Source organism: Leptodactylus fuscus, chromosome 6 (assembly GCF_031893055.1).
Source record: "Leptodactylus fuscus isolate aLepFus1 chromosome 6, aLepFus1.hap2, whole genome shotgun sequence".
Taxonomy (NCBI): domain Eukaryota; kingdom Metazoa; phylum Chordata; class Amphibia; order Anura; family Leptodactylidae; genus Leptodactylus; species Leptodactylus fuscus.
The window spans coordinates 56,897,667-57,040,645 of NC_134270.1; the positions used below are offsets into that span (position 1 = coordinate 56,897,667).

The window sequence follows — 142,979 nt, forward strand, 5'->3', positions numbered from 1 at the left end:
GACTCTAGCCCAGATGTGAACATAGCCTTAACTGCAGATAGAACATGTTTAAAATGTTGTAAATTTTGTATCATGGCTTGGTCAACGAAAGGCCATGTTTGGCCACTAGGAAGACTTTATTGTTTGGACTTAGGTCCACCAGGCCAAAAGTTTGTCCCGCTAATAGTTCCTTGAAATGACACCTGAAATCGAAGCCTAGTAAAGACCCCTCCACCATAGTGGAAGCAGTAGTAGCCAACTAGTGTAGTAGATGTGTAAGAAACCTTACAGAATCCTGCTCACAGTCTTTATCTACAAGTGGTTTGCTTTTTGGTTTTCTATTTTGGAAAGAGGAAATGGGTCTTGTTATGTAGAAGTGTTTTCAGAGAAACTTGTCTGTAAGTTACATGTAGAGGGTGTCGGCAGAGCGAAAATACTCTAACCACAGGAAATACAAACAGAGGGGGATGGAGGTAGAAGGCTCCTCTGCTCCACTGGGCTTGGAGCAGATCATTCTAGATGAGATGAAGTTCGATCTCCCCAAGTTCTGGTGTATGGACCAACAGCCTCATTTTGAAATATCCAAACGAAAAAATTCCTTTTTCCATTTGGGCATTTCAAAATAGACTTGTGAATTGTACGTTCACCCATGAAAGAAGAGTTTGTTGGGCTAACTGAGTCTATGGTTTAAATAGGGTGGACTATTTTAGCCATGGAGGCTGGTACATATGGATACACTACACCAAGTACCCTGCTTTGGAAGTTACAATTCCTAATTTAGTATCAGATCCTTTTGTACTACTTCTCTCCTTTAGAATGAGTGCTACTCAAATACAGTGTGTTTACTGTATAGATACAGTTGGTGCGATCTAGATGTATCTGGACTACTGTGGTGGCGCTGTAAGGAAGTCCTAAAAAGTCTATGTGTTTTATATAGGTACTATGGAGTCATGGTATGGTAATGTATGTGTACTGTGTTGGTACTATATGTGTGCTGCATTGGTGTCCTGTTTAGGTGCCGTGCACTCTGCATATACAAGATATATACCGACGAGCTCCCCATACTGTAACCTAACATAATGCCAGATATATGTAAGGGTAACCTCAAGGTCATAACATGTATGAGATGTCTGTGCATTTTGTGGTAGATTTCAAGGCAATTCTTTCTTGGCGTTTCATGTTTCATGCTCGTCCATTTTTTTTCAGTTTGGACCATTTTCCCTTTCTGAATAGAACAAATTACTCCAAAGTGTCGCCATTTATACTGTCATTTGTACAACAAGATGTGACCATATCTCTGTAACTAACTCATCTCTCTATGATCAGAGAGAATACTGCCAGCTGACAGGCCTATCACAATTCCAGCACAGTTTTAAACACAAAAATAAGTACCCCCTTCTATAGTAAATTGTTTGTATGACACTGTGAAATGGTCTTAAAGAGAACAATTCATGGAGGAGAGAGGGGAATTGTTAAAAGCAAAATCACTTGGAATGAATCCTTATTGTACCAAATAGGTTCTCACGTCTGACACCTCAAAGAACCGCAACGCTATAGTGCGTTTAAAATAGGATTGTCTATACCGCCTCTTTATAACTTTCTAGTGTATTCACAATATTAATGATAAACCTCCATTTCTTTTGAGCCCCAATGGGGATGAAGAGGCCTTATCAACTGGAGAACGTGTTGGGGAAGTTACGCTAGATTAGGACTAAGTTCTGGAAAAACATGTTGGGAACGTTTTGCAACATTAGGAAAATGTAGGCTATGACTCAGATTCTGACTAGGGTCGCTCAGCTGTTTAAGATAAGATAAGATAAGATATTCCTTTAATAGTCCCACAATGGGGAAATTTCAGTGATACAGTTTCATAGATGGTACAGTAGTATATAACAAGAGAGAAAACACATACAAGCTCATGGCAGATAGAGAAATCCTAGGAATCATAGCAACTAAAACGAAAGAAACACAGACACACTGCAGGATCATTTAGTTCTCTGTGTGGAGTGATGTTAATAATAATACAGCCGAATGAGGTTGGAGGACACGAGGAGGGGTCACAGCATGTAGATATAACAGGCAGAAAAACATTTTTGCAGAGGTGGGGGACATAGGCAGCTATCATGATAACATGTGGTAGTTCTTTGGTAGGTAGTGAGATCTCCTGCTCACAGCTGATAGTTCGATATCTTGCATCAGCACTATTGTCCATTAACCACAAAAAAAAAATGCCCCAAATGTCCTTCATCACAAGCCCTCCTCCTCCTCCTTCCTCCTTACCACTGTGTTCTACTTCCCCAAAGAAGTCTGAAGCCATCCAGGTATACATGGTGCTGTTCCCTTGCTAAGCTTCCATAACTCCCGGGGTAGGTGGGTGATGGTAGGTTCCCAGGTTGTAACAGAGTCCCACGTGTCCACAGTAATAGAGAGAAATACCAGTCAGCTGTAGCATCTTCACACATCAGCAATAGACGCCAGAAATCATCTCCTTGAACGAAGAAGTCCACACTTCCATGTAGGTTTTCCTCCATGCCGCATGGTGTCCTGGGGGGATGGTAACAGGCACATGTGCTCCAGGTCTTCAGTCATTGTCCATGCTCTAACAATAGATACAAAAGGAACAAAAAACTCCACAGGGTCTTCCATTCGATTTATAGTTGCTAATTCATAGTGCTAGTTTCTTGGTTACAGGATTTTTGAAGATACAGAGAAAAAGAGTGAGAAAGGAAAGATAAGGTTGCTCCAAGCTTGGAGCCCTGTATCGAGGCAGCCACTAAGGGCGCTAGGAAGACAATGATATCAACAGTTTCCCCCAACCCTGTATCAGGAGATGACCAGCCAGGTGATCCAACCCAGCAAAAGACCATTATGCTGGTCATAAAGAAGAATGGATCCCAGCAACTTCTGAATGCTTACTCATCCTCTGTCCTAGATTGTAGACTTACTGACTAACCTTTGGCAAGGTACTTCTCTGTGAAGCCATGGGCAATAGATATTGGCAAAAGCTGGTGGCCAAAAAACGCAGTGAATGCCAGAAGTCCCCAAGCAAGAGTCTATATATATGGAGGCTGGAGAAACCGTAGAAGCCCACCTAGGGGGAGGAGGAGAGGATGTCTGTAAAGGAACCAATTCCCCTATGGCACTCTCAGTGCAGCAATTTCAGGTGGTCAGGAAGAGGGGTATGTTATGAGTACTGAGGTTGTTGGGTAACCTGAGTTTTCAAGAAAAAGTTGAAATATGTGCAAGGTCTTGCTGGGCAGTCTGTTCTATGACTTTATAAGCCTTCGTGTATGGTTTCCTACCTGATTTTTTGCTGCTAATAAACACATTATAGCTAAAACACAGTTTGCATTTGCCTCTCACGCTGAAGACTTGTACAATAAGGAGCAGTCTGCCCGTCCCCTAGCCAATGCTGATAATGTTCTGCTATTCTACTAGGAGTAACAATACAATTACAGATAAATGAGAAACAACCAAGTTACCATGATATGGGAGATCCATGATCACTGAGCTACAAATACAGGGTAGATACATGGCAATATTTGCAGGCAAGCAGATAAAACACATTAAAAAGTGTGCCTGGAAAGCTGCTTGTTATCTGTGAATGATATCTTATCAGCAATCACACAAGCAGTCAAAGGAAGATACAGTACATGGAATACTTTTCTGTTACTTCGTAGGTTGTGAGATTTACAGAATCCTCAGTCTTTTGCACACAGCAACAGTTTACAGACATGTCTGTGCAGGCTGTTAGGGGAATCAACCCCTCCCATCTCCATTTACTGTTTGAAGTGAGAAAATTACCACCCTCTACATTCACTGTCTTTCTGTCTTGCCTTTATTATCTGACATCTATGGATGGACTTCCTTGGTAATTCAAGAGTGAACTGGAAATTAGCTGGAAGGGAGACACCTAGTGGCAGGAACTTTACAGAGGTTTACCAGGCATAATTAAAGTACATTATATTTTTCTTCAGAATAATATGTTTTATGAAATGAGATTAAGTTGCCTGAAAAGTTAGCAATCATTTAAGCACATTAGTGGGCAATAATGGACTCTATTAATTTCACAAATGGGTCCCCATGTAATCAAATGGGCCACACAATATAATTTACCCTCAAGTATTGCCACATAATGCCTCTTAGTGACCATTCAATGAATAGATTACATACAAATTAAAAGAAAAAGATTATACTTTCCTAATCCCGTTCCCTCGGAATTGTGGAGCATGAATTTTAAGATCTCTACAAAGGTGTTCAATGGGATTTAGATCCGGACTCATTGTTGGATACTTCAGAACTCTCCAGCGCTTTGTTTCTATCTAGTACTGGGTGCTTTTATTTAGTATGTTTGGTAACACTGTTACCTGTCCCCCAGCTCTGCTGCAGTCCTCCGCTGTCGGCCTTCTTCAATGACGTCGGATGTCACATGACCCGGGACGCAGGCTGGGTTCGTGTGACGTCAGACAACTAGGCCGAAGCCTAGAGGTAAGTAACACAGTTTTTTTTTATGTTTCTTACGTCTCCTGGGCCTCCGATCATTATACTTGGGGGTCTGCAAAGACCCCCGAGTATAATAATAGTCTTTGTGGGGCCCGTGGTGTCACTTACCGATCCCGGCCCAGTCAGGATCGGTAAAGTAAATAGTGGAATAACTCCAGCCGGTAACTGCCTATTAAGAAAAAAGAAAAAAACGCGGCGGTAGCGGCTGTCACCGGGCCCCCTAATGTCCCGGGCCCTGTGGCAGCTGCCTCTGCTGCTTCTGGGGTAGTTATGCCACTGCACAGGACGCTGCACTTGCGTTCTGTGCTTGGGCAGGCAAGTGCTGGGGTGGGCAAGTGCATTAGACACTGACCCACAGTGGACCAGGTGAATCCCGCAGGTGACTCCTAATTCAGGGTGGACCGCCAAATAAAAAAAAGTGCCCAAATGGTGCATTTTTGGTTCACCATGTTGCACCTTAATTCATGTCCTTTTCGTTACAAGCTCTGCTCCTTTTTGGTAAGCCCCACTACTTGATGTAGAAGAAATTGGTAGAAAATGCCTAAGGCTAAGGTCCACGCAGCAGGCCAAAGCAAAAAAGCACTGTGGGAAAAACCACAGTAGAAATGCATTGTGTTTTTTTCCTGCAGCGCTTTTCACAGAAAGTCCACAGAATTTTCCTCTGCAGACTTTCTGCTTTAATTATACTTATAGGAAAACTGTTGGCGTTTCTGTAGGTATAATTGACATGCTGCGATTTCCAAAATTGCAATGGTTTTGTAAATCACAGAGTGTCCGCTGAAGGTATTTTTCCACCATGTGTGGATGTGATTTCCTAGAATCCCATCTACTTTGCAGTGACTGTAGAACGCCACGGTTCCACATTTACACCATGTGGGGCCCCAGCCTAAAACAGTTAATAAATATGGTGGAAAGCATTTACAATCATTTTATGGCACATTTTTAATACTACCTCTATCCCATGTGTCCTTACAGATGTAACACTGTTTAACTTAACTGTTTGTAGTATGTAAACCTATCTCAGAAGACAACAAAAGCAAATTGAAAAACCATTGAGCGAGTCAACACTCTGTGTCACAGTATTGTTAATGCATTGTGAGTCATGATACATGTGTATGTAACTTATCCTGTACTGATCCAGAGTCACATCCTATATTATACGCCAGAGATTCACTATTCAGCTTGTGGAGTTACTGTGTGCATGTACTTTAACTTATCCTGTATTGATCCTAGGTTACATTCTGTGTGATACTCCAGAACTGCATTCCCAATTCTGAAGGGCTGAAATCTTCTAGCAGCAGCTTTGTGTTCTGGCGAATTCCTTCCGGAAAATTCCATATAAAACCAAGCAGCCTGATGGACTCATAGGGATAAGTACAGTGACTGATCAGCATACCATACATAACAGTTTTAGAATGTGGCAAATACCCTACTGTTTGGTTGCCATATTTCATTGGTTAACAGCAGAGCTGCGGTACACAATGCACATTGGTTCAGCTCTGGGTTGCAGAGTGTATGTGACTTCTGCTTTGAAGTTCTTTCTTTGTGGTTTTGTCGATTTCTAGTTCTTACACAGTGACAGGGTTGGAATTTCCTTTTATCTTATACCTATGATAAATAAAATGCATATAAGACATGTTCACATTCAGAAGATGCCATGATGGGAACAGGATTTATAAAATTCAAGTCTACATAGTGCTGAAAACCACAGAACAGCAGTGTAGAAAATCTCTGGTGATGAATGTGGAAGGGTATGCCGTGGCAATTTTTCTGCATCTTTTTGCGGCTGAGGCTAAAGCCCCACATTGCAGAAACGCAGCTTTTTTTGTTGCAGATTTTGCGTGGTTTTTTGAGCCAAAGCTAGGAATGGCTACAAGAGGAATGGGAGATATATATAAAGTACTTATAAGTCTCCCTTCTGCTCAATCCACTCTTGGCTTTGGCTCAAAAAACCGCAGCAAAATCACAGCAACGTAGGGCCTCAACCTAAACAAAATTTGCAACTACTTGCATGACTGCAGCAATTTCTAGTTTTTTGTAGTATAATAAAAAGTATAGTCTTCTAGTCTGTGCATGGGTGCTGCCATTTTGTATGGATAACTGTCCCCTGGAATGAGATCTGAGGCGGTGATCTGTTACAATGACAACGAGGAGTCTATAATAAAAGTACTTTGCACTGTATCATATTACTGATCAGATTCTCCCGGTGGCATAAAAATAAAAAAAGTATTTGAAAAATATTAAAAGATTAAATCATCATCATCAGATATGATAAATAATGTAAAACTCACTCACATTAAGTATCCCTGGTGTGAAAATGCCCAGTCTACAAACGTAAAATCAAAATATTTCTCCCATATGGTGAAAAAAATGTCAAAATCAAAAGATCTGAACTACCGTATTTTTCGGACTATAAGACGCACTTTTTTCCCCCAAAATTTCGGAGGAAAATGAGGGTGCATCCGAATGTGGGGGGAGGAGCGGATTTACAGCATGGCCGCGCTACTGCCACTGCTGGTTTTCTTCAGCGGCAGGAGCGTGACAATCTGCAGGCCCCGGCAGCTAAGACAGTCCCCGGCATCTGCTGTAATAGACCGGCAGATGCCGGGGAGTGTCTTAGCTGCCGGGGCCTGCAGATTGCCACGCTCCTGCCGCTGAAGAAAACCAGCAGTGGCAGTAGCGCGGCCATGCTGTAAATCCGCTCCTCCTCCGCAGGTCCCGGCAGTTAGTTAGCCCCGGGGCCGGTCCCCACCGGCCCTATACCTTTAGTGATGCAGGCCGGCTCCTGCACGGCGAGGCCGCAGGAGCCGACCTGTTCCGATGACAGCTGGGAGCCTAATGAAGGCTCCGAGGCCTGTCATAGATATATATTACTATCGCGGCTGGTCTATGACACTCCGCGATAGTAATGTATAGAATCTCCCATAGACGGCAATACACTTGTCTTGCCGTCTATGGGACTTGCAATCAAATGATTGCAGGTTCAAGCCCCCTAGGCGGGGGATAATAAAATAGTAAAAAAAAAAAAAAAAAAAACACTTAAAAAAAAAAATATAATAAAAAATATAATAAATAAAAGTTCACCTCCTTTCCCTAGAATACATATAAAAGTATAACATTACTGTGAAACATATACCTTAGGTATCCCTGTGTCTGAAAATGCCCGGTCTACTAATATTTTTATGTACAGTGAACGTCAAAATCAAAAGTGCTAAACTGCCGGGTTTTTCTCTCTGTTTTGCCTCTGAATTAAATAAAAGGTGATCTAAGCAATAAACATTTCCCAAAATGGTATAACTAAAAAGTACACCTGGCCCCACAAAAAAAACGCCCTATACATCCCCGTACAGCTGCATCCCCCGTACAGCTGGTGCAAAATGGTATAACTAAAAAGTACACCTGGCCCCACAAAAAAAACGCCCTATACATCCCCGTACAGCTGCAGGGTCACCTGTCAATTTGGTCTTGCAGCTGTTCCAAAACTACAACTCCCATATATTAAATATTTTACCATTTTTTGCCTGAAAATTTTTTTTTAGTTTCGACTCCCATAAAATTTTGAATAAAAAGTGATTAAAAAAAATAGACATCCCTGAAATGGTATAACTAAAACCCAATCCATGGAAATTATGGGTGTCAGAATTTGGCGACTCCAAGAAACATATATTTTTTCCAAAGATTTTTTTAACAGGTTAAAACGTAAAAAAAAATTCTATATAAATGTATTATCTCTGTATTTGTCCCAATCCACAGTATACAGATCACATGTTTTCCAGCTTTGCAGTGTAGTGGTACCATTACAAAGTATATTTTGGCCCACAAAAATTAAGCCCTCCTACGGCTCTGTGAAGAAAAAAAAAAAAAAAAAAGTTATAACTTTTGTAAGGAGGGGAGTACTGGCTGTGGCGGGAAGGGTTAAGTAAACTGATACATTGTAACAAAGTCATTACCTGTGGAGGTAACGCACTAAAAATATACTAAGCTGTTTTTGGGGGAAAGTTTACTTAACAGATTTCCAGTGAATGTTTGCGATCTGTGGGCGGTTTGAAGTTCTCATGAAGACTTGCCTGACTGTAAGTGGTGTGGACAATATGGTTTACTGATAGGGTTACTGTACACACAACCATTACACTTCCATGTAAATGGTGACATCATCAATTCTTGTTTATAGCTGCATACATGCATATGATTTTATTACTATTGCAGATGTGGGAGATTCCTAATGTAAATCTATAGGCCATACTCTACCTCTGTTTGGACCATTGTTTTCAGAGGAGAGTTTGAGGCACATATGGCAGCGCTGAAATGTTATTACAAATCTATAACTGCTAGCATGCCCTGACAACTCCAACATATTGGATGTTTGATCCAAGTTAAAGAAAGCCGAGTTCCAACTGTACCAAAGAGAGGACCAGGTTCAGATTTGTCGTTGGGTCCTCAAGATTCAAACTACAGCTTTGCATGTAAATTAAAATTTCTGAGTACTTCCCCTTTAAGAAAAATTCTGAAAACTTGTAGATTTCTCACTTTATTTTAATATCACACTGTAGAGACAAAAAACGAGAAGAGAAACATAACTTTACTGTAACTGCTTACCAAACAGTCTAAAATTAAAGTGGAAGGGCTGGATATAACAATTAGACATCCAGACTTCTTCATTCTGTAATGAGAACAAATATGTGTACAAGAAGGGATATATCTACGTAATAGCCATATAATAATAATGGATATTGATGTATTATTTGCATCTAAGAAATTGCAGGCACAGTATACATATATACTGTATATAGTCCAGCCATGAATAGTCCAGCTTTGCCATAACTGGAGAGTCACAGGTTGGAGACCATTGCCATAAATGTTACTTGTATAAGATTTTGAAGACTATGACTGTATGTTCTGTAAGTTCCTGGAAGGGCTGCTTTGATATTCCATCTACGCCCTGCATCATCCTCTTATAATTCTAATAACATTATCTCGTACACCATGCTGGCCAATATGACTGTTCTTTTATCTACACTATGCATGTACATCCTGCGGAGAAACTGTGGGCATTACTAACACACTGTCATGACTAGAGTTGAACCTGAGGGGGAAGCATTACACTGGGATCCTCTTTTTGATATTCCAGAATCCTTGTCATGCATCACCCCCTTAGGTCCTGAACTAAGTATAACTCCATGTAATAGCTTTGACTGGATTGTTCCTTTAAGGGTGAGTTCACATGGAGTAAAGTGCCGCGTGATGTGGCACGTATACGCTGCGTGAGATTTTGCGGGCCGTATACACTCACATTGATTTCAATGGGAGCCGGGATCGTATACGCGGCGCTATTTTGAGGCCACAAAATAGCGCCACATATACGATCCTGGCTCCCATTGAAATCAATGGGAGCGTATATGGCCCGCAAAATCTCTCGTGGCGTATACGTGCCACATAACGCGGCACTGTACTCCGTGTGAACTCACCCTAAGAGAGAAGCAGTCTGAGTATAGTGAGCTTCCCTCTTGACACAAATCCCCAGTTGGTTGCTTCAATTTAAGCAGGTCCAACCTACCTGTTATATGCACCTATGGCTAAGGCGGTATGCATAAAACCATGTGCGTGTTGCTGGTTGTGATTGAAAATACATACATAGTTACATAGTAGATAAGGTTGGATAAAGACATCAGTGTTGATCCAGAGAAAGGCAAAAAACCTCATGAGGCTTATGCCAATTGCTCCATTTCAGGGGAAAAAATTGAACGGCATGGGCGTGTGCGTGGTGACTAAACTGGACAAGACTAGGATCTGTCCTAAGTTTTGCTTATGGCACCATACACTGGACCAGGAATATACAGTATACGGTCATGTGTATGGGGCCATATAACTGAATGGGTCAGTGTGATAGCCATGAAAAACAAGGCTTTCACACTGACTGTGCTCATGATTGTGTGCATGAGGTTTAAGGCAGCATTCACACTGAGTAACGCTGGCGTTTTTTGTGCTTATTTTGGCACGTAGCACCGCGTAAACGCTGCGTTTGCGCGGCGCTACGTGCCAAAATAAGCACAAAAAACGCCAGCGTTACTCAGTCTGAATGCTGCCTAACACTACTTTGCCATCTATGCTCTTTTGGCAGTGCACATCCCTCCCATCCTACTAAAGCTGAAGCCCCAGGTAGTGTAAACTCTGCAGTTTGGCAAAAACTGCAGCATTTTAAAGTCCCTGTGAATCCTATCCATACACTGCAGAAAAATGCCCTCAGCGGAAATGCTGTAATTTCCAAAAACGTTGCAATCCAACGAAATTGCAGCATGTCAATTATACCTATGGAAAGGCTGGCGGTTTCCCTACAGGTATAATGGAAGCAGCAAGTCCGTAGAGGAAAACCCTGCAGACTTTCTGTGAAAATCGCTGCGGGAAAATCCGCAATGCGTTTCTGCCACGGTTTTTCCCGAAGCACTTTTTGGCTGCAGCCCTCTATGTGGGGCCTTAGCCTAAAAGAGAGTAAAGCTTAGTGCTAAGATACTCATTACTCTAAGCATCTCAGTCCCTTTCCTACCATCCCTTCCAAGCTGATCATTTTTAATGTAACAAATCCGAAAATGTTTCATGACTCTAAATGAAACTTTCTAAGTCATAAAATGTTATTTGACTCATTTGTGTCTGTGACTACAGCGGGTGGGTGAAGTCTGATTATTTTTTTGAGGTTTGTGAATGTGAACTCCACTGTGTTTAGCATCAGAGCTCTTCCACACCCACCTCTAGTGCATCTTCTGCATCAGGGAGAATGTTGTAAAAGAAAAACAGGAAGTCTGAGGCTTAATGACTCCACGCTACACACTCGCCTTCCAATCACACTCACTCCTGTACCAAAAAATTTCCCCAGCTGCTACAAGCTCCTGCCCCCACCAACGCACCAGACGCCACATACTAGTAATTTCACCAGTTCACGTTTCTACAACAGCAGCTGCTGACTATTAATAACATTCATACAGTCATATATCACAATCTGCACACTGCTATATCTCTATATACAACCATCTTATGCAGACTTACATATAGAGGAGCATTTCTATTCTACTCATGGTTGATCCCAGGTGAACTGGAGCCGCAATTTAACCTGGCAACTTTTTAGGCAACTTTTTTCTATAAGCTGTCATAAGTACGGTAGGTTTGTAAGGAATAACACTATATCCATCATAGTAGGTCAGTGGTTAGCAGCGTAGACTTGCGGTACTGGGGTCCTAGGTATGAATTCTGCCATGGGCAACGTCTGCAAGGAGTTTGCATGGGTTTCCTCTCGCGCTCCAAAGACGTACTTGAATGTGGATTGTGAGTCCTATATGGGATAGTGAATGACAATATCTGTAAATGCTGCAGAATATGATGGCAATAAATAGATTAGATGACTTGTATGCTGCATTTTATTAGGCAGTTCCCCTCAGCTACAGATTCTATATTTTATTCTCAGTTTTCTCTGAGTTAATAGTTGAAGACTAGATGACATTTCCCCTGGACTGGACTTTCTCACTGACAAGCAGCAGTACAATATAGAACAATAAAGAGCAGTACTGAACAGTATCAATGTGAATAAAGCACACAACTATGCCGTACCATATCTGTGGTCTGTATATTTGCTTCTCTCTCACTTGGTTCTTCCCTACTCCCCTCTCCATAGAGTTCTATGAGCACATTTATTTTGATACTTCAGTGAACTGCCAATCCATTTTGAGAAATAAGGACTGAGGAGAGAGTTCGCCGTGAGTAAGAAATGGAGTTTCAGAATAATGTAGAGGAGGAAAAGAGCCCGCTAAGATATGTTATAGTTTCTTATATTCACTTATACAAATTATTTATTTAAAGGGATCCTAGCATTAGAATCCCATATTTTACTACTAACATATAGGAATAACCTGAAGAAAGACTATTCTTCTGCTACCTACGTTGTTCAGTAGATATTCCCGGTTTTCTTTGTTACGCAAATGAATTTTCTCGCAGCACTGGGGGTTGTCCCCTGCCCTCTCCTCTTCGGGAATCTATATCCCAGGCATGTGCAGTCCGCTTGTGAAAGCGGCCACAAGAAAATGGCTGCAGACATGCGCAGTCGGCTGTGCCCAAAGTCCAATTGGCAGAACAGAGAGTACTGCGCAGGCGTCCGACGTCAAGCCGAAGAAGGAAGGGGCGGATGCAGAAGAAGACAGAGGCGGCGCTGGAGTCGGTTTTCGAGCAGCAATGGGGACGCCCCCATCGTTGCGAGAAAACTAATTAGCATACCGGTACAAACCGGTATTTTGAACGAACGGCGCGGCGGAGATCACTTCCAAAGGTAGAAGACGAATAGCCTTTCTAAAGGCTATTCCGACATGATACCTAGAAAAAAAAGTTTTTTAATGGTAGAATCCCTTTAATAAAGATATTAAACAGGAGAGGACCCAATACTGACCCCTCTGGCGACTGTGACCCAGTTTGAATATTTACCATTAACAAGTACCCACTGTTTCCTATTAGTGAGCCAGTTGCTAACCCAAATTCATATGTTTTCCCCCAGTCCCAACATTCTCATTTTTCATACCAACCTTTTATGTGGAACAGTATCAAAAGCCTTAGAAAAGTCCAGATACACCACGTCTACTGCATTACTCATGTCCAAATACACCACATCCACTGCATTACCCATGTCCAGTCTAGAACTGACCTCCTCATAGAAGCTGATCAGACAGGACCGATTCCTCATAAACACATGCTGATTGGGTGTTATAAGATTACGGTATTTACATTGAGATTCTCCAGGATAGCATCTCTTAGAAAGCCCTCAAATATCTTACACACCACAGAAGTCAAACTTAGTGCTCTTTAGTTTCCAGGCTCATTTTTAGACCCCTTTTTGAAAATTGGCACCACATTTGCTATCCGTCAATCCTGTGGAACAGACCCAGTCATGATGTTACACAGTCCAGTCACTTTAATGTGACCACCTGTCAAAATCCAGAATAACCACCTTTGGCAGAGCGGACCGCTGCGAGACGTGCAGGAAGAGAGGGGATGTTGTGATGATGTTCACAGGGATGTTGAGCCATGCCGACTCCAGTGCCATGGCCAGCTGCACTAGGTTACACGGTTGAGCATCCATGGCGCAAACAACCCGATTGAGGTGGTCCCACAGATTCTCAATTGGGTTCAAGTCCGGGGAATTTGCTGGCCAAGGGACTACAGTATACTCATCCTGGTGCTCCTCGAACCATGCATGTACACTGCGAGCGTTAAGACACATGGCATTGTCCTGCTGGTAGATGCAATCATCCTGAGGAAAAACATTTTGCATGTAGGGGTGAACATGGTCCGCAAGGACAGATGTATACCTGTGTTGATCCATTGTGCCTTCCACAATGATGAGTGCACCCAGATGGCTGATGATACGTGCCTTCTGCGATTGGTTATTTAACGTTGACGTCAAAAGTAGGCGGTGGTCACATTAATATGACTGGACCGTGTACTGTATATAACTTGCAGTTCTAACGTAGGCCTGGTTTACATCTGTGTTCGGTATTCCATTTGGGAAATCCGCATGGGGACCCCCCCCCCCTAATGGAGTACCGAACACATTGACAAGCGGTGAGCTTATGAAAGCACAGGGACCCCATAGATTATAATGGGTTCTGTGTGTTTTCCGCGTGCTTTCCGCATGTTAGAGTCAAATCCTCCATCTTTGTATTTTGTCAGTCATCTTGTAACCTTTCACACATAAACTGTGTAAGTAAGTCGCAGCTGGCTATTTGTATATCTTATCTTCATGGTATATGGAGGTCACTGAGACTCATTTAGCACCAACATGACATCTTATCTCTGTTTCCATGATATATGCATATAGACATAGTGTGAGCTGCTAGTTCACACATAAGTGTTTTTGAAACTTTCTTTGTTTAAGGACAAAGTACAAAGTCCATTAAGCTGTAATGATATGCAAAATACATAAGGCCTCAGCCAATAGTCATGTGCCAGGTTTATCTTATAACCAATCATTTTATGCCAACCATGTTATGTTATTAGAATAGTCCAACCTGCTCTTGTCTGTATTGTATTTAAACCACCTTTGTGCACCATTAAATTAGAACTCACTTGATACACCATCAGTTGTGTGTGTGTGTGGCTTCTCCAGACCTGATAATGGGCGTAATTACTTCAGGCCTGATATTTAATTTGGAACTCAGCAACATACTCTATCATGGGGACCCCTTGATGTCCCCAACAGAACCTGGCGCCCAACGTGGGGCATCGATAATCGTTTAATGTGCAGCCGATAGTGTACTGATCCACTCACCAACCGATTTGGAGACGGGCCCGGAGGACCTCAGATGAATAAAACGGCGCTGTAACGGTAAGTCCTTTTCTTGCCAAATAACTAATCTGAGTTCCTACGTGTCCCGGATCCTGTGTGTCGGTGAGTGAAGATTAGTGCTGCATATGTTATAACAATCGATGCCATATTATATAGTGTGCAAGAACCTGAATAGTATGTTGTCTGTAGTGGGGTGGGAAATGTTATACCTCATTCTTTGTCTACTGTCCATGCTGTCATTTGGTTGTTACATCTGTTATAGAGTGTAAAAAGCGGTGCAGAAGAGAGAGTTATTCTTCATCCTTAATCCCTAGAGTTGCGAAAGTGGAAGTACTGAGTGATTGAAAAGTCCTTGTTTTGGACACTAAGGACTGAGTAGAATCTGAGTAAGTACATGCAATGATTCAGGGGTGTTCGATAGAGGGACACAGACAAAATGGAGTCTGTGGAAACCAAATGAGGGTTTTGCCCTGAGCACTACGCCAGAACATGCACATTAGAGATTAGTTCAATGAAAACAGAGTGACTGTTTGGGAGGTCCCACTAGGTGAGTCAAAAGTGACCCTCTATTATCTTAATTGCCCTAGAGGAGTGGGATGCTCACGGCTGACTGGCCATCAGCTATTATGGGGGAGGGACCCTCTGAGGTAGGGTACCCCCATATGAACTAATAGGAATGGGAGAGAGAGAAGAAGATGCCGCTCAAGAAAAAAAAAAAAAAAAAAAAAAAAAAAAAGAGCAGGAGTTACCAATGGAGAATAGGCAGGACAGATACAGGGATAGAGGGTAACCAGGAAGTGTTTTAATTGTGGAAACCAGGGACACTTGGCTAGAGATTGCTGGTGTCCTAAGCGAAGGACAAAGGCTTTGAGTGTAAGGAAATGTATAGTGAGCATCCATTGACAGTCCAGCTAAAGGGTTAATGTGCTTGGCACTTAGCATTGTGTTGTTAGTTTGTTGGTTAGTGGAAAGTGGAAACATGATATGTTTTGTAGTGAGGATACTGCAGGTTAAGTGTAGGTATGTGTATACACATATGTGTGTATATAGGCTTGGGGGTGGACATTAAGTTATTTCTAGAATGTCTATAGTGTCCTTTTATTCAGGAAAGGTTTCCCATTTTGAGAATGCTCCTCTCATGGTAATGTTTTTAAAATAAATAATGGATAAATGGCATAAATATGAGATCAACATTATTATGTTTATTTTATAGTAATATGCAAATTGGTAAAAAGATGAAGGCAACTATTTACATGTTTTGGTTTGTTTTCTCCTCAATATTTAGCTGTGCGGGAATTATAACTAACTCTGTGCCTATTTGTAGGAATAAGATTTGGCCGTCCCAAGAGAATAAGTGATATCACGGTACAAAATATATGAAAATTTTTATTTTAGTTCAGACAAGTTCTTTTTGATTTAATTGACATTTGTTTTGTTCTGTCTGGAGCTCCAGTGTGACGTTGCATGTTTGTATGGAAGGTTCAGAAAAGTGAATGGGCCCATATATGTGTGTCAGTTATATGTACATGTTACATGTGTCTGCTATGTGTACATGTTCTGTTTGTCCATGTCTGTATTGTTACATTTTCAGTCTCCACAGCAAGCAGATATTGAATGCTGATAACCACAGAGGGTGGTGACAAGTAGATATGAAAGGGAGGCATAAAAGTTCTTTCCATTGTTGAATACATATATGTGTGTTCTGGTGTAAATGAGATGTACTTGATATACCATGTACATGTATTATGTACTCAGTGTGTATTGGTGCGTATGTGTATCAAATATATCACATGGGCTTTACACTTGTAACATAAATATTTGTTATGGGTTTATACTATAAATCCATGAATGTTAACAATCGGGATTTATTGTGTGAAAAAGTTATTCAGATGTTCCTTCTGATATGGGATTAGGCCCCATAGGGGTAGGCAATACATGTGAACTATCTTGCCACAAGGGGCACAGAACGCCCCTAATATGTACACGCAGGTAAAGATAAATTGCAGTTCTACAAAGTTAAAGTGGTGTTTCTGGGTCATTGTTTGCGACAAGGTGTTAGATAGCTGTGTAAGTAGATCAGAAGTCACTCACATATCTGCTCTGTAATTTAAGGCTTCCGCCTTCTCTGCTGATATATGTTGAGTATTTACTTACCTTAATGAATTGTTTGTAATTCTGGAGTGTTTAGAAGCTTTAAAGAACTGAATTTACTTGGGATTGTATAAATAAGTCTGCTGGGATATGTAGTACTACAGCTATGACAAGTGTGGGGAGAGTCAGCGCAGCTGCTTCCATGATAAGACACGGTTTACAAGGGGTGATAAATCTTGCATTGGAAACAAAGATGACAATGGCTGGATATCTCAGGCTGCAGTGTGTCTTATCTATGTCTTCTAATGTAAGCTTTGCATTCTGTGCTGCACTACAAGTCCCTTCTAACCTGTTAACAATAGTTTCAGGGGAGGAGTAAGGAGAGTCAGATAACGTAAAATTAATTTTACTTTTGCTGATTTGGTTATGTAAATGATGAATCTATTGTTAACTCTGATGAGAGTTCTTTTATTTTAGATGATTCTCGATTTGGGAATGATGGTGGATTCTGCACCAGATATGTCATGGTCACTGAATATGAGGTAAACCAAGGGTAAAACCAAGCACAAGTAGAACCATTATAGAACTGTATGGGTCTCAGCTCATGAAGCTGAACTAGAAGCCATCACTGAGACAGGGTACAATGTCTGAGGGTAGGTGTTTGATATAGTAGGACTATGGTCCAATCTGGAGAGCGAGAGCTTTCTGTAGGGTTAATGTTAAGCCTAAAAGGATTTCCAGGCTGTTCAGATAGTGATGGACCCTGCTGCTGCCCCCACACAGGTGGGTATAGTCAAAAGTCAGGACACACACCAAGGCTGATATGAAAGAAGGTAGAGGTAACATGTGGGCAGACACTGCCACTAACCCAGTTGCAGAGGCCTAGGGGATATGCCTTACTGATAATTGGTCACTATACTCGACCCAAACCCCCCTTTTAGTTCTCTTTTCAGGTTTTACAACACTGAGGCACCAAAAATGGTCCAGGACTACAGTAAAAGAGGATGTACAAGTCCTGATCTCCGGTGGTAAGAGAATATATTTACTGAGTGCATTGTCCCCACTGATGGCATAAAGCAGTGTTTAGAAGTAGCCTTGTGTGACCTGGTGAGCAGAGGATGGGCGGCTGCAGGATTTAACATCACTACAGACACTGCATGGCATGTGTTAAATGCAAAGTAGGCCAAAAAGTGAAAAGTTTCTCAGAGCCAGGCCCAGAGCCCTTGTACCTGTTTCAGAGATTGCAGGTTAACTATATGCAGTTACTAAAGGTGAGATGGTATAAGTACGTGCTTGTGTGTATAGTTATCTATCTTCAGGAAAGTCTGGGGCATATCTGGTGAAGAAAGCCATCACAAACGGGGCTGCAGATAGACGGCTACTGAAGAAGTAGTGTGTCACTTGTATTGGTATTTTCTGTAAGGTACCCTCCTGACAGAAGAATTGGCTTTAGCCCATGTCAAACTTTCTTTGGGGGTTGTATTCTTGGCAACTCCTACAGATGTGGTATGGTGTACTGACTGACTATGTGATGTATTGGCAAAAACATTTGACTAATGTATAGTTTTGAGTTTTCTCTCCTTCTCAGATTTTAAGTTAGTGGGCGGGACCTATTCATTTGAACCAAGAGATTGATGGTGATAAAGAGACACGTGAGAAAAACCTTGGAGCCAAGATTTGATGGTCCATTCCAAATGCTGATGATAACCAGTACTTCTGTGAAATTTGAAGGAGAGCCTAATTGTATCCATGCTTCATATTGCAAGAAAGTCTCTACACACAAAGCAATGAAGATTCTCCTGATAATGCTGTTACAGATGGTCCTGACGATAAGCCTGCATAGAACATTTAACAATGAAGTGGGACAAAAAGTTTCTTAAACATCATATGATTTTGATCGAAGATCTGAATGTGTCAGATTGTAGGATATGTACTCATAACCCCATATTAGCCTAAGTCATGTCATATATAGCTGTTTCTTTGACGCAACAGGAAATGTTTGAAGTATATAGTTAAGAAGATACCACCTCCTATTTTAGGAACAATACATAGTATAAACAAGTAAATATCAGCAAGTTGTAGTAAAAATCTTATCTTCATTTTGTTTGTTTAATACAAAACATATACAAAAGGATGAGCAGACCAAGATATAAAAGGCCAGAACTATGATTGAGATTAGGTTAGAATACAGGAACATATGAGGGGAATCTGGTAAAGTCCGGCAGTAGACATTAGGTCACTGAAGTACCAAAATATGAATTCCTGTATTCAACCATCTCAAAATGGGGGAATGTTAGAGTCAAATCCTCCATCTTTGTATTTTGTCAGTCATCTTGTAACCTTTCACACATAAACTGTGTAAGTAAGTCGCAGCTGGCTATTTGTATATCTTATCTTCATGGTATATGGAGGTCACTGAGACTCATTTAGCACCAACATGACATCTTATCTCTGTTTCCATGATATATGCATATAGACATAGTGTGAGCTGCTAGTTCACACATAAGTGTTTTTGAAACTTTCTTTGTTTAAGGACAAAGTACAAAGTCCATTAAGCTGTAATGATATGCAAAATACATAAGGCCTCAGCCAATAGTCAATAGAATAGTCCAACCTGCTCTTGTCTGTATTGTATTTAAACCACCTTTGTGCACCATTAAATTAGAACTCACTTGATACACCATCAGTTGTGTGTGTGTGGCTTCTCCAGACCTGATAATGGGCGTAATTACTTCAGGCCTGATATTTAATTTGGAACTCAGCAACATACTCTATCATGGAGACCCCTTGATGTCCCCAACACGCATAAATCATGTGGAGAGAAAAGTGCTTCATGAACTACTTTCCTTTCCACATGACTCGTGCGGACACCACACGGAAAACACACAGACCCCATTATAGCCCATGGGGTCCATGTGCTTTCAGTGCTCACCTCTTGTCAATGCGCTCGGTATTCCATTCAAGGGGTCCCCAAGAGGATTCCCCAAACGGAATACTGAACGCAGATGTGAACATTAATTTTTCACGGCCATCTTGCACTCCTGGGGCACCCATTTTCACAGATCCCAAATACATTTCAGTATCCATAAAAACTGCTGAGAATCGGAAATGACCTACATTTTGATGGTCATGAGGATAGCTCCCATTCATGGACAGTGAAATTAATGCACCATGTGACGTCCATGTGAATGTAGCCTTAGGCTTTTAGAGTGTATCAAAAGTGTTTTAGCACTTTCATTTTCAGAGTGCACAGTTCATAGGGAACATTGCCCCCTTTCTTAGCTCTGGAGTACTGCAGGTGTCCATTGAAATGAATGACCCCCTGCCAATATGTACCAGCAGCGGGAGTGGCTATATAGTAATTCCCAGGTGACAGAAGTAACCAGCCTCAGGTGTTGTGCCCATCTCTTCTCATTAATTACCACTGTGATTGGCACTGTATCCTTGTAGTGGTGGAGTCCTGGGTTCGAATCCAGCCAAGGGCAATGTCTGCATGGAGTTTGTTCTCCCTGTGTTTGCGTGGGTTCCCTCCAGGTACTCCCATTTTTTCCACACTCCAAAGATATACTGATAGAGAATTTAGATTGTGTGTTATACTTGGGACAGTGAGTGATGATACCAACTAGTAGTTTGCATGAGGTTTGGCTTCACTGGTAGTAAGTTCCCTGACTGTTAGTGATACAATATATCATTGTTTCTTCACCTTCTTCACATTAGATGGATCTATTCCATCGTTGATGGTGTATCGAATTTCTATAGAATCAGCAGGTTTGCATAGTCAATAATGAGTTTCTGTTCCAAGGAAATGTTGACTATAATAACAGGAAGATGGATCTTACAAGAGGTCTCTCAAATGGACTATAAAATCACACACCCCAGATGAAGCTTAGGCGAAACTTGTGCCGAGGCATGTCCTCTCTCTTACCCCTCTCCAGGAGTATTGGCCATCTTTTTTACTTTATTTGTAAGTTCTAGAAATGAGAGAGTACAGTGAGAAAAGTGCTCACAGCACGCTCTCATAGAAATGAATAGACGTAGCCGGCACGGGGGGGGTTAAGCGGCCGGCCGCCGTCAAAGCGGAAGTGCCAGGTGCATCCATTCATTTCTATGGAGCGTGCTGTTCGGATCGGCTGATCCGAACAGTACTCGCTCATCTCTAGTACCGTATTTTTCGGACTATAAGACGCACTTTTTTTCCCCCAAATTTCGGAGGAAAATGAGGGTGCGTCTTATAGTCTGAATGTGGGTTTGCAGCATGGCCGCGCTACTGCCACCGCTGGTTTTCTTCAGCGGCAGTAGCGCGGCAATCCGCAGGCCCCGGCAGCTAAGACAGTCCCCGGCATCTGCTGTAATAGACCGGCGGATGCCGGGGAGTGTCTTAGCTGCCGGGGCCTGCGGATTGCCGCGCTACTGCCACCGCTGGTTTTCTTCAGCGGCAGGAGTGTGACAATACTGCAGGCCCCGGCAGCTAAGACACTCCCCGGCATCCGCCGGTCTATTACAGCAGATGCCGGGGACTGTCTTAGCTGCCGGGGCCTGCGGATTGCCGCGCTACTGCCGCTGAAAAAAACCAGCGGTGGCAGTAGCACGGCCATGCTGCAAACCCACTGCTCCTCCGCAGGTCCCGACAGTTAGTTAGCCCCCCCCCCCCACCAGCCCCATACCTTTAGTGATGCAGGCCGGCTCCTGCACGGCGAGGCCGCAGGAGCCGGCCTGTTCCGATGACAGCCGGGAGCCTAATGAAGGCTCCCAGGCCTGTCATAGATATATATTACTATCGCGGCTGGTCTATGACCCTCCGCGATAGTAATGTATAGAATCTCCCATAGACGGCAATACACTTGTCTATGGGACTTGCAGGTTCAAGCCCCCTAGGCGGGGGATATTAAAATAGTAAAAAAAATATAATAAAAAATAAAATAAATAAAAGTTCACCTCCTTTCCCTAGAATACATATAAAAGTATAACATTACTGTGAAACATATACATTAGGTATCCCTGTGTTTGAAAATGCCCGGTCTACACCTGGCCCCACAAAAAAAACGCCCTATACATCCCCGTACAGCTGCAGGGTCACCTGTCAATGTGGCCTTGCAGCTGTTCCAAAACTACAACTCCCATATATTAAATATTTTACCATTTTTTGCCTGAAAATTTTTTTTCCCTATTTTTCTCCTCTAAAACCTGGGTGCGTCTTATAGTCTGAAAAATACGGTAAGTTCATCTTGTAACACTGTATTATTTGATGATTTGTATAGAGGTGACTGTACTTGTGTACTGGTTATTGTATATGCACTTATTTGAGCATATCTCAAGGAGAGGAACTTTCCCACCCAAATTATGTTTCTATATCTAAAGATCAGAATGGGGTGAAATTGAAAAAAAAAAAAAAAATCAGTACAGTTTTGTTTTGGGTTGTGTTTTTATGGCTTCCACTGTGTAGTAAAAATGACTTTTTAGCTTTATTGTCTGGGTCAGTACAATCATGGTGATAACGTGGGCATCATAGTTAGTCACATACACCATGACCATCTACAACTTGCAATTATCTTGAGAAAGACTCTACCCTGCCCACACCTAGTACCTGTTGACTGCCAAATCTAGGTGTCTCCTCAAGTTGAAATGGCCTCAGGATACAATATTTTCAGTACACAATTTTCTGCACCATTGTAGCTTGAAATCAGACTCAACATACAATGTTTGGCTGGAGGTTACGAAAACTCTGCATTATCATTTCACTGGAAAAACCCATGTATTTTTGAAGTATACAGTGACTGGCTGACTAGTGGCGCCTCTGTATGGTATAGTGCAGTACTACATTTTCTGTACATCTCTTAACCTGTTACAGGATGTACTGCTCCTTTGGCCCCCGAGTGAAAGAGCTTTCACCCATTTCTTAGGTGCACCCTACAGAAAAACCACCCTACAGATTTCCTTTAGGATCCATTCACATGGAGGAAAATAGTGAGGAATTTAGTGTGGAATTTCAGCGCTGAAAAAATCATCTCATTGGGTCCATTCACATGGAGGAAAATGGTGAGGAATCTGGTGTGGAATTTTCCACGCTGAAAAAAAAGCCTCCCATTGATTTCAATGAGTTTTGCTAGCGTTTTTTTTCCACTGGCGGAATTTTCACACCGGGTTTTTTGGTCAGGATTTTGAGGCCACATCCGCCTCAAAATCCTGACCAAAAAGATGGCTCCCATTGAAATCAATGGTGGCCGGTCAGTTTTTTTTTCTCGTCTCGCGATTCGGCTTGAAGACACTCCCTACTCCAGACTAGGCCCATTCATTGGCCCTAATTCAGAGTGGAGAGCGCAACTGGATGCCAGTGCAGTGCATCGGCTTTCAGTTGGTGCTACTCGGTTTCTGGTCTGGCCGCCTCAAGTTCCGGACCAAAAAACTCTGTCTGAACTTACCCTTAGGGTGCATTCACACTGAGTAAACGCTAGCTTATTTTGTAGAGTAAAATTACACTTGTAAATTTTGCTATCCCATTGACTTCAATGATATTTTTTTACAAGTGTAAAAATACACCTGTAAAAAATACGCCTGTAAAAAATACGCCTGTAAAAAATACGCCTGTAAAAAATACGCCTGTAAAATGTCATTGAAGTCAATGGGATAGCAAAATTTACAAGTGTAATTTTACTCTACAAAATAAGCTAGCGTTTACTCAGTGTGAATGCACCCTTAGTCTGAGTTTACACTGAGTTTTTTGGTCAGGAATTTGGTCAGGAATTTGCCTCAAAATCAGCTGATTTTGAGAGTGAGTTCACACAGAGTATTTTGGACCGGAACCTGAGGCAGAGGCCGCCTCAGGTGCCGGTCCAAAATACGGGTAGCCACGACTGAATGGAGGTGCACTGCACCGGCATCCAGTCGCACACTCCGCTCCGGATTAGGCCCAGTGAATGGACCTAGTCCGGAGGAGGGAGTGTCTTCAGGCCGAATCGCGAGGCGACTCAGCCTGAAGAATGAGCATGTTGCTTCTTTTTTCTGGGAGCTGGAAGAAACAGCTCCCAGAAAAAACTCCTGAGCAGCTCCCATTGATTTCAATGGGAGCCGTCTTTTTTGGTCAGGATTTTGAGGCGGATACGGTCTCAAAATCCTGACCAAAAACCCTGTTTGAACTTATCTAGAGTTGAGCGAGTACTGTTCGGATCAGCGATCCGAACAGCACGCACGCATTGAAATGAATGGAAGCACCTGGTGCTTCCGGTTTGACGGCAGCCGGCCGCTTAACCCGCCGCGTGGCGGCTGCGTGCATTAATTTCAATGCGTGCGTGCTGTTCGGATCAGCTGATCCGAACAGTACCTGCTCATTTCTAAACTTATCCTAATAGTTTCGTCACTATTTATCTGAATCTACAGAAAGTCAGGAGTTCTGCACAGAATAGGAACCAAAAAAGAGTAGAAATTGCACAAGCAAGAGAAACTTGCAGCTGTTTCATCCTGTGCACTTCTTGCATCATTTCTCTAACATACGCACTTCTTCTGTAGTGGTAGAGACCCCGGGCGACGTGCTCTAGGAGTTCTCTATTTAATAATGCAGACCTGGTCAGAGCAAACTATCTATATATAATATATCTATGAGCCACATATCTAGCTCACTGCCTATTTCTCATATCTACACACAAAGAACACTGTGGTGACAATTGCTGAGCCTTATCTACTGGCAAGAGATATAGAAATATAAAACATAACTTCTAATAATATAGTCTTTAAAATGCCCCATGAAGCATAATATCAAACTAATATCAAAATAAAACAATAAAATATTTGCGTTTACTAGTCCCTGACACATTTCAGTTTATGGCCATATATCAGTCAGTCAGAGTCAGATTTCATAGGTAATAAATGGATGGGTCTTACTTTTTGCATGTTAGGGTGAAATAAATTGTGTTCAGCTTGAGATAAAGCTGTTGGTAGGAAGTATGCATGCCAGTCACCGAAGTGGTTACCAAAATGCCACCTTGGAAGTATGGGGTGTCTCCTTGGCAAGGAAAGTATTAATGCCACTTTAGTTACAGACAACTTGTCCAGCATGTGATGCCTTATTACTAGTGAAAGTGATAAAATAATAATATATAATTTATATAGTGACAACATATTCTACAATAGGGTTTGTAGACAGACAAAACATGACTAGAGATGAGCGAGTACTGTTCGGATCAGCCAATCCGAACAGCACGCTCCATAGAAATGAATGGATGCACCTGGTACTTCCGCTTTGATGGCGGCCGGCCACTTAACCCCCCGCGTGCCGGCTACGTCCATTCATTTCTATGCGAGCGTGCTGTTTGGATCGGCTGATCCGAACAGTACTCGCTCATCTCTAAATATGATATCCTATTAATATTATAAATGTGAAAGTTTGTGGGTTTGTGAGTTTTGGATGTTCGGATGTTTGTTCCTCAATCACACAAAACCCGCTCCACCGATTTGGCTGAAATTTTCCACAAACATAGCTAATACACCCGATTGCGCAATAGGCTACTTTTCGTCACAATAGTGCACATACGTTTGTGCCAGGACCCCCACAAAACCCAAACTCACACCACCATCTCTGCAATCTCACACACTTTGGACCATAGCAAGCCCCAAAATTCATATTGCCCTCTACAGCCTCGCCCCTAACCACACACAATCTCATATACATATACTTTACCACTTTGCCCCTCACCTTAACGATACTCCAGGAGGCTCTCTTTAACGCTCCGGAGCAGCCATGTTTGCCGACCCCCACCGCTCTGACAATCCGCGACACCGCCCACCCATGTCAATACCCCTAGGAGGTCTAATGCATGCAAAAAAAAAGTTTAAAAAAAGTAAAAAAATATAAAAAAAAAATTAAAAAGGATTAAAAATTTAGATCACCCCCCTTTCCCTAGAACACATATAAAAGTAGTTAAATACCGTGAAACACATACATGTTAGGTATCCCCACGTCCGAAATCGCCCGCTCTACAAAGCTATACAAATATTTTTCCTGTTCGGTAAACGCCGTAGTGGGAAAAATGGTCAAAAGTGCCACACCGCCATTTTTTCACTGTTTTGATTCTGATAAAAATTTGAATAAAAAGTGATCAAAGCAATAACATTTCCTGAAAATGGTAGAACTACAAAGTACACCCGGCCCCGCAAAAAAAGACGCCCTATACATCCCCATACACGCACGTATAAAAAATTTACGGCTGTCGGACTATGTCGACTTTTCAAAAAAAAATAAAAAATTTTAACACAGTTTTGGATTTTTTTTAAGGGGTCAAAATGTAAATGAAACCATATAAATTTGGTATCCCCGGAATCGTAACGAAACACAGAATACAGGGGACATGTCATTTTGGTTGCACAATGAACGCCGTAAAACCAAAGCCCGTAAGAAAATCGCAGAAATGCATTTTTTCTTCAAATCCACCCCATTCTGAATTTTTTCCCTGCTTCCCAGTACATTATATAGAATAAATAATGGTGGCATCAGGAAGAAAAATTTGTCCCAGGAAAAATTAAGACCTCATATGGCTCGGGGAGCGGAGAAATAAAAAAGTTATGGGGTTTGGAAGGAGGGGAGTCAAATCAAAAAATGCCATCGGCGGGAAAGGGTTAACTTAAAATACTTCTGTCCCAAAGTCACTATGTAAAGTTTCTCACGACACCGTATAGCAGCTCAAATACAAGTTAACTTCAACACAAAAGTCTCACGTATTCTCTGAATTACAGAAAAAACAAGATACAAACTTACATTTCATATCCCATCCCTTATACACAGTACGAAAACCTTACCCACGCCTGTATATACCCAGTTCTACAATCACCGCAGACGAAGTCGCGGGTACCAGCTAGTTAGAGAAATAAATCAATTTACACAAAGAGCAGAATTATAGGTTTTGAACCTAAACTTGTGAACAAGTGAAGGAAGTCTGCGGGTGTATGTGATTTTCTCTAAAGATGTTCAGCATGCCTAGAGCACCGCTGAAGGAAGCATGTTTGTGGTCTGTGCCAGGGTTGCCTCCGTCTGTGATAAAAGTTTCAGGTGGAGGGGGAATTGTCTCATCCACTTCACTTTTTTTTTTGAACTGTAATTTTTATTGAAATGATTTTTGTAAAATACATCCACTTCACTTTTAAGCGTTTCATTATAGATGACTAGTAGTCCTACAGCACTAAACCATATGAAGAAGCCATACCTGAACCAGGGGAAGGGGCCACTGCAACATCCCCTGCCCTGTCCTTCCCTCTGTGGGGAGAACCTTCTGAATCTCTGTTGATCTGATCAGGCAGAAACAAGCTCTCCACTCTGTCTCAATAGCAGAACAAGTGCTGTCCATGAGCAAATATAATATACCCGTATATACTCGAGTATAAGCCGAGTTTTTCAGCACAGTTTTTGTGCTGAAAAAGTGCACCTCGGCTTATACTCGCGTCAGTACGGTAATTGAAAATGTCACATGACTGGTCCGCAGTGAAAGACATCTGTGGGAGGCCGCTGGAGCAGCGATAGGTGAGTGGTGAGGCAGCGCTGCCTCCAGTAAATGTATTTTACTGCGGACCAGTGAAATTACCACTCGAGTGAATACGGCAATTGACTCGACCGTATTGACTCGCTGCAGCCTCCGCTCCAATCCTGGCCCCCTTCCCTGGCTACAACACACGCCGGGTGACATGGCCACGTTAGCTCAGGCCCACACCCGGCGTATGTTGATGACGTCTTACTGTGTCTCAGCACAGGCGGCGTCATCACACCCCCTACACTGAAACGCAGGAGCAGCCGCAGGAGAAGACAAGCAGCCGCGGGAGAAGATAAACAGTGGCGGCAGCGGGAGCAGCAGCGCGAGGTCGGTAAGTATGAGAACTTAATGTTTGTTTGTCCCCGGGCCTGCTGACTGCCGACCCCCGCGTCACCTTATACTATAGGCTGCGGAGGCTGGCAGTGAGTGGGCCCGAGCCCCAGCCGTGATCCCACTGCCGCTATTATTATACTCAGGGGTCTTTTCAGACCCCCCCCGAGTATAATAATCGGAGCCCCAGGGGAGGGGAGGTGAGGTGGAGCATTATTATACAGGCCCAAAGCATTATGGTAGCAGTAGCAGCCTGTTGCCATACAGGCCCAAAGCCTGTGCTAGCAGTAACAGGCTATTATTATTACCACAGGCTTTGGGCCTATATGGTAATATCCCAGACCACGTGAAATCTGGGATATTACCATATAGGCCTGAAGCCGGCTAGGATTAACATGAGCACAAACAGAATGTCATGCATTTTCCCCCCTCGGCTTATACTCGAGTCAATAAGTTTTCCCCGATTTTTGTGGTAAAATTAGGGGGGTCGGCTTATATTCAGGTCGACTTATACTCGAATATATATGGTATGTGTCGGGAACCAGAATGGATGAGAGCATTCACTACAGGAAATTTACTAAATTTACACCAGTGAAGTGGCCATAAAAAAAAGTACGGCCCAGACAAGCCCTTTAAAGAGGTTGACCATAAATTTGAACGACCTCTGTGGCAGCCAGGCAGATATAAAATTTGAAAAAAAACATATTTCGCTGTCTGTTCGGTCTCTTGAAAGTCCCTCATTTTTGGAAATCCTGTACCTAATTGGTCTTAGCGGTCACAAGCGGTCAAATTGCAAATAATTACTGTGAAACACATACACATTGGGTATCCCTGAGTCCAAAACCCCCTGGTCTACAAACTTTTGAAAATGTTTTCCTGTACGGTGAACACCGAAGTGGGAAAAAAATTGCCGAACCGTAGTTTTTTCGCTGTTTAGTTTTTGATAAAGATTTGAATAGAAAGTGATCAAAGCAGTAGACAAGTACACCTGGCTATGCACAAAAAAATGCTCTATGCATCTCAATACAAAAAAATATAAAAAAGTTATGGATGTCAGAATATTGAAAAAAAAATGTTTTTTTGCAAAGTTTTGGATTTTGGTTAAGGAGTTAAAATATAAACAAAACTATATAAATTTGGTATCCCCAGAATCATACTGAAACATAGAATACAAGTCTCAGGTCATTTTGTCTGCACAGTCAACACCGTAAAAACGGAGCCCGTAAAAAAGTCACACAAATGCACTTTTTCTTCAAATCCACCCCATTCTGAATTTTTTTTTTCCAGCTTCCCAGTACATTGTACAGAATAATTAATGGTACCATTAGGAAGAAAAATTTGTCCCGCCAACACTTGGCCCTCATATGGTTCTGTAAACGGAAAAATAAAAAGTTATGGGATTTGGAAGGCAAATGCGAAAATCAAAAAATGCCTCTGACGTGAAGGGGATAAAAGTTTGATGGTTAATGTTCTCTATAGATAGGGTTAGGACCCCTTCACACGGCATAAGCGCTCGGCTCATTCCGAGCCGTACACGCGAGCGCTTCTAAACTCTTCCCATTCACTTCAATGGGAGCACTCGTAAAGCCGGCTTTACGCACGCTCCCATTGAAGTGAATGGGAAGACTTTAGAAGTAGAGATGAGCGAGTACTGTTTGGATCAGCCGATCCGAACAGCACGCTCGCATAGAAATGAATGGATGTAGCCGGCACGCGGGGGGTTAAGCGGCTGGCCGCCGTCAAAGCAGAAGTACCAGGTGCATCCATTCATTTCTATGGAGCGTGCTGTTCAGATCGGCTGATCCGAACAGTACTCGCTCATCTCTATTTAGAAGCGCTCGCTTGTACGGCTCGGAATGAGCCAAGCGCTTACGCCGTGTGAAGGGGCCCTGAGTGTATTCTGTTTTCAGTGTCAGTGTCTTACAACTCAAAGTTAAATAGCCACGTGTTTATTATTAGGACTCCTACGTCCCTGCAGTATGTAACAGTTATTTTATTAATTTCAACCATAAGGCCCCTTCACACGGAGATTACGCTCCGTGTATTCTGTATACGCTCTGCTCATTTTGTTCATTTTACACGTGTAAAAATACACGTGTAAAATGTAGTTAGCCATTGAGTTCAATGGCTTTTTCGTATAAAGATGCGCGTTATACGAACATGCCATTGAACTCAATGGCTAACTACATTTTACACGTGTAAAATGTACAGAATACACGGAGCGTAAACTCCATGTGAAGCGACCGGCTTAGGAGTCCAGTTGACGATACAACAGTTATCTCTCTATGTAGACTTCTTTCAATTATTAAATAGGACAAACTATTGCACTACTAAACCCAGAATTAACAGAGTCAGCAAAGAATTTCACTTCAAGAAGACAGCTAATAAGAAGGACCAGACTGCACTCTGAGACATCGGGGGCAGGCCCTGACAACCCCTTTAATGTCTATGGGGCTGTTCTGGCTGTTCATGCAATGGCTAACACAAGTCTGGAGAACCCTGTTGTCCAATATCGGACTGGGGTGCCTGGGCCCCACCAGTAAAATTCATTCTAGGGATCACTATACAGCTAGATGTAAATACACTCATTCACTAATTCCAAAAATGTCACCAACACAGATGTTTTTTTCCAGTAGTATTCTGCTACATAACCTTGTTTCTATAATTGTTTCTGTCCTGGGATCCTGTCAGTAGATGCTACTGGGCTCTTGTCTTGATATGGCCCTTTTAGCTCTGTGAGCCGGTTGACTGGTTATTGTGGGAGCCCCACTGGGGGATTTACTTGTTCACCTGTGAGCCAACCTGAGCCTGGCTGGGAACCCCATCAATTACAAGAGCCTTGTGTAAATGAAGCTGTACACACGTAGGATCTTCACTCCATTCACTTCTATGGGCCAATGAAATACTGTACTTGGCTATGTCCATTAATACTTTAGAAGTGAATAGAGGACTCAGAAAGTCCACTTCTCATGATCAGTAAGGGTCTCCTCAACTGCTTCCACTGTGATCCAACATTGCATCACCTATTTTGTGGTGATAACTAGGGATGGGCAAACGTCTCGTGATTCATTTCTATGAATATTTGGGAGGTTTGGAACTTCTATTATTATATTCTGGGGTCTCTTCATCCTCATGACATGAGTACCCCTCTTGACTGCAGAGGTCCAATCACAGGTCTCAACAATGACCCCAGAGTGTGTAACGTCAACCAGAGGCAGGAAGAGGACGGCAGACAGAATGAGGAGGACCAAGAGAGGTGAGGCAAGATAAGTATAAATGTTATTTTTACTCAGCACCCTTGGACCTTCACAAATTATAATCTGGGGCAATGAATCACAACAGGGGTCAGTGTTATGGCCAAGGGGCCACAACACTGTGGTTGGAAAGATGACCACATGCCTTCATGCAATATTATTTGCGGATCTTAGGAAGCTTTTTCTTTTGTTACAAATAATTTGTTAGGCGTTCCCCAAGTAATTGTTTTTCTCCAGGGTTGCCCTGAGTCTGAAAAGGTTGGGAAACACTGCTGTGGGGTCAATTTAACCCAAAAATTTTGCAAAATTTGGATTGTATTCAGTTTGATATAAAACTGTTCACTTGTGTTAACACAAAGTGGGAGGAATTTATAAAGACTGGAAATTTTTACAACTGTCGTAATTTATTTCCTAACAGGCACAGGATGTGCCAGAATTACCAAGAGACTCTGGTCAGAAACTGGTATAGATTTGTGGTATAACTTACTCCAATTTTTTGCCGTGAGTTATAATAAATCTTGTGGACCGGGACATCCCCAGCCCACCTGGAATTCTACTTTCTCTGTCAACTGTTTAAAAAAGTGTCGAGTGGGGTATAGGGACATGCCATTGTGCAAAAAAAAATGGGTTAAACATGAGTTAAAGCACATATTTGGCCTGTTTTTAGGTGCCGCAGCCTTAGTAAATGTGGGGCGCTGTGTTCAGTAGTCTAAGACACTCCTAAGATCTCCTTGCTCTCAGACAGTGAAAGGGAGGGTGGAGGGGTATCGGACGACTAAAGTACCAGAGGGTCACTTTAAGAATTAGCAGTTAAACAGGAACTTTCATGTCATGGGGTTTTATATACCGCTAGAAAGCTGTCATTGCGCTGCATTCAGTGCACTATCAGTTTTCCTGTTATGTGCCCCGGGACAAGAGATATCGGTGCCGTTAAGAGTATCTCCCCACTGTCAGAAGGGTGTTTCTGACAGTCTAGCTGGGCTGTGAGGAATGCCCCTCCTGACAATACTCGTCCATAGCCCTATACTGTCAGAGGGGGAATTCCTTACTGCCCAGCCATGACACTGAGCTGTGAGGAAATCCCCTCCCCCCTCCTTAAATGTTCTCTTTAAGTGCTATGTCTGCAACCAAAACTTTGTTTTCCTATGGTAAAATCAGTTGTTTGACGATTCCAATGTGAAAGGGATTGTCTAGGATCTAATAGATGTCAAAGTTATAGAGGGACTACACCTTTAAGAAAATTTGCAGATATTCACACAACTGAACAGACTCCTAGATAGATGATAAAATGTTAATGTATTAAAGGGATTCTACCATTAAAACCCTTTTTTTGTGGATAAGACATCAGAATAGCCTTTAGAAAGGCTATTCGTCTGTTACCTCCGACATCTGCGCAGTTGGCTCTGCCAATGACACACTAGTAGAGCCGACTGCGCATGAGCGCAATTGCGGCCTTGGAACTATGGCCACCGGCCGGCATGCGCAGTCGGCTCTACTAGTGTCTCATTGGCAGAGCCAACTGCGCAGACGTCAGAGGTGACGCCGAAGAAAGACGACGAAAGAAGGGGAGGATCCAGCCGAAGGTAGAGATGTCGCTGGAGCCTGTTCTCCAGCAGCAGTGGGGACGCCCCCATTGCATTTCCAGCGCTGGGGCCCACCCCCATCGCTGCGAGAGAACTAATTTGCATATCGGTAAAAAACAGTATTTCTAAGGAACGACGCGGCGGAGATCACATCTAAAGGTAAGAGACGAATAGCCTTTCTAAAGGCTATTCTGACGTCTTATCCGCAAAAAAAAGGGTTTTAATGGTAGAATCCCCTTAAATTATCAGATATTTAGCAGATTACTAGATAGGATAATGAGAGATAGATAGATAGATAGATAGATAGATAGATAGATAGATAGAGGGAATAATGATAGATAGATAGATAGATAGATGGAGTAATAGATAGATAGATATATAGATAGAGGGGGTAATGATAGATACGAGATAAATAGAGAGGGAGGTAGGGCATGTTTGTTTATGGTTTTAGATAGCTAAACAGAGACATCAGATATACAGAAAGAGAGGGGTTTTTTTTTTTTGGTTTTTTTTTTAAGGTAGATAGAAATAGAGGGTGTCAGATAGATGTGTACCAGCAGGGGCGGATCCAGGGCCGGGCGAGCCCCGCGGCCCGGCCCTAACAAAATGGTCCCGGTCAGCCTCGGCATAGTCGGGCAAGTGCCGGGGCCCGAGCCTCTGGGGGCCCCCCGGCACTTGCCTGTCACGATTCCAGCTCATCGGCGTCCGTCCGCCGATGAGCTGGAATACATACGCGATTAAAGCAGGAGCTGTGACCTCAGCTCCTGCTTTAAAGCTCCGGCCCGGCTTGCGTGTGTAGGCGCGATGACGTCATCACATCACGCTTACACACGCAAGCCGGGCCGGAGCTAAGCAGGAGCTGAGGTCACAGCTCCTGCTATAATCGCGTATGTGACTGGAGAGAGGAGCGTCGGGGGAACGATGGAAGGTGAGTGATGGAAGGTGAGTGTAAGTGTTTGTTTTGTATTAAATATTAAGGTGGAACATAATGAAGGGGGCCCATGAAACTGGGGGGCAAATGAAGGGGAGGGGGGGGGAACGGCATGACACTGGGGAAGATGGAGGGGGGGGAGAACGGCATGACACTGGGGAAGATGAAGGGGGTGGGGAGAGAACGGCATGAAACTGGGGACAAAGATGGAGGGGGCCCAAAGAAACTGGGGGGCAAATGAAGGGGAGGGGGGAACAGCATGACACTGGGGAAGATGGAGGGGGGGGCAGCATGACACTGGGGAAGATGGAGGGGGGGAGACCGGCATGACACTGGGGAAGATGGAGGGGGGGGGGGAGAACGGCATGACACTGGGGGAAGATGGAGGGGGGGGGAACGGCATGACACTGGGGCAGATGAAGGGGGGAGAACGGCATGACACTGGGGCAGATGAAGGGGGGAGAACGGCATGACACTGGGGCAGATGGAGGGGAGGAGAACGGCATGACACTGGGGCAGATGAAGGGGGGAGAACGGCATGACACTGGGGCAGATGGAGGGGGAGAACAGCATGACACTGGGGCAGATGAAGGGGGGAGAACAGCATGACACTGGGGCAGATGAAGGCGGGGAGAACGGCATGACACTGGGGCAGATGAAGGGGGGAGAATAGCATGACACTGGGGCAGATGGAGGGGGGAGAACAGCATGACACTGGGGCAGATGAAGGGGCGAGAACGGTATGACACTGGGGCAAATGAAGGGGGAGAGAACGGCATGACACTGGGGCAAATGAAGTGGGGGAGAACGGCATGACACTGAGGCAGATGAAGGGGGGAGAATGGCATGATACTGGGGCAGATGAAGGGGGGGATGGCATGACACTGGGGCAGATGAAGTGGGGGAGAATGGCATGACACTGGGACAGATGAAGGGGGGGAGAATGGCATGACATTGGGGCAGATGAAGGGGGGAGAACGGCATGACACTGGGGCAGAGACGGGGGGGGACATGAAACTGTGGGCAGATAAAGTGCCAGGCCGTTCTCCCCCTCCATCTGCCCCAGTGCCAGGCCGTTCTCCCCCTCCATCTGCCCCAGTGCCAGGCCGTTCTCCCCCTCCATCTGCCCCAGTGCCATGCCGTTCTCCCCCTCCATCTGCCCCAGTGCCATGCCGTTCTCCCTCCTCCATCTGCCCCAGTGCCATGCCGTTCTCCCTCCTCCATCTGCCCCATTGCCATGCCGTTCTCCCTCCTCCATCTGCCCCAGTGTCATGCCGTTCTCCCCCTTCATCTGCCCCAGTGTCAGGCCGTTCTCCCCCTCCATCTGCCCCAGTGCCAGGCCGTTCTCCCCCTCCATCTACCCCAGTGCCAGGCCGTTCTCCCCCTCCATCTGCCCCAGTGCCATGCCGTTCTCCCTCCTCCATCTGCCCCAGTGCCATGCCGTTCTCCCTCCTCCATCTGCCCCATTGCCATGCCGTTCTCCCTCCTCCATCTGCCCTAGTGTCATGCCGTTCTCCCCCTTCATCTGCCCCAGTGTCAGGCCGTTCTCCCCCTCCATCTGCCCCAGTGCCAGGCCGTTCTCCCCCTCCATCTGCCCCAGTGCCAGGCCGTTCTCCCCCTCCATCTGCCCCAGTGCCAGGCCGTTCTCCCCCTCCATCTGCCCCAGTGCCAGGCCGTTCTCCCCCCTCCATCTGCCCCACTGTCATGCCGTTCTCAAACACACACACACTCACACACACACTCACCATTCCTCGTTCCCTTGCAGCTCTCTCCCTCAGACACATATTGTAGCCGCGATGTGATGACGTCATCACATCGCGGCTACAAATGCCGGAGGCCGGAGCTCAGCGTTAAAGCCGGAGCTGAGCTGTGACAGCTCCGGCTTTAAACGCCTATGTATTTCATCTCATCGGCGTCCTACCGCCGATGAGATGAAATACATAGGCGTTTAAAGCAGGAGCTGTGAGCTCAGCTCCTGCTTTAACGCTGAGCTCTGTTGGAGTCGGGACATGCCGACCGGGACCATTTTGTTAGGTCCCGGCCGCGCCGCGGGGCCCCGCTAAGCGCGGGGCCCCGGGCGGTTGCCCGGCTCGCCCGGCCCTGGATCCGCCCCTGTAATTTACGGGTGACTGTAGGAGGATTATACTGTGTGGAATCACATGAAAAATTAATGAGAATGGGCGGAGTCAACATAAAAGTGGGCAGGGCCTAATTTGCTGCGACGCGCTGCGCGTAGGGCCCCGCAAACCCTGGATCCGCCACTGTGTACCAGGTAATACTGCAGCTTCCCAGCTATTGCTTCAAACGTTTGTCTATTGTGCCTCTGGGTTATGTTGGTATGTCCCGTCCTTTATGTTATATGTCATTGTTTGCAGCTTTCCTATTGTTATTTCCCCTTCACTGTTCAAACCCTGGCCTTGGTTCAGCCATGGCCAATCACAGGCCGCTGGGCGGGGCTGTAGGAGATCTGTCTAGACAGTTCCAGTTTAGACTTTGTACAGTGCACAGTTCAGAGTATTCCTGCACCCCAGCTTCTGGACTCTGGGCCAATGGCCAGCATTACAACCTGAAGGAGGACCACCTTCTGCCCTAGGCTCATCCAGAGACAGGGGAACATTTTGCCTGGACATTTGCAAGCCACGCCAGGAGGAGCAACGGAGGACTGTGACAGGAGGCACTTAGTCAGGCCTATCCAGAAGGTAACCAGATCCCTGTCAGGACTCCCTGCTCTGCTCCTATCCCCAGCATCCTAGGTTGGGAGTGGCACGATAGTTGTAGACCTTATGTCAGAGCCTGTAACATCCCTGGGCAGCCTCCTAAAGCCAAGGCAGTGGGATTGAACAGTGGACTAGAACCCCCATCTACCAGCTGATGTTGTGTTCACTCCATTTGAGTTAATAAATCGTTACTTGGCTTCACTGCACCATCTGGACTCCAGAGTCATGCCTGCATACCATCAGGGCCCTTCCGAACACCACCGCACTGGCTCAGAGAGGAGAGGACCTTTCTTTAACTAGAAGTGCCCAAGGTAAATACTACCACCACCACCACCACCATTTGGTAGAGCTGCAGGACCCCCCTTAACTGTGTCCGGCCCTGGAGTGGGATTGGTGTGTATGTTGGAGTGTCCTCAACCTAGCAGGTGGCACAGTATCCGCCACTACAACTCCCATCCTCCGGTCTCCTCCACTGGGTTGCGGCACGTCGCCACAATGAACATAGTGCTAGAGGTACAATAACCAGTATACAGTCTGGTCCATACAAGGATGGAGATGTTGGATTCTCTCATGGTCAGAGGATGATCAGATGTCGCAGTCCAGTATCTGTATGCACTAGGAAATGGTCCTGATGGTTAACCCTAAGAGCAGTTCTAATATAGAGGATCCCAACGCCGTCTAGCCATGCTCCAACTATGCGCTGAATCGTAGCTCTGCAGAGCGGACGTGTTATTTTCTTGGATCCATGTGGTTATACACCGAGTGTGGAATTTATGGGAACACTCCAAATGGCATGTCTGCTCAACCTCCACATAGTCCTCCAAACAAATTGGGCATGATGTTGGTTCCAAAATACCCTGATCTATGATGGAAGGGACCAAGTTTGTAGAGCGTCCACTTCCAGTGGTACAGGAGTGTCTTCAGGAGTGCAAGTTACTGGTGTATTGCTCCTATGCAGAGTTGTGATAGGGGAGCGGCTCCTGTATTCATGGCGTCTCCCAGTCCTGCCCTGATGTACTGGAGTCTGGTGTTCTTCCTAGCGGGCTAATCTACTCCTCGTGCATTGAGCAATGGATGAGTGATCCTACAACTGCTCAGCAGTTTCCATGCCATGTGGCGTCAGATGTTGCTGGACACTTCTACCAGTTCAGCAAGATACATGGCTTCTAGGCATGTTGTGACCAATGGTCACTATACTTTAGTGTTCTTAAGAACACGGATATTGAGTGTTGATAAAACAAGCAAAAAAAGCAAAATTTTGGATAATCCTGCTTCAGAGATGCTACCAACAACGCTTCTCCTAGGCAAGTGGCATCCAACACAGAACTGGAACTCTAGATCCATCATAGGCAGTGACATCATAATGGAGTCATGACTACAATCACCTGGTGCCCATACATTGCGCCATCACCAGGCTATGTGTGATACTATCACCAGCTACTTACCTTACAAGTACAGCCGCACTTCACAGGAATGACTATGGTCTATTGCCAGACTCTATATGCCCTGTATTGTGTTACTAGGGGTGAATATTGCTCTGTATATTACTGTAGATACTCAGCTGGCAGCCATCTTTAATACGACATCGTCTTCTCTGATGCCAACTGACAAAATAACCTCTAATGTTTGACCGTAAGAAATTTAAAGGGTCACTAACAACACAATCTCCACTGACAAAAACACATCTTAGACCTTATATATTAAGAGTAATGTTACATTCACATCTGCGTCTCCATCACTGTGTCCTTCAAAAATTGGCAGAAGAAAAAGTCCTACATGGAGAATATTTTCCTCTGTGGTTTCAATTTAAAAACTATAGACACCTAATGGACCCCACATTATAGTCAATGGGATCTGCCAGGCTTTGCAAGTAATCGAGGGTTATGAATGATAACCTGTTTCCCTTAGTCCAAACAGCAGCACAACAGATGGGGTATTCCTGCCCCTGTGTGCGGTTTAGGACAGGTGGAATTTTAATGAAATTAATTATAATAATTAACCCCCCTATAAGAAGGTAAGAGGAACCTCCTCCCCTTGTGTTGGTTATAAAGTAAAAAAATAATAGCAAATATAGGGAGGGATTCTTGTGCTGCTGTTTGGACTAAGGGAAACAGGTTATCATTCATAACCCTCGATTCCCCCACGTCCAAACCGCAGCACAACAGATGGGGATGTAGCGAGATAACCCCTAGGGAGGGCCGCCTCGGCATACAGATGACAAAACATTTTGGCCGAAGGCGGTAGCTTCTGACCCTTTAAGGTCTAAAAAGTGGATTGAGACCGCCAGGTAGCAGCATAACAAATATGCTCCAAGGAGACCGAGTGTTTTTCCGCCCAAGAGGTAGACATTGCCTAATGGAATGGGCTTTAACAAAATCTGGAGGAGTAAACCCCTGAGATACAAAGGACAGCTTTATTGCTTCCTTGAGCCATCTGGCTAATGTGGGTTTCTAGATCTTAAACCCCCTTGGATCGCCCCAAAAAGGAAACTAGTAAGTTTTTCCTCCTTCCTAAAACTCTTAGTATGTTCTAGGTAGATATGCAAGATTCTCACTAGATCTAGAGTTTGCCATTTCTCTTCCTCAGGAGAGGAGGGGAAAGGAAAAAAGACAGGCAAGGAAATAACCTGACTCAGGTTAACATAGGAGAGAACCTCAGGCAAAAACCCCAGCAAAAATCTTAACTGAACCCGATCAGGGAAAAAAGTTGTGTAAGGCTTATGGGTTGACAGAGCCTGTAATTCGCCTACAAGTTTTAGCCGATGTTATAGCTAAAAGCCATCTTAACAGACATAAATTTTAGGTCTGCTTCCTATATTGGTTTAAATGGAGGATTACAGAGCCCCGCTAAGACAGTAGAAAGGTCCCACTGGGGAACCAGAGATCTTATAGAAGGCCTCAACCTGGTTGCGCCTTTCAGAAACCGGGATGTAAAGACATCTTGTGATAAGCGCCTGTTCAGACAGGCAGACAAGGCGGACACCTGGACCTTAAGTGTGGCAGGAGTAAGGCCTTTATCCAAGCCGTCTTGCAAGAATTCCAACAGACATTGTGTGGATGGATTGTCATGAGACCTTGTCCCTACACCAGGACTTGAAGGTGTTAAAAACTCCGAGATAAGCCTGGTTGGTAGCAGGAGCTCTAGAATGAGCTATAGTGTTCCGGACGGCTGAGGATAACTCTTCTAGTCCAGGTATGGACCGGTCAACTTCCAGGCTGTCAAGTTGAACCTCTTGAGATCTTGGCATACTCTGGCACCTTGAGTGACCAGGTTGTGCACTGGGGGGAGCCTCCAATATATCCCTCGACTCATCTGAATGAGTTGGGTAAACCAAGCCCTCTTTGGTCAAACGGGTATGATTGCTTAACACTGACGCCTGCTCCTGTCTGACTTTCATCAATACCCTCGGTATCATGGAAAGTGGAGGGAAGATGTATGCCAGCCTGAACCTCCATGGAATCGACAGGGCTTCTACTGCCAAGGGCTCGTTCTCCAAAGGGAACAAAACTTCTCCACCTTGGTACTATACTTGGTGGCCATCAGGTCCACCTCTGGATCTCCCCACATCTCGGTAATTTGCTGAAAACTGCCAACACGTTCAAGGACCCTTTGATGTGGATCGCCATGAGATGAGCGAGATTCTTTTTCTGCCCAGGAGAAAATAAGATCTGTTTCCCTCAGAAGGGCAGGGGACCGGGTACCTCCCTGCTTGTTCAGGTAGAGGACTGCGGTTAGGTTGTCCGAACATGCCTTCACTGCCTTGCACCGAAGGGGGCAAAATGTAGAAGCGCCAGGTAGATGGCTCTGATCTCGCGCCAACTGGATGACTTGGCCTTCTCTGACCAATTCCATGTCCCTCTCGCGTGCATCTCGTCTAGATGGGCTCCCCAACCGATAAGAGATGCATCCGTAGTCAACAGGGTCCAGACTGGCTGGACCGTGGACCTTCCGTCTTTTAGATGGGACCACCACCTGAGTGACAGACTGGTATTGAGGGATAGGTGGATCAGTGAATCCAAACTTAGAGGGCTGCAGTTCCACCACTGGAGGACCTCGCTCAGGAGAGGACGCATGTGCTAAAGTGCCCAAGGGACTGCATCTGCAGCCGCTGACATGAGACCAAGGACCTTCATGGTCATTCAGATTGACACCCAGCGCCTCTGGGAGAGATGGTTGACCATCGTCCTGATTTTCTCCTTCCTCTGAGGAAGGGATACTGTCATCTGGATGGAATCTAGGACGCAGCCTAGGAAAGACTTCCTTTTGGAGGGTACAACGTCTGACTTGTCCCAGTTGATTATCCACCCAAGGTTCTGGAGGAAGGAGGTGGTCACTTGTATTTGGTTTCTTAGTAGCTCCTCTGAGTGAGCTTTCAACAGCCAATCGTCCGGATATAGGAGCTGAGGTGATGCCGAACAGCAGGGCCGCAAACCGCAGATGACATAATTGGCCGTCTAATAGCACGGCTATTCTCAGATATTTCCTGTGGGGAGGAAAAATTGAGATGTGGAGATAGGCATCTTTGAGATCCAAGGTGGCGAGGACGCCGCCAGGTTGCAGAAAAACGACTACCAATTTTTATAGTTTCCATGCGGAAATGTAACTTGCAGATGAAGAGGTTCAGGTACCTAAGGTCGATTATCATCCTCCAGCCTCCTGATGCTTTTTGTACCAGGAACACTGTATAATACCCTCCTGCGCCTCTCTCGTCTCGAGGTACTGCTCCAGAACTGCCTTGTCCAGATGCTCTTGGATCATACCTTCCAGGCACACTTGTTTTTGACTGGAGAAAGAGCGGATTGCGATATATCTGGCACGAGAAGGAGACACGAAATCTATGCGGTATCCATGTTGAATTAGTTGGAGGACCCGAGGGTCCTGGATGTTTTGGCGCCAGGCTGGAAGAAAGCTTTTTAGGCGACCTCCGACGGGTGGAGAGCTCTCCACAGGAGGGGTACAGTGATTGTCAAAAAAGATGACTTCTTTGGTTCCTCCTTGGAGAAACGATGGCCAGATCCCCAGGACTGGAACCCAGATCTTCTGGCATACAGCAGCCTGGAAGAAGACTGGCGCTGAGAACCTCTACCATGATGTACTGGCCTACCTCTGTAGGACTGAGGAAGGGACATTCCCTTGCTATCTGTATTCCTCCATGATCTCATCCAACTGTCTGCCAAACAGTCTGCCGGGTTTGAATGGAAGACCACAAATGTCATATTTAGAGGCATTGTCTGCCTTCCACGGCTTGAGCCAGAGAGGCCTTCTGGCGGCCACTGATGAAGCCATACCCTTGGCGGCTGCTTTCACTTGGTACGTGGAAGCTTCGGACAGAAAATCAGTAGATCATCACGAGGGACTCCATCATCAATATCCCGCTGTAATTTCGCCAGGCCTGACTGTAGGCTTCAAAGGAGGCTACACCTATGGAAGCCTGAGAGGCAGCTACAGTGTGAATACGCCTCAAGACACACTCTGGGTGTCTATCCATGGCATCTGGCAAATTGCCCATCCTCGGATGGAACTACGGTACGCCTGGAGAGCTTGGACACAGCGAAATCAACCTTTGGCGGTGGAAGCCAGCTGGTTCGTCCACTTCCTTCTAAGGGACACCTCAGCTTATATTTTTTGAAAAACGCATGTCTGGGTGCTTCCAATTCTGCTTCCATAGCTTTGACCAGGGCTGAATCCACTTGGAAGGTCCTAGACCTTCTATAGGTGGAACCTGAGGCTTCCCCATTGTCAACATCGCGCCCGCCTGGGTGGATGGACTTAAATAATTTTGACATTTCCTCCATTGGAACTACGGTTTTAGGAGAGACAGAATCTTCATCAGAAGAAATTTCAACCCATTGTCAACATCGCGCCCGCCTGGGTGGATGGACTTAAATAATTTTGACATTTCCTCCATTGGAAATGCGGTTATAGGATAGACAGAATCTTCCTCAGAAGAAATTTCAACCCATTGTCAACATCGCGTCCGCCTGGGTGGATGGACTTAAATAATTTTGACATTTTCTCCATTGGAAATGCGATTTTAGGAGAGACAGAATCTTCATCAGAAGAAATTTCAACCATGTTGGAACCTTCAGAAGGATAAGTTAATGGCCGTGACTCCCTATAGGGTCTTTTGGACGACACTTTCCGTCTCGGAGCTTCATCCCCTTTGGGAGAAGAGGAGACATCTGCATATATGCAAGCCGCTGAGCATCCAGTGATCCTTAAACTCACTGCATTAATAGGCTGTTGTTCACATTAGCTGCGATTTAAGGCAGCGGAGCAACCAGCCCGTCAGCCGAGTAAGAGCACAGAGTCTGCAACAGCAGGCTGGAAGATAGACACCATTAAATACACAATCAAGTGAGCAATAAACAAATATGCACTTATCAAGCAGTGATATGGTCAGGTACATATATATGGTCAGATATACACAGGTATATGTGAACTGCTATACTCAGGTCCACAGCATATGGTCTCCACTTAGGAACTAAATGCACCTTAAAAACTGCAAGACATAAAGTTTGGTTGGATCTTACCATAATGGCGGTGCAATGACTTCCACGGCTGAGCAGCACAGGTGAGTGCGCACGGCTACTGACAAACAACAGGCAGCTGACCAAGTGCACATAGCAATAGAAAATAGTGCTTTAGTTTCTGCACTGGACACAGGAAAAACTGGAGAGGACGTAGCTACCTTACTGCTGGTAATGAACAAGCTGAAACACAGCTGAAAAAATGTCAGTAACAGGAAAGACAAAAGACTGGAATATAAACCCAGATCTTTCTCCAAACTATACAGGAGGCTAAAAAGCCTCCTCCACCTGTCCCACACAGGACAGAAAAAAACACAAGGGGAGGAGGTTCCTCTTACCTTCTTATAGGGGGGGTTAATTATTATAATCAATTTCATTAAAATTCCACCTGTCCTAAACCGCACACAGGGGCAGGAATACCCCATCTGTTGTGCTGCGGTTTGGACGTGGGGGAACCGCTGTTTTAACAGTCCGCCTCTCCATTGTTTGGTTAAGACTGTGTTTGTTGTTCCCAGCACAGTTTTCATTTCCTAAACTTCTCCAAAGGAATGAGAGCTGAGCTCTGACTGGATGCTGTAGGCAGGAAAGATCATCTAACTGGTAAAGACTTATTACTGCAAGAAACATTAATAACATCCTTTACTCCTCATCTAATAAGACAGTGGATTTTATGTATTAATCCTAATCACTTCCTTGTTCGCTGTGTGGGATCTTTACATTACTGATCTGACACATCTGTCAATATTTAAAGGGAGTCTATCATCTTCCCCAAGCATACTCAGCTATTCAGGGCTGGTGTTGGCGAGGATGGGGGGAAAACTGGGTAATCGCCCAGGGCCCTCACAACTTAAGGGGTCCCCTGATTTGATCAGCATTAGCTGTGAATCAGCACCTGGGGCCTCAGGCTCCTGATGGTGCCCACTATGCTACTGGGTTCTGACTGCCTCTCTCCCCTCCCTCACTTACCAAGTGCCCACACTGACTGACCGCACCTCCTCCCCCACCCCAAACCCCCGCGATGACGTTGAGCAGTAAGGCCCGCCCTTCTGACGGTGAATGGATATTGGTGCTGAAGCTAATGGCACCAATATTTCCCGCACCTGGACAAGTACCTTTAACCCCTTCCCGCCAATGGCATATTTTGTTTTTCGTTTTTGACTCCCCTCCTTCGAAACCCCATAACTTTTTTATTTCTCTGCTCCCAGAGCCATATGAGGTCTTAATCTTTGCGAGACAAATTTTTCTTCATGATGCCACCATTAATTATTCTGTATAATGTACTGGGAAGCTGGAAAAAAATTCAGAATGGGGTGGATTTGAAGAAAAAATGCATTTCTGCGACATTCTTACGGGCTTCGGTTTGACGGCGTTCACTGTGCAGCCAAAATGACATGTCATCTGTATTCTATGTTTCGGTACAATTCCAGGGATACCAAATTTATATGGTTTTATTTATATTTCTAAAAGTCGCCATATTCTGACAGCCGTAACTTTTTTATACGTCCGTGTACGGGGATGCATAGGGCAATGAGAGTTTTTTACGTTTCAGTTCTACCAATTTCAGGAAATGCTATTGCTTTGATCATTTTTTATTCAAATTTTTATCAGAAGCAAAACAGTGAAAAAACGGCGGTTTGGCACTTTTGTCTCTTTTTCCTGCTACGGTGTTTACCGTACAGGAAAAATATTTTTATAGATTTGTAGAGCAGGCGATTTCGGACACAGGGATACCTAATGTGTATGTGTTTCACAGTATGTAAGTACTTTTATATGTGTTCTAGGGAAAGGTGAGTTATTTGAACTTTTAATATTTTTAATTTTTTTTATATATTTTTTTTTTTACTTTTTTTTTGCATTTGTTAGACCCCCTAGGGATCTTGAACCCCAGGGGGTCTGATCACTAATGTAATGCATTACAATCCTAATGCATTGAAAAATACCGGCACTTCTATTGCAGGCTATCTAGCATAGTCTGCAATAGAAGCAAAAGAATGACAGGCCGGGGAGCCTTCACAAGGCTCCCGGCTGTCATAGCAATGTGACGCCGGCGCCGGAGCTTACTCTGGAAGCTGGCGATCACAAGGAAAATGGCAGTGCCCACACCCAGCTTTGACCAAGGCACCGGAAGGGTTAATGTCCCCAATCGGTGCAGACACCGACCGGGGACATTACCACTGGTTGTCTACTGTATAAAACAGTAGACACCCGGCGGCTATGGTGCGCTGTACTACTACGGCGGATGTAGGGAAGGGGTTAAAGTTCACAGTACGCTGAATTCAATGCATTGTTAGCTTTACAATGGTATATAAAACCGTGGTTGCCAGATGACGTGAAAGGTCCTCTTGAAATTGTTGGAGAAAAAATTTCTACATGCAGGACTTTTGTCTCCGCCGATTTTCAACGGTTTGTGGAGACTCTGGCACAGATGTGAACTTAGTCTTAATTTTATATGGCTGCAACATATAAGGGATATGATCTAATTCTGCTTTGGTTGGACAGGCTGGCCATCTTCTAACTGATCATATCCTTTCCTCATGTATATACCCACTGACATAATTCACTGATGTATATATATAGTATATAATGTCCCATAGTGGCCCTTTCACATAGTATAATATCCCACGGCGGCCCATTCATACCGCTTAATTTTGGGGCATCACGACTCATGAACTATTATTATACTCTGGGGTCTCTTCAGAACACAGAGTATAATGTTGTGAGGCTCAGGAGAGATTAAAAAAAACCTGTCTTACTTAGCTTTCCTTTGCTCCAGTGCTAGTTCCTGCTGTTTATAATAACATCACAGATGTGGATTACATCGGCGTCATTGTGCACCCAGACCCACGTGCCATCTTTGACATCATTGAAGAGGGCTAAAGACAGCAGGAATTCGCGTTGGAGCATAGGAGAGGTAAGTATATACTCGAGTATAAGCCAAATTTTTCAGCACAGTTTTTGTGCTGAAAAAGCCCCCCTCGGCTTATACTCGAATCAGCAAAAAAATTAAAAAAATAAATAAATAAATATATATATTTTTTATTTTATTATTATTATTATTTTATTTTATTTATTTTTTTTGGGGGGGGGGTCTATGACCAGCCATAATATCAATGTACAGAATCTCCCATAAAATAGTGGGGGAAAAAATGAAGCTTTAAAAAAAATTAAAAAATAAGTTCTAAATTACTCCTTGCCCTAGAATACATACAAAAGTAGAAAATGACTGTGAATCACAAACACATTAGGTATCCCTGTGTCTGAAAGTGCCCGGTCTACTGAATATAGGGTATCTGCAGTGCTCCTGTTTCATCGGAAGTGGTTAATAGGAGCACTGCAGATACCCTATATTCAGCCAGGCTGAATTCCAAGTGGGGGGAAAAAAACAGTCCTCAAGCTCAGGGAAGGAGCAGACAGACAACCAAAACACCCCTTCCCCTTTCCCAGCACCCAGCAACTACTGCACCCAAAAACTCCAACCATTTTAATTTTTGAAATTTTCTAGTAGCTGCTGCATTTGTGGTAAAATTGGGGGCCTAGGCTTATATTCGGGTCGGTTTATACTCGAGTATATATGGTAAGACCATTTTTTTTTCACCTTTACCAGACCTCTGAACATTATACTCTGGGGTCAGAAAACCCCCCAGAGTATAATAATAGCAGAGATCTTGCGAGGTTTGCCCAACAAATACCAAGTACCGATGCTGTATTTACCAATCCCTGTGCCCCATGCATTCCATATCACATTTCTGTCAGTGAAGTCCTGACGCTATTCATTGTCAGCAAAGTGATATGGGATGTACGAGGTCCCTTGGAGGGCTGAAGGGGCAGCGGGGCGGACATGGGCAGGAGTGGGGACCAGTAAGTAAATGGGGCCCATTGCCTGCTGGAGTAACTCCAGCAGTCAATGGCCTGTTTAAAAAACAAAAGCAACAGGGGCCCACCTGGCTCCCTGTGGTCATGGGACCCATAGCGGCTGCTATGTTGTTAGTTCCACCACTGGGTATGTCTTAGAATTTAGGGTCCTACTTGTAAACTTGCCCAGGGCCCCAGTTTGCCTAGAATCGGCCCTGATGGCACAGATAAAGACCTTTTTGAGATCCGACTGAATGTCTTTTGCTAGCAACATCACAGGATCTCTTTAAACCTGTGGTAGTGACGGGATATTATAAACATACTACAGATCAGAACATATGACTGCATTACAGACATCTCAAGGAGGCCAAAGTCTGTGAGATTTACTAATTACAAAAGGAGCAACTTCAGGCTATACCATAGTTTTCTTCTAATTCTAATGTCAGGATGGGGAATGTACAGCAGGGGTTCAAAGAAGTTTTCAAGGACTCAGGATAATGATCATCTTTGCATCTATATGATGGCTATGTGGAGCTGCATGACCTTCCTGTGCTTTATAAGATGAAAGGGGTTATGCAGAGAGAATATAAAGCTTCTTGGTGGCAGGAATCACTGTAAAATAACAGTCATACTCGCCTCTGCTTGCTCAACAGTGGTGTCTTTGGTTCTCCTCGCCAGACTTTTCTCTCCAGTTTACTATGTTACATTGATTATTACCACCAGGGAGCTTTTACTCTCCCCAGATAACTCCTTTATGTTCGGGACGGGAACCAAACACATAAGCTATGGTTACTTAAAAAGTTACATTTTTGAGGCCCCCCATCAGATTTTTTATCCAGAGGCCTCCACCATCTTTAATCCTGCCCTGCAATGGTGTAACAATGGCAAGTGCAAACATTTTATTGTTTACCTAGATTATTATACACTAAAAAATGGTGGAGAAAAGAAGAATTATGCTTTGGAATGGCCAAACTGGAATCCTGACCAAAACTGTATGAAGATGCTGGGGTATGACCTAAATAAGGCTGTGCACACAAGGCATCCCAGAAATATTGATACTGAAACACACCTGCAGGGAGGAATCGTCCAATGTTGTGCAAGTCCGGTGTGCAACTACAGGAAACATTTGGTGGAGGTGACAGGAGATGCACAAGTTCTTAAATTCACAGGTTCACTTACTGATGGTGTCCAGCAGAATTGTTTGTGTGCTGTAACTATCTTGGTATTAGTGCAGCATTAGCAGTATCACTAGTATTATAAGTATATTCTGTATAGAACACATAAGGGGGCGTACATCCCTGTAGTATAGAATTATACTTTTCCAATTCATTCAGAACCATGGACAGGGGTAGGGTATTAAGGAGAGAAGGATAGACAGATAGTTCCCTAAATAGTACCAAATGATAGATTCTGGATCTTTCTTACATTTTATGGTGTTTCGGCAGCTGTGCTTATGTAATATGTGCTATTTAAGTCACCTAGAAAACAGGAATTGGAAATTCTGCAGTGGAATCTTCTGTGGGTTTATAGGGCACACTGTTATCTTATAACTGCCCACGCTGTAACAGCCAACATCTGGGTGACCACTAACCATATCCATGACCATCGGAGGTGTCAGGCATGTCTATAAACACAAATGACTTAGACAACCTGGAATGGGACCCTGTCTCCGGTCATTTCTTAGTGATATCTGTGTTTGGGACAGCGGAAAATGAGTTACCCAGATTTTCCAGATTCCTGAAAGCCTAGTCTGTTATTAGAGATACTGTACACTACACCACATGGCACCACAATGAAACAGACTGGTTGTGTAGAGCTAGGGTGCCAACACCAGTGGGAGGTAATAGCAGCTGTTTTTTTTCGACTTTCCCAGAAACTATGAGTTAAGAATTTACATTTGCTGGTGATTTTCTTTTGTGTGAGTTTTAGGGGAACTACTCTTCTTGAAGCGCACAGTGAGAACGAGCTTCTGGGCTGTTGTTGTTGTTTGTACCTGTGTAGGAGTCACTTCTGTGAATGCCTTGTGGCTCAGCTATGTGGTTGATCTGCAGAGTTAACAGTAAGCATCCGGTAATACCGAAATTACCTCTGCCATATCGGTAGCCTTAAAAATCAGGTCAATGAATAGAAGCACAAGGCTTAAAAAGGCACTACATGTCATAAAAGGGGTTGTGCAAGATTAGGAAGACAGCTGCTATCTTTAAAATACAGCGCCGCACCTGTCCACCATGTGTTTGGTATCACAGCTCAGTCTCATTCAATGGAGCTCAACTGCAATACCAAACACAACCCAAGACAGTTGTGGCGCTGTTTCTGAAAGAAAGCAAATGATACACAATCGCACATTACTCAATGTCATTTCTCTGTGAACAGATTCTTTGTTAAAAGTGCATAAATAAAGGGTAAGCTGGCTTATAATACATGGCATACAGAAATGTAGTAACTAGAGATGAGCGAGTACTGTTCGGATCAGCCGATCCGAACAGCACGCTCCATAGAAATGAATGGATGCACCTGGTATTTCCGCTTTGACGGCGGACGGCCGCTTAACCCTTCGCGTGCCGGCTACGTCCATTCATTTCTATGTGAGCGTGCTGTTCGGATCGGCTGATCCGAACAGTACTCGCTCATCTCTAGTAGTAACGTCTCCACGAATACAAATGGCACAGGTATTATTTCATAATGGGGGAAACTGCAAGGTATCATGGTACTGAATTTCCAGTCCATACCATAAGCAGAGTTCATTGTGAATGTGTGACTCATATCAACCAATTAGAAAGCACGTATCATTTTCTCACCTGCATTAGATAAATGAAAGCAGCACTCTGATTGGCTGCCATGTGCAGAAACTCCATTTATGTCCTAGTTGTCATATTTAGGGCACCTTAATCGCAAAATTCACGCGGTTTCTATGGCAGAGTCTTCAACGGATATTCCATAACAGATGTGAATTTAACACCAGTGTTTGGTCTGGGAAATACGAGCTGCATCCAGTCCATATATCTTGGACCCAATACGCACATGAGAAGCTGGCCTTACTCACGAGTACTCAGACTCCATTGAGATTTTTGTTTCTTCATTTTCTTGTAAAGGGATCCCTCTAGTGTCCAGAACTAGATTGGCAGCTTAAAGGGAGCCACATAATATTACAGGTGAAAGGGATTATTTGACCACTGTATAAGCAATGTTACCTCCGATGCCGCCCCTGCTACCTCATAGATTGTAAGCTCTTGTGAGCAGGGCCCTCAGTCTCCTTGTATGAAGTGACTATTTCTTTGTAATGTATCTTTTTTGTCTGTACTTGAACCCTACAAATTGTACAGTGCTGCGGAATATGTTGGCACTATAGAAATATAATGTATTATTATTATTATTTGCTGAGGTTGGAATAACCCTTTTAAAGGGAACCTATAAAGCTAAAGACCGTGTCTTATCTGCAGGCCGCAGGTTATAGAGCAGGGGATGCTGAGCAGGTTGATGTGCAGTTCTGTAGCATAATATTGAGCACTGGAATTGTATTCATTTTAATTCTTCTCATTCTGGTTTAGAAGTCTAGTGGGAGCTCTTATGGGTGATGAACAGTATTTCCACTATAGGCGTGCATACAGATATAGCTGTCAATCACTGATAAGACCGCCCACTGGACTACTAAACAAAAAATAAGCAGAAATTACTGCTCTATAACATGTCTGCAGATCAGGCAATAGGGGGGAATTTACCAAAACCTCAAAGCCTGTTTTTTGGTATAGATAGGTGATAATGTGGTGCACATTTGGAACAAGGCCCTCTTTTGCACCAAATGTGCAACACATTCTCTATTTTGCACCTCACTCTGAATCTTATTTTCTTGGGCCTGTTATTAAGACTGGCATATGAAGTGATGGGTGAAGTAGTTCTCTCATGCAGTTTATGTAGTTGTTACACTTCCCACATTAAGGTAGGGAGAGGCTGGGGCCTGGTCGCTGTCTGGTACTCATAATGATGTGTATATCTGCAGCACTAGGAACTGTCCTCACACAGGGCCATGGACCATGGATGTCAGTGTTCTGCCCCAGTGCCATCTCTCCAGGATATGCCATGTCTGGTTACACAGAAGGACTGGGGGTGGGTATATCCACACCTACAGATGCACAACTAGCAAAGAATATGGCACTGTGTGGCGTCACCATAAAGTATAGAAGCACACACAGCTCCTGCTTCAATTATACCTATATAGAAAACGGCAGTGTTTCTATACATATAAGTGACATACTGTGATTTACAAAAACGCAACAATTTTGAAATCACTGTCCAAATCAAATGTCCACTGCAGATTTTTTCTGTGATGTGTTAGAAGGGATTAGCCAGAATCCCATCCACTTTGCAGGCACTATAAAACACCACGATTTTTGCTGCAACATTTCCACAGCAGCAAAATTGCGGTATTGATGTTATGTTGGGCCCATTTATGAGACATATTAATGAATTGCAAGTTTTTGAAATGTCACAAATTTTTCTGTGTTGTCTCACGGTAGGAGGGTGGCATAAAAACTGAAGAAACACGTATAGACAAATATAAAGATGGAAGAGATTTATCATAACATTGCAATGTTTTCTCTAAATTTGCGGCAAACTACAGCAATGCTGCCTACAGCCAAACGGACTTACACCAAATATAGGGCTCATTCACATCTGCGCCCGGTCTCCTTTCATACAGGTTTCCGTTTCCTGCACAAAACAGAGCAGGAGACGGAAAGCTGCAGGACTCTTTCATACCCATTCATTTGAATGGGTTTGAAAGATGTCTGGCCGTGAGCGCCAGTGATTGTTTTATGCTCTCCACCGCGAAACCGTTTTTTTTAAACCGGACACAGAGTCGGACATGCAGTACTCAGTGTCCGGTTTAAAAAAAAACAGTCGGACCCGGTCTGAGAGCTTTCCGTGTTCTGCATGCAGAGTCCAGGCCTAGTGTGAACCCAGCATTAGATGGATGTGCCAAAGGCCTACAGATAAATATGTTATGTATATGGCCATCTTAAAGCTGGTCATACACATTAGATTTTTATCTGCAATTTTGTCCAAATGGCTGGCTATCTGACATGTAGATATCGCATATGATCATATGTGGCTGGCCAGCGAGGACAGATACTGTCTATACTGGATATTTTTGGCTGGCTATTGGCTGAAAACACCCGTGTTTGGCATGATCCGCCAATTTGTGTAGATTCACTGAACTTTTTAATCCCATTGTAATTTTTATTGGGATTATTTTTTGAAAAAAAAAAAAAACATACAACAATGGCACAAATGGCAGCATAAGGTAAATGCCAGCTGATATGGGAACTTAAGGGGAGGTAATGGAAATGCATAATGTTGTGACATTCAAGACATTAAGAGACAGAGGGGAATGGGTAAAAGATGTGAGAAGCAGCTAGTAGTCACCACACATAGGAGGTAGGACCCAGGCAAGACAGTGAGTCAAATATCATGGGGTACCCAGAGGGTGTTGTAAGGGAAACACACTGCTTAGAACCTCTCCTCCTCATTGTTCAGTAAAGCAGGCAAGTGTTATAAAGTCATGAGGTCCTTAAAGGGGTATTCCCATCTCAAGGATCATTTAAAACTTGTAACTTAAAGGGGTTGTCCCATGAACTAAAGATGGCAGATCTTTTCTCCCGCACCACATTCAATATGAGCACACCCAACAACTAGACTTCTTCCTGATTGGACAGGTTAGTTGTTAAGGTTGATGGTGGGATCATTCCTACAAATGAACTCCTCATCATCAATCAGACAACTATATGACGGCAGTTCCAAACCTACTATATGTATGGCCACACCAGTTCATTTCCTTTATCTGTTCTTGACAGTTCATCAGATTTGGGTTCTTCTTCAGGCTTTTTTCTTCAATGTTTTTAGTGACTTTCAGAACAGAACAAATTTATGTAATACCACATTCCTTCTTCAGTGACATTTTTCTGTGTAGAGTTTATTTAACTAAACTAAAATATTCACGGTCTCCATTTGCTCATCAGTTACCCTCACAGTGTATTATTAGTGGGGGACTAGCTGAGTAAACATAACAGTGTTACTCACCTCCTCTGGGCTCCGGTGCTGGCCCCCACCCTATTCTGCCCTTCGAAGTAATGTCAGGAACTACTGAAATCTGTGATTAGATGTCTCTACATCACATGACCACTGTCCAATCACATGATGTGACAGTCTTACACCCTCTACCTTACATGTTCCTACATCACATTATCATTTGCCCCTCCCCCCCATGACCCCTCTTATGCTGTTGCACACCTTTCTGTTGTAAATTACCTTGAAAACATAAATGATGGGAGACAGGGACTCCCATATGACAATGCTTGGAGTCCAGGTACCTCAGTGTTCTGGCTGGGAAATATTGCTGACTTATGGTGTGCATTTCACAGACCAGATCCAACCTTGTAAAGCTGGCTTAATGCAATGAAATAAATACTTCTTAATAACAGCTGCATACAATTCAATAGAACATTTAATTAAAACATTTTTATCTAAACATTGTAGAAAATTATACAATATAGAAAATAATTACTTTATAACAATAAAACTTTACTTATTAGAAAAATATATAAATACAGTGCAACATGTATAGGAAACGTAACCAAGTGTAAACGGATTAAACTCCTGACTGTAGATATATCAACCCTCAAAACGTAACATTAACTCAAAACCTAAAATGACATGAGCAGCTGCAGTTCACCCCAGAATCCCACTCTGCTCATGTCCCAGCAGTTTAGGATGCTGAGATATCAGGAGCTGTTTGTTAGGGTTCTTAGACTATGCTGCATTTGACTTGGAGGACAGCTTGGTCTCTTTTCTTGTCACAGGTAAGACAGAAACAGCTAAAGCAGTAAGGAGGCGTTTACACTACCGCCACTGTCCGCCCAGGGGTTTCCATCCTAAACCCCAGGGAAACTGGACAGGGGATGGCTTGCTGGTGGTCAGCTTTAAAACCCATTCATTTGAATGAGTTTTTAAAGGTAACTGCGGGTGTCTGCCTGCTGCCTCTCCACCTGGAAACCGTTCGGTTTTTTTTTTGCACAGAAATAAAGTCGGACATGCAGGAGTTTTTATCTGTGCAAAAAAACAAACAAAAGAAAACGGTTTCCAGGTGGAGAGGCAGCAGGCAGACACCCGCGGTTACCTTTAAAAACTCATTCAAATGAATGGGTTTTAAAGCTGACCACCAGCAAGCCATCCCCTGTCCAGTTTCCCTGGGGTTTAGGATGGAAACCCCTGGGCGGACAGTGGTGGTAGTATGAATACCCCCTTAACAGAGCCTGCAAACAGCTCATGAAATCTCAGCTTCATGCCATAATGATTAGGGGACAGAAAGGGTTATTTCAAACAGATTCCTATGCTGGCCATTTCTAGCAGGACATAAAGATATATGACCCTGTGCAGACCTGCTAGATAGTGTACAGAGAGAATAATGAAAAGATCAAAGCTATACTCATATGAAGCATGTGCATGGCGATATGATGGATGTATACATGGCTGAACTAAGATCAATTCCTATGACTGGGGCTATTTACATGACAGATTTTTTGCTGGTCTGTTTTAATAGTCTGTCAAAAAAAAACAACAAAAAAAAATTAAGCTATTTTGCCAATTTTCACAGATCCTTCAGTAGATTGAATTCTATGAGGGATCCGTGAAAACAGCTGCCCCATGGATGCAAAAAAAAAGTTGTGAAAATATTCCTTTTACAGATGCTTTACAGAGCTGGAGTGCAGAGCAGAGATACACTGAAAGGGCTAAATCGGGCAAGTCTGAGGATACTTACAGGAATATAAGGAGAATGCAGGCCGCTGGCACAAGACAGGTGGCACCCAGCAGGTGAACGTCCACATATTAAGATTTGTAAGAAAGGATTAGTAATTCCGGGGCTGGAGATGATGAGTGTCTGGTGATACACGATGGAAATCCCAAGCACATGGTTGTGTTGCGGCACAGAAGACATGCCGAATTGTGGAGGCTTTTTGGTGCTTCCTGGGTGTACCAATTGACAAAGCAAGTAATGAAAACTGTGAAAAGTCAGTTGTCAGGAGAAATGGGCACACAGTCATCTATTTCAGACAGAAGTAGTCAGGAACATGTTCGAGATAACCGTCAGGTTCCAGGTCAAGTGTTCCATTTGTTGGCACAGTGAATGGTAGAAGTACAATAGTCAGGGGTCCTATTACTGTGATTGGTAGAGCAGGGCACTGGTAAATGACAGGCTCTAGATTTTGGCCAATACTGAATCAAGGTGGTTCCTTGGAGATGCCAGTGTTGAGAAGGCACAGCAGAGGAATAAGCTGGTGGAGGGGCAGTATTTCATAGCAGAACTAGAGGATGCTGCTGGGCATAGATCAGAGGCTGGAGATGCCAGGTGTCTGATGGCACAGCAGAGGAATAAGCTGGTGGAGGAGCAGTATTTCATAGCAGAACTAGAGGACGCTGCTGGGCACAGATCAGAGGCTGGAGATGCCAGTGGTGTGATGGCACAGCAAAGGAATAAGCTAGTAGAGGAGCAGTATTTCATAGCACATGGCAGAGGTAGCTGCTGCTGGGCACAGATGAGAGGCTGGAGATGCCAGTGGTGTGATGGCACAGTAAAGGAATAAGCTAGTAGAGGAGCAGTATTTCATAGCACATGGCAGAGGTAGCTGCTGCTGGGCACAGATGAGAGGCTGGAGATGCCAGTGGTGTGATGGCACAGTAAAGGAATAAGCTAGTAGAGGAGCAGTATTTCATAGCACATGGCAGAGGTAGCTGCTGCTGGGCACAGATGAGAGGCTGGAGATCCAGGTGTCATGGGCAGCTCAGCCTGACAGGGGGCCGGTGCAGCTGTCATAGGTGCCCTCGGAGGTTACACAGGGGTTGTGCGGGTGGGGGGCACATCTCCATCCTGGGGGCACCATGGCTCCGTACTCTACCTCTTGCTCCCAGTAGTGGGCAGGGGGAATGTCATTCTGGAAGCTCCCGGGCAGGACAGGAGGGTAGACTGGATTGTGGCTCCCGGGATAGAGGAGTGGGCTCCGAATCCCCCAGGATCCACTGAGTAGCGGGTAGTGGCCAGGTGGTAAGTGGTACCCGGCGGGGTCCTGGTACCGGAACCCCTGGGGAGGGGGTGCAGCCTCTCCCACCGCAGGGTTCTGTGGCCGCTTCTGTCGTCGCTTCCTCCTCCGGTAGTTGCCGCGCTCAAACATGTTATGGACGGAAGGATCCAGCACCCACAGGCTGCCCTTGTGCCCGGGCTGGCGGGGGAGGCGGATGAAGCACGGGTTGAGGCTGAGGTTGTGGCGGACGCTGTTCTGCCATCCTTTCCCAGGCAGCCGGGCATAGTATGGGAAGCGGCGGGCTATAGCTTCATAGATAGCGCTGAGGGGCAGCCGCCGGTCCGGACTCTCCTCCAGGACTAAAGCAATCAGGGCTACGTACGAATAGGGCGGCTTCTCCAGCTCTTCATTGCCCGCTGCCGGCTCCATCATCACGGAGGAGAATCGATCTGGTCCTCGGGTGATACACGTGTATCACTAGACACGCCCCCTGCTCTATCTGCACACCCATAGACGAACCCTGCACCATTGATAGATCTGACTCCGCCCACCACAGGTAAGTTCCCGCAAAACCTCCCCTTACTAACCTGACTCCACCCACAGCCTATGTGCTTGCCGTTTAGACACGCCCACTAATGGCAGGCGGCTTCTGATAACCACGCCCATATCTCTATTATAGTAAAACTGTAAACAAACCACATCTGTCGTCACGCCCATTATCCCGCCCACAGTGTCAGCTAGAGGTCGCTGCAGCCCGCGTACGACCCTGGGAGTAGTAACATTGTAGCGTGTTATACAGGGCATGAGGGCTGCTACAATAGAAACACTTGCTCAGATACAGCGATAGTGGAGGCAATATGGATACACTAACATGGTGCAGGAAGCCTGGCCATACAGTGTCATTGCTTCTCACCTAGAGTCTGCAGATTTCCTCTGTGGACTTTCTGCTGCTATTACATCTATATGGAAACCGTCAGCATTTCTGAAGATATAACTTTCCTGCTGTGATTTACAAAAACGAGACTTGTTTTTATATTGCAACGTGTCCACTGCGGATATTTTTTTGCAATGTGTGAATGGGATTAGCCAGAATCCTATATACCAGGGGTAGGGAACCTTCGGCTCTCCAGCTGCTGTAAAACTACAACTCCCAGCATGCGCCATTCACTTCCATGGGAGTTCCAAGAACAGCAGAGCAAGTATGCATGCTGGGAGTTGTAGTTTTGCAACAGCTGGAGAGCCGTACGTTCCCTACCCCTGCTATATACTTTGCATGAAATGTAAAACACCACCATGTTTACACTGTGTAGGGCCTCGGCCTATAGGGAGCCTATATGGGAAGTAGTAAGGCTGCGCTGGTTATGCATTATACTAATATACAGCCCAATCTGCATGGGAAGCCTGGGGCGCTGGTTCCCGTCCCCCCTGTAGCTACTCTCCCTCCATTTTACTGAATGCAACTCTGACAGGAATCTGTGACATGACAGACTCAGAGCGGCTCTAGGGAGAAAGAGGAGCCAGAGTTCTGGCCTACAGTTTTAAAGACAACCTGTCAGGTGACTCCCCACCCCCACTATACACTGCCACCATTTTGCCACTTTTCCCTTAACTCCCTTTCATTGGTGCCCTCTGTAATGTTTCTGTTGCATCAAAGTAAAATTGTAAATGTCTGAAAGCATAAAATGCCATCTGTAAATTGACCTAAGTAGTCACAGGGGTGGAGCAGCCTCAGTTTAGTCTCACTGTCCACTTGCTAATCACTCCTCCTGGCCATAGGGAGTGAGGGGACTGGGAGCAAGATGTCAGTCAAATCCACGCAACATTATTAGCAGGTGGACAGAATGACTGGGAGCATTGGAATATTCATCAGCATTGGAAGATTCATCATGCCCAATCCATCTTTCTGTTGGGTGAAAAATCAGCCAGCCTTACTAAGTTGACTTTTCACTTAGGCCTCTTGCAGACAACTGTGGAGTGCAACTGTGTATTCCATGGATAGCACACTGACCGTTTTTTTTTTTTTTTTTTTTAATGAGTCCATACACACGGTCCCATGTGCGGGCCAACAGTCCAGGCCACATCAGATAGGACAGGTCCTATTCCTGTCCTATTTTGCAGCCCATGCTTCAGTGGCTCCTATTCATTTAATAGAAAGAGCCGTGGAAATAAGGTCAGCACACGGGGACATCACCATGTTCCCCCCGTGCTTTTAATTCATGGCAGATAATTACTCTCAGAGGGCCCCTTCACACGGCGTTTACGCTCCATGTATTCTGTACATTTTACACATATAAAAATACACGTGTGCAAAAAGACGCATGTTATATGAACATGCCATTGAATTCAATGGCTAACTACATTTTACACGTGTATTTTTACACGTGTAAAATGTACCAAATACACGAAGCGTAAACACCTGTGTGAAGGGGCCCTCACACAGTTAATAAGTCTTGGGGTCCTTGCACATGACCAAGTCCCATCCGTAGTAGACTGTGTATGGGCTATAGTACCCATACTGAACTTGGTTGTGTGCATAAGGACCACTGCATCATAGTCAGTTATGATGCAGTGAGTTTCCAAATGGCCCGATCACTACAGCAATGAACTGATAACATTATGTCAGTTCATTACTGTAGTGACTAAGCTGTTCCGGGGGTCACTGCATCATAACTGATTATGCATTGACTCCTTTGCACTGGGCAGAGTTCAGTATGGATCCTACAACTCTCACACGCGGACCGTTTCCTATGGACAGGACTTGGTGGTATGCAAGTGGCCTTACCATTTTAGTGGGATGCAAACATTCCTCAATGTGCAAAACCCATTATACAAACCATAACCCATATCTGTACTGCGGCAGCAACACATTGCCATTTTTCCTGCTTTGCTCTTCACAGTAAGTCTGCTGAGGTTTCCAATGTGGACATTCTGCTTCCATTACACCTATAGGAAAACCACCATGGAGCGTAAACTCCATGTGAAGGCTTCCTAAATGAGGTTGATCTGCTATATCATGTCATGTGCAAAGGTCAATGAAGGAGCTGCAACCCCCCCGCCACTCCCCCCCCCCCCCGCAAATAACTGCTTGGACCCTCCCCAATCCTACTAATATTATAAATGTGAAAGTTTGTGTGTTCGGATGTTTGCATGTTTGGATGTTTGTTCCTCAATCAATTTTCCACAAACAGTTTTCCCTTGGGATTGAAACATAGGCTACTTTTGGTGCCACTAAACAACATGGCTTCCTAGAAGGAGACTCACAAAAGCAGGACTCCTAGCCCCAGCTATAGACTCACACACACTGCCTCGCATTTCCTGCCAAAAACTGCCTGCACACTCCTTACTGTCGCCTCAGGAGTAGCCCTCACTCTACTCACTCACACTTACATATAGATTTCCACTACACACGGAGGCCCGTTGCTCCTGCCTGCAATTAAAATGGACTGGGATTGCAGGCATTAACACTTGACCCCCCTCCCCCTCAAACACCCCTTCCCCTTGCCTTCAACATTGCAGACTGGCTCCTACCTGCTGACCTCACAGGAGCCGACCTGTTCCATACTGAATGCTCCCATGCCTGGGTTTAGAATACTACTATCACGGATAGGCTATGGACAGCGCAGATAGTAAGGCACACAATCTCTCATAGACGGCAATACACTTGGATTGCCGTCTATGGAGACTTGCAATCAAATGACTGCAGGTTCACACCCCTCAGTGAAACGAAGAAAAAAGTAAAAAACCAAAAACAATAAAAACAGCACAAAAAAAAATCACCCAACACCACATCTAAAACGCCAAACTACTGTGATGCATATACATATTAGTTACCATTCCGCCCAAAAAATGCCCCGTCTACTACTAAACTATTTTCCCTACACCCTCAACGTCACACTCACACGTAACAAACCACCATTTCGGTTCACACTTTGGACTATCATTTCAATAAAAGCTCATCTACCCAATACACATTCTCCAGAATGCTATATCTACCGTTGATCTGGCCCCACCACATTGTGGTTGCAAAAAAAAAAAAAAAAACCTTAGGGAGTCGTCACACGGCAGAAACGCGTGTGTATTTTGCAAAAATACACGTGTCAAAATAAGACTCCCATTCACTTCAATTATATTTTTTACACGCCTGTAAAATGTCATTGAAGTCAATAGGAGTCTTAATTTTACACATGTATTTTGCACAAATACACGTATTTACTCCGTGTCAAGGCTCCCGTTCTTACGGTTCCATCTTCTGTTGTCACACAGTTCGCCCCCAAGCGCGGCTGACGCTGGGTTCACACAACCGTTCGGCACTCCATATTAGATTTCCATCTTCTGCATGCAGAAGCCGGAAACCTGCAGACCGGGTCCGTCCATGAACGGCGGTGAGTGTTTTATGCTCTCTGCCGCAAAACCGTTTTTTTTTAAATCAGACACAGAATACTGCATGTACGACTGTGTCTGGTTAACAAATTGTCTGTATTACTACATACACAATATAAAATATCACATTTGCTATCCCACCAAACTTTTTAAAGCACTTTTAGGGTGAATTCACACTGAGTAAACGCTAGCTTATTCTGAACGTAAAACACGTTCAGAATAAGCGGCGTCTAAAGCAGCTCCATTCATTTCTATGGGAGCCGGCATACGAGCGCTCCCCATAGAAATGAATGGGCTGCTTCTTTCACTCCGTGCAGTCCCATTGAAGTGAATGGGGAGTGCCGGCGTGTACGCTCCGGCATGAGCACAGCTTGCCGTACACGCCGGCACTCCCCATTCACTTCAATGGGACTGCACGGAGTGAAAGAAGCAGCCCATTCATTTCTATGGGGAGCGCTCGTATCCCCGCTCCCATAGAAATGAATGGAGCTGCTTTAGACGCCGCTTATTCTGAACGTGTTTTACGTTCAGAATAAGCTAGCGTTTACTCAGTGTGAATTCACCCTTACAGTTTCACACGTCTGTGTCCGCCCAATTCTCAAATCACCGCAGACGAAGTCGCAGGTAAAAGCTAGTCTGCTATAAGGATGGGTGCACTAAGGAGTCTAGCAGTCGCTTTCTCCCCATTCAGACCACATGGACACTCGGATGCACACACTTGTGTATATTTGTGAAGGGGGGGGGGGGGAGTCTGCAAACAAGCATTCAGCTGCTGACATGACCAGCTTTAGAACTGGGTCAGGTTTTGTATCAATTTATTCACAATTTTGGCCCCTGCTGTTCTTGACCTACTTTGCAGGTCAGCTACAGCTGGACAAGGCTCTGGCACTTTCTAAAAGCATTAATATAGCAGCAAAGATCTGTCATTTCCATCTGCAGGAGAGAACATAGACCAGCCCCAACACAATGTGACAAGCAGGGACTCCAATCTGTCAGGTTCAGTTTATGCATCTTTGCTTGACCTGCTCCAGTGCTCAGTGATGTCATGTTACTGTGCAGAAGATTCTGTATGCTCACAGGATCACAGAGAGCTCCTTATTCCAAATACCTGCCTTGAGTTTTATTGATCTGGAACATCTATACTAACAAGATTTTAATAATTAAAAAAATAATTATGTAAATAACCACTTTGCAAATGGTATATTCTGAAAATCTCCAGCCTTTCTGTGTCTCTGCAGATCTATGTATCTCCAGGCTAGACACCACAAATAAATCCTGGATATGTTCTGATCATAGTCATGCCTCTCCCTACCATCTGTCCTTTACTTCTCACTAACCTACTGAAGGCATGTTACAAGAAATATAGGACAGATGGAAAGGAGTAACATGTGTCTGCAGTGTATGTATCTATGGAAACAGGTCGATAACCACACATAGGGTCCCCCATACCTCCCAACTTTCAAGGGACCAAAAGAGGGACAGAATATGCACTAACTATAGCGAATTTATGTGTACTAAATTTCTCAATACTTACTCCACCCATGTTTCTCTGTGCCCCTGTAGTTTATATATTGTACCCCTCCTGGTGCCAGAGAATAATAGATTAAAAACACAAAACTTATACTCCCCTTGCCCTGCTGTTCTCAGATATCTCTGGAGCTTTCAGCTAGTAGTGGGCACAATGCAAGTCAGGTCACCACATCGCATCTGCTGCTCCCAAGACACCAGGAGCAGAGGGGAAAAAGGGCAGACCGGTGAGGTGAAAGTTGGGACATACCTCCCGACAGTCTTGGATTCTGGGTGCTGTCCCAGGCAGTGGGAGGAATGGTTTCCTTATTGTACACAATGAGAGTGAAAGATATTGTACTCTTGTCCATGCGTTGGGGTGCGTGGTGGTGGGTTTAGACACCGCAGAAGACATATCATGTGGGAAAGGAATTTGTTTTCGCTACATTTCCACAGCTTGTGGCCTTATCCTAAAGGGGACATCCACTTTCTATTAATTAGCGATAGGTCATCAATATTAGATCTGTGGAGGTCCGTCATCAGATCAGCTCTTCAGGGACAGCATGTCTCCCAGTAATGTTTGTATGGTGAGGGAGCAGCATGGCTCCCATCATGTAATGTTCAGCGGCAGCTTTAGGTAGTAAAAGAGTACCCCAAGCTGATATACATCATAAGCACAGAGACTGCCAGCATGTAACGTTACTGTGAACCACGCTATTACAGAATAGTTTACTTCTGGACCCCCCTACAGATCTAATATTGATAGCCTACCCGAATACGGGTGGCCTATCTTTACAAAGTGGACAACCCCTGTAAAAGTAGTCGGCGTAAGTTTTGCCCATGCAATTTTCCCCTGGTATTTGATTCAAAAACTGCATTAGCAAAACCCCCCGAACCCCCCCCCCCCCCCAAAAAAAAAAAAAAAAAAAAAAAACACAAAACCCTGAATCTTACCTAAGAGAGTGTTATTAGCAGCATACATAGCTAAAAAAAACCAAACCTTTGAACCTTGCACACATGCCACCTACTAGTGCTATAAGGGGAAGGGGGCAAGATGGAAAGAGGTCATCTTTCACAATGAAGTGCCCACTGCACTAATGTCCTTCACAATCATTCTCAATTGTAGTACAGCTGTAACAGTGTCCTGACTATATGGTACAGCAGTCACACAGAGCAGAGTGGTGGGAGCAACTGTAGGAAGCAGAGCCCTTCATTGTAGAGGGTCCTAAATCAGAAGGGGCCACACACATTTCCTCAAACAGCGAGAGTTGTCCCCCCACTATCAATTTTCTGAACCTAGAAAAGCCCTCCAGGGCTGGAGACTTTGGGGCATACATGCTGGCAGCATATCCAATGTGATGTATAGAAGCAACTCAGGGGATGAGATATGGAAAATATTCCATATGTTGCAATTAAGACCCAAAACTGTGGGGGGGGGGGGGGGTTTATATTAAAAAAAAAAAGCAATTTCAGGTGATTTTGTAGTGGATCAATAACATTGTGAAATTTCTCCTGCCAAAAATTCATCAGCAGATTCACTACACATGTCCCCAATGTAAAGAGACTGCTCTGCAGAATCTCTTCACAGTTTGCTACAGTTTTCTCAAACTTGGCATATCTAGCTATGTAGACATCAGTGTTGTCTATGGCTTGTTTTCAGAAACCTATGTCAATAAAGACATTATGCATCAAAGTACTACAGTGTAAGTAAAAGGGGCTATAAAAAAACACTATATAGTCAGTCACAGCACAAAATCTGTAGTTAATTCAAGTCATGCTGCAGTTTTTCACATTCACACTATGACCCGTGGGTTGTAAATTTCATTCTGTCGTATAATGTGAAATTTCTGGACTAATGTATCTGGAGGAATTTACAACTGATAGGTCTCTGCAGTAGCAGGGAAATCTGATTACTCTGTTGGAAATGACCCCACAAAGGTCATATCTTTGTGTCAGATCTTTCAGGATAGAAGTTGAATAAGCAATGGGCAGAATATTTTGATACAATATTTTTCTCTATTTGGACAATGACATAACACGTAAAAACAGACAAGTTATTTACAGATCACCAAACAGCGGTGAATAAAATCCATCTGATCCAATCAAAAGAAAAACAGAACATCTGTCCATGCCTCCATTTGCTAGGTGGCCAACAGCAGCTTCCAAGTAGAGCAGACAAGGTGGAGGGGCTGTACACCTCAAGTTTAGTGAGAACACAAATGGTTTTCTTGGAGTAGTCTTGACCCTGTGTCCAGGTGTCAATAGAGAGCACCAGTGATGAGTGATACCAGGGAAAAAACCCAGCTGTTCAGGCAGCATCATGATCAGGAGCACCAGGTGAAACATGGTCTGCATATGAGGTTACAGGAGTTTTTGGTAGAAGAAGACGATCATCACCAAATTCATGGTGAAGCTCATTGCCAAGAAGATACCAGTCAGCGACATCCCTCCACAACCTGGGGGGTAAAACAGAGGACATGAGGAGAGAATCTGGAGAAGACATTGAAGAAAAATTACAACTTACTAATATATGTTGAGATTCAGTTCCTTGCCTCTCTGAAGATATTTGTTTGATTTATACAGCGAGTCTTGCTGTCAGTTGAGAAGTGGATACAACTGTATCCAGTCTATACAATGCTCTGTGACTACTTCCTCTAGACAATGCTCTGAACTTCAAACAGATATATTGTAGCAAAACTACCAGAGATTTGTCCAGCTGATGCAGATATATTTTCCTTCAAATCACTGCCTAGACTGCAAACAGCCATATGCACTTCTCAGATGAGAGCAGCAGTAGGCATACATGGGCTTGTAGCCAGGAATACCAACCAGTGTTATAAAGTGGGTTTCCATTTATCGGCAGAAAGTGGAGATATTAACCACGGTAAAGAACTGAAACTAACAGAATACCAGGAGTTTTAGATATTTTCTATTTCTACAGTATTTAGTGCAACTAAACTTTAGATTGATAACTTTTTACCATACTTTAATAATGAATTAAGGCTCCTCAATGCGAAATCCTGCACTTCTTAACTTTTCTGGCTGCATTTGTAACATTACACTATGGTCAGCTGAAATCTGTACACTTTCAGTGTGTGAGTGAGTGTTTTAGTTCTGTCTCATATAAAAGATAAAATAAGGTGAATACAGTGTCAAGACTGGCTGAAGATATTCACAATTCCAAATGTGTTTTCAACTAGTAAATAAGCTGAGAATCCCATCTTTCACGTGACACCAGAAGCACTGTTCTAAAATTTAGAATGCCCAAGATATAACAGTTTGAAATGACCCCCGCTTCCAGCCTTCACTTCCCTGCATTATACAGCCCATCCTGTACAGAATTCAATTGGCAATCGACAGAGAAAAGAACATAATAGCATTGGATTTCAGAAAAAATGAACCAAAATTAATAAAGCATATTACATTGTCCCAAATACTGCCAGAAAAGTTGTTCAAATGTTACGCTTTGAGTATTACCAACCCAAAACCTGAAACTCACCACAACGTAGTATAATAAAGATAGTGGCCTGTCAGTGCGAGGCAGAATTTTTTTTTCTATTTATAGACCTATATGTGGGATATACCTGGATTACACCAATTACTATTAAACACTGCTGGCATATGTGCAATGTATTATAGAAGTGGTTTAGCGTATAGCAGAAATATATATATTTATAAAACACATCCTTTCTAGACATAGCTAGTGTAAACACTATATTGTTTACAATGTATTACAGCAGAGTCGATGGATAATAGGAAGATTTCAACAGGGTATCACAACATGCATTACAAACAGGACCGAGCATGCTGGTTTCTGAGCAACAAAGCTATAAGGACGGAGCAATTAAAGTGGCATCGTGTGGCCTGCATTCTGCAGTGAAACATGCTGCAAATATATAAAGAGGTATGACATGTCCCAGGACTCCTGGGTGATATATCAGCATATACTTGCATTAGCTCGCTCCAATGATAACTGAGCAGCAGTTGGGAAAAGCCACTCACTTTTCCACTTGGATGGAGACTCCAGGAATGCTGTGGTGGAGTCCACTTGACAGGCAGAAGAATGAGAGGAATTGTCCTTCTTGGGTGGAGAGTTACTGGAAATGCTGCTCGCTTCTGTAATAAGTTTCATGGTATCTGAAAGGTGACATGAAGAAAACCAGTGCACATTGGTCAGCAAAGGCACCACATGGAAGAGATAATGAAGTACTAGTATTGAGATTTCCGCAGTAACGACAGTGCTGTTGTAACATCGGGAGGATAACTTGGCCCTGTCTTAGCACCCCATACCCTCTTAGTTTAATAAGGATATAATCAACACAAAGGAAATTGACTCCGTTATATTGTGGATTTACAGTATTCCCCAGCATTTCCCATTAGCAAATAGATTAGTTTATGACAACGAGAACTTTCTGAAAAAGGTGAATAAATCATATACTTGCCCCAAATACACAGAAACGCACTTTGTGCAAACTTAGGAGTGAACTCATGGGAGTAGAGGCTGCTGTCAGGGTTATATACATCATCAAAGGTCCGTGTTGGTGTCCTGTTCAGTGAAAGGCCAAGTTTTTGCCCTTGTAAGTTAAGACGGGCAGGGCTGATTATCGGACGCCTGTGGAGCATTGACCCGCAGCTGGAAGTGGCAGATCCAGCCACTGATGGTGTGGGAGAGGGCAGAGGAGAGACTGCGCAGCTTCCAGAGAATAGGGAAAAATAATCTAAAACAGGAGAGAAGATTGTTTCCATGAACAGTTAGAAATTATTATTTTTTTATCTATCTGGTCATGCAATGATGAATGACAGCCAATATGGCCATCACTGTCATTGACTAGTAATTTAGTTTGCTTGGCAAAGTAGGAGCTATGGTGGCCACTGAAATAAAGAGCAAAAATCTAAACATTTCGATGAAGTCTCGTCTTACCTGATCCAGGAGATTCTTTGTGGACTGAAGACCGAGAAGCCGGACGGCTCCCACTGAAGAGGTATCCAGAATCTAGAAAACATAATGGCAAGATCAGTTATCAACCCAATTCCTATATACAGCCTGAAATATTGTGTGACAAAGAATGAGACCACAAAAATGAGAGAGGGCAAGTTTACTGCACAAGATAGCCCACAGCATCGGTTTTAGGAATGTTATTTTGTTAGTAATTCTCTAATATAATTTTGTTATCCTCTTCGGTTGTCCGATGCAATAGAATTGTGTGGAGTAGGCAAAGCAGTGACCCTTAATGTCTCAGCAAGGATTAAATCAAGAACGAGTCTGTACAGGGACCACTGCCACCAATAACTTAATTGTGCAGTTCCAAGACAGAATTACTGTAAACTATACATAAAGCATTGCTGAAAGTCGATCACAGTCAGCTAAGCCTTTCTAGAGAAATAACGGTGCAGCGGTCACAATGCAGCCATGAAATGGTTAAGAATCCTTCCTATTTCCTGTTTCTAAAGTGGCCCCTGCACATACCAGGCATTCCATTCATTCAGTCTGACTATATAACAAGTTCTAGAAGGGCCCCACTGCCATATTACTACTGTTGTGAGCTCACACACTATAAAGGAGGAATACTACTAGATGTGAGCTAGTTACACAGGGATAATCCGCCTGCCTCCTCCTCTGGGTGCTTCACAGTTAGCTGATATCATACTATATTGAATCATACTAGAGGCTACATGTATATATGTTATACCTGTATTCCATTAGTATACACTACTTAATTAAAGTACGTACACTACTAATTAAAGGATTAATTTAAGATAATGAATTCCTCCCCAGGCTATTTAAGGGGTGTGAGGAGAATCAAAAATACTACAGCAACAGGTTTATTCTGCCATTGATGCAGAAGATACATCGTAGATGTTTTATAAACCAACAGTCCTGCAACCACTTTCATTTTAATACCTGCTCGTGCCAGGGAGGGAATGGTACCAAGAGATAGGGCTCTGTTCAAACGGCCAGGTAGAGAGGAGGGTGAAGCCTTACGCTCAGAACGATAGGCTGGTTGGCTCAGGAGGTGCAGAAGACCAGGTGGGGTAGACAGCAATGGAGTGGGTTGGTCTGGAAGAAAGATACTGCCGTTCATACGTCCGAACAAAGACACCGAATCACCAGAGAGATATCTGTGGAAGGAAGGAGTACACTGAGCACTGCGGGGAGAGGGCAGGTTCCTTATTGGGAAACTTTAGATTTTATACATCATATAAGATTTACAAGTTAAGAAAAATTAAATAGTTCAATTATTTCTTCTCCATTTTTAAAGTCCTTTGCTTGCCAGGAACTAGAAATACCCATGTCCTCAGACATATAGTTCAAGCCGAAAATCAGAAGCAAAAAAACTTTCTTTCTACAATTTAGGGACCTAGACCATTTGGCTCAATATAGAGGAAATGAAATATAATAGAAGGTTACAGAACATTTAATGTTACAATGATTAAGATTTACATAATAGAAGAAATCAGAACATGTAATGCATTTACAGTTGGCAAATTACACTAGACACCGAGCAGCGCATGCAGAACTCGAGCCCAGCAGCATCAGGTCTGTCCCCTACACTGCACCTGTCCATAGCAGCTGACCCTCCAACAATAAGAGGACATAAGATCTTCACAGCCACTGCTAGGCGGATCTGGCATCATTTACACTCAAGGCTTTTGCAGACATTGAGCACATTTGTCATGTACAGTACAACTGCTGCTTTAATAAACAGGCCCTTTGTAAGGAAGAAAACCAGAGACAAATTGAGTCCAAATTTGTTCAGTTGGGTATATACAGTATGATAGAGGTCAATGCCCTACCATAGTCTACACCACTGAGGGTAGTGGGTGTGAATTCATTAGGACTAAGGCGCAAAGCATACACACGGGCATGTAGCCTTATGGCAGGGCTGCTGGTCCATACAAGCCAGTAATATGTATACCCGTCCTGCCTGGTCATATTCAATTGACCCAGGTGCAAAGCTTGCAAGAGGGGCATGATGTGGTTGGACTCTGGTTGGAAAAAAAATACATATCCATCCACTGACAAACCACAGACCTTACCTTTTTAAAGATAAGACTTTTTTTTTTTTTAATAGGCTTAAAACAAAGTATGGTAGAAAGTAGAAGAACTATTCATTATACAGTGAGGAATTATTAAAAGAAGAAATACCACTTGACTGAACAGGTCAGCTACTCCTGCTGGATATATTAAATATAGGTGCAACAATGGCTTACAATACAACATGAATATAGTCTACAGCACACACAAGCTTATTTGTTCTCAATGCTAAGACTGCAAATTTCATGTAATAAGTGTGCATACACTGGTGTTTATCTTCAGGAAACCTGGGATTTAAAGCATTTATAGTGTAAGGGTGCGTTCACACGATATAAAATGGAGCGTGATCTGGCACGGATACGGCGTGTCAGAGTTTGAGCACTCAAAAAGATCCCATTGATTTCAATGGGAGTTACGAGCGTATACGCCACGTTATTTTGCAGCCGCAAAGTTACAGGCGCATAATAATGTGGCGTATATGCTCGTAACTCCCATCGAAATCAATGGGATCTTTTTGAGCGCTCAAACTCTGACAAGCCGTATATGTGCCAGATCACGCTCCATTTTACATCGTGTGAACGCACCCTAAGGGTCATGATAAGCAGGGAAGACTTCATGCGGAATCTGGGAGTTGGTACGAGCAAAGCAAGCTGGGTGATGGCATGAGTAGAATGAAATGGATAGAATCCTGACATAGCTCAGCCCCACTCACTTGAATGAGACAGAGCTGCAAATAGACCATGTTACAAATGAGATGCCGCTTCACGGAACTGATTTGTTGATTTCCAGTTGTCGCTCTCCAACAATCAGATATTGATGAACTAATCCATAAATATTTCCTCAATACCTCTTTAGGGTAAGACCACACATGACATCCCGCATCAAAAAAGCGCTGCGGGGGAAAAAGAAAAATCAAAACAAAAAAAAACAAACCACACAGCGGCAACAAATCGTGGTTCTTCCCACAGTGCTTTAGACAGAAAGTTACCAGAGATTTCCTCTGAGGACTGCATTTCAAATATACCTAAGGGAATGGGATTCGCTAGAATGCCAGCCACTTTGCCCCGACTGTAAAATGCTGTGATTTTTTTCCCCGAGCTATGAACTTGCCTAAAATGTACAGAAGCTAGGAGCTGCTGTAAATTACGATGCATCAATCACTGCAAACTGGCGCAAATGAGGATGATGAATCTGTTAAGACTGATGGTCTCACCCACAGGACACCTTATCAGGAACATGGTGATGTTTTATTTAGAGGAAAAAAACCACGCATTTGCAGCAGTTTTTGTCACAAATGCAGTTTATAAAACAAAATAATCAAAAAGATATTTATTTATCCAAAGCTGGACCAATAGTCCAGTGCCACAAAGTTTATTTCAGGTCCCATTTCACATAGATCACCAGGCACCGCTGTTGGTCTAGAATAAAACTTATTGTCTGTATTCAGGCAGAAACAAATTTAAATTTGTGCAGAAAACATCAAGACATAAAAGCCAGTGACAAAGTTGTATGAAGCGGTATACTTGCCTGGGAAGAGACTTGGCCCACAAAATCTTGCCTGCTCCAGTCGTGCCCTAAATACTCAACACCTCTGGGATATTAGCCTTCAAAAGGTAGGTTCACACTACCATTACTACGACATAGGAGCTTTATTCAGTTATGTTTTTTACTTTTCCAACAGAAGAAAAAGTCCAGCATTACAAAAACAAACATGGCAGAATAAAGCTTCCATCATGTCTTTGTGTTGCTGTGAAAGTCCATAGCACTCATTCTATGACTGATGAGAGCAATGGACGGTTCGAAAGGTAGTTTAAAAAACCAAAACCCTAAAGAAGAATGGGGTCCAGTGACCCTTATTTTCTTAATGGCTCCTTTATTACAAAAAAAAAAAAAAAAAAAAAGGAAGGAAAGTAGTCTTCTGGGAAAATAGGTCTTGGGACCATCATCTATTAGGGATCTGCAACATGTGCGGAATTGCCACAAATATTTTTAGGTGCAAAAATACCGCTTTAAAAATTAGGACACATCCTAGATCAGACCAACACTTGCATCGTGCAATGCTAGGCTATACACTACACAAGATCATATTTCCAGACAAACTGGAAATATATGAAAAGGATTCTGAACACAAACACTGGGGACCCATAACTTTCTATGCAGTTACTGTATTGGTTTACAATGAGTCTCTAAGCAGTATGATGGCAAAAGTCTTGGTTTAGACCTAACAAAAACTACATAAGTGCAATGTGTGTTGGTGATTGAACAGTGACAAACATGGAATGTGCCAGAACACAAGCGATGAGTCCCCCTTCCCCCCAGACCAGTGTGTAGGAAAGCACGGCTACTGGAGTCAGGTCATCGGCTCTCCGGCCATTTATTGAACATAAAATCAGCTGCAGGTATGAGCAGTGAGTACAGAGCATTCACATCATATCATAAAGAACAGAAATAAACTGTGCATGATAGAAGCATGAGCATCACATGAGTGGACAGCAGCCAGCGAGCAGGAGAAAGTGAGGCACAAACCAACATGGATCTTACATAACAATAGTACAGTGCAGACCAATCACATAACAGAGGAGGCAGAATAGAACAAAACCCTCATGGGAGCAGTACTAGACGTCACCCAAACTAAGATCAAAAAGACCTTTGTGCCCTCCCCCCCCCCCCCCCCCCGATCACTAGGACACCATGATACCAATAGGGCTGGGTTCACACTAGCATTCCGTTTCCTTTCAGGGATCCTGTGCCCCAATCAACTTGAAAAATGCAGAGAGAAAAGTTCTGCAAACAGGTCTTTTTTCTCCACATTTTTCAGGCAGAAACCAGTGAACCCTATTATAGTCTATGGGGTTGATGTGAGCGGACCCAAAGAACGGAAACTCTAGTACAGGTGAGAACCTAGCTTAAGGAATCAGAGTACTAGTTATCCTATAGGAGGAAACCCATCATTAGGATACCATGGCACAAATGATAAGCAAACATTGCTATGATTTGTTCATTTTCAAGCAATCGAAACAATTATTGCCCAAAATAGATACATTAACATTAAAATCATCACTGAAAATAAAGCACGCATAAATCATTGCCATTTTTAAGCGGTTTCTGAAAACTTTACTCAACTGATCTTTACACTGTGTTCACAAAATGGTGGCAAGTGTACAACTACTCCTTATTTCTTTTAATGTCTCCTTACTAAAAAGTAAGTCCCACCGTTAGGAGTCAACTATAAAAAGTAAACCGTAAAAAGGGCGTTCTAGGTTTTTTGTTTTTTAAACAAATGCCATAATACTTACCTGACTTGGCTGAACATGATGGCATGTTCACACACTGCAGTGGAGAACTGTAACAAACACACGAGAAAAAAAACCAAACACACACAATATACCTCAAGCAGTGTGTGTATATGTACCCTTAGGAGCCACGTTGCAGAAATGCAGTTTTGCTGTATTTGGCTACCATAGGAATGGGAAATATATAGGAAGTGCTTATTGTACCTTCTGCTCAATCCACTCCAGGCTTTGGCTCAAAAAAAAAAAAAAAAAAATAAAAAAAAAAAAAAAAAAAATAAATGAAAAAAATGCTGCATTTCCGCAACGTAGGGCCTCAGCCTGAGGGTAAAGAGTAACCTAGTAAGGTTTGGTTCACATCTGCACTCCTTACGGGAAGTCCGCTTTGGAAACCCTACCCCCACAAACGGAATACCGAATGCATTATAAAAACAGTGAGCAATGAAAGAACACGGACCATATAGACTAAAATGAGGTCACTGTGTTTTCTGAACGGTGTCCTTAAGAGTCATGTGGAGAGAAGAGTACTTCAAGAACTACTTTCCTCTGCATGATTTGTGCAGACAGCACGTGGAAAACACACGGACCCCATTCTAGTCTATGGGGTCTGTGCGCTTTCATTGCTCACCGCTTTTTTGAATGCATTTGGAGGGTCCCCAAGCCGACTTCCCCAACGCAGAAGTGAACCAGGCCTAAGATCCACAGAGGTGTAGTGTTTTATAACATAGCTAAAGATGGCTGCCACTATATTTATGCCCAGTTTATAGTCCTAATAATATGCCGTAACAGGTGGCTATAGACAACATATAAAGCTGGGTGGGGGAATGCATATGGGTCATATGAATAGAAACAAAGGATTATATTTAGCTGCTCTACATTGGGACAGATGCCAAGATCTAAAGAGCCAGTCTACTGAATGCAAGAATCTAGACTGTTCACATGACTTTAGTGAGACACAAAGGCAGAATAATCTCCCGATGATCCTCACACTTATATAATGTGCTGTATACAGAAGATAAAAGTCGCTTAAATATAGAATTAATAACATTACTATAGTTTTCTACATACCTCAAACCAGGACGGGATAAAAGGGGATTAGTGCTCATTAAATAGTTTTACTTAAATAATTCACATGTCTAAAAACTAAAGCGAATACATACAGAGTCTACCTAACCTTTCAACAAACCTTACATGTGAGTAGTACAGTGTGTATACAAGAAATACTGCTATTTCTGGACATTATCACTTGAATTCTTCATTTACCTCTTTTTTCCCCCGCAGGCTATATCTCTAATAATTCCATAACCCTCTTACACGCAGAAGCTGCAAAAGGATCATATAGGACATTATACAAATGGACTGTACCAAAGTGAATTTGGGTGACACAGAAACTTCATATTCAGCTCCAGAAGTCTCTTTCAGTGGCTTCTACATAATCTGATAACTGGCCTGTCAGCTTTACAGCCCAACGTTAAACAGAGACTTCAGAGTGAAAGTCTGTTTAGGAGGGAGCAGGAGCCATGTCTCTCTGACAAGACATTTTAGTTTCTTATGTTAGCTTGCATCAGATGTAAAGTTTGTTGAAAAAGTTACTAACCATTTACACATCAATAATATAAATTAATATAGTTTTATAATAGTAGGATCTACACATCACTGACCAGCACTGGAGCACCTACATGACATCAGGAAGACACATAATAGCCCCCTTATGCCATGGCTATCAGTTGGGTCACAATAGACAAGTCTACATTTTTTAACTATGAAGTGCTTCTCCATTTCAGTCAAATATCACTAAGCGGACCTAAACTTTTGGACAACTTGACTGTCAGTATGTTAAGGAGTTAACAGATAGGACCCAAAATGTGTTAATAAAAGTTTATTACAAAATTTATTAGCGACACAAATACTGTCAGAAAATCAAAAGTTGTCCAACAGTTTAGTTACGCTTTAACTTTAGAAAGGCCCCCGACACATTTGCTTTAGTTACTTGAATTCCCAATTGAAATAAATTGCAGAGCGTCTCTTCTTAGAAGTTAGTTGTGCTGGCCCTCTGTTATTTCTATTAGCAAACTATGAATAGAAATGCCAATGGTAAGGCTTAGTTCACATCTGAGCAGGTCCCTGCATAGTCACTCAGCAATGGATTACATCGGGACTGTGGCCTCAGTAGGCCCAAACCACTGACTGACTCCTTCACAAATGGCAGACCGCTATGGTCAGTCAGAAGCAGTAAACATCCACAAAATTCATTAAGAAGCTAAATTTGCGTGAAAATATACAACACGCTAATTCTGACTCCAGGCAAAATTCGTTCCAATACTGGACTAGACAGGGCTAGGGTACAGCCACACCAGTGTATTGCAGTTGCAGTGAAGTGGATGAGATTTTAACAGATCTCATTCATAAACTGCATAAATATGTGTGTGGAATCCACAAGGAAACTAAGGCCTGGTTCATATCTGCGTTCAATGTTCTGTTTCGGGATTCTGCATGGGGAACCCCCATGCGGAATACCGAACGCATTGACAAGTGGTGAGCTTATGAAAGACCCCCATAGACTATATTGGGGTCCGTGTGTTTTCTGCACGAGTCATGCGGAGAGAAAAGTACTTCATGAACAACTTTTCTCTCCACATGACTCGTGAAGACACCTCTCAGAAAACACACGGACTCTTTATAGTCTAAGGGGTCCGTGTGCTTTCATAAGTTCACCGCTTGTCAATGCATTCGGTATTCCATTCGGGAAGGGGTCCCCAAGCGGAATACCGAACACAGATGTGAACCAGCCCTAACCCACAGTGTGGATTTTAGAACCATAGCATGTCAATTTGTGTTTCAGGTAACATCCATTGCAAGTTTTGCTGCGGATTTCACAGGCTGCAGTGAATTTCTTCGATTTAAGGATGTAAATCTGGGGTAAAGGCAACATGAAGCAGCTTACTTGGCAGCTTAAAAAAAACCCACAAAAACACAAACCCCACAACGCTTAGCTATGCCCTGTAGGTTAGTGCATTTACAAATTTCAGGAAGGCTGAAGAGGACAGCACAGACTTCTAAGAAAAGCAACTTCAGAATTATTTAATGGGATATGTAACCAATCACTAAAGCATCTCAGGCGAGTGGACAAATGAGGGTGCTCGTGCCATGTCATCCAAAAACTATGCTCAGAGTTACACTCCAGAAGAGTTGAATTCTACTGTATGTTGCTGTAGAAAGACTCCCATGTATAGGCACTGCATCCTTACCTTAGCTATTGTAGGTTTCCTTTTCGGGATTACAAATACTAATATTTAAGCTATTAAAATAATGCCAGAGTGAACAATGTGCAATAGAGCTGATCAATTTTAGAAGAAATGTGATATAAAACAGAAGATATTTCATTATTAATCTAGCACCTATGAAATCCATACCTTCATTTAATAAGTATTCATTACCAAGAGAAATTAACATCACAAAACCTGACGTCCCACTGAGCCCAAACATTGTGGGGGTATAGGAATTTCACTCCAAGGCTAGGCTCACACTAACTCTGCGTTTACTCACACAACAGGGCAGTGTACTCTGCAATGAAAAAGTAAACAGTAATGATGGATGCAGACAGAATTTGTTCCATCTGCAGCCGTCATTCTAACCGTCATCCTTAGATCAGAACAAAGGATTAAAATAAGGAAGCGATAACCTAGCCCAGTGTCCTTAGACACTTCATTTTGCCATACTGATTGTTGGATAACACAACAGTCTGTGATATAATACATGTGGTAGTGTAATATGCATTGCAGCTCAAACTTTAATAGTGTTCTAATCAAAATCAAATAGTGTTCTAATCAAAATTATACTTATGTTCTCTTAAAGGGAATGTGCCATCAGAAAAAACAAAAACAAAACGATTTAAAAATAGGTCAAACATTTTTAAGAATTTTTGAGTTTCTCTTGTTACCAGTATATATATATATATATATATATATATATATATATATATATATATATATATATAAATACTGCAGTACTGATTCCGGCCACTAAGACAAATAATTTGCTGTCACTTGTTTTCTGTAAGAGATTTCTTTTCCAGCAGCGACCTCATTTATCAATACAATAATAATTATCGCTACCACAAGACAAATCCTGTCAGTCACAATCGGATTTCAAAGCTTTTCTACTTCTCTGCACAGGACTGAGCATGTCTACAAAATGCTCTCAATCAATAGACACTAGAGTAGTTCGTATGGCCCATGGTCCAGCTCAAGGAAACAAAATGTCAAACCATTTTAGGCTTAGTGGCAAGAGTTGGAACTACAAGGCTTTTATGTAGAGAACATTGAAAAATAAAAAGATCAAAAATTCTTTAAAAAAATGCATTAAACATAAAAATGTGAGTTAAGCAAAAGGTCATTCTCTGGGACACATTCCCTTTTAATGGAAAAGGTTTACATAATTAACAAAGCACATCCCCCATTGATATAACAAATACCCAACTGTGCTTGTTTTTCCTACCATTAGTGCAAAGCTTTTCCATGCTGGCTGTAGCTCCCTTTAGACAAATAATAAAGTGAGGATCTGCCACTGAAGGTAACACCCTATTTGAGAATAACTATATTTACAGTGACAGATCAAGGTAGTGTGACCTGGGGGTAACCAATTGGCTGCAATGACACCAATTAAAAAAATAATAAAAAAAATTATATATTAGATATAGAAGTTTAACTAGGGCCACAAGATCTGTTGTACTTGCAGATGGCATAGAATCAGAGTACAGCAGTCTAATGTCCCGAAGACACTCAATAGTAACGAGATAGGACATTCACTCCGGTCCCACGGCTCACTGCTCTGTCTCTGACCTTCGAGGACGCTGTCTCCGTTGACCAATCGTTTTCTTTGTTGCCATCGCAGAGGTGAGACCGACCAAGCAACATAAGGAGGTGGTGCCAAACTTCACTGTATCCATCCAGCTGGGAGAGTCCTTCAGAAGGTATAACTCAGATAGGTAGAGTCCTGTCACAAGGACCCAGAGGAGCGAGGCAAATGCATCAACACGTCGCATCCTAAAATAATTATTATAAAGCATTAAATACATTCATCAGCACACAGAAGTTACACAGCAGAGATCTGGATAAAAGTCAAGAAGGGGTAACGTCCCAACCCACTGCAGTACCTTAAAGTATAATTAAAAAAAACAAACAAAAAAAAACAAAAAAAAAAACACAACAACAGGAATTTTTGTTACGGTCTATATCCAGTACAAGGGAACGTGTGTATATCAGTGTTGAGGAGTCAGGGCCAATTTTGAGTGGAGTAAGCAAAAGTTACAGACTCCAAAATTATATCATTATTTATACTATACAATTATTGATAATTGCACAATTAGATGTAGTTTGTAACACATTTCAAAAGAATTCAATCGATGGCCTACCAACTCCACAGCCCTGGTGTACACTAAGTTTTCTGATAGCCAGTAAGAACTAAATACACTAGCACCAACAGTGGATATTATAACACCAACTGAGGTTCCTGTAAAACCTACCTAAGACGCCCAGCAAGGAACATGGCAAAGACACAAGTCAAGAGGCCGACAAACGCCAAACCGATCTGATGGTTACGCCCAAAGCGCCAAGCCTCATTCAGGTTTTCCAGTGTATGTTCAGGCAGAACGCCGACAACCTTCTCGATGAGAGACAGTCTCTCAGAGTCTCCTGGGTGGGACCTATTCCTGGGCTCAGTAGTTATGTTTGCAGAGTCTTTAATAGAGAATAGGTCCCTTGTACCAAACCGCGCAACAGACACAAGGAACACACAGCTCAGGAATGCAAGGCAGCGGAGAAAGATGACCTTGGTAGGAATCCGAATAAAAGAGGAATTTGAAGAGCTCTAAAAGAAAAGAAAAGAAAACAAGAACCAATTCACATGCAGTTCCTTAATACATTATTATTGTGATTACAATCTTTACAACAGGAAGAATAGAGAATTTGTTGGTTCTTTCAGCTTCCTGCTTCTTCCTTATCAGCAGACATAAGTGGATCTGAGAGAGCTGGAGTCTGATGGACTATAGATACAGTACAGAGGGCATCACTCCCCTGCCTCCAATAAAAGAAGTACATTAGAGCATTGCTCTTCATGTAGACTATAAAGCAAGTGCATTTGGCACAGCCTTCACTCACCTGTATATAACTTTTATCCTGCTCTCGACGCTTAAATTGTTGATTCAGCATAATTGCCCTCAACTGTCTGTTTTGGTATTTGATATAACTGTCTATGGCGGTTTGGCACGGTCGACATAGCTTGTACATCTGCTCCAGGTGGTGCTTGTAGACCTCAATCTCCTCATCATATCGCTCCTGCAGAAAATAAAAGAACAACGTCCATACTGGGTTTCCTTCGAAGATCATAGAACTTTCCAGTGCTGACAGTAATACTAAATCCACAAAACTATATCAGGCTAAGGCCCCATGGGCTCGAAACACCGTGCTAAAGCGCTGCGAAATCAACCGCAGCAGGAACGCATCGCAGTTATATCTGCAGCGCTTTGAACAGAAAGTTTGCAGAGTTTTCCTCTGCGGACTTTCTGTTACCATTATATCTGCGGGAAAGCCGTCGGCGCCGGTTTTGGAAATCGCAGCGTGTTCATACTGTGGATTTTAATGCAAAGTGGGCATTGGATTCACATGAATTCCATCCACTTTGTTGTTACTGTATAATGCCACAATTTTTCCCGCTGCGTTTTCGCCTCAATCTTTTCCGTTCCTGCTGCTCTATAACAAACTACCTGAAGATTTTCCACGTGACAAGTTCCTTTTAAGAAATAACGTGCTGAATACTTGCAACCCCCATTAGAGGAAGCTTAGGCCCTAACTACACAGTATAAAAATGTGTAATGGAAATATATATGTACGTACATATAAACACACATCCACCCCAAGTACATGTGACCACAATTGTGTAAACCTTTTGAAAAAGGTGCATTTGTGGCAGAGTGATAACAGGTTACGTTTAACGCTACACGTGTTCAATCGCTAAAAGGTTAAACCGCACATAAAGCAATGGAGGTATGTGGCAATAATATTTATTTCAGACAAATTTAAAAGTGTAGAAAAAGAAAAAAAGTTTAGGAGGGTTTTTCAAAATTTAATATTACTGTGAGGGAGTTAAAAGCATACTAGATCTATGGTAGAAATCACTATGTCTAAGGTAGGGTTCACACTACTGTTGGATTCCGTTCAGAAGGTGTCTGCTTAAAAAAGAACAAAACCCAAAAACACAAACGAACAGTAACTGTCTGTTGCCCATAGACTTCAATTTAAAAAAAAAAATAACGGACACAGTAAGTGTCCGTTGCTAAAATCTTGTACAGACAACAGCTACAGACACTGAATCCAACGGTAGTGTGAATACCATCTACATAAAGAAATGGATCCTTAGGGCCATGCACACAACCACACAGCCAGACTCTGCACATGAATGTTCAAAACATCATACATGATGTCCTATCAGTTTTTCTAATGCTAATAATCAAACCATGGCGAGTACAATAATGAACAGTCTGCCCCATCCATTACTGATAATGTTCTGCCAGGAATACAACTGCAAATGCCTGAGAAAAGCCCAAGTGACCAGAATACAGGAGATCCAGAAACAAGACTGAAAATATAGGGCAAATGCATGCAACACAACAAATAAAAACACAAACCACACACATATAGAATTAAAAAAAAATAATAATAATCTTTCAGACACCAGCAGCTTTACTGACTGTGCTCAATAATATGCCATCAGTAACCACACAAGCTGCGAGAAGTATACAGAATACTTACCAACCCCAGTATTCATAGCCCTGGAGCTGGTGGAGGGTGTACTGAATGCACGAGGCAGGGCACAATAGCCAACTGGCCTTGCGTTGAGAGGGGAAATGTATGCCAGTTTGTAACTGGCATATGTACCCGATTGTGCACATCCCCGTCCACCCTTGCCCCCCACAATCCCATGACATATATGATGTCATGGGATTATTACTAACAAAACTAGTGTTTGAGTCATTACATATGCACCCCCGCCTCCCAGGTTTCCACAATTTTGGCCACTCAAACACATAGATAAATAGATTTCAAATCTGAGGACAGAAACTAAAGGAGATGATGCTGTATTAGATTACAAGGTGGGAACCCATGAATACCCTTCCTAAGGGCTAGTTCACTTGGGTCACAAGATAGCATAATTTGGTCCTGATTTGGTCCTGATTTTGATGCGTGAAGCCGTGTCAGAATAGGACCAAAATACGCCTGCTGTGGCTTTTGACAGTCGCAGTTTCCCGCTTCAGAGTAGGCCCAAATAAATGTGCTTAGTCTGGAAGGCGCTGCCGCCGAATCCACCTGAAAAAAGGGTAGCGCCAAAATCCCATGTGTGAATGAGCCCTAAGGATGTCTTGTTTCTTGCTCATTTCCCAGCAGGGCATTTTACTCACCTCCTCTCTAGGTAAAAAGGATGCCAGCTGCTTTATCTTGGTGCTCTGATTATTGTTGCACTTCTTACAGAGCAGCGTTCCACAATTCACCCACTGTTGTGGCTTTATAGCTTCTGCAAGGGTGCTCCCACCAGACACCAAGTGGTTTAGATGTTCACTGTGTTGTGCTGGAATAGGTTTATTGTAGTCACCATTCTGTAATTAGACAAGGGAAAGGATTAGACGATTACATGATCTCTGCTTGCTGTCAGCAAAAAGCAGCACTGAGTAACTACAGACCTAAATCTTCTCGCATCTGTTTATTATCATATTCAACCTAGACAATCCCTTGCAATATCCTGTCTTGATTGTTTTGTTGCATAAGGATCATGTGCACACCAAATTCGATATTACTCCATACAAATTCACGTGGGTGCTGTCCTACTAGCAGCATGCTTGGATATGAATTGACCCTAAAACCACTGTATCCCTTCAATCCTCACAAAGATAAGTGGTTAATTCTTGCTAAGTGCAGCTTTTACTGCTCTAAGGATGTTCCCATTAGTTTCAATGATTTCAAGTGGCCATATTATTGTGATGAGGGTATGTATATTTTTGCAATATTTTTTGGATTGCTCCAATGCATCTAAAGTAAAGCAATTCTGAAAATACTTGATACAATTTAATCTGGTACTGGCTTGCCTATACCGCTCTTCTGCAGACCTAAGTGCCGCCATAATTACAGTTAGACTTATCCTTCAGTCAAGTCTGCATTTCCAATGAAAAGAAAAAAAAAAAATCTGATTTATGAAGACACCATAATCAAATATTTTCTACTTTTTGTACAACGTGTGAATAAGGGAAGAGAAAAAACAAAACAAAAAAAACAAAGCTTTACACACCAAGTTATATACAACTCAATACAGAAAAATCAATTAAATTTTCCCAATCCTTCACTTCTACAGCAGGCAAAACAGCAAGTAGAACAATACCTTGTACCACGTTACAAGGAAAACTAACAGTTATGTGACTAATAAACTAAAGCCTCATTCACATCTGCATTCGTATTCCGTCCGGGGGGGAATATTAATAATTCTATAACCTAATTAAAAATACATTTTATTTGGAAGCTGGATTCAAAACTTTTACCCCCAAAATTAGTCCATGACTGAATCCACAGTCCAGGGTCTAACCAATGAAGTACCAATAGCTTTCAACCTCGGTGAAGATACCGGAGACCCCCAAGGTCAGAGAGAGCACCAAGTCTGACGTTATCTCTCTTCCACCAACTCGGGGTTCTCTATGAACAGGAAATCCTACATCCTGCAAAGACATTGGTTTACAGCTCAGGTGTTGGACTAAACACTATGCATCTCCATCTCCTTTCCCTCACTGCTTCCTTAAAGGGATTCTACCACTAAACCCACATTTTTTCTAATTACCACGTCGGAATAGGGCCTCCCCTGCAACCCCGCCTCTTCTGTCTTCCGACGCGGTTTAACTTCCAACGCCTGCGCAGTTCAATACAGGAGCGTACACTGGCCTCCTAAAAATGGCCGCCGGCCACAGTAGGCTCCTGTATTGAACTACATTTTTGGGAGGCCGCTCTTGCAGTTCAATACAGGAGCCTACTACGCAGGCGTCAGAAGTTGGACCACGTTGGAAGACAGAAGAGGCGGGGTTGTTGCTGAAGATGGAGGCAGCGCTGGAACAGAGCTCTCAGGCAGTAGTGGGGACGTCCCCATCGCCGTTTGAGCGCTGAGGTCCGCCCTCATTGCTGCGGAGAACTCATTAGCATACCGGTAAAAAAAACGGTATTTCTAAGGAACGCCGCGGTGGCGACCACGTCTAAAGGTAAGAGACAACTAGCCTTTCTTAAGGCTATTCTGACGTGGTAATTAGAAAAAAAAAATGTGGGTTTAGTTATATTTCTTCATCTGGTAATTAAAAAGGTAGTAAGCAGCTTCATAGACCTCATGGCTAGGCCCAGTACTAGGAATAATTGAGAACCACAATTTTACAAATCGCCACCCAAGGAATGGATATGAACATGGTGGAACTGTGAAAACCCCTTGTTATACGAATCCAGACAAGTCTACATGAGTGGAGGAGGACAAACTGCCTTTTAGAAGACTGGTGTTTAACCCAGGACATGCTCTACAGCTCCTTCGCTGGCCAGAATTTAGATCATAGAATTAGAATTGCTACTCTGTACTCCTCCATGTGGTAGGTTGGCTCGGCCTTAGTGACACTGTTGCCATAATTTATTTATTTATTTTTAAGTCACAGGACAACATTGTCCCAGGAACAGAAAATTGGCACAATTAACACAATCAAGCCGTCAGTAAGTTATGTGCTCCCTTCCAGAGCACAGACTTCCTCTCTGCTCCTCTGATGCTCACAGGGATTCCTACATTAAACAGGTGAAACTCACAATGCAAGTCTAATAGAACCTCAGTGTGACTCCCCACAGACCTGCATAAATAGTTTAACCTCTTGTTCATACAGGAACAATGCGTGCATCAGAGATGCAGAGAAGGCAGCAGTGCTCTAAAGGGTAGCATACACCATCACAATAAAGTGGTCAGTAAGTAACATTACACTACACAATGGCTTGTTTTTAAACGGGGCACATAAAGATAATACGGCTTAAGAGTCATGAAGAATGCAAGGAAGGTCACAAGTCACATAAACTTGGTGCCAATTCTCACCTCTTGAAAGCCGTTGTACTGCTCGCAGTTGGGGCAGTCCCAGCAGTTTCGGTTGCCATAGGGCACCAGAGTATTCTGGCTACAGAACCAGCAGTTTACCTTCACATGTGTGGGAGGTTTCCTGCAAAACAGAACACAAACATTTGTCATTTCCAGCATAAAAGGGTCAAACACTTATTACCAATCCTGCTGCAGCACTCAGGTCGGGGCCACATCTGCTGCAGCACCACCTTCTTCCATGATCGCTGCAAGTTGTTGTCCAAAGGGTGTGTCAGTTTTTTGGGTTTTTTGTTTAAAAGAGGGCACAAAGTGGCATATACAAAAGAAAATGGGGGTTACAGCAGGTCAGGCTCCAACCCCTGTGTGCAGCAGACCCCTAATTTTCATTTGCACTGCAAGTTACATTTCGCATTTCTTACACATTGACCCAAGACAGACATGTTAACTAAGTCGCCAAGGCCTACAACAACATAAGTTGACTAGGCTTACATCTGTGTCAGAGTCTGTTTGGGTAATTTTCACCTGGCAATTTTAGCTTAGTTTCAGCCCTGGGAGCACTGCTTTTGATGCTCCAGTAGGATAAATAATGGGGATGATCAACTCTCAATGCTTGGGGTGGTGAAGGGAGAAAACGGTTGCGGTTTGAGTGGTAAAAGCAATATTCCAAGGAGCTGTAGGCCCGCCCCCAGTGCACCAACTACCTCATTTGCATAAGATTCAAAGTTGTTTATCTCTTAAATCAACAAAAGTAACATACATAACTAAAAGGTATTTAGTTTATCAGTGTAACGTGCCCTGTGAAACAGTGAAATTAGTATGCTTGGGAGAGGTGGCAGACTCCCTTTAACATATGTAATCACCTTTATAATATGTTACAAGTAATTGGCGGGCACACAGCAAAGTATACGCCAGTTAGTGCCAGTTCTGAAGCAATGACAAGACCGAACCAAATATGACTGCGCAGCTTACAAGCTCCGGCCTGCAAGATGACAATAAATAATGACTTCGTCTGCATGCAATACTCTAGGATTATTCCCACATTTTGGCACTGGGCCTGACAGCAAGAGCCGTCATAGGCTTCAACAGTACAGGGATCCCAGCAGTCATTGGTAGGCAATCACAGTTATGTGCCAATAGCAGATTCCATGGCTCTAGGTTTTTCTCAAGCCACTAGCAATAGGTTCTGACATGATACGCTTAGCAAGATCAAGCTAGGCACATAAGACTTGGAAACTGGCTACGAAAATACTGTGAATGTTTGTTCACTATCGCTAGGTTCACACCTGCGTTCGGATTTCCGTTCAGGGGGTCTGCTTGGGGACCCCCTGGATGAAAACCTAATCTGCTTAAAAAAATAAATAAATGGTTACCTTCGGAAACCTGCAGACTCCAGGTTTCCGAAGGGCTCTGCATTGATCAAGCAGAGAGGAACGGAGTCCCCAGGCGGAGCGCAGGCGTAGGTGTGAACCTAGCTTATGACTGACTGACTAAAAATATATAAACAAACCTGTCATGGTAAATTTGGACCCTTAAACACCCACAGATCCTTACTGACCAAGATAGCCCTGTTGTAAAGCTGTCTGTGCCCTTATTATATATAATAATTATCTTTTTTATGTAGACTTTTTTCCCAATGCTAGCACCTTTATAACAGGGCTATTTGAGACGCTAAACCTCAGGTTCATGAGGGCCAGTGGGTGATTCAATGACCCAAATCGCCCTGAGGTTCCCCTTAAAGATGACCTCTACTCCTGTCATACAAATGCTGGAGAAGACAAGACCTCAAGTCTCGGACCACTCCCCACACACTTACCCTTAAAAACCAAGAAATCTTGGAAATAATTTACTTTGTGCAGAGGACATTATTAACGTTCTTCTTATGTCCACATCCATAGCCATTTTCCACATTTGCCTGGCCATCCATGGAATCAGACAGCAGTCTGTTCACATGACTGTCAGGAGGTTTGGGGCCACTAAACAGATATGAGGTTTATGGGCCCAAACATGTAAGTTACAGCTGCCCATCACCACAATATGGAGAAAACTGTGTTATAACTCACAGGCATAGAAGCAGAGAGCTGGCATCGGCACATGCCAACTGCAGCGGGTGAAGTGAAGGTCAGTACACATTGGTGCACTGCACGCCCTGCACATCCAGCATGTAAGCTGTGAAGCGGGGTGCACTGGCTTCACCCCAAGTCCTGGACTGATCCCTTAGGCACCTCCCGTGAAGTTATAACTCTGTTTTCTTCACATTACAGGGATGCCTGACTGCAATCTAGAAAACCATTAAAAAAAACAAAAAAAAAACAACACACAACTGCATACTGGAAATGCTTGCTGTTTATTAGAACCAAACCACTGAACAGGATCCTGTGAAATGTGCTGCTGTATAGTAAAAAACACTATAAGAAACTGGCATGTAGCTTTGAATGTGACTAGAGAAGAAAGTCGCAATCTGATAAAAATCAAGCTAAGATTCATTCCATTATTTAACCTATGGAACATAGTAAGTCACAGAGAAGTGAACACTGCTTTAAGAGTGAAATTTACTCCGATCATAAAACAAAACACTTTCCGTCAGACACTTGTGCAGGAGCAACTGGTCACCAACATCCTGACGCCAAACAAACAGATGAAAGAAGAGACAAAGAGACTTTGTCGAGACATCTCCAAATCCTGGACTGATCCCTTAGCAGCTGGAAAGACAGATGCCCAAGGCCTGCCAAGTCTTAGCCATGCCACCCTGTCTTTCATCTGTAAGGATGCCGGATGTTTGGTTTGGGAAGGAGAAGGGGTGGGGGGCGAGTTGTGACTCTTAAGTGACATTACAAAGATAGACTGATTCCCCAGACATAAGTCACTAAGAAACATAACCTTGAACAGGGGGGTCCCTGATCATAAGGCCAATGCTCTCTGCCATTCAGAAGACGGACAAAACACCTGTGGGGGCGCCAGAAAGAAAAAGTGCCATAATAACAACACAATAGACAAGATGGTACAAGCAGTCACATGACCACAACACAGGAACTCATGCGGATAACACACAAGGAGCCCCTTGAACCCTTAAAAAAATAATATATATATACACACACACACACACACACACACACACACACACACACACACACAAAAGTGCAACCACAAGTATACCCCTTACAGCCTGCAGCAGACCAACATGTATATCCCTTAGGGGATGTTCGCACTATCGTTGAGGACCATCAGCATTGTCCGTTACAAAATTTTAGCAATGGAAGCAAGCTGAACAGTCAGAAATCCATTAAAATTTCCATTCATTTCAATGGGATTTTATCTTGTGTCCGTTAGTTTCTGTTTACACCCAATCGGTCAGAAGTCCGTTTTTTCCAGTGGACAGAAAAAAAAAAACCTACATGCAGGACTTCGCGTCTATTTGAAAAAAAACAACAAACAGATTCTTGACAGATAGCAAGTGTCCATTATTTTTTTTTTAAAACACTGAAGTCTATGGGCAACAGACTTATAACGGACAGTAACTGATAGCTATAAGTTACTGTCCGTTTTTTTTCTGCGCATGCTCAGAAATCAGAAAAAAAAAAAAAAAAAAAAAAACAGAATAAAAAGACACTAACGCTAGGTTCACACCTGCATTCAGGGTCTCCTTTCTGTGGTTTCCATCTTCTGCATGCCAGAAGACGGAAACCACAGACCGGGTCCGGCCGTGAGCAGCGGTGAGCGTATTATGCTCTCCGCCGCAAAACCGGTTTTTTTTAAAAATCTGGACACAGAGTACTGCATGTCCGACTCTGTGTCTGGATTATAAAACCCGGTTTCGCGGCGGAGAGCATAAAACGCTCACCGCCGCACAGCTTTCTCACCCATTCAAATGAATGGGTGAGAGAGTCCTGCAGGTTTCCGTCTCCTGCTCTGTTTTATGCAGGAAACGGAAACCTGCCGTACGGAGAGCAGAACACAGATGTGAACGAGCCCTAACTGATGCTAGTGTGTCCATTTCTTTTTTTTAACTGATCCATTAAATGGATCAGTTAAAAAAAAAAAAAGACGGTACTATTCCGTTATCGGGCCAGCAGCAGCGCAGTTCAGCAGCAGCTTTCGGGACAGCAGTTCAGCAGCGGGAATTACAATGACATCCGAGGACTGCTGGCCCGATGCTTGTGCCCAGTAACCAGTACATCGATGACCCCCCTCCCCCATCCTTCTCCTCCTGCCAGTGCTGCCCCCCAGCTCTCCTTACATCTTCCCCGTACCCTCTCCCCGCCACACGACTAGGCCTCACCTCAGCGCTAGTACCGAGACCGAAAGGAAAGACACCGGGGCTCAATCCAGGCCCTGACAAGAAACACGCCGACTATAGGAACGGTGAGCTACAGCGAGCCGGAGGGACAAACTTTCTGCAGCGTCCGGCGGCTATCTAGTAGCATTCATTGCTCAAGATTTACGGTGAGGCCTATTACAGGGAGAGGGTACGGGGCAGATGTAAGAAGAGCTGGGGGGCAGCACTGGAAGGAAGAGGAGGATGAGGGCATCGATCGATGTACTGCCTACTACACACAAGCACGGCCTCTATCATCGGGCCAGCATCGGCTTAGTCATGTGGCGGGGAGAGGGTACGGGGTAGATGTAAGGAGAGCTGGGGGGCAGCACTGGAAGGAGGAGGAGATGGAGGGGGGGTCATTGATGTACTGGCTACTGGGCACAAGCATCGGGCCAGCAGTCCTCGGATGTCATTGTAATTCCCGCTGCTGAACTGAACTGCTGTCCCGAAAGCTGGTGCTGAAATGCGCTGCTGCTGGCCCGATAACGGAATAGTACCAAAAAGACATTAACATCAGTTAGTGTCCGTTAATGTCTGTTGTGATAGGTGTCGGGTTTTTTTTTGTTTTTTTTTTTTATGGACACCTACATAACAGAATTCAACAGTAGAGTGAAGCCTGCCTTACAGGCTGCAGCGCGCCCACAGGTTATACCCCTTACAGGCTGCAGCGCGCCCACAGGTTATACCCCTTACAGGCTGCAGCGCGCCCACAGGTTATACCCCTTACAGGCTGCAGCGCGCCCACAGGTTATACCCCTTACAGGCTGCAGCGCGCCCACAGGTTATACCCCTTACAGGCTGCAGCGCGCCCACAGGTTATACCCCTTACAGGCTGCAGCGCGCCCACAGGTTATACCCCTTACAGGCTGCAGCGCGCCCACAGGTTATACCCCTTACAGGCTGCAGCGCGCCCACAGGTTATACCCCTTACAGGCTGCAGCGCGCCCACAGGTTATACCCCTTACAGGCTGCAGCGCGCTCACAGGTTATACCCCTTACAGGCTGCAGCGCGCCCACAGGTTATACCCCTTACAGGCTGCAGCGAGCTCACAGGTTATACCCCTTACAGGCTGCAGCGAGCTCACAGGTTATACCCCTTACAGGCTGCAGCGAGCTCACAGGTTATACCCCTTACAGGCTGCAGCGAGCTCACAGGTTATACCCCTTACAGGCTGCAGCGAGCTCACAGGTTATACCCCTTACAGGCTGCAGCGAGCTCACAGGTTATACCCCTTACAGGCTGCAGCGAGCTCACAGGTTATACCCCTTACAGGCTGCAGCGAGCTCACAGGTTATACCCCTTACAGGCTGCAGCGAGCTCACAGGTTATACCCCTTACAGGCTGCAGCGAGCTCACAGGTTATACCCCTTACAGGCTGCAGCGAGCTCACAGGTTATACCCCTTACAGGCTGCAGCGAGCTCACAGGTTATACCCCTTACAGGCTGCAGCGCGCCCACAGGTTATACCCCTTACAGGCTGCAGCGCGCCCACAGGTTATACCCCTTACAGGCTGCAGCGCGCCCACAGGTTATACCCCTTACAGGCTGCAGCGCGCCCACAGGTTATACCCCTTACAGGCTGCAGCGTGCCCACAGGTTATACCCCTTACAGGCTGCAGCGCGCCCACAGGTATACCCCATACAACACACCCCTAGTACCCCCACACTCCCTGAAACAATGAACTCACAGCTGTATTACTCCAACAACACAACCCCCCTCCATCTCCTGACCCTAGCACTGCACCTCTCCATATCTCTTTCTAGTACACGCCGACACCTCAATATTCCTGCCCTCATGTACCCCCGAGCCATCGCACCCGCCTCCCCCATATATACAGCCCCCTACCTAGGAAGCCGTACAATGGGGCTCCATGCTATACAGGAGGACTAGCCCTGGTAAGGTGACACTCCCCTAAGCACATGCTGCCGCACATGGATGGGGGCGCGCGGGCGGCAACTACAAGGCCTAGGCTCCAAGTCACGCCGGGGTCGTGCAATAACTATGGCAGCTTTCAGACACTGCTAGGGTTAATGCCCCCTCCCCCACTCTACACCTAACAAAGCCCCCCAGCCCCGTCCATTCCTCACCTCCGGAGCAGCCTGTACAGTAGCAGCCCGGTAGCCCCGGCAGTGGCGGCTAAGCCAGCCAGGGGCAACAGAAGCGCGGTCCCGTCCTCCATGCGGCGCCGGATCTCCTGGACCTTACTCTCCGGTGCTTCGCGCTGTCTGCTCCCCGTCCCCTGGCAGCCAACCAATAACACGGCTCCGTCTCCTAACCCGGGCTACGAGCCACACCTACCCGCACGGCGTGGCCAATCACAGGGCGGGGAATTGAGTTGGTGGGCGGGAATAGAATTTGGCGCACACGTGGGCGGCCCCGTTCTCTGGAGGCGTCAGTCGTGAAAGGCCGAAATCGTGCGGGGGATCGGGAGGGGGGAGGTGATTCACGGGGTCGTGCTGGGCTGGCTGACTCATCTGCAGGGACAGGGGATTCCCTGGCATGGCACTAGTTAATGGAAGTGGGTTTGTTGGTGATGACCATGAAGTTCCTGCACAACAATATGAATGGGAGAGATCAGATGCCGAATTATCAGCTATTCGGGAATCCTCAGCTGTAGGAAGGCTATAGAAGCTGCTGGTGATGTAGAGTAGCACATCCTACTGCAGCCCTGGGCTAGGTAATGGATTGTCAGGTGGCAAATATATGGCAGTGGTCATGGTGTGATTGGGGATCCTTGTTTTTTAGGACACCAAAGCAGGGATCTCGCAAAGCTCAGGCTACATGGCAATTTCTGCATGCTAAACCCAAATCCAACTATTGGCCCCCTGTCAATTTCTTCTGCGTGCATGCATGCTGCTGATATCCCATTGAATTTAGTAGGGTACAGCGTGTAAACCAACATCAATAACCGCATTGACTTTTTCCATCAGATTTTTCCAGTATTTTGTAATAAAACATGGCGGGGGCAACTTCATCTTTCCCCCCTACACCAGAAAACTGACAATGGGACGCAGTCGTGTGCAAGGACACTAAGGCTGCATACACACTTAGCAACAAATCTGTATGTGAATATTGTTGCAAATTTCACCAAAATTATTGAAATTGATTAAATCTGAAGTACAAAGAATTGATGTGCTGCAGAATATAACATCCATGGCGTATATGCATGGGTAAATTCTATGAGGAAAAAATCTGTATTGTGGATATGAGGATAAGGAACTCATTGATTTCCATGTATTGCGCTGTATATATTCTTCATGAAAATCGGTGTATAATCCAAATTATGTACACGCACACGAAATAAAACCACTTCTGCCACTCCCATGAGCCTGGTCCCCCATCGCTCTGGCAACTGGTACCTTTGGCCTTTAACAAGGATGGAAGGAATTGATCATCCAATCTACACTAGTTTCTTAATATAGCGCATCTTTGGCAAATGGCCCTTTCTTGTCCAAAATCCCCATTCTGCACCTCGCTCATCACTTTCGCGAATGTGGGCAGGGGCCCAACATATTTATTACAACTTATGCCAGTTTTTGGGCGTGTATTATGCAAGAATACTACCCAAATTATTGACTAGTGTAGATTTCCATTCTGGTGCACGGGCATTCGCTCATTTATTAAGGGCTAGTTCACACGGGGGCAAGGAGGCGGATTTTGATAGCGGATTTCGCCTCAAAATCCGCCTCTATACAATGGTGGTCTATGGAGACCACTAGCGTTCTTTTTTCCGCTATTGGCATGTTGCTGATAGCGGAAAAAAGAAGCGAGCTGCCCTTTTTTCAGGCGTCAGCAACCTCCGCTGTCGGCCCATTCATTTGAGCCGACTCCAGAGGGGGAAGCCGCGACAGTCGTGGCAGGCGGGTTTTGACCCGAGAGTGACGCGGCTCCCCGCATCACTCCCGGTGCCGAAATCCGTCACACCTGCCACCATGTGAACTAGCCAGGCCAGAGGCTCAATTCGGGCACATCTGGCACCAGTAGACTGTCATATGAACTCCATTATTAATACATTTTCTCCAATAAGTCTAGTCGATAAATGATCTCTGCAACTGTCACATGCCCAAGACACTTCATTGCTGAAGTTTGGCAGGGGACCAGATAGCCATGGCCACAGGGGAACTTATATTTCATTTGGGCTCTTGACTACTTTTAACACAAAAATCCCAGCCCAAAATAATTTTTCAGCATATATCCACATCAGGGGATGTGTCCTATAAGGAGAGACCTTCCCTATAATCAACATATTTGTTCTCTGCTCTTTAATATATTATGAAAGCCTTGTCTCCGCTTATCAATAATTTATGACCCTTGCAATCCCAAAGATAAGAACTGATGATCATATGGTGGACTTCCTCTTTAATCTGGACCCATTAGCTGAGCATAAAACGTAGACAGGGTGAAAATGCTGATTGATACTATAAAAGGTTTGTATGAGGTTAAATGATCACATCCAAGGATGGTTTAACTGAATATTGCCCATGGTTGATCACATGGCGGGTCAATGTGAGATCAAGTGATTGTTTTGCTGCTGAGAACTTCCACAATCCTTACGTAGCACCATTGATGGCTCAAAAAACTGCAGCGAAATCTACAACAAAAAAAGTTGCATTTCCGCAACATGGGGGCTAAGGCACCCCCCCCCCCCCCCCCCGGACGTGCCATAGCAAAAAAGCGCTGCGGGAAAAACTGCGGTGGCAACTTATCACAGTTCTTCCTGCAGCGCTTTAAAAAGAAATTTGCAGAGTTTTCCTCCGTGGACTTTCTGTTCCAATTATACCTATGGGGAATCCACCGGCGTTTCCGTAGGTATAATTGACATGCTGCGATTTCCAAAACTGCGCCAGTTTTGGAAATCACAATGTGTCCGCACCGCAGTTTTTACCGCAATGTCAGCATGGGCTTCGCTAGAATCCCATCCACTTTACCCTTACTGTAAAATGCCACGATTTTTCCCACGGCATTTCTGTCCTGTGGGGCCCCGGCCTCAAATAGATTTCCCTCTAAGTTACGGTGATTTTTATTTGGTATTATGTCATCAGGGGTGGGGCTAAAACCTGTGATGTGTAATTATTTTACTTTCATTTTTATTTTCCTATTATTATTTTTATTTTTTTACATTGTGTCCCCATAAGGTCATAGACCTTCAGGGGCATTTTATTATTATTTTTTATTGGAGAGGTTGATTTTCCCTGTAACTAGGGCTTATACATTTAGCCCCAGTTACAGAAGGAGTGCAGCCTCCAGGATCTCTAGTATCCAGCATGTTCTAACAGCCTCTGATCCCTGGCAGATCTCATGACAGCTGGGTCAGAGGGGAGCTGCATCATGGCAGCTCCCATAGATATACAGTCCTATGAAAAAGTTTGGGCACCCCTATTAATCTTAATCATTTTTAGTTCTAAATATTTTGGTGTTTGCAACAGCCATTTCCGTTTGATATATCTAATAACTGATGGACACAGTAATATTTCAGGATTGAAATGAGGTTTATTGTACTAACAGAAAATGTGCAATATGCATTAAACCAAAATTTGACCAGTGCAAAAGTATGGGCACCTCAACAGAAACGTGACATTAATATTTCGTAGATCCTCCTTTTGCACAGATAACAGCCTCTAGTCGCTTCCTGTAGCTTTTAATCAGTTCCTGGATCCTGGATGAAGGGATTTTGGACCATTCCTCTTTACAAAACAGTTCAAGTTCAGTTAAGTTTGATGGTCGCCGAGCATGGGCAGCCCGCTCTCAAATGATCTGAAAACAAAGATTGTTCAACATAGTTGTTCAGGGGAAGGATACAAAAAGTTGTCTCAGAGATTTAACCTGTCAGTTTCCACTGTGAGGAACATAGTAAGGAAATGGAAGACCACAGGGACAGTTCTTGCTAAGCCCAGAAGTGGCAGGCCAAGAAAAATAACAGAAAGGCAGAGAAGAAGAATGGTGAGAACAGTCAAGGACAACCCACAGACCACCTCCAAAGAGCTGCAGCATCATCTTGCTGCAGATGGTGTCACTGTGCATCGGTCAACAATACAGGGCACTTTGCACAAGGAGAAGCTGTATGGGAGAGTGATGAGAAAGAAGCCGTTTCTGCAAGCACGCCACGAACAGAGTCACCTGAGGTATGTAAAAGCACATTTGGACAAGCCAGCTTCATTTTGGAAGAAGCGCCTGTGGACTGATGAAACAAAGATTGAGTTGTTTGGTCATGCAAAAAGGCGTTATGCATGGCGCCCAAAAAAAACAGCATTCCAAGAAAAATACTTGCTACCCACTGTAAAATTTGGTGGCGGTTCCATCATGCTTTGGGGCTGTGTGGCCAATGCCAGCATCAGGAATCTTGTTAAAGTTGAGGATCGCATGGATTCCACTCAGTATCAGCAGATTCTTGAGAATAATGTTCAAGAATCAGTGACGAAGTTGAAGTTACGCCGGCGATGGATATTTCAGCAAGACAATGATCCAAAACACCGCTCCAAATCCTCAGGCATTCATGCAGAGGAACAATTACAATGTTCTGGAATGGCCATCCCAGTCCCCAGACCTGAATATCATTGAATATCTGTGGGATGATGTGAAGCGGGCTGTCCATGATCGACGACCATCAAACTTAACTGAACTTGAATTGTTTTGTGAAGAGGAATGGTCCAAAATCCCTTCATCCAGGATCCAGGAACTGATTAAAAGCTACAGGAAGCGACTAGAGGCTGTTATAAAAATGATTAAGATTAATAGGGGTGCCCAAACTTTTTCATAGGACTGTATATACAGAGCTCATTGAGCACTGTATACCCAGCAATCGGGAAGGCAGGGACGATGATATACAGTCACTTGCCTTCTCTATAGGAGCTCCGACTATAGTAACAGCCAGTTCCCCAGTTCAGAAGCCTTACAAGCTACCACACCAGTTTTCTGACACGTGGCCATTTGCACAAAATAAGTGCCACTTTTAAGAAAAGTAGGTGGAGCAGAAACGCCCGGCCCAACAGATTAACTCATGCCAGAAGATATGATTTAGGTCGTGTCAGTCAGCCTTGAATTCACAATTTCTTGTGCTGAATTTTGCACAAGATTTATGATAAATATGGCAAGACAAAAAAAAAAAGCGCAAAAAAATATTACATTTATAAATAACGTCCAATGAATATTAGAGATTGCAGAACTTTTCATTATACCATTTATGAACAAGAGCTTAAATTTATAATTCGATAAAGGGTTAATATTCTGCAGTGCACGATGCTGAGATGTGACAGGTATTACAGGGCAGGGATTTCTGCAATGATCTGTAGCTGTGATGTAGGATTGTAGTATGACGATGGTTGTGCTGAAGTCAGGCTTGCTCGCTGAGTGATTCGTGTCTTCAGCATCATTGAAAAGATGACTGTGTCTGCTATAGTGATGCTGAGCTGCTGCCGTCTGCAGGGAAAGTGACGCCCACACACAAGGATTTATGTCAATGGATCAGGGATTCCTGCACGACTCTCACTCTGCTGCCTGCAGAGACGTGTGGTGAATATCTGTGAGGCAAACCACACACCTCTATATACCTCTCAGCCATAACATTAAAGCCAACGAATAACACTGATTGTCTTGTAACAATGGCAACTGTCAAGTGATGGAATATATTAGGATATATTCAACATAGTGTGGGAATGGGTAAGCAGGAACACGCATTAGAAAAACGGTATGTGGTTTTGCTGAAGTTTTCAGTTTTACAGCCAACCAGGGCCACTTTAAACATAGGGCCAACCATTAACCTATGGTTGCCTCAGCCGTCCCGGATCGAGCGGGACAATCCCACATTTTGGGCACTGTTCCGCGGTGATTTCAACTTTGTGTCCTTAGGACACAGATAGAGGTTGAATACAATAGTGGAGCTCCCTGCTCCATTATTCAGCATTCGGCTGATGATATCTGCGGCAGGGACGTGCAAAGAGCGCCGAGCAGCAGACATCATTACAGCCGAAGCTGTGGGAACAAAATTCGGTGAGTATTCTTTGGGTTTTTTTGTAACCTTTGTGGTTGAGGAGGCAGGGGAAATTAAATTCTGAAAGGGGGGGGGGGCACTTTCAAAACAGTTTGCACAGGTGCCCCTAATGCATTAAAGATGCAGGTACAATGAAAACCATGTCTTTTTATCAATGCGGTTTTAACCACACCTTTACCAATACATGTGAACATGCCTTTATGCAGTAAGTCAATAGTTAGTTCTTGGCGTTAACGGGGCAGATTCATTAAAATGGTGTAAAAGCAAAATGGTTTTAGTTGTCCATAGTAACCAATCACAGTGCAGCTTCCATGATGATGGCTTCTGATGATGTGTGCTTCTAGCACATAATGACAACTCCTTTAGCAGCACTTAAGTTTTTTTTTTCTTTGATAGTGTGAGTGTGGGACAGGGGAGCCTTAGTATCTAGGTGGTTATTCTATTATACCACAGGCATATCACTTATTGCTCTGTCCTCCCACACAATCTTAATGGACAATACGGTTATTTTAAATCATTTTTAATGGAATCTAATAAAAGTTATATTTTAGCGAGTTACTCCTTCAGTGAACACATTATTTTTGAGTGACGTCCCTTCAGTGATACAATACTACATCATAGTACTACAGTCATACATCACATCACCTATCTAAGGTTGGCGGTCACCCCTCTACACGGCCACTTTAGAATACAGTAGGACTATTTGAGAACCTAAATAGCATAGGATTGGCTGTGCTGTGTCTGCAGTTGTTCCTTTTTTGCTGTTCAGTGTTTTTTGCTCCCGGCATGTGCACCTGTTTAGCCCTGTTTGGCCCACTTTGGGCGCTGTTTTGTTGTTTTCAGGATCTTGGTTTCTCCCCTGGTTTGTTCCCTTTTTACATTGTTGTAGTATTATGTGACTTTTCCTGTCTTGTTTTTGAAAATTTCAATAAATTTCAATAAAATTCAGTTTACACCTAAGTAGCATAGGTTTATTTGGAAGGGTTGGTGCCCCATGCAGACCTGACAGGGCACCTTTAAATGTATTATTTAAAGGGGTTTTCCAACTTCCAAAAATTATCTACAAATACATCCACAGCAGTGCTAAGTACTCACTGTTCCCTTGTCCACCCTTTGCTTGGCTTTATTTTACTTGCTGCTTCTTGTATCACTGTTACTTACATCTAATGAATCTATGGCTTAACTACATTTCCCATGAATCATTTGGCTGCTCTTACTCTCTATGTACTCCCCTCTCTTCTCCACTCTCCTCTGGAATTAAATCAGAGGTAATAAGTCACTCCCACATCTGATTTCACATGCTGCTGTGACGTTTTGTTTGCTGGCTGAACTGCTTACAGGGAAGAGGCCACTATGGGACATTATAGTGTGTGTGTGTGTGTGTGTGTTTACAGGACATTATTCTCTCACAGGTCATCTGATAAATGACACTGGAGGAAATATATCATCCTCCTATGCCACAAAACTGGTGTAGAAAGACTCAAACTTACACCGGACCTCACATCTTTCGGAGAAAGGAATATGGCATGGGCATGCTGTGTGCATGGCTATTGGCCTCACAAGATTTATCATCATTTACTCCAGTTTTCTGGCATAAGTGACTATTGAAATGACTGCCAGATGCAAGCAGGTGTAGCTTTCAGTCTAGGCACATGGATCGCTAGAGGATGCATGTGCCTTGTCATGTCATAAATTAAGTACGTACAGCCTTTGGCAATGCAGGGGAGATATAACACCAGTCTTGTTACATCGCTCACATTGTGTTTTACATCAAGTGGATGACTGGGTCCCAAACCTGCGGTGGGATAACACCAGGATACACAGAGGGAAAAGACAAGCTGGCAGTCAGTGTGATGCCCAGGTAATTTTCTGATAGATAACTGTTGATTTTGGCATTAAAAGGGGTGGTGTCAGGCTAAGAAGTTATCACTTGTGCACATTCCCATAGAGATGACTGGAATGGCAATGTGCCTGTTCAATTTTTTTGCGTGATTCAGAGTACTAGGGGCTCCGACCAATTAGACACCTTTCCTATGAGTATGTAATAAGTTAAAGGGGCTCTATCACTAGGAAAAGTGATTTTTAACTAATCACACCTTTGCATAGCCTTTAGAAAGTCTATTTCACACCTACCTTTAGTATGTAGATTGCCTCAGTGGTTTCTGAAGAAGTCCGTTTTTATTCATATGCTAATTAGACTGGTGCACGATAGATCGTGCACACCTCTCCTATTGTTTTCTATGGGAGACTGATGATGATGATGATGATGATGACGATTCAGCTTCCTGTTTGCTTCACACACATAGAAGATAATAGCAGAGAGGAGGCTGCTGGGAACTTCCTGAGCTGGCTGGAGGCTCATTAGCATAAGAATAAAAACGGACTTATTCAGAGACCACTGAGGCAATCTATATACTAAAGGTAGGTGTGGAATAGACTTTCTAAAGCCTATGCAAGCATGTGATTAGTTAAAAAATGACTTTTCCCAGTGATAGAGCCCCTTTAATCAGGTAATCTGGGAAGACAAGCTTGCACATTCCAGTGAACGCCCTCTATTGGTTTGCAACACTGAGGCACCTGACTTCCTAATTACATCATGGAAGACAGATTTGCATATTCTTCCCATTGTCCCTTGCAAAGTGGAGTGCTAAAGGCTTAATAAGTCTCCACACACCTATATGGTGGTCTCTCCCTAAGGAGTGACAATATCCCCTTAACTAGGTAATAAGTTGTCAACTTTGCACAACCTCTTTATTGTTGGTGTTATATGCACCACCTGCCTTAACATTGCTACAGATCAAGTACATCCTTTCATGGCAATGGTATTTCCTATTGGCAGTAGCATCATTCAGCAGGATAATGTGCCCTGCTATACTATGGAAGTTGTTCAGGAGTGGTGAACTGAGACATCACTGTGTACATTTTCCTGGTACCATGACATCACCAGCTTGCACTATACCTGTACTGTGATATCACATATATGAGTTCATTGATAAAAACAAAAAACAAACAAACAAAAAAAAAACATCCTTAGCTAGAAATGCTGAAAACTGGCCATGGATTTATGTTATAGGCATTCTTTGTAAATGATTACAGGTGTGATTTACTGGGTCTAGCCACAAGAGGGCGTAAAAGTGTTTCCCACACTACCTTATAACAATGGCTTTCAAAGGATACTTTAGTTTAGGGTGGATTCACATCTGTGCCCGGTCTCTGCTTTAGGCAAAACGGCGGGTTTCCGTCTTCTGCCCGAGAAACTGGACAGGGGACGGAAACCCGGCAGTCAGTTTTCAAACCCATTCATGTGAATGGGCTTGCAAAGTGTCCGCCCGTAAGAGTCTTCTGCTTCTCTGCGGTGAAACCGTTTTTTAACCTGACACTAAGTCGGACATGCAGGACTTTGTGTCCAGTTAAAAAAAAAACAACAACAAAAAAAAAACGGTTTTGCCGTTTTTGTCTTTAGCAATGTATCCAGGTTTTGTTTGGGAACTAGCAACGGCCATGTTCAGCTATTGAGGCCTGATGGTGAGTGCGTCAATCCAATCTAACTCAGGCAGAACCAGCGTTGATTGGCCGAATCCCGTAGACTGGCCAATCAACGCTGGTCAATGCATTCCTATGCGAAAAAGTCAGCTCCGGCATATCGCAAGCTGACAGGGGATTCCGACATAAGGTACTTGATGCCCCCAGACATGCTTCCCCTGTTGTCCCAGTTGCTTTCCAGGGTGTTAGCATCATTTCCTGGAGTGTTTTAGTGGACTTGGTGACTCTCCTGAGTCGAATGGTGGGATCCCCAGTAGCAAAGCATTTTCTCCCATGGACTATAATGGGGTTCGATATTCGATCGAATATCGAGCGGCTATTCGAAAAGAATATCGAATCTTGAACATTTTACTGTTCGCTCATCTCTAGTGTCTACACAAAATTTCTCTTGAATTGCAGTCTGAAATGCATCCTCCTTATACAATGTATTCTGTATTCTATATTTACCTGATGTAGTAAAACTTAAGGGAGGGCTGTGGTTTGCTTGTTTTTTTTTTTTTTGTTTTTTTTTTTACACAGGCAAATTGTCTAAGAAACTTTATCATAGTACTGGCTGGATTTGTCAGCCTGAAACTGTCTCAGCTAAACTAAAAAAAAAAACTAACATAACAGTAGCACAATAAAATCTGTAAAATAAACAGAACAGCACAAGTAATAAGTTTATCAACTGCAATATAAGTTATGTAACTGAAAAAAAAGAGGGGTGACAACAAGTGTGTCTAGGATTGAATATTTTAAAATAGGGGTGCTTGCATTATTTTGTCCAACCCCTATGTACGCAGTGGGGGAGATTTACTAAGCAAAATGTGCCAGAATTCTGGCATGATCTGCACAAAAAATCCCCACTAACATGGCTTATTCCACATCCATCATGTGATTTAATCACTTTTACCACATGTATGGAATAGGGACGTAGTTTAGCAGGAAATAGGTTTGGCTTATAGTATGACACTGTGCACCAAACATGCACAAAGTTTAGGTGCATTTTTCTGGCATAAAGTAAGCCAATTAATAGAAGGTGTAAAGTTCTACACGGTCTAACAATATGTATTTGGTCACCTGTGGTAGAATAGAAAACCAACATTTATTCATGTACAATAGTTGGTAGACCCCAGCAGATGCTTCCTTACGGATGATATTGATCTACACAATACTCCCGGATAACTGTTGAAACTCCTGGTGTATGTGAGCCATCGGTTGGGGGTGGTTCTTCTGCATTTCTCTGGCCAGTACCCGTCGGTCTCTATCTCCCAGTTTCGGGGGTCTGCCAACTCAGGGCACATTCTGACAATCACCGTTCACCTTCCACTTCATAATCACATAGGCCACTGTCAATTTTGGGTAATTCAGTTCGCTTGCCCTTTCTCGAAATCGGACAACTCTGCACTTCATTGCACCTTGCATGCAACTAATGCCAATGCTGTTTCCTATTTAACATCACGACCGCAGATACAGTATCTTTTTGCATGGGTGTCCATATACTTATTGGTAAATAGTGTATTAGTCTCAAAATGCAACAGATTCATCACCCAGCATCAGACACTGTTAAATTTGGTGCATTTAAAATCTGCCCATTGACTTCACCAGCAGTATACTGAATGCAGGAGTAAAATACAGTCTAAGGGTGCATTCACACTACGGATACGCTGACTGATTCTGAACATTAAAACACGTTCAGAATCAGCGCGTATAAAGCAGATCCCATTCATTTCAATGGGAGCCGGCATACGAGCGCTCCCCATTGAAATGAATGGGCTGCTTTTTTCTCTACGAGCGCTCCCATTGAAGTGAATGGGAAGTGCTTGCATGTACATGTCTGTGGGCAGGGCCGGGCTTGTGGGCGAGGCCGGGCGGAGCATGAGAGCAGGAGACAGCGGCGTTCTGTGGCCGCCCAGGGATCCCCGGTGTCTGCTTGTTCACAGCGCAGGCTGAGAGTTATCTCTGGACACTAGCAGGCTGGGGCTGCAGCAGCTCCGCCTGCCAGTGTCCGGAGATGACTCTCAGCCTGCGCTGTGAACAAGCAGCACCCCGGCTCCCTCCATCCCTAAGAGCGGGGAGCGCGTCATCCCCTGGAGCTGCTGCTGCCCAGCCTGCAAGTGTCCGGAGTGCTTGTTCACAGCACAGGCTGAGAGTCGACTCTCAGCCTGCACTGTGAGCAAGCAGACACCAGGGATCCCTGGCTGCATCCCGCGATCGACCCATACGTCCATTGCGATCGACCGGTAGATCGCGATCGACATATTGGGCACCCCTGCTCTAAATAATGCACTTCAATATGATATGATGTTGCGATTACGCTACAGTCCACGCAACCCAAGAATTTCAATTTCCAATTCAAGCGACTTCTGAAGTTCCAATATTTTTAGAGCAGTTTCTATGCAGATCCATTGGAATGGACATACACACGGACCTGGAAGACACTCTGCTTACATTTAGGTTTCATGCACATGACTTTTTTTGAAGCCCAGACATGACAATGTCTGCAATAGTCACATAAGGGACAGAGTAAATCAAAGGTGATTTCATTTTACAAATTTCCCTCTTAACAAAACAGATAGTCTTCAGTAGTTGATCGCTTTTCATGGCTAAAGGACAAATAACAAGCTTTAGAGACTACTTGGGTCTCTTCGTCAGGCATGGCATCTTTGTCATCATCTTATCAGTTACCCATTAAAAGGTATCAACTACTGAAGATTCTCAGTTTTCTTATCTGTTACATCTACTGGCTAATATCATACAAATATATTATTTTCCCCATCCATAGCAAAAAAATATCTTACGCCAGAAACATTATAACTTCTCTTTGTGGGCGCTATCCCTCCCCAAATGCAAAAAACTCTGAATGTTGTGTTGGAAACCAGGACTAAACAGCAGGTACTGTCCCCTCTCTCCTGTCCTGGGTTTCTGAAATTATCACAGGACCAAAAACTTTGGTTATTTCACTCTGGTTCTTTATAGATATAAATTAGATGCAACTTGTGAAAAATACCGTGTCAGCCGAGGCTGTATATTAAATAGCAGAATTTCATTACCTAGCAGCATCAATGGGAATCAAGACTCTGCAAGTTTTAAAATAACAAAATATACAAATTAACTACTAACGTTAATGAGAAATAAAACTTCCCAGAAAGATAAAGGTGGTAAGAAGGGTGCAGTAAGCATCCAATGTCCTTTACAGTACAAGAGTCTGAGTTTGGTCAGTGTCCAGTGCGAATTTCTGCTCTCGCCATTTTACTTGGGTTTATCACGGAGGAAATAGACTATTAGTTCATAGGTTGAAAGGACAATGGCTGTGTTGGGAATTTGCCGGAAAAGTTGAGCTAAAAGTCCTCTGTAAAAGGCTGCGTAGCCTTCTTCCCGTGCCACAAGTCGTGCTGTCTGACAAAAGGTCTTGTACTTGCTCCCTTCTTCTCGAAGTCTTGTGCGAATGACCTCTGTAAGGTGAAGACAGGATGAGATCAGTGCCAGTCACAGCAGGGTATTATACAGGTATAGACTATTAAAAGGCATTTGCTAGATACCCCAATTAGCATCCTATATGCTAATTATCCTGTTGGAGCAGGTGATTGGTTTAGAGGGTTTTTGTGATGGTTTGGCGGGAGCTACATTATCTAGTGATAGAAAATTAATGGCCTCTCCCCAGTATATGAAAACAATACCAGATCATTGAAGGTTCAGAATCTCGGCACACAAAATGATTAGACAAGGCTGCAGTACATGTGCGAGTGCTGCACCCTCTTCATACCACCTACATAATAGCAGCAAAAGAAAATACTACAGTTTTGTCCTGTCCAAGTGAATTGGACAAAGCTGCAATACCTTGTACAGTTCCTGCTAATACAGAGTGCAGTTACAGAAAAGGACACAGCTCTTGCACTGCAGCCCCTTCAAACAGCTGATCTGGAAGGTGACAAGAGTTGAACCCCCAGTAACCTGGAATTGACAGCCAGTTCTACAGTAAATTAGATAATACTTTACATAGATTAACATTATCAACATGACACATCCCTGATAAACAAACAAACACCTACCATGTGGGTATGCAATGCATGAAGCGCATCCTTTAGAGAATGCAGCCGCAAACATTAACCCTATGAAGTTGGCTGAAGTCTTCTCTCCAGGACTAGCATTGGCCGCTGAAAGGTGCAGTTCCTCCAGGTGTTTCTTTAACCCTTCATATATGACAAAGCAGATAATGGTCTCAGAGATTCCTGCATATGATGCAGTGAGACCTCTGTAGAAGCCCCTGATGCCCTCTGTCCGGTATACATAGCGGGCACACTGCAACGCATTCATCTGTTTGGAACCTCTCACCCTAGTAATACAAAACGGAGGATGATAAGCATCTTATATTTGAATGGTAGACTAAGCGTAAAATAGTAAGTTCCAGAACCCTCCATACCTCCTCTCCAGCTGCATTCTTGTTTTCACCATCCAAATTGGATTCATCATTGTATTTGTAACAAATGCTGCAAGACAAGATGATCGTAGGTTATTCTATTATAATGTCATGAATTAGACAGGTCAGTAAATAAATAAGGGGACATATTATGTAGCCTGCTGGACTTCCACTAAGATAATGCAGTGAGAAGGCAATGCAGAAGTAATAACTGATAAGATTTGTAGTTCACCAGTGTAACACTAGGGGGCAGTGTGCATTCAGAAATGCTTTCATCTCCCTGTTACACAACCTCAGCTGCTAGCTCAGCCTTCCAGAGCTGCACACTCAGCCCCCAGTGTAATTATTAAAATGGTACTGCAGAGTGGCACATCCCTGCAATGCTGTCAATACAGCAAAACCTCTGCAGATAGTAGGCAGCAACCTAGAACTTCAGTGCGGTAGACAGAGAAACGTGTGGAACAAGGACATATGCACAGATTCTAAAAATGGAGCCCAGTTCTACAGCAATAGACAATCCCAGGAAAAGTAACCCAGGTATAATTGTTTTTATTCACTTGCCCCATAAACCAAGTCAGAGCAACCGGTTATCCATCAATGCACCGACTGCAAAATATTAGGGAGCTGCTAATAACTAGAGAAGCTGAGATTTGTATATGTAGATATGTGCCAGGCTGAAAAGCCTTTCTACCCCATACTCGCCTCACCCTAGAGGCCCATTCAGCTCACTGCACCGATTACAATCTCTACAGAGTTTCCATTGCAGCGCTGTGTATGACATCTGTGACCATTTACAGAGATCAGCACACAAGGTACAATAGACAGGTTGTTCTGTCCCTGAAGGGGAACATTTGTTAAAAAAAATAAAATAAATAATAATCTTGCTGCCTCTTGACAAGAATGTTTTAGTGCCTAAAATAGAAAACTGTATGTGCAAAGTTGGCAGACATGTTGGGTGGAATTTGCTATCATAGGCTAAGCCTATTCCTAAACTAAATGTAGCATTTTTTTGGAGGGGGAAGGTGGGATACCCTTTGATTAGTGGTGCAGCAAAGAAAACTCTGTCCTTCATAAAAACAATACAAGATCTTTCCCTTCATCAGTAAAGTGAGTACTACAAGCTCTCCATATGGCCCTATTATAATACAGCTTCAAGAGGCAGAACATGAAGATCCTGGACCCCAATGCAGATTCTACACAGGGCACATCTCCACTTACCATGTGCCATTATAAACCTGGTGGCCCCAATCATGCACCAGGCCCTTGTGCAACTTCTACATCTGCATCTCCTATAGCTACACCGCTGCTATTTTTTCCTACCTAGACCCAGGTGTGACTATACCTCACTGCTGCAGCACTGACTGGGGGTACGGTATACAGAAACATATCTACTGTTCCTAGAAACACACCATACTCATCCAAATCCTGGGTGTTTTTACTACTGTGTATTCTGCTCTAGTTTTCTACAAATATAAGTGACAATTTATTAGGGAATAGGTGATAACAGTGCTAATGCCATGAACAAAAAAGTTGACAAGCATATATGGATAAAGTAGCCACTAAATCTATGATATGTATAACGTTTCGGTCCTTCAGACCTTCGTCAGATATGATCTAGTACTGGGTGGGAGACGAGAAGGGTTCATGGCATTCATGCCATGCCAATAAGCGTGTGCAGTACCATTGCTCTCTCTATACTAGTTTTCTACAAAGGGAAATGGTTTAGAGCAAAGAAAAATACAAAAATAAAAAATAAGCCCTCATATACTAAGCAGGAATATTCCACTGTTAAAAATAACTGAACACTGAACTATGGTGTGAAAGGGGCTGGAACAGATACCTGAGAGCTACCAAAAAAATCAAGGGTCATGCAAGGACATAAACAGCCTGGCAGACATTAATCATACAGGATCCAGTCCCTCGACTAGCTGACTGCGGTCCTACAGCATTCAGTGTCTAGCAGAAAGTTGCTTATATATAGGGCCAAAGGTGCACTTAACCAGACCCTATGGTTGCAGGGAGCTCCCTTGGGACAGCGGGACATTCCTGCATTTGTTGTCCCACTGTTCCAGCAGTGGGTCCAATGCTGTCCCAACTCTCCTCCAGATGCTGATGAGTTCAACACAATGGTGAAGCAGGGAGTTGTCCATTCCCTGCTTCACTATCCAGCCACCGTTTCTGCTCCCGGTGTCCTGTGAGCAGGAGTTGCAATGTAGTGACGTCACTTACATTGCACTGTTGCTCCCAGAAGACTCCAGGAACCGAGAAGAGAACAGGGAAAGGGGAGTGTTGAGGATTTTTTTTTCTTTGATATAAACATTTGGGGATAACCAAAAGGAATCATGAAACTATGGGGTCAACCTGGAGGGCTACATAACACTCAGGGCCACATGAAGGGTTGACAGTAAACTGGGGGGGGCAACCCGAAGTGCTACATTAAACTAGGAGGGGAACTTTATAACAATGTATGAAAGCCCACAAGGTGGGGCAAGTCAGTGTTTGAGGGCAGGTTAAAGTGTGATGCATTCAAGGGCATTTGACGGTGAAGGGCCACTGAGGAGCATTATATTGTATGGGGCCACTAGGGAGGCATTATACTGTGTGACGGCCACTAAGGGACATTAAAATTTATGGGGGCCACTGAAGGGGGCATTATAATTTGTGCGGCTCAGGTATTTATATGTGGTAGTGATGAGGGGAGGGGGGGAACTTAAGAAACCTTTGCACTGGACCCACCAATGTGTTAAAATGGCCCTGGCCTAGCAGATCATTTACCTGCGCATCCTGCAGAACACATGTGCACAATGTTACTATTGGGAACAAATATGGTATTGAACTGCTCCTTGGCTTTTGAGTACGATGCAAAGTAGACAGCCCTGTGAAAAAGAAGAAGAAATTCTGAGCGAATGTGGAACAGACTGTGTACAAACAAAAGCAGCAGACATGTGCTCTGTACAGAAGCCAGCATGAAACCACGCCAGGAGCAGTGAGCCAGGCTTAAAGGTACAGGAGCGTGGCCTGCAAGAGATATAACCCAGGCGTTGTGCAACTAACAGACATGAATGATGATAGCTATTGATACATTAAACAAAACTGAAGACTTGCAGGTAAAGGGCTAAACTACCATCTCTTTTACAGGCCATTTTGATACTGGAGACCCAGACAATATGTAATATCCCCATTATTTACATTGAGGCATATTCCTGGTACTATAAACCATTACTTCTACAAGTTGCCATTGTGGTGTGGGGTCATATCATCATTTCACAAACAACCATATTCTGTATCAATCCCAGTATCTTTATAGGATATGGGGCAGAGTTCAGGGGATGTTTGTTGTTTGCCAGAAGATAGCAGTGTAGTATAGGAGTGGACTGTGACCCTACCACCTAAAGATAACAAAACTGCCCAGGACAACACCATATAGAAAGAAAAAGCCAACTAGTGTATGTAGCCTACTCACTAGTCCCTGGTCTGGAAACAATAGTTAGGGACCATGATGCTGCTATTCAACACATATCCGCTTTTGACCAGTAGGGGCAAAAAAAAAAAAAAATCACTTACCTGGATGGTGCTACACCGACTAAATTAGGACCCAGTCCCCGGAAAAGAGATTTTGGTCCTTCTTTTTCAAGGATGGATCTATTAAGAAAAAAAACCAAAGGGTTCAGTAAAACATGAAGAGGCTATGCCATATAGTAAGACATTTACCAAGCCTAACCTTTCTTAGATGAAAATGTTGTATTCGCATCCACATTGTTCTCTCATTCAGTCATTCACCCATGACAGTCATTAAACATTATGGGAAGTTTATGTTGCAATTTCTTTCTTTTCTAGGTTACTTGCGGCTTATATACATCACACCAGGAAGCTGAAGTGTAAAACTTTCCCAAAAGTGATGTCACTCTCTAATAAGAGGACTTCCTGCTCAGGATTTGCTGTAGAACAGGGCGCAACAACTAGAAAACAGAGGTTTAACATGCAGCTCCTGTACCGGAAATAGAAAATCTATAACAGGTTCTCCTACGGGGGCAATTGAGCCCCCCTTATCCACCAGGTGAAAGGGCAATTGTTATAGCTCACCTCTTGAGGTTACTGTCTCACTTAAACAAGAGAAGGTGGTGGTTGTGTGAGTGTGTGTGTGTGGGGGGAATAAGGTTCTTCTAGAAAAGAGGTCAGTCGTGCTATCAAGATTTTGTATTAGGACCCTTAGAACATCAAGCTGCTCCTCTCTGTGTCCCACAACCCATCAAAATCACGGTCATCCTAAGTAACTTTATTAACCAGTTTCAAAAACGCCCATTAGCCCGCTGTCACAGGCAGAGGATCCATCTGAAGGTTTTCTTTCCATACATTACTATTTGTAATGGGTCAGACACACAATGCTGTCTAAATCAGTCATATAACCAACACCAGTGGACCCTATTAACTTATAATGGGCAAGTCAGATTTCTGTCATTTCACCGGGAACAATATTACAACATTTTGCGCCATTTCCCTGTCGAATATGGTAGAAAATCCGAGGACAATCCTATTTATACAGTCCTCACCATTGTGACTGTGATGGTCACTGAGAGCCGCTGCAGTTCCTGCAATTGACGGAGCCTGGTATTCACACCATGGGGTGTTCCCTTCACAAGCCAGCCATGCGACCATATTTCTGAATGCAGCTTATAGTACTGTTATGTAATATGTTTTTTACCTTTTAAACCTGTTTACCCAAGAAAAGGATAAACCTTGGCTACAGCAAGCCACTGCAACCGGTTTATTTTACAAGTACATATTTAAGAAGCAGACCGGTACCACAACTGGAACTGACCGGATCCAACAAACCTCAACAATGAACTCTACAAATAGACAAGGACTTACTTGAGGACCTGTAGTAAGCTAGGGGAGACTGACGTGGCGGGTCTCACGACACTTCCACCGCTGAGGGTCCCCAACTGAACCTGAGAATAGTAAACTGGTTGGAGGGCAATTCCTGAGGACTGTAACCGGGTCTTAATCACCTCCAGGGGACACGTAGCAATGGCACCCACTGTACCCGCACACCTACAGAGAGGAGAAAGGATAGTGAGACGTTTACAATGATAAAAACATAGATACAATAAATATATTACCACACACACAGACACACACACACACACACACCGCTCTCCCAGACTCCTGAATGGCACAGTCAGACCAAGTTCATACTGTGGAATTTATCGTAATTCAGAAAACAGAAGTTATCGGAAGGGAGCAAAAGTATTACCTAATATTTCTGCGAAACTCAACAGACCTGCTTTTCTGTAGTCTAGGAAAGCTGAGTGTACTGCGCTGGGAATGAATGTTTTTGCCGTATCTTTTCTATTATCATTTTGAGCTATTCTTGGAAGTCTAAACAAAGAATTTTCAAGCGATTCTCATAACATGGATGCCCTGTCCAGCACCACAAAGAGCGATAAGGAATGTACACAAAGTCATAAAATCGCGCTCAGAACATTGTTTACTGATCATAGTGGGAAGAGAGGACAAACGAAAGGTTAAATGTTATGTAGGAAGTTGCCAAAACACCAGTAGAGAACAGGACAGAGACTGAATGTTCCCAGTCGGCGTCCCTAAAGTGTTCATATTGTATTGGAAAATCACAGCACAGGGCATATATGGGTGTACAAGAGTCTGTGGGGGACTCCAGGTAACTGCAGATAACACCACGTTGCCTGGGTTTTGTGTAAAAATACTATGGTTGACGGCCATGACATCTTTTTATCGGATAGGAATTACATTTTATGTGGGAAAAACAAAGCATGCGACATTTGGCCCATGTCCAACCCCCTTTACGCCAGTATTTGGGGATGACCCCGCTGATCTTGCACCTTTTACGGTTATGTTTTTGTTGTGTTCTTTGTCCTCTAAGTCTTATTCCAACAAAATATCCTTTTCACCTGAATTTCATGGTTGCTTGCAGCGGGGCGGCTGCCAATGAACTTTTCCTGGAAGGAGTCGTGGGAGGATGCATACGATTTGTCCTCTTTTTTCTTCTAACTAACATGAGAGGACAAGTTCTCAAGCTATTCTACACACAAAGGGATTTCATTATATTCTGTTACCGGAATCGGTGCTGTAACCCCGAGCAACATTTCAGAAGTTTCATTCAGTAAAAGAGAAGTATCTGAGGTAGCGCAATAACCTTGTCACTGTATGCCGCGCTGTGGACAGCTTTCATTATTCATGGGGTTTGCTCTAACTTCTGCCTTAGCATTCACAGAGAATGCCAGCAGAGCTGCTGAGGAGACCACCACAGCGTCTATAGATCAAACAACAGCAGTGGGGACACCTCACGTGTCCTGCAGTACCAGACACTGCCTATGGTCAAGAGCAGCACTATTTTGAACGAGAAAAACACACCCACAAAAGGCAAATTTAGTTTTTCCATCATCTTGGAGACATTAGCCAGTGAATCACATGGAGAGTCACGGGAAGCTCCGATATGACCTCCTGGCAGTCTGCACAGCAAGACCCCAGTCCTGGCAGCTGTCAGCATCACGTGTCTGTCTATTTAAATCCACATTTTGCTCTTCTCCAGGGAAGGGGATGAACCAGATTAATCCATATAACTTTTCAGGACTTCTGAACGTAGCAGTCTAGCATGTGCAGGGTGCATTTTGTAACTGTGAAATATTAAACATTTCACAGTTACACAGAATGTACTGTATACTGTACTTGTAAACATGTATTGGTGAGTGTGTGGATGGTAGCTCGGTACAGTAATGGTGCAGACCCAACCAGGCAGGGACAGGGACACAATATCTGGTATAAACAGGTTTATTTGAAGAAAATACATAAATAAAATAAACGTTCACTTCAGGTACAAAACTTCAAACAAAAAAACCTGCTCACCCGAGCACTAACTAAACAGAACAAAGCTAACTATACGTGTGGCTTACTACCAGCCACACCAACAAACAGGTAATGCAGTTAGGTCTCACCAGTCTCTCAGTATTGCAGGACAGACCCAGGTGCCTCCTCTTGCTCCCAGGATCTGCCCTGAAGTGTAGGCTCTGCAGTCTTTTATGGCCCAGTAAGGAGCCTACGACCCACACCTGATGCTGAGGCCTACTCAAGACCCGCACTGAACCAAACATATGTCAGAAATCTGGGGGAGGGATACCATGACTTCTGCACTATGCCTGTCACCTTTTCTCATGAGTTACACATCACATGTCACACTCCAGTCATACCCAGAGCTGCATTTAACATGCTCTTGCTTTCCCAGACATCAATTTCCACAGTCAAGGACATGACATAAGAACTTTACATCTATTAAGTAAGGCCCCAAATATAATGTGTAAAATGTTTAACCACCACTTCTCTGTTTACTTTTTAGCTAAGTGTTATTCCCCTTTAACCAGCCTGACAGTGGCTAGGGATACAGTCACCAGGGACTGAGAGATGTTCCACTTCCAGTATCTACATCCACTTTCCAAATTTGCAAGTGAAATACATAGCAGAGCCTTTTAAGCCTGAAAGCACTCTCTGGAACTGTTTTGTCACCCTGGACACCGCTCTGTCTATTACCATCTGCATCAACACATTGCCTGGCTGGTCTGAGCCTCCAATGTGACATCCTGCAGCACAAACAAAACCTGGTCCGGCTCAGCGCAAACCTCTCAGGAGCGCCCAATACAGCACAAAAAAAAAAAAAAAAAAAAAAAAAAAAGTGTTGTATACCCATAATCCTATTGTCGGCACCCCAATTTCCATCACCTTCTTCAGTCTTAAAAGGTAGCATATACTAATAGTTTACGGGCGACCTGATGACTGTACGTATAAAACCGTTATTTTGCTGGGATTTGTAGTAGCAGCAACAGACAACTAAACATTAGCAGCTGAACTATTTCTAGATAGATGAGTTGCTAGTGGGACGGTTTATAATGCAATAACATTACAGCTGTTCCCCCTCCCCTCCTTGCAAGGCCAGATTAAGGTTTGTGGAGACCATTGGACAATATTTGTATGGGTCCTTACTCTTCCTATCCTGTACTGGATACAGTCAGAAATATTGTGTGTCTGATGTTTGGGAGGGGGGATGTAAGAGCAGCAGTAGGGTGCACCATTTTGATTTTTGCTCTGGAGCCTCATTATTTATATACAGCAGCCAGTTTCTAAGTAGTCTGGATTAGACTCTCGCTCTGTTCCTTTCATATCCCAAGTCGTACTGGCAATGACCTTATGGACAAATGAGCCTCACAGGTCCAATCCTCTTAACACTGGGTAATAAATATTTCATTGGAAGGAAACGTAAAAACTAATTAGTCAGGAAGATAACGAGAAGTAGATCACACATAGCAGTACTATACGTGCTAAATCAGATGTTCTTTAGGTATCGTATCTCAGCTTCTGGAAAGCTGGGTGTCAACCAATAGGGCAGACGTTTCTATACAAACCCATGTAAAATACTTCTGCCCTCGGCATATATTCTAAGACTGCAGAAAAGTTGGGTGCCCCAATGGAAGCTTTGGTATCGGCTGTATCAATGCAATGTCTCAACGGCACAGGTGTGAACAGATGACTAAACTGAGCGCTCGTTGCCCTTTAATGATTAATTGTCCGCTAACTACATTATAACAACAGATTCTGCCCTTGTTTTCTGCTATCATGATATCTCTTTAAGGGACAATGCCCAAGTGTGCACAAAGTTCACTTCTCACACACACTGCGAGAACATGATGCAACATTGCACCAGCTGCTGCCGGCAAATGTACTCAATGAACAAATTCTGTCCTGATCTGCCACCGAGACCAAGAGCCCAGGAGCATGGACCACGCCAACAAAAATAGAAAAATATTCAGAGCTGGCAATGCCACCGAGGTGTTTTGTTGTGTCTTGTGCCTCAACATGACATTTCCTTGGTGAAGTACAGGCCTCATGTACGTTTCAGACACAACAAAACTATGCATCACGAACAAACACCCTGTCTATTTATAATCTGCACCCGTGTCTGAGATTTAGTACTGCTGTACACGGATTATTTAAGTCCGGAAGATGAACAGCGTATTCGCCTCATGTGAATATACCCCAAGGTAAGCTTTCAAGAACCATTTTTTTTTTATATGTAGATTTTGAGCCCCATATTAGGATCACAATGTACTTTTTTCCCCCTATCAGTATGTCTTTGTAGAATGGGAGGAAATCCACGCAAACACATGGAGAACATACAGACTCCTTGCAGATGTGGTTCCTGGTGGGATTTGAACCCAGGACTCCAGCGCTGCAAGGCTGCAAGGCTAACCACTGAGCCACTGTGTTTCCCCTAACTTTCAAGGGCAATCTTGTGCTGGTTCGGAGTGCCATGATGTTTTCTTCTCCAGTCCTATCCATAGCTAAATTCAGAATTTTGCTTGCTTCCTATTAGCAGAGAACAAGAGAATATACATGATGGGAGCTCAGTTACAGCTATACTGCTTGCTCACATGAGAGCGGTTTAGTGCCACCCTGTTGTTTCTACAGGCAACAGGCAAATTCTGTAAAGTAGCTCTGGAGGGGAACAGGGATAAATTTAAAAAAACACCCTAAAAAGTTATGCAAAAGTGAGCATCGCAAGGGCGTCTTCCAAATTTTTTTGGTTTTCCAGCTGCTCCCCAGTGGCATTTCTGAAAAAGAAGAAGTGTAATTTTCTTCCCACCAGTATAATGCCACGTTTTATTCATATAATGTAGAGTTGTCCATTACACAGAGCAGTGGATGAGGCTGGCGTCTTATTAATAGTATGATGAGCGGTACTAATGGAATATGTGGTTTATAAGTGGATAGAAGTTGAAGTCTGAGGACAGAGAGACGGCAAGGAGGAGTAAAAATTCACACAGCAGCCATGTCCGCTAACAACTAGAAGGGGTTATAATATATGGTTATGGACATCTTCGCAGTAGAGAAGCTTAAACCACTCAAGACACTACTCTGTAAGCCAATTTGAATAGACGTTGTAAATAAGATGCTCCTGCTGTGGAAGACTGGGAAAACTCTGGTCACCATGTAATAATCCTCCCACTACCCCCCCCCCCCCCCCCCATTATAATGGGTATCCCAATAATCAGATCCGGGCAAGCTGCTTCATGAAAGGGGTTTATCTGGGATAAGCAACCCCTTTAAGTTATAAGTTACCATCCTCTCACTCCCCCTTTTCACGTAACAAAGGCTTGGTGCACTACAGTCTGAAAAGCTACATTCACATGAGTGTCAGACACTCCATTCAGGTTTAGAGACTGGCAGAAATCCCAGATGAAAAAAGGGCTTTAAACTCGACAGACATTTTAATGGAAACCCAGAAGAGCCCATCACATACAGATTCAATCTCTGATTGAATTCCAATTTACTGTTCCCAAGACAGCAGAAAAATGGAATGACGACGGTAGATGTAAACCTAATAGATACCACAAAAATGGCCAACTATCTAGAATCATTGAAAAGTGCCAGATTATTAAATATTCTGCAGACGTACTAGTCTCTTACTGAGGTGCGGCAGGTTATACATTGACTGAGAATTTTAAAGGAAACCATTAAAGAGCTTTTCCCCATCTCATGCTCCTTGGTCAGGCGTACATCTGCGAGTTCAGCCACCCTACAGCAGACACAATTCCACAAACCTGGGTACCTGACAGCAGACAGGTACTGTGCAAGCATGAGCACCACTGATAGTAGGCCACAAGTCATCTACTGTTCTCAGCAGAATCGGATACAGATAGCTTTGTTCTTTTCTGTGTTGTGGCTGTGCTGACTTGCAGCTCAGCTCCTATTTCCTTACATAGGGCCTGAGCTGGACTAACCTGTCATGGCCACTACATGGAGCTACCCACCCTGTTCTCTCCGTATAGTGGCTAAAGAAAACAGCTGATTGGCATGTATACTGAATAAATATTTTATGCGTAGGACATGGCATGACAAGCAGAAAACTCTTGTTTGTTCTTGCCAGCGCCTTCTGTAGAAATATTTATTTGAATGAATGGAACGTTGCATGAGAAGGAGACAAGGTTATTACAAAGCATTCAATACTATCCAGAAGAATGTGGTGTAAAAACCACTGTAGCTTTAAAAACGCAAATGCTATCTTAGTGTAAAGTGAACTCCTCACTGCTTAAAATCGCTGGTTCCTTGGACTCAGATTGTGTCAGGGAACCAGAAAAACAGAAACCCACTTCAGATCTGAACGTCGCCTTAATGTCAATGGAAATATTTCTGTATACATACAGTGAATGGTTCTATCTATCTATCCATCCATCTTAAGGCTTGGGTTCTAAACAAGAAACCAACAATATACAAAACATCCAATAAGTCAGGGTCTGTTGAACTCTCTTGGGATAGATGGGACCAGCACTGCGTTGTATGAACATGACACGTATGTGGACAGAGCCTATTTGTATGCAGTTATGGTTACACTGATAGTAAGCAGAGATCTTGTAAACTGAGCTACGGAAAAGCAAACATCTGAAAGGTGCCTTCTGATATCTTGCCGGATTATCAAACCTTCTATAGAATCAGACAATACATTGTCCGCTTCTGTTCCGTTTTCCGCTGCTGGGTTTATGACATTCTAGATTTTACAATTTTGTGCTGGGCAATATTAGGATTATCAAATGCCAGATTAGAGGAATTTTACCTGCCATTTATGTAGATTAACAGTAATGACCAACAATATAGAAGCCATCATACAGGATATTACAGTAAAGCGAGAAGATTGCAGCAGTCTCCGGGAGAGAGTACAGCCTGTCTGTCTACAGTCACTTCCTGGGCTAATCGGCTTACCACCATCACACCCTTCCTCTTCACCCGGCACCTAAACTACAGATTACAAAATATGGACAATCTACTGAATACATACAAAACACATAAAAGTTATCATATCATTTCTACACATGCTTTATCTTAGCAACATGGTTTCTAAGGATCTAAACAAGAATATTTACTACCGTACAGCTATATGATGACTTCTGGCAGATAAAGAATGCGCCATCCTGCAATATTGTATGTCATATAGATTAGCACTGAGTCAGGCAATGAAAGCCACACTGATCACTATGAAGTGCACCAGGCTACAACTTTTATGCAGTCTAACACTGTGGTGAGATGGCTGCACTTCCAGTAAGTCAATGGAAACCAGTCATGTAACCATCACAATTATTTAACGTATTTAATAAGTAAAGTTGCAAAATGTAGACGACACCCTGCAACACCAAGATACACACTTAGACTCAAGGAGCTGCATCACCTTCTTGTTATAAACCAATACTCATAAGGAGAGGTGTAACTTGAAGCAACTGGGCCGCAGTACATAATGTGTAATGGGCCCCCCCACTTACCATGTGTTCTCTCTAATACTGGTGTAGTCTAATGTTGTAAAGAAAAAAAACAACCAACCAAATTTTATCCAAAGATAATCAATAGCCCCCAAACCAAAATAGCCATAGCATAACAAAAACTAGGGGTCATAATGAATTATAAAAATATCAACAAATATTTATTTAGGAATAATACATAAACATATACAAAACATACATTACAAAAATTCTAGAGGGCAGCACAAGTGGTGTCTGGCTGAAACAGTCAGACAAAAAACCGTAACCCTCTCACCGGTGATGTACCCGAAGTAACAACCCAAATAACAAGATCACATTAAATATAGATGTAAACACTGCTGCAAATAAAGAATGCACCTAGGAATTAGTCTGAGTAACAGACTTCAGGGGATAATGTCCCATATAGCAAAAGTCACTTTATCAGATTTATAATATATTTATGATAGGAACCAACCCCAAGAAGAATCTGCAATGAATATATACAACGTGTGTAAACAATGCATTACAAAGGAATACACTAATAGGTAACCTAAGTCAAGTGATAGTACATACCTACAGACATTGTTGAGCAGTGTGAACAGGACAGTAATAAAAGGTTAACTCCGAGACATCAGCGGTGAGGAAACCAAAACACCCCGACGCGCGTTTCGCCTTAGCGTGGCTTCATCAGGAGGCAATTAATAGTGCAACATGATTGTCTATATATACCCTACTACTAACAACATAATAAAAGACATCTGCGGTTACCTATCGTTTAAAAAATCTCCATATTCCCTAACTTCCGGCTCAGACCATGTGCACGTGGCGACGTCATCACGTACGCGTACCGCGATGACGTCACCACTGCAGAATGGAATTAAATAAAGTCTTCGGCCGGTGCGCACGCGTACACGCATCGGCCGAACAGAATAATCACCAGAGGCCGTACTACACGGCACAAAGGCCACAAAAACATGGCAGCCGGAAGAATCTAAGCTAGATAGCCTTCAATCCTCACAGTTTCCAAAGAAACAATAAAAGTAGTGCATAAATACAATTAATATAAATGATTGACCATACAATATATGCACAAATATCAATTTGAACGGAGCTCATCCAAATACATTACATCATTTATTTGATACAAAAGTGCACGTGCTGATAAAATGCCATACATAAATATAATAAATATCATAAACCATAATGGTATATCAAGTGACAACAATTAAAGTGATAGTGCACCATTAAAAAATTGCTTTTCCCTTTTCTTTATTCTTTTTTTCTTCTTTCTCATTTTCATATTAACTCCTTCTCTCAATCTTTCCCACTTTTTCCCACTTGTGTTCTTCACTATCATGGACTATATATATATTTATTCATAGTGAGAAAAAAAAAAAAAAAAGAGACTATGCGTGTACGCGTGCGCACCGGCCGAAAACTTTATTTAATTCCATTCTGCAGTGGTGACGTCATCGCGGTACGCGTACGTGATGACGTCGCCACGTGCACATGGTCTGAGCCGGAAGTTAGGGAATATGGAGATTTTTTAAACGATAGGTAACCGCAGATGTCTTTTATTATGTTGTTAGTAGTAGGGTATATATAGACAATCATGTTGCACTATTAATTGCCTCCTGATGAAGCCACGCTAAGGCGAAACGCGCGTCGGGGTGTTTTGGTTTCCTCACCGCTGATGTCTCGGAGTTAACCTTTTATTACTGTCCTGTTCACACTGCTCAACAATGTCTGTAGGTATGTACTATCACTTGACTTAGGTTACCTATTAGTGTATTCCTTTGTAATGCATTGTTTACACACGTTGTATATATTCATTGCAGATTCTTCTTGGGGTTGGTTCCTATCATAAATATATTATAAATCTGATAAAGTGACTTTTGCTATATGGGACATTATCCCCTGAAGTCTGTTACTCAGACTAATTCCTAGGTGCATTCTTTATTTGCAGCAGTGTTTACATCTATATTTAATGTGATCTTGTTATTTGGGTTGTTACTTCGGGTACATCACCGGTGAGAGGGTTACGGTTTTTTGTCTGACTGTTTCAGCCAGACACCACTTGTGCTGCCCTCTAGAATTTTTGTAATGTATGTTTTGTATATGTTTATGTATTATTCCTAAATAAATATTTGTTGATATTTTTATAATTTATTATGACCCCTAGTTTTTGTTATGCTAATGTTGTAAAGAAGGCTTTGGGCCCCTACAGCTTCAGGGTCTGGTAGCGGTTGCTACCTGTGCACTCCCTACAGCTATATGAATAGGAACAAGCTTCATCCCTAACCTATGATCAGATGACATGAGCACTTTTACTGTAAGTCTACTGGACTGGCCAAAAAAAAAAAAAATCAATGTCACCATTAATAATACCGAAAGAAATCCAGTATCCTGAGAAAAATCCAGTATCCCAAGAGATTTCTCATAATTTCCGACCGCATGTGGACCCTGCACACACGTGACTTAATCAGCCATCATCATGATCATCATCATCAGGCTGAATGTTCCAGGCTCATCTACATAGACCATAGATGAGAACAGGCACAGTACATGGCCCATTGTGAAGCAGGGTAGCTGGCAGCACAGCAGGGAGGTTATGTAAGCCTCATCTGCACACAGGGCAGGGGGGGGGGCGGTTGGGTTATATAATCACGGGGACACAATGTGCACTAGAAGGTTCCAGACCATTACATTTCCCTTACCCTAAGGACTCAGAGCAGTTTATATCAGGGGAAGATATTGGGGTGCAAGTTACATAATACATGTAATTCACATGATCTCATCTCTCTGCAGCCATCTGCATCCTGTGTCTCAGACCATACTGGAAGTTGTAGCTCTGTGACAGCTGCAGGGTGACAGCTTGCAAAGCACTGCTGTAAAGCAAAGCAAAGAAGAAACACCGCCAGTTTAGTGGCATAGGATGCAAACACATCCTCATACCCAATACCTGGGACACGGGCCGAAAAAGGTAGATGAGGATACTCTACCTCAGCAACTTAAGGCTCCTTACTCAGCAAGGTAACTGCTACTGTCACCACTAAAAGACTGCAGTGGGGGCTGTTCCAGTGTCTGGTACCAAATAAAGCCTGCAGTGCAGCCAATATACCCAAAATAAAAGATATTGGCAGTATTACAAGTGGTTAATAAAGAAGAACACAGATTGGGCTGCTTAAAGGGGTTGTACAGTATTCGGAAATCATGAAACAGCATAGCATAACATCTATCTATGGGTGTCACTGCTGCTGAAGAAAAGGAGATGAGAGACTGTGGGGACTGACCACTGGGACCCCCAGCACCTTTACTGGGGATCTTGCTCCTCTCTGACAGAATATTCATTCCACTCCATTCATCTCTATGACTGATAGAGAAGGCCAAGCTCTGTTACTCAGGCTCTCATCTCTGACAGTCCCAAAGCAAAGGATGGGGTATAACAGACATATCACATCCCGACCACAATTCAAGATATTTAGGGTCCCAGCTGTTAGATTCCCAACAATCAGACACTAATCCCTTATGAGATGCAATACCGCACACAACCTGTGGGCAGATGTGGCACCATTTTTACAAGAAACAGCCCCCCCCCCCATCCCTTTAATTGGGACAAATAACATTCTAGCAGGATGGCTAGTCAAAAAGGGCTTGGAAATTTGTCATGTGGGGCCCATTTGGACAACTTCAGCAGAATTTACCTTCATAGAAATGCCAGTTGAACAGGTTTGATCCCTGCAGTGGCACTTCTCACTTATACCTCAACAATACCAGGACTGTATGAATTCTATATTCCTACACAAGTCACATCCAAGGTCACCAATGGATGCGGAAGACAATTTACTACCACTGGTGGATATGATAAGATTATACATAGTCTCAAACTCATTTCCAGCTCAGGAAGTAGTGCATAGGAGCAGATAATAAAGCAATGTGGAGTGGTGTGGTACACAAAGGGTTAGCAGATTCAGAAAGCAGCCAGGGCGGAAATTACGTCTGAGTCACTGGAAAATAAAACAAATTAAAAAAAGAAGCATCAAAAGAACCTTGAAAAGCAAACCCACACAGTAACACAACCTGCCAGTCAGGGTGGGAGCAGCCGCCTTCGTCACATCAGGCCATGACATGAGGCTCCTTGTAGGTTACTGTAACACATGGTCACCTCGTGGAGGCTGCCGCAATGAGGAATGAATGAACTAATGGCAGAACAATGGCTTACTTCCAGAAAAGTCACCATAACCATACAGTGTAGGAGATTTATAGGAATACATGTACACAGCCCTACAATGGGAAGCCCTGAAAGGGTCATTCGCCATCCACTCAAATGTATCCTGCTAATCTGTTTAACAGTTTCCTGTCAGGATTAAGTGCTGCACATGTTTGGAATAGGACAAATTAAAGGGATTCTCTACCGCGGCTGGCTGGGAAGTAGGATGTCCTAAGATATCTACAATATAGGCATATACAGAGCCGCACAGGTACCATAGCAGTGCAAATCTCAAACACAAATGTATTTTATAACTACTCAACACAAATCAGGTACCCAATGCCCACATCATGTTGCCAGCCATCAAGTCCCTTCACCTAATAATGTCATCAGTGTCAGCTCCAGACATACACGAGGCCAAATATAGCCCCCATAAAAAGGATCTTCCCAAAATGAAGAGCCCAGGACTATAAGTGATAGACTATAGTTGGGGAGCCTGGTACATATTTGACAGGAGCTTCATGTTATGACTTGGGTTACAAGGGCCTGGCAGCAGCACCAGAACCTTTACAGTAGTGGATGACAACCTGGCACTCTTAGAGTACATGCTGGTAGTTGTAGTTCTACCAGTGTTAGAGAGTCACAGATCGGTAGACAGTGCTACAGTATATGAGAGACCTTGAGGGTCTGGAGTCTTACAACTGCAGAACCCCTTTAATAAGTAGTTTCTTGTTTTTAACCCATTGCTACCCGATCAGAACACTTATCCCAACCAGAGGAAAGGCTGTAAAGGAAACCAAAACTTGTTTGTAGATGAATGAAAGAACCTTACAGTGATAGTATAATACAGTGTAATGATAGCCACATAGCATGTGTGCTCATAAATAATAAACTGTTTCCTACTGTGCTATGGATACAGAGTAACAGATCAGCAGCAGAACTAGTAACCCTCTTTTCTAACAAGCAAGGTCTTACAAATGGCAGATCCACCCTTGTGCTGTGTGTCACTATAATCTCCACGTGACCTTGCCGGGACCCAGGCTTCCTTCCTTTGACCCTGGGACTGCACTGAAGGGGTTGAATGCCAGAACACGTGAAGATGGACGTACACAGAAAATGGGAGCCTGATGCCACCTGACTGCGTTACTAGGAATTAGTTGGCACAGAGTCACCTAGCAGAATGCAGTGTATTTCTATGGTCATGTGTGGTTAGTATACTCTGCCCTATTACACTTTATTATATCTTACCCCCCATTATAGTACACATTACACTATCATACTACATTATATTACACTACAAGACATTACAGTATGCTTTATCATACTACATTATATTACACTAGAAGACATTATACTAGGATTATATTCCACTATAAGATATTATACTATGCTTTATTATATTACATTTTATTCTTCTATAAGATATTATACTATGCTTTATTATATTACTATCCATTATCATGACCCTTAAAAGCTTGTTGGGCCTGTAAGATGGTGGAATAAAACCTGCCCGGGTCACACACTATATATGACTACACATGTCTCAGGGATGGTTTGCTGCTGTGGAACTACTAGTCCCAGCAGAAACAGGTGCCAGGACCGGCTGCTAAGAATAGTAGTCCCCCAATAGTACTGAGAAAGGCAGAAGTAATGTCAGGTAAAACTGTGCTGTATATTATATGGTTATAATGACCGGGATTCCGGACCACCCGCATGCTCTTACCCCCCAGCCAGGAGGTGCAGAAGAGTGTCCTTGCTCTGAGCCATGTCCCCGGTGTCTGGACGGATAAGGGCCGGTGTCTCCGGTCAGTCGCTCATCCTCCCGTTAGCGCCCCGCTCTGTAGCTCGGCTGGCCGGTAGAAGCCGGTTTTCTCTTCAGAGCCGGCTGGTGATATCACGTCAGCAGTCCCGGGGGAGGGGAGGAGGTGTGCGGGCAGTGACTGACGTACGAGGGGGCGTGTCTACAGCAATGCTGCCGCCTGCTCCATAGAGACAGAGGGGCACGAGGGGGGCGTTGTCCGTGACGTCACAGATTGGATTGCAGAAGTTTGCACCATGCTGGAAGAGAGGGGTCACGTACACTGGGGAGGGGGGTGTCACATGATCACATGACTCTTGGACTAGAGGGGCGAGTATTGGGGGAGACAGAAAAAAGTCCACTGTCACCTACCATAGCCTCTGTCTGTCTGTCTGTCTATCCATCCATCCACTAATATCTATCTATCTATCTATCTATCTATCTATCTATCTATCTATCTATCTATCTATCAATCACCTATCTGTCTGTCTGATCTATCTGTCGGTCGGTCTGTCTGTCTGATCTATCCATCCATCTACCTGTCTGTCTAGCTATCCACTAATATCTATCTATCTATCTATCTATCTATCTATCTATCTATCTATCTATCTATCTATCTATCTATGGTTAACCATTTCATTCTCAACAGACCATCTTGTCAGCTCCTGTGATATGGCCATAGTGATTTATGATGCTGGCTTCACTGTCCCACCTGCATATGATGCATTGAGTTCAGTGCAGACAAGATGCTGTGGCTCTTGGAAATGCAGTTGTCACACATACCGAGTCTCATGTCCCATACCGAGTCCCATGTATGAGACCTTGATGGCACTTGGCAGCACTGTAAGTGACCGTCTGCTTCATCCCAAGTGTGAGAAGGAGCGCTATCGCTGGTCCTTCCTTCCAACCGCGACCAGGCTGTAAAATCTACGTCAGACCAAGCGAAGATCACTCCGCACAGAGAACTAATGTTTATGACGATGACCATGAGGTCTTCCTCTTTCTCTTCCGTTTTTCCTTAGCTGCTATGGACTCCTAGTATATCTTCTCTTCTCAGCTTATGTGTGTCTACGTCTGTAATATATTACTCTGTATTATCCTGTACCTGTATTACTATGCTGCTGTAACATGCTGAAATTTCCCCAATGTGGGACTATTAAAGGATTATCTTATCTTATCTTATCTCTTATGAAATGACAGTGTGATTTGGCTCTTTGGGTGTTTTCACATGTGCAGATTTAGATCTGGTTTTTATGCAATTTTTGAAGCTAGGAGTGGATCTAAAAGAAGGAAAAGATAAAGGACAGATTTCTCATTATCCACTCCTGGGTTTGACTTCAACCACATAAAAAACCCTGTACATATGAACATCCCTTTTAGGTTAAATTTTTTTATTCAGATTCTGAGCCAAAGGTATAGTGAATAATATTGAATATCTCACTATATCCCTTAATGAAACAGGCACCCTGCCATTTACTAGACTGGTGGGAACTGGCATCAATTTCCCATGTAATGCTAGGTTCACACTATGGTTTGGTTTTCCGTTTAAACGTCAACCTAAGCGTTTACCCACGCTCCCCATAAACTATGTTAGGGTCTACCTGGTTTCTACTGATTTTATTCTGAAATCAGTGTCTCTCCGCCTATTTTAAGTGGAAGAGGGAATGGTGTCCCCAAATGCTAGTGTGAACCTTGCATCACTAAAGACAGTTTTCTTTTCTGGTCCAGTCTTAAAAGAATTAGGGGTTTCATCATGACCACCGGCCAATCAGTGGTCTAAGGAAAGGAATTGGGAATATGGTAGCTGTGACGTCCTGGTTCCTTTCCTGAGGCTGCTGATTAGGCGAGGACTGGTGAGTTTGTTTTCATTTTTGTTTTTTGGGTTTTTTTACTTTTCACCTTTCCCACCTCCTTGCTGAAACCTGTCATTCCTGGACATTCCCCTTTAATAGATCATTCAATTTCAGATATAGGAAGAAAGTAAACAGTTCTGTAACGGTAGGCTCACACTATCAGTTGTTCTGGTCCTTTAGGCTGAATTCACACAGGGTATTTTGGTCAGGATTTTGAGGCTGTATCCGTCTCAAAATCCTGACCAAAGACGGCTCCCATTGAAATCGATGGGAATCGGTCAGTTCTTTTTTCCAGGAGCAGTTTGTTCTGGCTCCCGGAAAAAAGAATAGATATGCCAATTCTTCAGGCGAAGTCGCCTCAACATCCTGACCAAAAAGACAGCTCCCATTGAAATCAATGGGAGCCGGTCAGTTCTTTTTTCCGGGAGTCGGTTTATTCCGGCTCCTGGAAAAAGAAGCAAGATGCTCATTCTTCAGGCCAATTTGCCTCACGAGTCTGCCTGAAGACACTCCCTCCTCCCGACTAGGCCCATTCATTTGGGCCTAATCCAGAGCGGAGTGCGCAACTGGATGCCGATGCACTCGAAAGATCTAAGAGACTTTGACAAGGCCCAGACTGGCTGGACGACTGGGTCCGAGCATCTATTAAATGGTAGGACTTGTGGGGTGTCCAATGTTAATACTTAGCAAAAGTAGTCCATGGAAAGGCAATTGGTGAACTAGTAACAGGGTCATGGGCACCCAAGGTGTATGCAAAGCCAAAGCTAGCTTGTCCAATCCCACAGAAAATCTACTGAAGCACAAATTGCTGAAAGGGTTAACTTTTGCAAACATAGGGAGCCTTCACACGATGTAAGGCTGCGCTCATTCTAATCGTAAAAACACGTTCAGAATGAGTGCGTAAAAAGCAGCTCCCATTGACTTGAATGGGAGCCGGCATACGTGCGCTCCCCATTGAAATCAATGGGAGGCTTTTTTCCCTATGCTTTCAATGTATTACACGCATAATATATTGAAATCATAGGGAAAAAAGCCTCCCATTGATTTCAATGGGGAGTGAATGTATGCCGGCTCCCATTCAAGTCAATGGGAGCTGCTTTTTAAGCGCTCATTCTGAACGTGTTTTTACGATCAGAATGAGCGCAGCGTTACATCGTGTGAAGGCTCCCATAGACAAGCATCAGAATACATCATGGTGCACTCCAGCTCGCTGTATATAATTATAGCACCAATGCAGTTTTCCATTTACACAGGCAAAAAATAATGAAAGAGTTAAAATAATGACAGCTCCACCCTGCCAAGCGAACCGGAGAATCTGCTGAGCAGTGCGACTCCACATTGTGGTTATTTACTGAGCTTCCCGTTCCATGTCTGCGCCATTACTAATAGATACAAATTGTCTTACATGAGTATAGTCACATATATAGTATTTTCACACTCAATTTAAAAATTATAGATCTGTTTCTGGAACAGCTGGGTCATAACTAATAAGGACACCAAAAGAGCTTCCCAAGCATCTGAGAAGCAAAGCTAGTTGGCTATAAGATGTTAGTGAAGTTGAAGAAACATAGCTACCACCCAGGCTAATTGTTCAGGACCTTAGGAAAGCTGGATGATAACCTTGCAGGCAAAAGCAATGATAACCAATTTGGTTGTTACTCATCTTTCCCAGAAGGAGATAAAACTATTGATTGGCAAATCAAGAGGTCATGCATCAGGCCTCTACTGTACCCTATCAATGTCATATCAAAATTTTTACTGCAAATCCGTCAGAAAAAAAATTAGAAATGCTTTATTGTGGCAGATAGGTAATAAACAGGAACCAATCAGAGCACTGCTTTCATTTCCTAATCAATGCTGGATGAATGAGAGCTGACATCTGATTGGTTGCTATGGGTAACACTTCCAGTAATTTTCTTTGTTATTGCTTTTTTTATCCCCAAATTCAAAAAGATGGGAGCCAAAAGCTGTCTGCCAGTGTGAGCTATCCCAGATGGGAGTATTAAGGTGGTACCTGTGGTAGGGCACTTATAGGGGAACATCAGTGTTTCAGGCGCTTATAGGGGCACACCAGTAAATTAAGGTTTTCTGGTATCAGAATGTGAGCACCATCCGCTCTAAGTATCACCGTATTGAAGTCCGAATTAATAAAGATATGCTAGCATTGAGACACACACAATATACACTCAGCTGTGGTGTATATAGTGGTTCTGTTTTCAATGGTGACAATGTGGCAGTATATAATACATTACATAGACAAAAGCAGGTTGTACTAGTATAATTAGCATAACATGATTGGTGGAGAAGTTGTAACAATAGTCCTGGCGCATGTCTATTGGATAAGAAACTGGAGAGAGGTCACCCCCCCCTGAAGGCTGACGGGGGTTGTGAGCTCTAAATAAAGGTGAGTTGTAAAAGAACACCACATGGCCAGCACAGGTCTGAAATCCAAAATGGTGGTTGTGAGCATATGTCTGGAAACCAGTGGTGTAACTACCGCGGAAGCAGCGGAGGCAGCTGCCACAGGGCCCGGGACATTAGTGGGCCTGGTGACAGCCGCTACCACTGCGTTTTTTTCTTTTTTCTTAATAGGCTGTTACCGGCTGTCCGTTACTGAATTATTCCAGACGGTAATGGGCCCCATTTACTTACCAAACCTGGCTGGGATCGGTAAGTGACACCGCGGGCCCCACAAAGACTATTATTATACTCGGGGGTCTTTGCAGACCCCCGAGTATAATGATCGGAGGCCCGGGAGATGTAAGAGACGTAAAAAACTGTGTTACTTACCTCTCCAGGCCCCCGGGCAGGCTTAGGCCTAGTTGTCTGACGTCACATGAACCCGGCCTGCGTCCCGGGTCATGTGACGTGGGACGTCATTGAAGAAGGCCGACAGCGGAGGACTGCAGCAGAGCCGGGGGATAGGTAACAGAGTTTTTTTATGTTTTTTTTATTACCTTGGGTCTCCGATTATTATACTCTGGGGTCTGAAAAGACCCCAGAGTATAATAATTGTTTATGGGTGTCCACAGTGGGGCAAAATACTGTGTACAGGGGCCACTGAGGGACATAATACTGTATGCAGGGGCCACTATGGGACAAAATAGAGCACGCAGGAATGTGGAGGAGGGGGTCGGTCTAGGTCTTCGGCATCGGTGTCAGTCGGGGGGGGGGGGCATGTCAAAAGTTTTCCACGGGGCCACGCCATTCCTAGTTATGGCACTGCTGGAATCCAAAATGGAGGTCTACACAAGCTGACATCATATTCAGCTTCAGATAGTCATATCTCCTAACTCTTTGCTTCAGACAGGCCTATCATATTTTTTAATCTAAACACTTCTGCAGTTACGCACTCCCTAAAACTAACCCTCCTCTGTTCATGCTGCCCCACAGGACATGACGCCTGTATCAGGGTGTAACCTTGTATGACCAGTCAATTTGGATCTGTTCATAAAAGTTCACTGACTAGTGACCAGATCATACAGATACATACTTAATTGTATAATTAAAGTATTCTTTATCACAAAAATGACTGGTCCACTGTATAAGCAAAGCTACCGCTATGTCGCCCCTGCTACCTCTTGTGTCACCCCCTCTGCCTCATAGATTGTAAGCTCTTGCGAGCAGGGCCCCCAATCCTATTGTGTGAATTGATTTATTACACTGTAATGTCTTTTTGTCTGTGCTTTAACCCTTTGTTTGTAAAGTGCTGTAGAATATGTTGGCGTTATAAATAAAGTTTACTATTAGTATGTCTGTTTTTGACAATACTTGTGTTCCAAATAGATTAACAACTCTGAATCAAATTTTTTTAGATCGCTATGTTGTTGGAAAATGGATGAATTGACAGATGGGTGTTAGCATTGCTTTAATCAATGGGGCAATCGGTGCTGAAATGTAACACCCAGTTGTCAATTTATTCATATGCAGTTCTAAGAAAAGATGCTCTATAACCATGTCATAGGTAGTAAATGTATTTACTACACACACCTACAATACACAATTACGCAACAATGAAATGAATATATTCCTGGAAATCAGAACAAAGAGGAATGTCTTAACCTACATAAGAATTGTGTCACAGTACACAAGATATACAGTCCTATGAAAAAGTTTGGGCACCCCTATTAATCTTAATCATTTTTTGTTCTAAATATTTTGGTGTTTGCAACAGCCATTTCAGTTTGATATATCTAATAACTGATGGACACAGTAATATTTCAGGATTGAAATGAGGTTTATTGTACTAACAGAAAATGTGCAATATGCATTAAACCAAAATTTGACCGGTGCAAAAGTATGGGCACCCTTATCATTTTATTGATTTGAATTCCCCTAACTACTTTTTACTGACTTACTGAAGCACAAAATTGGTTTTGTAACCTCAGTGAGCTTTGAACTTCATAGCCAGATGTATCCAATCATAAGAAAAGGTATTTAAGGTGGCCAATTGCAAGTTGATCTCCTATTTGAATCTCCTCTGAAGAGCGGCATCATGGGCTACTCAAAACAACTCTCAAATGATCTGAAAACAAAGATTGTTCAACATAGTTGTTCAGGGGAAGGATACAAAAAGTTGTCTCAGAGATTTAACCTGTCAGTTTCCACTGTGAGGAACATAGTAAGGAAATGGAAGACCACAGGGACAGTTCTTGTTAAGCCCAGAAGTGGCAGGCCAAGAAAAATATCAGAAAGGCAGAGAAGAAGAATGGTGAGAACAGTCAAGGACAATCCACAGACCACCTCCAAAGAGCTGCAGCATCATCTTGCTGCAGATGGTGTCACTGTGCATCGGTCAACTATACAGCGCACTTTGCACAAATAGAAGCTGTATGGGAGAGTGATGAGAAAGAAGCCGTTTCTGCACGTACGCCACAAATAGAGTTGCCTGAGGTATGAAAAAGCACATTTGGACAAGGCAGCTTCATTTTGGAAACAAAAATTGAGTTGTTTGGTTATAAAAAAAGGCGTTATGCATGGCGTCCAAAAAGAAACAGCATTCCAAGAAAAACACTTGCTACCCACTGTAAAATTTGGTGGAGGTTCCATCATGCTTTGGGGCTGTGTGGCCAATGCCGGCATCGGGAATCTTGTTAAAGTTGAGAGTCGCATGGATTCCACTCAGTATCAGCAGATTCTTGAGAATAATGTTCAAGAATCAGTGACGAAGTTGAAGTTACGCCGGGGATGGATATTTCAGCAAGACAATGATCCAAAACACCGCTCCAAATCCTCAGGCATTCATGCAGAGGAACAATTACAATGTTCTGGAATGGCCATCCCAGTCCCCAGACCTGAATATCATTGAACATCTGTGGGATGATTTGAAGCGGGCTGTCCATGCTCGGCGACCATCTAACTTAACTGAACTTGAATTGTTTGTCCAAAATACCTTTATCCAGGATCCAGGAACTGATTAAAAGCTACAGGAAGCGACTAGAGGTTGTTATCTTTGCAAAAGGAGGATCTACTAAATATTAATGTCACTTTTCTGTTGAGGTGCCCATACTTTTGCACCGGTCAAATTTTGGTTTAATGCATATTGCACATTTTCTGTTAGTACAATAAACCTCATTTCAATCCTGAAATATTACTGTGTCCATCAGTTATTAGATATATCAAACTGAAATGGCTGTTATAAACACCAAAATATTTAGAACTAAAAATGATTAAGATTAATAGGGGTGCCCAAACTTTTTCATAGGACTGTATATTCTGTTGTTTGGCGTCTGGGATGGAAAGTGAATGTATTATTGTATAAATAGACAGATCTACTATTCAGAAGATGACTGCTACTTATTTGGCTATCTCTGAAGCCCACATTCATAGCTATGGAGCAGTATAGTGTGTGGTTGTCCTGAAAACCATGCATCATTATCCTTCCACTTCACAATTATCTGCTACTTTGTGATGGTCTATCACTTAAAATCTCAATAAAATACATTTAAGTTTGTGGTTGTAAGGTGCCAAATGTGATGAAGTTCAAGGGGTATGAATACTTTTGCAAGCCACGGTATTTAGCACAACACTGTGGGTCCCAGGGGACCCTCACTTTGATATAAACTTTTATTACCTGAGGTTATTCTGAAACTTTTTCATGTCATATAAACTTTGATCCCGCTTGGTTACCACATTCTGCACTGCAGAGCAAAGTCCTGATAAAATAAAGACCACTACACTGTGCGGCGAAAGTTACAACATGAATCAATGTGTCTTGTGAAACTTGGACCAGTGGTGATGCCAGGGAAATTGGTCAATGTGTTGCGCCAAACACTAAAGTCAACTGGTCAGTGGCATGGCTTCCATAAAAGTATATACCAATGTGCGTTGATCAGCATGACCTGATGAAAGGTCACAATGTGACAGTGGCAGAATTACAAAAGGCCAATGCAAGCGATATTAGGAATGTTCTACATAGTAGCAGAGAGCTGGTCCAAGAAAGATGACACAATGGAGGATCAAGGTACAGGAAATGTTTGCACCTCCCAAAATGTGAAAATCACTGATTGGAGCTAAATCATTTGGCCAACATACTCCAAAGTCCTGATCCTAGTCGAGGAAGCGGGTTCTTGAACTGAGGTCTTCAGCTATCATTAGGTCTGTCTACTGTCTGTCTGTGTAACACTGAATAAATGATAAATTAGATAGCTCATAATGTAAGAATGATGGTGGTCTGACCACTTGGAAGTCATTGACTGCTCAAAAAGAGGACATCCTCATCACCCCCTTTCCTTATTACCCCTTGCTGCATACCCATAGTAATGAAGAGTTTGTCTGTGCTCAGCCATTTTGATCACTCCCATACAGTGGCGTAACTAGGAATGGCTGGGCCCCAAGGCAAACATTTGACATCACATGACATTTGGATTTCGCGTCCAAAACCTCCCCTTATAATGGTGGTCTATGGAGACCGCCAGGCTTCTGTTCTCCGCTAGCGGCGAGCTGCTGCTAGCGGAGAAAAGAAAGGACATGTCCTTTCTTCAGGCGGAAGCCGCGCAGGCTCAGCCGCGCGGCTTCCGCCCCCGGCAGCTCCCTCCTATGTCGGCTCATTCATTTGAGCCGACAGCAGAGGGTTAAGCCGCGACAGCGATGGTCGCGGCGGGTGGGTTTTGACAAAAGAGAGACGCGGCTCGCCGCGTCTCTCTCTGTGTCAAAACCCGCGCGGGCAGTTCACGTGTGAACTAGCCCTAAGTATAATGATACCAGTGTTTGTGGAGTTTGCAGGCCCACAGCCTCAACCAATCCCTGTTCCTGTTCACAGCCGCATCTCCAGAACGCAGGCAGCCGTGAGCAGGAGTGAGGATCGCTAAGTAAATAGGGCCCATTACCTGCTGGAGTTACACCAGCAGGTAACAGCCTATTAACAAAAAACATAAGGGGCCTACCGGGCCCTTAATGTACCAGGCTCGGTGGTAGCTGCTACCACTGCTACCTCAGTAGTTGGCCCACTGCTCCCATACAGTTTCTAGGTAGTGGCAGCGCAGATTTTTGACTATTGCTCCTTCCAAACTCTTTTTTGCTGCTGCTGGGCTTCCGAGGGAAGAATTGGTGGAACACTGCATTTGGATCTCCATAAATTTACCTATCCAGTGACCCAGATTGGCTCGGTCTCCTCGGAGGCCTCTTTAGATGCAGCCAAAGCATTCGACTCGGTCGAATGGCTTTTCCTTTTGCAGTCTTTGCATAGGTATGGGTTTGGGGGATCGCTTTACTACTTGGATCTCCATTTTGTATAGTTCCCCCAAGGCGGCGTTGTTCATTAATGGTTCGCTGTCTCCGTATTTCACATTAGGTAGGGGCACACGACAGGGCTGTCCTTTCTCTCCGCTGCTGTTCGCTTTAGCTATAGAACCCTTGGCTCTACTTCTCAAGCAAGATCCTGTTTACAGGGGTATACTATAGGCCCCCGGGAGGAGAGGACTGCGCTTTATGCCGACGACCTCCTCCTGTTCATGACTGACCCCTTTACGTCACTGCCCCGAGCCATGGAAGTGATAAATACTTTCGGCAATTATTCGGGCCTGCGTACCAACTGGTCTAAGTCCTCTTATATGCACATAGGTTGTACTCTGACAGCAGCGGAAGGAGAGGTAATGTGTGGGTTGCCGGTGGTTTCAGCTTTTAAATATCTTGGAATTATTATCCCTAAGGACTACAGGAGGTACATAGACCTCAATATTTTCCCCCTCCTCTCACACTTTCGCTTTAAATTCGAGACCTGGGCTGCATTGCCATTGTCTGTAGCTGGTAGGCTTAACCTGATAAAAATGATTGTTCTGCCCAAGTGCCTGTACTCCCTCAGTAACTCGGCCGTGCCTGTAACTCTCCGATTTTTTTAGACAGATGGACTCCTTGTGTCGTATGGGGACATTCTAGACCCAAACTGCGATTGTCCGCTCTCCAGAGGCCGAAACAGTTCGGGGTGCGTCACTCCCCGACCTGCTTGTTTACTATTTAGCGGGACAACTCCTTTTTATAAAGCCTTGGCTCTCCCTGACCCAGCTCTCGGGACCTGAGGTGCACCTGGCTCACCACCTAGACTTGCGTGATTTGTGGCCGGTCCTGGACCAGTCTCGGCTGTTTAGAGGTCGGCTGCTGCCCATCCACACCTTGGCAGCACAGGTCTGGAAGCAAGCCCAGAAAGTGTCTTCGTATTCAGACACCCCCACGGAGACCCTTTTATGGGACAATCTGATTTGTTTGAACTACCCGATGCCAGGACCTGGTCCAGATATGGGGTGTCTTCCCTGGCGGACTTATACACACAAGGGGTGTTTGTCACTTTTGATTCTCTGGCCTCTTCTCATGAGATTCCGAGACACCAATTCTTTAGATTCCTTCAGATACAACATGCCCTTTTCTCATTATTCCCTGACCAACCCTATCAGAATACCCGCTTATTGCTGTGCTACGATCCCAGGGCCCAGTTCTTTACGATAATTTGATTCATGTGAAGGTATCTCTAGCTGAAGCCCCGACATTGATGCGATGGCGAACTAATATTCCGGAAGTGACGGAGGAAACGGTTCAGGAGGTTTTAGAATCTCCTCTTTACGTCTCACCCTCGGCTAATAACAAATTTATTCAGATTTTCATTTTACACCAATGTTATTTGACCCTGGTCCAGTTACACCGGATGGGTCGGCTACCTGGCCCTAATTGTCTTAGGTGTTCATGCCACCGTGCGTACTTTTGGCACCTGCTGTGGGGTTGCCCAGTTGTCCAGGCCATCCTGTCCCATTTTCTCCCGAAGTATGCCTGTTTGGCGTGTTGGAGGAGGAGTTGTGGCAACATCACACCCGCATTTTTCTTCGGTAATGCTTATTTTATGGAAGCTATCACCTTACGGTGGATGGCCCCTAGACCCCCATCTGTTCCCCAATGGCGAAAACTGATTAACGCGATTCTCCCGTTTAATCAGAATATATATATTAAGGGAGAGGTTGTCCCCAGAAGTTTTATAAAGTTTGGGGAGCATGGTGTGACTCCCCCATGACCCAAATTTCTGCTCCTTCAATGCGTTCGGCAATTGATACCTTCACTGCGTGAGGGGAGGCCCCTGCCGGATAGGTTCACGGCTCCCTCTGTAATGGCAATGCTTCCTTTTGTCGGTATAATGTGTAATGTTATGCTCTGAACTGTACGGGTGGTGGTGGGGGCTTAGGGACGGGAGGAAATGATGTGGCTTATCTTTGTTCATTTGAAATTTTCTTTATGTTTTATTTGTGCTTATATTTTATTCTCTCAGTTGTATTATTGGCTCTGTATTATTAAATGTAATTAAAGGGAATTCTGAGATATTAAAATATGAATCACATCTGTTGATCACTAAGTGTCTCATTAAAAATGAGCCACTTTTTTAGTTGAAATAATTGCTTGGGTTCATGGCACCCTTGGGTGGGCCCCACAATGTCAGTGAACCCGGAGCCGTCTCCCTTTCCCACTAGCTACGCCACTGGTACATTGAATTGCAACCCCAAGAGTGCTGTGAATGCAACTTCTAGATGCAAAAAGATTGAGCCCTGCTCATGGAAATGGTGATCTCTGGTTGCACAGCACCATGGAGTCACAACCACAGTCACTGTGTAGATCTAGCCTTACATGACTCTGAGTGGATTGTATTGCTGTTTCATTATGTCTGTATTTAAGTTTATCAAGTATATTTCTTGATTCCAAGAAATTAATGGGACTTCATAAATAAGTATTTTGGACTACAGAAATATATTTTTTTCTGCTCATTCTTCTGCTTCTTTCACTGTGAAACTAAGGCCTCCTTCATATGATGGTACTTTTATCTGCAATTGTGGATCAAATTATGCAGCAGGTGCGATGGATGACACTGGGTTCACACTAGCGCCCGGAGTCCATTCTGAGCGTTCCGTCTTCTGCATGCAGAAGACGGAAAGCTGTCAGACCGGGTCTGGCCGTGTGGGCTAGTGAGCGTTTTATGCTCTCCGTCGCGAAACCATTTTTTTAAACCGCACACAGAGTACTGCATGTCCGACTCTGTGTCCGATTTAAAAAAAAACGGTTTCGCGGCGGAGAGCATAAAACGCTCCCCGGCGCTCACAGCCGGACATCTTTCAAAACCATTCAAATGAATGGGTATGAAAGAGTCCTGCAGGTTTCCGTCTCCTGCTCAGTTTTGTGCAGGAAACGGAAACCTGCATGAATGGAGAGCGGGCGCAGATGTGAACGAGCCCTCAGTGAAAAGCATGGAAGAAATGCAGATTCCAATCCGTTTATCGTTTTGTGCTGTTTTCACCGATCCATACACTGAATATAGTACTACCACTATTATTATGTATCTGATATTTCGGAATATCTTGAGATGAGCTGTGCTTCTAATACAGCATTTATGTTTTGCTTTTGCTGTTTTGCCTTTCTCCCTTGAAAATTGACCCTAGAAGTAACATGACACGCAGAAAAAAGCTGAGTATGGAATGTCTATGTAAGTCACAGCATGCTATTCACATGTGGGTATATATAGAAAATACATGTGAGATACTGAGGGGTGGGGCTACCATTGACACTTCGTCCCAGCTTCACAAACAACCTGCATGTTTATTCTAACAAAGTGGCAATCAGATTTCAAAGGACAGGTGAAAAGCTATAACAGTAGATCCAGGTGAGTATGGGAAATGTGCCATGTTACATGAGTCACAACACAGGTAGAATCAGCTCACCTTGTCTGTTGAAACCCCCCACAATCCTGAACACATGCATGGCCAGAGAACAGGTCCTATAGAGAACAGAAAATCCAGCACAGTGAAAAGGGATATTATAACACCATGTGTAACAATCCTGCATTTGGACAACATGCTTTGGACTTGCAGTGTTCCTCATGGCCATAAGATTGTCTGCTGAGCTGACAATCAACTGTATTACTGTCCTAAGGCTCCCTGCCCCACCAATGGGAGCACTATTCCTAATGGGGCACAATAGGTGATATTAATGGAGAACACAATGGAAGCATTATTACTATGGGGAAATATATTACTATTGGAGGCACTATGGGGCACACTGGGGGCATTATTACTTTTGGGCGTATGGTGGCACTATTACTAATGGGGCAGACTGGAGGAACATTATTACTATTGAGGACACTATGGGAGCACTATTCCTAATGGGGCACACTTATTACTTCTGGGGCACTATGGAGCACACAAAGGAAGCATTATTATTGTGGGGAAACATATTACTCTTGGAGGCACTATGGCGCACACTGGGGGGACAACATTATTACTTTTAGGAGTACATGGTGGCACTATTACTAATGGGGCAGACTGGAGGAACATTATTACTATTGAGGACACTATGGGAGCACTATTCCTAATGGGGCACACTTATTACTTCTGGGGAACTATGGAGCACACAAAGGAAGCATTATTACTATGGGGAAACATATTACTCTTGGAGGCACTATGGGGCACACTGGGGGGACAGCATTATTACTTTTAGGAGTACATGGTGGCACTATTACTAATGGGGCAGACTGGAGGAACATTATTACTATTGAGGGCACTATGGGAGCATTATTACTAATGGGGCACACTGAGTATTATTTGTATTGGGAGTACTATTGCTAACAAGGCACTGTAGGAAATAATTATTATAATGGGAGCATTATTACAATTGGGGGCACTATGCAGTTATTTTTTTACAAAAGGGACATTCTTTTGGAGCATTGCGATTCACTATCTCTATTATTAATGGGGGCACACTGGGTAAACATTTTTTTACTGTGGGAGGCATTGTTACTATTGGGGCATATTGGACACATATGATATTGTTAGTGCACATGGAAAGCGGGGGGCGGATGGAACGATGAAAAACCGCTCATGACACTCAGGGCTAAATGGAGAAGATGAGGAAAGAAATCAGAGAAGACATCACCTGTGAGGCATTGGATGTGATAATAGGTATATTATTCCTGTGACATCTGTTTAGTACTGCTGTCTTTGTTGCCAGGGAAGGGAGAGGGACGAGAATTTAGTCCATATGCTTTAGCGCTTGGGCCTCAGCTGCATGGGTTACGCAGTTAATGGGTAAATGAACCCACTTGTCGCCATGGTCCACGCAGGCATGTGAATGTGGCTCCTTCTGTACCCAAAGACAGGGCAGCCAGGTCCCCACTTACTCTGGTGCTTACTAAGTGACTGCAGAAAGTACACACTCACTCGCAGGTCTGATTATCAGCAGGTACAAATTTGGCACAGTATAAGTTAACAGCAGTTGATCGGACATAGTAGAAGGTAACGTCAGTTGTCTAACTACAGCAAGGTTCAGCAGGTCTCTTGATGTAGTAGCCTGTTAGCTTAGTTCACACGGGTTCTGCTTCTCAAGCTACATGCCAAGGTGCGCAGTGTTAACTTTTTAGTGAAGCTCCAGTCCCAGACTGACAAAAAAAAACAACCATTCCACTCTGACGGGTGGCTGCAATTGTTGGAAATACAAACTGGATGGAAAACCTAAAAGGTATGGGAAAACCACCAAGTCACCGCACACTGCCCAGCCAATTGGTGCAATTTGTTAGTCATTTGTTAGAATCATTTGTAAGAATCATTTTGTTGCTCTCTTTCCAGTCATCACAGTTTAAGTAATGTTTGGAAATGCATAATATACACAGTGACTTACCTCTAAATCGTAATACATCAAAAACACATATACAGCATATATATATATATATATATATATATATATATATATATATATATATATATATCAGTACAAAATACACACCTGGCCATCATGAGTGTGCTCCCAGTCTACAGATAGTAGCACACTAGACACCTAATGTGGTCGTATCTAGTCCATTACTTCTCAATAAGTGAAAGCAGCGAGCAATTTCATCTGATTTTGTCATTACCGCAAATTTATCAGTGCTTTCTCTTAGGCTCCGTTCTCACAGAGTACTGTGTCGCTCATTTAGAGATGTATACATGTGTCAGAGCGCAGCGCTTCAAAACAGATCCCATTGATTTCAATGGGTGCTGGCTTACTTCTTCCTTCTGCTCAATCCACTCCTGGCTTTGGTACAAAAAAGCTAATCAAAATCTGCAACAATACGGCTTAGTTCACACGTGAATAGGGGATGGCGTAATTTGGTCTGGAAAAAAAACGCATCAGGAATTAGGAAGCGGTTTTTGGACACTGAGAAGTTTTTTGGAGCATTTTTTGGACTGGTTTTTACCAAAAACCGCCTCAAAAAACACCAGGCTGTTTTTCCCTCCCGCACAGTGAATGGACCTTATAAAACCGCGGCGCGGTTTTTGGCAGAAAACTGCGACACGGTTTCCTCATCCCATTCACTCGTATTGACTCGTATTGACGCTAGCAGAAAAATGAACGCTAGCGGTCTACATGGACCACTATTGTATGGAGGCGGATTTGGAGGCGGATTCTGCGTCCAAATTCCGCCCCACTGGCCCCGTGTGAATGAGCCCTTAAAGTTACAATGTGCGTTTTTTACAAGTGTAAGAAATGTCATTGAAGTCAATGAGAGTCTGATTTTTACACATGTATTCAGCGATAGAACTCATTTGCATACCGGCGAAAACCGGATTATATACGGAACGGCGGCACGGAGAAGACATCTAAAGGTAGGAGAAGAATAGCCTTTCATAAGGCTACTCCGACGTGTTAGGCAGAAAAGAAAAAGTTTTAATTCTAGGATCCCTTTAAAGATCTGTCCTTGGTGAATGTAAATGAATTATAAAGGAATTGTTATTTGTGCACTGCCTACTTTATGGGGTTAACCCTATATTGTCTAAAAGTGAATGATCCAGATCTCTGGTCACTTTTTAGACATGTTATCATGTGTGATTGCTGTGTTTTCTGTAGTTTTCTTACAGTTTTAGTCTCTTGAAAGATATTTACCAGTGGATCTTTGTTTTTTAACACAATGTTCCCTTACGTATGTCGGAGCAGCCTGAGGGACATCTTTCTGTACTTTTACCTAAGTTGTAACCAAACTGCAAAAAACACCTGCATAATATTGTCACGTCCATGACCCTGCAGTGTTATAAACAAGTGTGAACCCTGATCTGCCTTGGTCACTGGAGGGAAGCTATTGGCTGAGGAGCTGCACACCCTCCAGCTATTAAAAACCTACAGAGGAGTGACATAAACAATGCAGCCATCTCTGTTCAATGAGATGTTGCCTTGCCTGCACTTTGAAATTATCCTCTATATCACCAGGGATTTTAAAGGGGAACTCCACCGTTAATCCCTAGGACATATTACAGATATACTTTATATACAGCATTCTGTACATAGGGTTACAGATATACTGAATTGAAGGGGTTCCATGATTTTGCACAGCCAAGCAATAGAGGCTGTGATGTTAACTTAGGGTCCATTCACACAGAGTAAATGCACTCATATTTTGGCAAAATACACGTGTAAAGAATACACGTGTAAAAATAAAACTTCCATTGACTTCAATGAAATTTTTTACACGGGTAAAAAAAAACGCATCAAAAAACGCGTCGCGTTTTTTAGCGCGTTTTTTTACACGTGTAAAAAATGTCATTGAAGACATTTATTTATACACGTGTATTCTTTACATGTGTATTTTGCCAAAATGTGTGCATCTACTCCATGTGAATGGACCCTTATACTTGCTAGTCATAATTTCCACTGACTAGGTCACATGCCCAAGTAGTAAAAACTGCATGCGGCCAATCCCGGTTCAAATCTGTGTTCAGGTTTCTATTCAGGTAGTCCGCTTGGGACCCCCTGAACAGAAACCTATCCGCATAAAAAAACGGTTACCTATGTTGTCAGTATTTGAGCACTGCGAAGCCTATCTCCTCAATCCATGGGCCGCATCTCTTTTTTTTAAAATAAATATGGCTCCCTCAAATTAGGGAAGAAAAAGGGGAATAAAGAACAACCCTGGAAACATCATCTAGACAGATAGAGGGCCACTATATAAAGTAAGTAAGGGATATATATTGTTTGTGTTGTATTGTAGTGTATAAGTCTGTCTGTAAAAGCATGTATCTATATGTAAAAGTGTTTGCAAAATAATCTGCTTATGTAATAGTATGTTTGTGTAAGCGTTCTGGAATGTGAAAAGATATATATGCGTAATAACATGTTTGCATGGGAAAGTGTAAAAGTGTGTCTATGCGTGTAATAATATATATGTGTCAAAGTGTCTGCATGTGAAAAACTCCTTGTTTTATAAGCATACCTGCATGTGTAAAAGTGTGTGTGTGCATGTATATAAATATACATTGTAAGCTGATGGCTGGTCAGATCATGGAGGGGGTGTACATGTCACCCAGACTACTCAGGTGGGTGAGATGAAAAACTCCAGAAAGAATGGTTCTCAGCAGAAAACTCAGTCTGCTGAGTGTTATTTCAAAGTTCTGTTTATTGGGCTGGATTTAGGAATGGCAGGTAGGTTGGCAGTGGGACCTGTCATTCCACTCCCCTCCAGACCATACTTTGCGGATGTTCTTGCAGCAACTCAGCTGCTGAGCGACTCCTTGTCAAGGAGGTTTAAGAAGTTGCTCTAGCAGCAACTCTGTGGACAGAGCTTGGCTGGAGAGTAAGCAAGAAGGTCACACTGTTGGAGCTGTCCTGGTTGTTGCAAGTTACTACTGAGGGCTCGTTCACATCTGCGCCTGGTCTCCGTTCTGCAGGTTTCTGTTTCCTGCACAAAACAGAGGCAGGATACAGAAACCTGCAGGACTCTTTCTCACCCATTCATTTGAATGGTTTTGAAAGATGTCCAGCCGTGAGCGGCGGTGAGCATTTTATGCTTTCCACCGCGAAACCGGTTTTTTAAAATCGGACACAGAGTCGGACATGCAGTATTCTGTGTCCGGTTTTAAAAAAACGGTTTCGGGGTGGAAAGAATAAAACGCTCACCGCCGCTCACGACCGGACCCGCTCTGACAGCTTTCCATCTTCTGCCGGCAGAAGACGGAAAGCTCAGAACGGAGACCCGAACGCTAGTGTGAACCTAGCGTGAGTCTGCTATTATAGGGGAGGTAACCTATGTTCAGTTAAAGCCTAGCCGGGCTCGTATTTATTTTTGTATTGTTTCCTTTTGTTGCTGCACTACCTTTTTGAGTGAAAATAAAACTCTTCCTTTGTTTTGGACTAAAGAAACTGGACTTGTGTGTCTATGCCACCCCACCTAGCAACCCCAGACCCTGACAACATGCATTTGTAAAAGTGTGTATGTATAAAAGCATACCTATATGTGTAGAAGTATTTGTGTGAAAGCGTGCCTACATGTGTTAAAGGTTGTGTAAAAGCATGTCAGTATGTGTAAAAGTATGTGTATGAAAGGAAGTCTGCATATGTAAAAATATATGTGTGAATGCAAGTCTACATGTGTAAGAGTATGTATGAGAAAGCATATGCACATGTGTAAAAGTCTAAGAGACTTATTCAGGCTCTGTCACCCTGTAAACCTGGAAATATGTTATAAACCCCTTAGCATAGATAAGTTGTCTGAAGCTGTACGGCACAACAAAATTTAAATGGGCTCTATCATTTGGAAAAGTCATTCTTAACTAAGCACATACTTGCATAGCTTTTAGAAAGGCTATTCAACACATACCTCTTTTATGTAAATCGCCTCAGTAGTTTTTGAATGAGCCCGTGTGCTGTGTCTGAGAGCACAGCACAGCACAGACACTTCCAGGTGCTCGCTGGAGTCTAATTAGCATATGCATAAAAATGGGCTCATTCAAAAACTACTGAGTGGATTTACATACAAATTGTATGTGTAGAATAGCCTTTCTAAAGGCTTTGCGAGTATGTGCTCAGTTAAAAAATGACTTTTCCCAATCATAGAAAAGACAAAGAAAGACAAGGCTTCTACAAGATGTTATACAAAGCATTACTGACACCACATCTTGAGTATGCTGTCCAGTTTTGGGCACAAGTTTATAAAACAGACATCAGAGAGCTGGAGAGAGTTCACAGAAGGGCACCCACATTAATACGCGGTATGGAAGATCTCACGTATGAAGATACATGATCAACATTAAATTCATGTAGTCTAAGGGAGCCTTCACATGGAGTAACGCCGGGTTTAATGTGTGCTAATTTTTACTGCCGTAGAAATGCAAGGGTAGTGTTTACGTGAGCAAAAAACGCGGCCGCAAATGCTGCGTATATGCTCATAGTAAAAAAATGCTGCGTAAACGCTACCATCACATTTCTACAGCAGTAAAAATTAGCACACATTGAGACCGGCGTTACTCCATGTGACGGCTCCCTAAGGAAGAAAAGGCTGAGGGGGAATATGATATCTTTATGTAAATAGTGGTCCTGATATAACACACAATAAATAATGTGTTTTATGAACCGAACAAAGAACACAAAAATCACTATTTACAGGTGAAGGATTTCCACTTTGGCACAAAGCTTGGAAGCATTACTTTACTGTCCGAACTCTAAAATTATGGAACATGTTCTTGCAGGATTTAGTAAAGGCATTAAGACTAGAGATGAGTGAACACTGTTCGGATCAGCCGATCCGATCAGCGCGCTCCCATAGAAATGAATGAAAGCACCTGTGACGCCGGCCGGCGGCAAAGTCAGCGTCACAGGTGCTTCCATTCATTTCTATGGGAGCGCGCTGATCGGATCGGCTGATCCGAACAGTGTTCGCTCATATCTAATTAAGACTTTAAAGAGGGTTAGATATTTACCTTGTAAACCACAATATAAAGGATTACTGTTATTAGTGTAGAATATTGATCCAGGGATCTGTACAACTGTCAGCATGTCAGAGGAAGGAACAAGTGTTTTTTTCACTTCCTCTGAATCAACTTTTGTCTATACCTAGTATATAGAATGAAACTGTTGAGCTTGATAAACTGATGTAATTTTTCAAAACAACTAAATATGTAACTTAATAACTGTATGAAGGGAATCAGTGGCTTTGGAGCTCAATCTCTTATGAAGCTTTGAAATGTCGATGAAAGCCAAGAGGACCCTAAACATTTCACTGTACGAGACCCAGAAATGTCTGACAGCAGCCCTAAAACCCATTGTCTCCATTGCTACTCTGAGGATAGGCCAAAGTGGGACCAGGATACCAGAAACATCAAAAGCAGCTTGTTACCTTTGTCTCTCCTATTCATGTCCATCTTCTCCCACATTGGGGGTTAACAATGGGGGACATGTAAGTCTCATTATGATTGGTGGGAGTCCAATATGATCCTATTCTATGGATATGCCATAAATTACTTTGCTGGAACACCCTATTAACAATGCTCCAGCAGCAGCTATAACCAGCTTGTTAATGGTTACCACTAGGAATGGGTGAACAGATTCAGAACCGCATTCACTTGAGGGAAAATAACAAACACTTATTCTCCCTGCGCCTCTCATGTACCTAAAACAGAGCCAATGAAAACGTTCACTTATCCCACAAAAAAGCGCTTCACACTGAATGCTCAGCTTTAGACCCCACAAAGCAGTGATAGCAAATCCTATCAAAATATCACCACTTTATAGGTGTATAGATTTAACCAGACTGCTGTATTGTAAGATCTGTCATTGACCTCACACAATGGGCTTGGTTTGTTTTCAGCACTAGGAACACAGATAGATCAATCACTGCGCATTTGGATGCATTTTCCTAAGTTAATGATTACTTTTCCTGGATTAAACACAAGATGGGCACATGGAGAATACCTTGTGCGGAGATTTTAAAGGCCAAGCCTGACATAAAATGAATTTCTATAATATAGAAGTATTGGTGTAATTTTCATTTACGTACTTTCCCAACCTGTAGTAATGTCTATCACCAGATTTGTCCACATGTAGCTATTAGCAGAGTTGTGTATTGGTAATGCATAAAGTTATATTACCTATGCTTGAAGTCTAAATCATCTGATTTAAAATAAATGTGTACGGTAAAGTTTAATGGGGTTTCAGGAGCAGCCCCCTCCGATTCAATAGATAGGAGCACCGCACAGTTTCTGCTAGCAGAAAAAGGAACCCATTGAAGTCAATGGGAAGCTGCTTTTTTTAGCACTGAAATTTCACACCAAAT

General features: G+C 43.5%; 2 protein-coding genes across 4 annotated transcripts; both read right to left on the reverse strand.

Annotated features, from left to right (window-relative positions):
• Window positions 1-63,558: 63,558 nt before the first annotated feature.
• On the reverse strand, window positions 63,559-89,609 carry TMEM201 (transmembrane protein 201). 3 transcript variants are annotated; one of them, XM_075280041.1, is made up of 11 exons: window positions 89,432-89,609; window positions 83,028-83,148; window positions 80,338-80,532; window positions 78,041-78,217; window positions 77,407-77,750; window positions 76,724-76,927; window positions 67,459-67,676; window positions 66,478-66,549; window positions 66,020-66,274; window positions 65,559-65,693; window positions 63,559-64,012 (listed from the first exon to the last, which is right to left on the reverse strand). In XM_075280041.1, exons 1-11 carry the CDS (start codon window positions 89,521-89,523, stop codon window positions 63,918-63,920), a joined length of 1,908 nt encoding a protein of 635 aa, XP_075136142.1. In that variant the 5' UTR covers window positions 89,524-89,609; the 3' UTR covers window positions 63,559-63,917. The 3 variants fall into 3 exon arrangements, with proteins under 3 accessions (XP_075136142.1, XP_075136141.1, XP_075136143.1); XM_075280040.1 differs by having other exon boundaries at window positions 65,999-66,274; XM_075280042.1 differs by having other exon boundaries at window positions 65,509-65,693; window positions 65,999-66,274.
• Window positions 89,610-101,803: 12,194 nt separating this feature from the next.
• SLC25A33 (solute carrier family 25 member 33) lies at window positions 101,804-121,691 on the reverse strand. Its single transcript, XM_075280052.1, has 7 exons — window positions 121,518-121,691; window positions 108,143-108,325; window positions 106,838-106,915; window positions 106,049-106,149; window positions 103,277-103,343; window positions 102,906-103,189; window positions 101,804-102,308 (listed from the first exon to the last, which is right to left on the reverse strand). Exons 1-7 carry the CDS (start codon window positions 121,559-121,561, stop codon window positions 102,106-102,108), a joined length of 960 nt encoding a protein of 319 aa, XP_075136153.1. The 5' UTR covers window positions 121,562-121,691; the 3' UTR covers window positions 101,804-102,105.
• Between the last annotated feature and the right edge of the window lie 21,288 nt (window positions 121,692-142,979).

Excerpts from the sequence above, each read along its gene's own strand:
- TMEM201 (XM_075280040.1), bottom strand. The coding sequence starts at position 89,523 with ATGGAGGACGGGACCGCGCTTCTGTTGCCCCTGGCTGGCTTAGCCGCC. Across the intron at positions 77,751-78,040 it reads AGGATAAAAGTTATATACAG|AGCTCTTCAAATTCCTCTTT; the intron begins GTGAGTGAAGGC and ends CTTTTCTTTTAG. Across the intron at positions 66,550-67,458 it reads TCCCTCCCTGGCACGAGCAG|ATTCTGGATACCTCTTCAGT; the intron begins GTATTAAAATGA and ends TATGTTTTCTAG.
- SLC25A33 (XM_075280052.1), bottom strand. The coding sequence starts at position 121,561 with ATGGCTCAGAGCAAGGACACTCTTCTGCACCTCCTGGCTGGGGG. Across the intron at positions 106,150-106,837 it reads GTCGGTGTAGCACCATCCAG|GGCTGTCTACTTTGCATCGT; the intron begins GTAAGTGATTTT and ends TCTTTTTCACAG. Across the intron at positions 103,344-106,048 it reads GTGTTCTGCAGGATGCGCAG|CATTTGTTACAAATACAATG; the intron begins GTAAATGATCTG and ends CTTGTCTTGCAG.